General features: G+C 41.8%; 1 long non-coding RNA gene across 12 annotated transcripts; it reads left to right on the top strand.

The window, feature by feature from the left end:
• Positions 1-25830: 25830 nt before the first annotated feature.
• Positions 25831-140811, top strand: LOC131274932 (uncharacterized). Of its 12 annotated transcripts, none has more exons than XR_011646715.1 (6): positions 25831-26227; positions 28163-28260; positions 28738-28825; positions 107696-107786; positions 136306-136488; positions 140118-140811. It is a non-coding gene; the product is annotated as an uncharacterized lncRNA (long non-coding RNA). The 12 variants fall into 12 exon arrangements; XR_011646714.1 differs by lacking the exon at positions 140118-140811 and adding an exon at positions 137105-137342; XR_011646712.1 differs by lacking the exon at positions 140118-140811 and having other exon boundaries at positions 25834-26227; positions 136306-136673.
• The last annotated feature ends 3368 nt before the right edge of the window (positions 140812-144179 follow it).

The raw sequence follows: 144179 nt of genomic DNA, 5'->3' as shown, positions 1-144179 counted from the left end.
CTACTCTCCCTTTCCTCTGGCCTGGGGACCTGCAGACACCATGGTTCTCCATCATCTCTCTGGCTTCTTTTAGGGGGCTTGCAGGCTCCCAGCGTTCAGAAAAAGGACTTTCTGTTTTTGCCGTTTCTTTTCTTTTCCACTCTCTCCTCATCATGGTGGCTTTATAATTCATACTATATTCTTCTCCATATTCATATTTCCATTACATTATAGGTACTCCACTTTTAATTCCTATAACTCTACATACTTACATGAGTTTACTACTAAGGCTCCTAGGTTTTATATGGTTATTCTGCTAAATTTTACTTCAATATTACCATTATACATTTTCCTTTCTTACCCCTTTTACTTTCCCTGGCCCTAATCTGTGTCCTTTGAGAGAACTTAGGCAACAACAAGGAAATAGAAAAAGAACAACAAAATGTCAAAGAGAAACTTAAGAAAGACACAAAAATAGCAACTAATTAAAACCCAGACTAGGGTGAAAAGCTAATCAACTGAACAACCCCATCAAGATAAAATGATGACCAGACAGCAGCAAAAAATTACAAAACATAACCAATAATTAGGAAGACATGGCCCAGTCCAATGAGCAAACTGAAAACCAGGAAGAGGAGCAGAACATTGAACAACTAATCAAAGATGACCAAACAAATATCATGGACCAAATTAATGAAGTGAAGGAAGAGATTAAGGATATTAAGAAATCACTTGGAGAGCATACTGAAGAAACTCTAAACATACACAAAAGAGAACAGATATGATGGCGATGAATGACACAATCCAAGGAATCAAAAATACACTCTCAGCAGACAATAGATTTGAAGAGGCAGGGGAAAGAATTAGTGATGTGCAAGACAGTAAATCTGAAATCAAACAGATACCAGAATTGATAGATAAAAAGATAGAAAAAATCCAGCAGGGATTTAGGGATTTGAATGACAACACATAACACTCAAACATACGCATTATAGGCATCCCAGAAGAAGAAAAGGAAAAGGGTACATAAGGGGTGTTGGAGGAGACAATGGGTGAAAACCTCCCAAAGCTATTGAGGGAGATGGATGTACCTGTCCAGGAAGTGCAGCACACCCCAAACATTATAAATCCCAACAGGCCTACTTCAAGACATATACTTGTCAAATTATCCAATACTCAAGACAAAGAGAAAATACTGACATCTGCAAGAGAAAAGAGAACCATCACATACACAGTTAGCTCAATAAGATTAAGTGCTGATTTCTCATCTGAAAACATGGAGGCAAGAAGGCAGTGGTATGACATAGTCAAGGTGCAAACAGAAAAATTTTCCAGCCAAGAATACTCTATCCAGCAAAGCCGGCATTCAAAAATGATGGAGAGTTCAAAGTGTTCACAGATAAGCAGAAGCTAAGAGAGCATGCCAATAAGAAGCCTGCCCTTCAAGAAATATTAAAAGGATATCTACAGGTTAAAAGAAAAAAAATATTAGAGACAGGGTTGGAAGAGAGTGTAAGAACAACTAAAAAGACAAAAAGAGAAATAAAAACAACAAATGACATAAATCCAAAGAAAATATGGCTAATGTAAGTAATTCCTTGGGAGTAATAACATTAAATGTTACTGGATTAAACTCACCAGTCAATAGACACAGATTTGCAAAATGGATAAGGAAATATACCCATCCATATGCTGTCCAAAAGAATCCCTCCTTAGACCCAAGGATTCAAGGAAGTTGAAAGTGAATGGCTGGAAAACAATCTCACAAGCAAATAATAACAAAAAAGGGCAGGAGTAGCTATACTAATATTGGACAAAATAGACTTCAAAGGCAAAATGATTATGAGAGACAAAGATGGACACTGTATATTAGTAAAAGGGATAATCTTTCAAGAAGAAAGAACAATCATAAACATTTATGCACCTAACCAGGGTGCCTCAATATACATAGGACAAACACTGGAAAAACTAAGGGGAGGAATACAAGCCTGTACAATTATAATGGGGGACTTTTATACACCATTATCACCATTAGACAGAACATATTAACAGAGAATCAATCAAGAAAGAAAGACTTTGAATAATATATTAGAGGATCTGGACCTAATAGATATACACAGAACACTATACCCAAGTACATTCTTCTCAAGAACACATGGATCATTCTCCAACTCAGACAACTTGTTGGCCACAGAGAATGTCTCAATGAATTCAGACAACCTGAAATCATACAAAACAACTTCTCTGAACACAATGGAATGAACCTGGAAATCTGCAAGGACCAGAGAACCAGATCATGCACAAACATATGGAAGTTAAGCAACACACTCTTAGATATACAGTGAGCCAAGGAGGAAATCTCTAAAGAAATCAGTAACTACCTTACAAATAATGAAAATGACAACAACACATATCCAAATTTATGGGATGCAGTAAAAGATGTACCTAGTGGGAAATTCTAGCCATAAATTCATATATCAAAAAAGGAGAAAGAGTTAAATGAAAGACCTAAATTCACAGTTTGAGGAATTAGTGAAAAAAAAAAAAAACACACACACACAACAAACTAACTCCAAAGGAAGAAGAAAGAAAGAAATAACAAAGATCAGAGCAGAACTAAATGAACTAGATAATAAGAAAGCTGTAGAAAAAATAAAACAAAGAGCTGGTTCTTTGAGAAGATCAATAAATTTGACAAACCTTTAGCTAGACTAACAAAGGAAAAAAGAGAGAAGATGTAAACACAGAAAATAAGAAATGAGAAAGGGGATATCACCACTGACCTCACAGAAATAAAGAGTATCCTAAGAGAATACTTAGAAAAACTATATGCCAACAAGAAGGACAATTTGGAGGAAGTGGACAAATTCCTAGAAACATATAAGCAGCCTACATTGACCAAAGAAGAAATTGATGATCTCAACTAACCAATCACAAATAAAGAGATAGAATGAGTCTTTAAAACCTCCCAACTAAGAAGACCCCAGGGCCAGATGACTTCACAGGTGAATTCTACCAAACAGTCTGGAAAGAATTAACCCAAACTTGCTTAAACTCTTCCAAAAAATTGAAGTAGAAGAAACATTGCCTAACTGATTCTATGATGCCAACATTACCCTGATACCAAAGCCAAACAAAGACACCACAAGAAAGGAATGTTACAGTCTAATCTCTCTAATGACCCTAGATGCTAAATCTTCAACAAAATACTTGCTAATTGTATTCAACAACACATCAAATGACGTATATATGCACCATGACCAAGCGGGTTTCATCCCTGGTATGCAAGGAGGGTTCAACATAAGAAAATCAATCGACGTAATACACCACATAAAGAGATCGAAGGAAAAAAAATCACATGATCATATGTATAGATGCACAAAAAGCATTTGAGAAAATACAGCACCCTTTCCTCATAAAAACTCTTCAAAAGATAGGAATACAAGGAAACTTTCTGAATGTGAGAAAGGGCATATATGAAAAACCCACTGCTAGCCTCACATACAATGGTGAAATCCTAAAACTTTCCCTCTAAAATCAGGAACAAGACAAGGAGGCCCACTATCACCCCTTCTCTTTAACATTGTGTTAGAAGTACTTGCTCAAGCACTGAGGCAAGAAACAGATATAAAAGGCATCCAATTTGAAAAGGAAGAAGTCAAAATTTCATTATTTGCAGATGACATGATCCTATACATAGAAAGCCCTGAGAAATTTACAACAAAGCTTTTAGAACTTATAAATGTGTTCAGTAAAGTCGCAGGTTATAAGATCAATGCACAAAAATTGGGAGCATTTCTGTACACCAATAATGTCCGCAAACTGAGAAGGAATTGAAGGGGAAAAAAACATTTACGATAGTAAATAAAAAACCAAACACCTAGGAATAAATTTAACTAAAGATGTAAAAGACTTATACACAGAAAACTACACCAAACTGTTAAAGGAAATTAAAGAAGGCTTAAATAAATGGAAGAATACTCCCTATTCATGGATAGGAAGACTAAATATCATTAAGATGTCTATCCTACACAAACTGACCTACATATTTTAATGCTATCCCAATAAAATCACAGCATTTTTAAAATGAACTGGAAAGAGTAAGTATGAAATTACTTTGGAAGGGAAAGGTTCCCCAAATAGCCAAAGACATATTGAAAGGGAAAATGAAATCACAGGAATCACACTACCTGATGTTAAAACATACTGCATGCTTGATGAATGTGATTCTCCTGTTTGGAGTTGTAGGCACTCTTGGTTCCCTGTGGTGGTGGTTGAGCATCTTCACCTCCCTGTTAGCTGACCTGGGTAAGTCCAACAAACCAAAGAGTAGGAGTTTCAACACTGCTGAGGCTCAGAGCCCAGCTGGAACATGGCCAGTCCAGAGATTCAAGTTCTCCAGGACATGCATATAGGGTATATAGACATGTTCGGATGTTTGTTGGGTATTGACATAATGGGTAGTTTCACACAACAACTGAGGGAGTGCTGTGTTTCCATCCTGGGGAGCTCTGTTGCATTCCCCAATGGCACAGGAACAATCCTCCAAGTGGAAGGGCAAAGATCAGTGAAGGATGATCCAAAGATGGGCTTTCGATACTAGTAAGTATGCTTATGTGTCTGTGCACTTGAAATTTCAACTTGGCCTAGAGCTGCAGGGTGCCTAAGAGTTACCTCCTGAGAGCCTCCATGTTGCTCAAATGTGGCCACTCTCTAAGCCAAACTCAGCATACAAATGCATTACCTTCCCCCCCAGCATGGGACATGACTCCAGGAGATGAGCCTCCCTAGGGATTACTACCAAGCACCAGCTGATGATGCAACTAGAAAAAAGACCTTGAATAAAAGTGGGAATGGTAAAGACAGATGAATTTATATGGCTAAGAGTCAGGAGGTCATCAGAGGGCTCACCCTTATGCACATCTCACAGGATCTCAGAGAAAGCCAAAGTAGATACAACTCCAAATAGTGGTGCTCCTAAAGGCTTTGGAGACACCCACATCCTACAGTCATGGCTGATGGCTCTGGAGTTCAGTGCCTTGCCAGTGTGCCCTACTTTGGAATTTGTGCTCCTGCGTGTGAAGGAGTTGGACTCAGACATGACTTCTCTATACATGCCTCTTCTGTTACTTTTACTGAACCTGTGGTTGGCACTGGAGTTGGTATATGCCCAGGAAACTTGAATCTCTGGAATTTCCCTTTGCCACATGGGCCCTAAGCCTCAGCAGAGTTGCAAAACAGATTTTTGGCTATATCCAGGTCAGCTAACAAGGAAGTGAGGATGGTCAACCACCATACCAAGTGCAAGCAGGAAAATCCCATCCACCAGCCATGTGGGATTAAGTCCCCTCTCAATTTAGAGATGGAGTGGGCATTGCCATCCCTAGGTTCTCAGGATGGAACAATTAAATTTGGATTAGAGTGGACTTACTGGTATTCAACTATAGAATTATTGTGACTCTAGCAATGCAAGAAATTAAATCACTGATGTGGAGACAGTGACCATGGGAGTTGCTGAAGGCAGGGAGATGGAAAAGAGTGTGGTATGGGGGCAGTTTTGGGACTTGGGGTTGTTCTGAATGATAATGCAAGAACAGATGCAGGACATTACTTATTGCCTGAATGGACTGGGCGAGACGGTACACTACAATGTAAACTATAATCTACGCTGTGTAGCAGTGCTCTAAAATGTATTCATCAAATGTAATCAATGTACCACACTAATGAAAGAAGTTGCTGATGTGGGAGGAGTGGGGAATGTGGGGATTGGCATATATGGAAACCTCATATTTTTCTGGCAACATATTGTGTGATTTATGTATCTTTAAAAAAAGATAATTTTTTAAATTGATCCTCTTAAGAAAAGGAAAAAGCAGAAGCTGAAGATAATATATTTAAACTGGTACAGAAATTTGATTTTAATTAGCCATGTTCTGAATGTTAGATTGTAGAAGTTTTGCAGACATTTTCCTTCACTTTGCAATAGAGACCAGAAACGCTTGAAGATCTGGGCCTGCAGAGGCAGTGGGAAATTTACTCCTTGATCAGAAGTGCTTGCATCTGAGTAAAAGTCTTTCTTTGAGATGAGTCACAGAGGGGCAATGTTTTACTCAACATTTCCACTATAGGGAAACAGCATGTCTTTGTTTTTAAACTTTGTTTCCCATATTGTTTTCAATATTTTCTTTATAACTTAGAAATTGTGAGAAGCTGTATTTGATTTTTAAAAATAAGTGAAGATAAATCTGATTTAACATGTATGTAATGTCAGTTCTCTAAGAGGATAAGTGTCATCCTCTTATTTTTTTCAGTGTAACATTGTGTGTAATCTATGTATCTTTTTAAAAAAGAAAGATAATAGAAAATATACTTAAAAAATAATATGATAGAGATAAGCACATTTTATTTTCAGTATCTTTCCCCCACTGACCACTCACTGATGAGCAGTTGGGCTGTCAGTTGCTTGTGGGTTCCAGGCAGAATGTTGGGGAGTTCTCTGGGGTTAGTTGTGGATACAGGGCTACTGGGCAGAGTCCTGTGGTGGCATCAGTGCCACAGAGGGCCTGTAGGCTCTGTGGAGCTTGTCTTTTGGACGATCCTAGGGAAGCTTTGAGAGGTGGTGATGGAGCGCAATGGCACTACTCCATACCTCACATTCCACAGCCTCCTGGAAGACTCGGGGGCATTTCAATCCTTCTTCAGCCTTCTGGTGTGTCTCCTCCTGTTCAGACTTGAGCAGTCTGTTAGAAGCCGACTTTATATAAAACATGAAAAACAGCTTGCGGACACACTAGCTACACTGATGGTCAAGAAATGTCAACTTCTTGATAAGATGAGTGCTGCTAACAGGAGGTATGCAGAGACCAAGTCATCTTTAGAGGAAGCTAGGCTACAGAAAGTGACTTTAAAAATGCCCAGCCTCATTGACACCTACAGAAAGGCTAAGGGAACGACAGCGATGTTGATGGAGGAATTAACCTCAGTGGTCCAAGAACTACAGGAAGAGAGATCCAGATGTTCCAAACAAGAAGAAGAGATGAAGAAGTTGCTGAAAACACTGAAGGCACAAGAAGAGGTCCTGAGGACCACCAGAGCACCAGGTGCTTTTCCACACTCAGTGTGTTTGGGATCCCTTCCCCTCCCTGATGGTCCCTCCTCCAGCAGTGGGCCTGGGTCGGTCTTCAAACAGCACTGAGCTTCTGCTCCTCTCAGACCTGCAGAGCCACCAGGCAGGAATGACCCTCTCCAATTTTTCCATCAGAGAGTTTTTGAGGGCATCAATGGAACTTCCTCCATGGACTGGAGTTTCTCTTTTACCTCCTAGACATACAAGTGATTTCTTCCATAGTCAATTCCTCCTTCAGTCATGCAGAGTTTGGACTTGAGGGATACAGGAAATATGGGACTTTCTCTTGACAGAAACTCAACATGAGAGAAGCTACTCTACTGATGAGATTGTTAATATAAAAGAGACTGCTTAAGAGACTTCTGTATATGTTTACGTATGTTCATTTATTTCTTTATTAATCTGTTCATATATTTACATTATAATTTTTGTGTTGATCTTATGAGTAAAAAAAATTTATTTTTCTCATCTACATAATATCTACTATATACATAAGTTGAACATATATGTAGTTCAGTAATGACTCTTTTAACAATATAAACTTACAAGAGTATTTAACAAAAAACCTAAGTTATAAGTAAATGTAAATTTTACTTAAATTTTTAATAGATGTAAAATAAAAATAAAAGCATTTTCTTCCTTGGGAAGAAGATATACAATATACTTACAAAGAATGTTATATAATAGTATATTTGAAAAGAATAAATAATAAAATTTTAAAAGTGATATCTTCACTTGGAGAGGTTTTTATTCCCATGTGAGAGTGCTGCAGTATGAGTCTCTGAGCAGGAAGAAATCCCTCTTGGACAATATCAAAAAATCTCCACTCCCCATCCCAAACTATCTCTCACTCCTGCTTTCCATTTAAATGACATACCTCAAAGGAACGCTGAGGGAGCAGCATGGATCTCCTTTCCCAGAGAAACAGCTGGCATCCCTAAGGTGAAAACTCTAGTCATGTATAGTCATGCTGTGGGAGACAGTGAGCAAAAACTGGAGGCTTATAATGACTACTGAGGAAAGCAGCAAGTGACACTCAGCATTTGAGGCATCCACATGACATAAACGAACCAATAGTTTTCTCTATTTCTCCCCAAAATAGAGAAACCTGGGGTTGTTGTGGGGCTGGATCAGTGATGATAGGAAAATCCTTCTCACTGTGGAGCTGATAATTTAGGAAAGAATGGAAGATTCAACAGGAAACTGAAGAGAATACACGGCATGTCAGGAAATATTAAGGGTGATAGAGAAGCATAAGTAGGGAAGCTGGGGTGTGAATTTTTGGGAGAAAAGGGGGCTCATGAAGTGGACGACAGGCAAGCTCTGAGGAGCGGGTATCTGAGTAGTGAGGGAAACTGGCAGAAGCATTGAAGGATGAGGGGCATAATGAATAATTCTGCTATCAACATTGGTGTGTCTCTTTGTGTCACTGCTCCCAGGGCTTTTCAGCATATACTCAGTAGTTGTATTGCAGGCTCACATGGCAAATCTATATTCTACTTCTTTAGGAATTGCCAAACCATCTACCACAGGGTAGTGCCCACGTGGTGAGCTGAGTGCCCCCATGGTGAGCCAAGTGCCCACGTGGTGAGCTGAGTGCCCCTATGGTGAGCCGAGTGCCCATGTGGTGAGCTGAGTGCCCCCATGGTGAGCTAAGTGCCCATGTGAGTGCCCATGTGGTGAGCCAGTGCCCATGCAGTGACCATTGCCCACACAGTGAGCCGAGTGCCTGTGCGAGTGCCTGCATGGTGAGCCGAGGGCCTGCATGAGTGCCCATGTACTGAGCCAGTCCCCGTGTGGCGAGCTGAGTACCCATGTGGGAACCAGTGCCCACACAAGTGAGTCACGCAGCAAGGTGACAACACAATGAAAGAGAGGAAGGGGAGAGTCAACGTGAAGTGCAGCAAAGACCAGGAAGTGAGATGGCGCAATGGACAGGGAACCTCTCTCCACATCAGGGGTCCCCAGAATCGAATCCTAGTGAATCTTAGAGGAGAAAGATGAGAAGAGAAGACAAAAGGAGACACAGATACAGAAGATCACACAGCAAATGGACACAGACAGCAAAAACAGCAGAGGGGAGGGGGAGGAGAGAAGGAAAAAAAAAGAACCAGTTGACCATAGAGATGAGGTTTATTTCTGTACTCTCAGTTCTATTCCACTGATAGATATTTCTATCTTTATGCCAGTACCATGGTGTTTTGACCACTCTACCTTTCTAACATGTTTCAGGCTCAGCAGTGAAATGCCTCCCATGTTGCTCTTCTTTTTCAGAATGCTTTCGGCTATCCGGGTGCACTTTCCCTATGAAATGAATTTGAGTAATTGCCTTTTCTTTTTGTAACATAGGCTGGTGGAATTTTGATTGGTGTTTCACTGAATCTATAAATCGTTTTGGGTAGGATTGACATCTTCATGATATTTTCTTCCTATCCATGATCACAGAATGTCTCTCCATTTGTTTAGGTCCTCACTGATTTCTTTTAGCATTGTTTTGTAGTTTTGTATATAGGCCCTGTACTTTCTTGAAGTGTCCCTTTAGTAGGGGGAAAGCCAGGAGAACACAATTTAAAAAGATGAAAATTTTGACTTGCTCAAATCTTTAGTCAATACAGTGGCACCATGGTCCCTGTGGAACAAGATCAAGATAACTTGATCGTTGTTCTTTTCCCACATGAAGCAAGATGTCTTAGTGATGCCATAGGCCCTTCTTTTGGAGTCCAATAAGTAATCTAGGGCTATGCATCATCTAACACCCTGACCTCCAAACGGCAATGGGATTCAGGCAAGACATCCAGTCCCTGGGTATTCTGTTTAATCTATTGGGATAATTCTTAGACATGACCACCTGTTTTTCTTTTAATTTCAATGTAATATTTTGTATATCTATTACTCATTCTGTCCCAAAATCAGTGATGCTAGGGTCTTAGTATCAGAGGAACTATTCTGACAGCTCATTTGTGCACTGGAGAGCTGTGGCCAGTGTGGATTGTGGGGGCAAGTGCTTGAGGGTTCTGCATCTGAGTAAATACCTATTGTAATTTTCACCAAACCCAAGTATAGGAAATATTGTCCAGAGTAGGGGTTGGGTAAGACATTCATGGGGGAAGCCTTTTCATCCCCTTAGAAGCCAGCCTGCCTCTCCCTGCTGCCCATATTCTCTCTGTACCTATAAAATTCAGTTTGGATGGTTTAGTGTTAAGGGATGATGTAAACTTATAATTGTGAAATTGGAAAGATAAATGATTTTACTAACCATCTAGATTTGCTTGAGCTTCCATTTTATCCAGGGAGTTATAAAGAAGAAACAGAGATTAACTCAAGTGAGCAGACCTACCAATAATCCTTTCAGTGCTGACAAAACCCCCAGCCCCAGCATGAGGAGAAGAAATGTAACAGTTGAGCTGACACCAGCAAGGCCTGCTGATCTTCACCAGAGAGCCTCGACCTTACTTCAGTATCCTGCTGGGTGATTATCAAACTGGGCCCCAAGGACACCCTGTTCAAAGAGCCCCATAGCCTTGTAATGGACAGAAAGCATGGAAGGCATGCACAGCACATAGTAAGAGTAAATCGTGTCCCCTTATCTCTCCCCATTTCCCCACACCTTCCCTTTTTCTTGAGCAGCCACGTAAGCTGTTCCCACAACTCAAACTTTTGAGTAGAGAGTTTAATTCTTTTCTGCATTAATACAACTTTAGCTCAATAACTAGCTCTGCACTCACTGTATAAATCTTTCATTTTTAGCACAACATAATCAAGCAAGCTTATATATCATGTCTTATATTGGGCATCAAATAAATTTCTTAAGGGATAATCCCACAAACTGCGTAAAAGCCATGGCTTTTTTCATGAAGTTACTGCTGAATGAGATGGAACATTGCAATAACGGGTGTGAAAATGGAATGGTAAATGATTTTACTAACTATCTTGATTTGCTCGAGCTTTCATTTTATCCCAGGACATATAAAGAAGAAATGGAGGCTAACTGAGGTAAACTGACATACCAACAATCCTTTGCAGGGGTGATAAAGCCCCTTGGCACAGCCTGAGAGGAGAAACCATGACAAAGGATTCAAGCTGACACCTGCAAGGCCGACTTCCCCAGATGGCTACAATCCTACATCCACATCCTGCTTGCTGATGAACAAACTGGCCTCAAGGACACGCTGCCCAAACACCCCCGTGTCCACGTATCTCACAGAACACAGGTACTAACCACAAATAGTGTCCCCTTTATCTCTTACCGTTCCCCTACAACTCTCCTTTGTCTCAGGCAGCCATATAAACTGCTCCCCCTGCTCAAACCTTTGAGCAGAAACCTCTTTTTTGGTGCTGCCCCTGCATTAATGCAACTTTAGCTCAGTAAACTTCCCCTGCACTCCCTTTTTAAGTCTCTGTGTTTTATTTTACCATAACATGTGAAAAAGATACTCTTGGGAGGAACAACCAAGAGAGAAACATCTTTTCACAAAAATTGGTACATTGTAAGACATTTTTGGCTATTCTGGGCCCCCTCCCCTACACTTCCAAATAAATTTGATTATGGATTTTTTGATTTCTGCAAAAAATGCTGTTGGGATTTTTATTGGGATTGTGTTGAATCTGTAAATCAGTTTGGGTAGAATTGATAATTTAATGATAGTCTTCCAATCCATGAACATGGAATGCCCTGTCATTTATTTACCTCCTCTTCAGTTTCTTTTAGTAATGTTTTATAGTTTTCTGAGTACATGTCCTTTATGTACTTGGTTAAATTTTTTCCTAAATATTTGGATGTTTTAGTTGCTTTTATAAATGAACTTTTTTTTCCTGATTTTCTCCTCAGATTGCACATTGGTAGTGTATAGAAATGCTCTTGACTCTTGCATATTAATATTGTATCCCACCACTTTGCTGAACTCATCCAATAATTCTAGTAGTTTTGTTGCAGATTTTCATCCCTCTCTTTGTGCATACAAGGCAAACAAAAATATGTGAATATTTATTTATATACAATACAAACACCTATATACATACACCCATAATATAAATATATATGTAATGTCTCTACATAGTTGTTCAGTGCCAGTTCCACTGTAAAATGGGTTTTAAAGTGTAAATTTCAAGAACAGTCCTGAGCCTTCATACTTTGAGGAGGACCACAGAGTTGGTCACTGGGTCAACCTCACAAGTGGCTCAGCTCTGAGAGGAGCAGGGGCATTTTAATGTTAATTCATGTACATTCACTGTATCCTGTACATTACGGTGTAGGCAGCTGCTCCTGTTGTGGAAAACACAAGTATCTTTGGAATAACCTGCCCCCCTTCATCATTGTCCCATTCTAAGCACTTCTGACATTTGTGGGTCTAGAATCCTGGCTGCCATCCTGCTCTCCCTTTCCTCTGACCTAGGGACCTGCAGACACCATGGTTTTCCACCATCTCTCTGGCTTCTTTCTGGGGCCTGCAGGCTCCCAGGGATCAGAATACATTCTCCACACCTCTCAAATCCCCACCTCCTTCCTCAGCCTCATATCTCAAAGTCAGAGTGGAAAGATACAGAGTAAAAGAACACACATGCAGAAAATGCATTTGCAGTAGTACACAGAGTAAAGTGGAGACAAGAGAGAAAAGCAGACACAAAGAAATACAGGGGTAGGACGTCTGGGAATATGGTGGGCCAGAAAGACATGGGACTCTCTTCTCTCCCAGAAGGATAGCTAGAGGACTGGCTGAAATGGCCTGGAAAAAATCTTCTAGAGTTTAGGACACCAGGCAAAGGCTAGACACCACCCAGAGGAGAGAGGGACAAGGAAAAGAATCGGGAGGGCAAAACTGAGAGTTAAAACCAGCAGCTGCTCCTGCGGGCACCCTGCCCTCACTAAAGACACTTGAGAATTCTCACGCCTCAGGGCTGCTCCAGACAAAGGAGGCTCCAGGGGTCCACCTCCCCAGGAAAGGGGAGAGAGAGGGACACAGCCTAAGGCTGACTCAGCTTTTGACCCGCAAATTTGGACTGTTGGGCCCAAGAAACCTTCCAGACTGGGTGGGGCTGCACCATCCTTTGCCTTGGGAGCCAACTAGGGACTAAAGAGATCTGGGACTAAAGAGATGTGACACTCTCAATCTCCCTCTCTACTAAACGGGTCTGACTGTTGAGGACTCACCACCCCTTAAAGGGCAGAGAGAGGGACACAGCCTAAGATGAACAACCTTTGATCCACAAATCTGGTCTGCTCTGTCCCACAAGCCCTTGCAGGCCAGGTGTGGCTGTGCCATTGTTTGCCTTGAGAGCAAGCTCAGGACAAAAGAGATCCTGGACTAAAGGAGCCCACCCTCCCAATCTCCTCTACTAACTGGGAATGGTTGTTGAGGACACAGAGGGGAGTGGAAATATTTCCTACCCTGGAAAAGTAAGATGGCTTCCAGCAAAGGCTGGAGAGCTGTCTCTGAGAAAGTTTGAATTATAAGGCTCTTAGCCTTCAGGCAGGAACCTCTAAACACAGTGGGCCAAGTGAACAGCAAACACTCTTTGACCTGGCTTTGAACAGCCAGGACTGCAAAGATTGTCATCTCCTGGTAGATAAAGTCAGTGCATGTGAAAATCATTGCCAAAGTCAATATTCCCTCAAATAAAGAGCAGGGTTCTGAGGGCTCTGGAGACATCCAGACACTGTAGGCAGGGCAGACAGCTCAGGAGTTTGGTGTCCTGCCACTGGGCACTACTTTGGAATTTATGCTCCCCAGTGTGACAGTTGGAATCCATTGTGGTTTCCTACACACGGCTCTTCTGCCCCTTCTATTTGAACCTATAATTAGTACTAGAATTGATAGGTGTGTGTCCAAGTGTTACTGGATTTTATCTAGGTTCTTGGCTATGCTGCAGAAATAAATTTCAAGAGCACGCCAGATGAGTTAGGTCAGTAATTTATTCAGGTAGGGAGGGAAGAAAAATGGAGAAAATAACAGAGCTGTGGTCCCAGATAGAGCAGAAAGGCGTGAAAAGAGATAAAGGGGGCCGATTTACAAGCTACAATTACCCATTACAGATTATAATCCCCAGGTTTACTTGCATGGCCACATGGCAGAGGAAAAATGGCGAGATCAGCTTGCAGAGGGCAGGAACATGCCCAGAGGCAAGAGAGCAGGGTGAGAGCTCTCAGGCCTCCTGGTCTGCTTTACCAACTATTAACTAACCCACCCCCTTGCTACTGGCAGGGGAGGGGTTTCAGCTGTTTGCTGTTTGATTGATCACCCCACCCATCAAGCCCTTAGTGAGGACCTAATGATAAAGTCCCTAGGGAACATCGAGGGCTTTTCCTTGCATCCAGAAGAAGTCTTTGTTCTGGAGAGCAGAATCCTGGGGGTGGGGGCCTTCCAGCAGCCACGGTGGGCATTATTATGTCCATGTGGGCTCTCTGCAAGATTCCAGATCTGTCTATTAATTGCCTATCTTACTAGCCTGCTTCACAAGAGACTTAAAACTCTGGGCTCTCCATTTTCCAGTTGTGCCCTGAAACTCAACAGCATTACAACGCCTACACTCCAGTTCATTGGACTCAACCAGGACAACTAACAAGATGATGACTGACAACAACCATCTCAAGGAACAGAGAAAGTCTGCAACTGCAAGCAAGACAGCCCCATGGGATCTAAGCCCTCAACTAGAGGCAGAGTGGGCATTACCTTCCCAGAATCGTTGGGATTTGGAAATGAAAGATGGACTAGAGTAGACTTACTTTTATTCTACTGTAGTCTTATTTTCATCCTAATAATGGAAGAATTCTTGTCAATGACATGGAGGCAGTGATCACTGGAGGTTCTGACGGGAGGGAAAGGGAAAAACAGGTGTAATATGGGGGCATTATCAGGCCTGGGGAATTGTCCTGAATGACATTGCAATGACAGTTACAGGCCATGGTATGGCCATTTGGAACAACTTCCAAAACTCTGTGTGAGAGAGGGTGAACTACAATGTAAACTATAATCCATGCTTAACGGCAGTGCTCCAAGATGTGTTCATCAATTGTGGCAAATGTACCACACTAATGAAAAATGTTGATGTGGGAAAATATGGGAGGGCTAGGGAGTGGGGCATATGAGAATCCTCTGTATTTTTTATGTAAAATTTATGTAATCTAAGTTTCTTTTAAAAAAGTAAAAAAGTACAATTTTTAAAAAGTAAATAAATAAGAAAGGCTTTTTCTGACTTTTATATCCTTTCTCCCCATGTCCCTAGGAAGGGAGTCTGCAACCCATTACTGGGTCCAGCGACCAGTTTTGAGCAGTTAACATTAGGGACAATCCTAATGATCCAGGTTGAACTGAGAATCAGAGAGCAGCAGTAACACACAACCTCTCGCCACTAAATCTCCATGAAAGACAAAGAAATTAAGCATCTGTGTAAACTACCATCAAAACCAGAAGTTGTATTAGTCAGGATTCTCTATGAAAATAGAATAAATAAGAGGTATCTGTCAATAGTAAGAGATTTTATCAGTCTCTCACGCAACTGTGGGGATGCACAAGTCCAGGTTCCACAGGCAGGCTGCAACCAGGGGCTCCAACGAAAGTCCAATGAAGGTCCTTGATGAGTTCTGGGAGATGCTGTCTGCCCAAAGATGAGCTGGGAAATTCTCTCTCAATGTTGGAATCACTTCACCTTTTGAGGCATTCAACTGATTGGATAAAGCGTCACTCATTGCTGATGGCAGTCTCCCTGATTGATGTAATTGTAATCAGCTATCTATGATTTACCACTGTAGTAAAGTCAGTGGTAACTAAAGTCCATAAGTGCCCTTGTATTACAGTTAGCCCAGTGCTTGCTTGACCAAACAACTGGGCACAATTACCTGGCCCAGTTAACACATTAGTCTAACCAACACAAATGTCTAGACATCAGCAATAAATTATGAGCAATACTAAGAAAATGGAACTCTCATGAAAGAATGAACTTGTATGTCCAAGAAGCACACTGTGCCTCAATCAAAATAAACCTGCATAGACCTGCTCCAAGAAACATACTGCTCAGAATGTAAAACATTAAACATAAAAAGAAAATTCTGAGAGCAGCAAGGGAGAAGCAAACCTTCACAGACAAGGGATGCCCAATAAAACTTAACTGTGGATATCTCAGCAGAAACCATGGAGGTAAGAAGACAGTGGTATGATACAATTAGGATATTGAAAGAGAATACCTGCCAGCTGACAATGCTTTATCCAGCAAAATTGTCTCTAGCAGTTTGATACAGTTTTGAATTCGAAAAACAGATATTGGATTATGTTTGTAAACTGGTCTGCACCTGGGCATGATTACATTATGATTAGGGCTTTGATTGGGCCATAGCAGTAGGGTTTTGAATCCCTGCCCTTGGTAGGTGTAGACCTACAGATAAAAGGCATGGCAAAGGACAGAGTTGGAGCTTTTTGATGCTGGAAGTTTTTGACGTTGAAGTTCTGATGTTGGAGTTTGCTGCTGAAGTCTTAAGCTGGAGCCCAGGGAAGTAAGCACACAGAGGAAAGGGAAGCAAGCCTTGGGAAGAGAGGAACCCTGAGCCCGGAGAGAAGCAAGCCATGGGAAGAGAAGAACCCTATGCCTGGAGAGAAGCAAGACCCAGGAAGAGAGGAACCCAGAAAGCCTGAACCCTCACAGACATCACCAGTCATCTTGCACCAACACGTGAAAATAGACTCTGGTGAGGGAATTAACTTACGCTTTATGACCTGACATCTATAAGTTCCTACCCCAAATATATACCCCTTAGGAGAGCCAAAAGACTTCTGGTATTTTGCATCAGCACCCCTTTTGCTGATTAATACATTGTCCTTCAAATATTGAAGTGAGTATAAAATATTCACAAACAAACAGAAACTAAGAAAGTTGGTAAAAAAGAATCCACTTTGCAGCAAATATTAAAGGAAGCCCTAGAGATTGAAAGAAAAAGACAGGAGAGAGGGGCATGGAGGAGACTATAGAAGAAAGAATAGTAGAAAGGATATCCAAAAGATTAAAAAGTTAGATGAAAATATAATGTGACATATGAAAACCAAAGAATAAAATGGTGGAAATAATGCATTTACAGTAATATCATTGAATGTGAATGGATTAAATTCCCCAATCAAAATATACAGGCTGACTGAATAAATAAAAATATATGAGCCATCCATATTCTGCTTACAAGAGACTCACCTTAGACCCAGGGATACAAACTGGCTGAAAGTAAAAGGTTGGAAGAAGATAGGCCATGCAAACTGTAACCAAAAAAGAGCAGGTGCAGGTACACTAATGTCAGATAAAACAGACTTTAAATGCAAAAATGTTATGAGATACAGAAGTCCAGTATATATTACTAAAAGGGACAATCCATCAGGAAGATAGAGCAGTCACAAATATCTATGCACCAAACCAGCGTGACCAAAAATACATGAGAATCTGCAAAAGAGAAATAGAAATCTTTATAGTAATCTTTGGAGACTTCAACACACCACTCACATCATTAGATAGAAAAACTAGACAGAAGATGAGTAAGGAAAGAGACTTTGAACAATAAGATAAACATGTTAGACCTAACAGACATATACAGAATGTTGCATCCAAACTCTGTGGGTTTTGCATTCTTCTCAAGGGTCCATGGATCATTTTCCAGGATAGACCATATGTTAGGGCCAATGCAGCTCTCAGTAAGTGTGAAAAGATTGAATTTATACAAAGCAACTTCTCCTATCATAATGGAATGAAACTAGAAATCAATGATAGGCAGGAAAATGATAAATTCAGAAATGTGTGGAGGTTAAACACCACACCACCAAATAATCAGTGGGTCAAAGAAGAAATGGCAAGTGAAATCAGCAAATATTTTGAGACAAATGAAAACAAGAACACAGATACAAAACTTATGGAATGCAGCAAAGGGAATCTTGAGAGGGAAATTTATAGCACTGACATCTACAGTAAAAAAGAAGAAAGAACTAAACTCAAAGATTTAACTGAATGACCAGATGTGGCTCAAGCGGTTGAGCTCCAGGCTCCCACATGGGAAGTCTTGGCTTCAGTTCTCAGTGCCTCCTGAAAAAACAAAATGAAACAAAACAAAACAACAAGCAAAACCAATAAAAAACCAACTATAGGAAACTGATATGACTCAGTGATTGTGCATAAGCTTCCCGCATACAAGGTCATGGATTCACTCCCTGGCCCTCTGTACTTCAAAAAGAAAAAAAGATTTAACTGAAAAACTGGGAAGCAAGGAAAAGAACAGCAGACCTATCCCAAAGCAAGCAGAGGGAAAGAAATAATAAAGATTAGAGGAGAAACAAATGACATTGAGGACAAAAAAAAAAATGAATAAAATCAAAATCAAAATGCTGGGGGAGCAGATGTGGCTCAAGAAGTTGACTGCCTGCTTTGCACATGGGGGGTCCAAGTTTCGGTTCCCAGTACCTCCTAAAAACAAACAAAAAACAACAAGCAAACAAACAAAAAAACCAACTCAGGGGAGCTGATGTGGCTCAATGATTTAGCTCCAGCTTCCCACATATGAGGTACTGTATTCAATCCTCGGTCCCAGTACCTAAAAAAAAAAACAAAACACAAAACAACAACAACATAAAAAAAGAAACACCAAAAGGCGGTTCTTAGAGAAAATCAATATAATTGACAAAACCCCATTTAGAAAAAAAGACAGAAGATGCAAATAAACACAATGTGAAATGAAAGGGAAGGTTATGACTGACCCCACAGAAATATAAAGGATCATAAGAGGCTATTATGAGGAACTGTATGCCAACAAACTAGGCAACTTAGATGAAATGGACACATTCCAGGAAATGCACAACCTACACTGAAGCTACAAGAAATACAAGAAATTAAACCAATCACATTTACATATATATGTATGTATGTATTTAAATTTATCCCCCTTCCCTGATGTTTCTCTTTGTCTGCTCATTGTTTGCTCACCTTCTCCAGGAGGCACTGGGAACCAAATTAGGGATTTCCCACATGGGAGATGAATTCCCACCCACTTCCCATGGGCTGTGGTATCTGCTGATCTGTGGCATCTGCTGGTTTAGAAGTCTGCTCATTGCAGCAAGGTGCAACATCTAGTTCTTGTAGCTGCTGGTGTGGGGTCCAGTTCTCATTGCAGCAGGTGTGGGCATCTAGCTCTTGTTCAGTGGGTGTGGGCATCTGATTGTCTTTTTTAGGAGGCACCAGGACCCAAACCCAGGACATCCCATGTGGTAGGGGGATGCTCAACTGGTTCAGCCACATCTGCTTCCCACCAATCACATTTAAAGAGATTGAATCAGTCATCAATAATATCCCAACAAGGAAAACTCTAGGGCCAGATGGCTTCATAGGTGAATTCTACCAAGTATTTCAAAAAGAATCAACACCAACCCTGTTTAAAGTTTTCCAAAACACTGAAGAGGAGAGAAAATTACCCAACACATCCTATGACACCATCACCCTAATAGCAAAGCCACATAAACACACTATAAGAAATGAAAATTACAGAACAATCACTCTAATGATCATAGTTGCAAAAATTATCAAGAAAATAGCTGTAAATCAAATCCAACAGTATATCAAAAGACATACAGCACGACCAAGTGGGATTTATTCCTGGAATGAGAGACTGGTTCAACATAAGAAAATCAATCAACATAATACACCATGTTAACGAATGGAAGGAAAACCCCACAAGAACATCTCAATCAATGCAGATAGGGCATTTGACAAAATCTAGTATCATTTCTTGACAAAAAGACTTCAAAAGATAGGAATAGGAGGAAAATGCCTCAATATGGTAAAAGACATATATGACAACCCACAGCCATCATTGTACTCAATGGGAAAAGTTGGAAAGCTTTCCCTCTAAGATCAGGAACAGGACAAGGATGCCCACTGTTGCCATTGTTATTGAACATTGTATTAGAAGTTCTAGGTAAAGCAAAGAGACAAGAAAAAAATTAAAGGCATCTGTATTATTTTTGGAATTCATAACCATATCAAACCGCTACACTCCACACTCTGAATTCCAAAAACACATTACAATATTCAAATAAACCTTAAATCAATAACAATGCAAGTACTAAATCATATCACAATCAATTTTAAGAAATACAGTTTGTCTTGGGGCAAAGTCCTGTCTGCTATAGACCCCTGAAACTTACAAAAAATTTTATCTATTTCCAATACACAAATGGACAGACAATGGATAAACATTTTCCTTATAAGAAGGAGAAATTGGGGGTGAAACATGTCTCACGGGTCCTCTATAGTTCAGTAAACCTGCAGGGCATCCTCCATTCCATTTCAGCCTGAGAGTCATTCTTAAGATGATGGTCTCTACTCCTTGGTGCCTTATGGGAACGCACCCTTTCCACAGGCTTGCCCAAAGGCCATTTTCTTGATTCCACCCTCATCAAGCATCTGGGTGTCGACCAAGCTCCAGAGCTCTCCCTCCCAGAGGGTTGGGGTGATTGCCACCCCTTATCCAATCTTTGGGTTAGAGTCTTAACCCCCCTAGTACAGTGATGTGAAGACAACATTCCCCCTAACATTTGACATACAGGCTCAACCCTCTGAGAGCAATGAGTTGACCACCTCTTCTTCCCTCACCTTTGGGGGACAGGTACACCCCTCATAGATCTATGGGGTGCTGACCTTAACCATCCTAATTCTTGGGGAATGTGCTCCACCCTCTCTGTATCCTGGAGCAGCAAAACTCTCCCACAATATCAGGCAGAAACATCCACCCTCTTCAATGCTGGGGCAAACTCACCCTCTCTGTATACAGGGGTGGGATTCCTCTCTTGGCCCAAGGTGATGTCTTAATTCCAGATCTCAGCTTCCATGGTTTTCCTCTTAAGGTGTTTCTCCTTCATTCTCTCATTTCTATGTCCCTTTTAGTCCAAACTGACAGTGGTTTTGTTCATACAGTTCTCTCAAAAACCTTGTTGCTTTAGCATGCAAGAAGCAGGGGTCCAAGCCATCAGACAGTAAGACTTTTGAGATAACTGCATCTTCAATCCTGATTTACAAGTTCTAAGTTTAGTTAAGTCCTCCAATGGGGCACTTTCATCTGGGAGCTTGTTTTTCAGAGGATTGGAATTTCCAGAATCACTTTCTGTTTTCTTTGTGCCAAAAGTTTGGTCCTCAGCACATCTCTGTCATCTAGCATTTTGCTATAAGCGGCAAGCAGAAGCCAAGATGCATTCTCTGGGTTTGCTTTGAAAATTTCTTCAGCTAAATGCCCAGGCTCATCATTTTCAAATTCTTCCTTCCATGAAACACAAGGAGTTAATCTTGCTAAGTTCTCTGCAACTTTAAAACATGGATTGCCTTTCCTCCAGTTTCCAGTAATAGTTTTATCATTTACTTTGAAGGCATCATAAAAAGTTTCTTTAGCAGCCACATTCCTATCAACACTCTCTTCAAAGCACTGTAGGCCTTTTCTTCCAAGCCATCTCACAATTCCTCCAAGAAATGCCCCTTACTTATTTATAAAACTGTTCCAGCATTTCAGTAATTACAAAAGCACTTCCTTACTCCTTGGTACAAATTATACTTAGTCAGCCAAAGGGGTGCTGAAGCAAAATACCAGAAATTGGTTGGCTTTCATAAAGGACATTTATTTGGGGTAGGAGCTTACAGGTACCAAGCCATAAGGCATAAGTTGCTTCCCTCACCAAAGTCTATTTCCATGCGTTGGAGCAAGATGGCTGCTGATGTCTCCAAGGGTTCAGGCTCCCTGGGTTCCTCTGGGCCCAGTTCCCCTGTTTTCTCCACAAGGTCAGCTGTAGCTATCAGGTGAATGGCTCTGTCTCTCTCCCTGGGGTTTCTGCCATGTCTAAGGAGCCATCCCTAGTCCTTTGTGTTCCTCTCCTGGCTCAAGGTTCCTCTCTTCCTGGGGCTTACTTCTCTTTCCTGTGTGCTTACTTCTGTGTATTTGACTTCAGCATCAAACCCCAACATCAAAATTCCAACATCAGAAACCCCCAACTCTGTCCTTTGCCATGCCTTCTATCTCTCAGTCCCCACCCACCAAGGGGTGGGGACTAATGCTCTAACGATGTGGTCCAATCAAAGCCTTTATCATAACTTAATCATGCCCAGGTATAGATCAAATTACAAACATAATCTAATATCAATTTTTGGGATTCATAACCATATCAAACTGCTACAGCACCCAAATAGGAAAAGAGCAAGTAAAACTCTCACTCTCTGCAGATTCCACGATCCTATATTTAGAAAATTCTGAAAGGTCTAGGAAAAGCTACTTGAGCAAATAAATGAGTTCAGCAAAGTGGCAGGATACAAGATCGCTGTAAAAATTCTGTAAGGTTTTTGTACTCTAGCATTGAAAAATCTGAGAAGGAAATTAGGGAAAAAATTCCATTTATGAAAGTAACAAAATGACTCAAATATCTAGGAATCAATTTGCCCGAAGAAGTACAGAACCTATTTGGACAAAACTACAAAACAATGCTAAAAGAAATCAATGAAGACCTCAACAAATGGAAAGACATTCTGTGTTCATGGATTGGAGGACTAAATATCTGATGATGTCAACCCTACCCAAACAGATTTATAGATTCAGTGCAATGCCAATCAAAATTCCAACAGCCTACTTTTCTAAAATAGAAAAGGCAATTGCCAAACTCATTTGGAAAGGAAAGTGCACCTGGATAATAAAACCATGCTAAAAAAGAAGAGCAACATGGGAGGAATTTCACTGCCCGACCTTGAAACATATTACAAAGCTACAGTGGTCAAAACAGCACAGTACTGACTACAGACATAAAGATAGAGCAGTTGATCAGTAGAATAGAATTGAGTCCCGAAATAAACCTTCATCTCTATAGTCAACTGATTTTTTTTTTTTAAGATTTATTTTATTTCTCTCCCATTCCCCTCCCCTCCCCCTATGTCTGCTCTCTTGTGTCCATTCACTGTGTGTTCTTCTGTGTCCACTTGCATTCTCAGCATCACCGCCAATCTGTGTCTTTTTCTGTTGCCTCATCTTGCTGCGTCAGCTCTCCTTGTGTGCGGCAGCACTCCTGGGCGGGCTGCACCTTTTTTGCAAGGGGAGCCCCACACACAAGGAGTGCACCCCACATGGACAGCTGCTCCATGCAAAAAAAGTGTAGCCTACCCAGGAGTGGCATCACACACACAAAGAGCTGACACAGCAAGATGGTGCAACAAAAAGAGACACAGACTCCCAGTGCTGCTGACAAGATTACAAGCAGACACAGAAGCACACACAGCACATGGATATGAAGAGCAGACAACGGGATGGGGAAGGAGAGAGGAATAAATTTTTTTTAAAAACTGAAATAAATAAATAGGAAAGGCAAGACCATAAAATTTCTAGGAGAAAATATACAAAAACATCTTAAAGACATTGTGGTATGTGGTGGTTTCTTGGACCTTACACTGAAAACATATACAACAACAAGAACAAAAATAAAGAAATGAGACCTCCCATAACTAAACACTTTTGCATCAAATAGGACTTTGTCAAAAGGCTGAAATAGCAGCCAACTCAATGGGAGAAATTATTTTGAAATCACTATCTGAGAAGTGTTTAATATCCACGATATACGAAGAGAAGTTACAACTCAACAAAAAAAAGCCAAACGACCCAATTTAAAAACAGGCAAAAGATCTGAATAGACATTTGTGCAAAGAAGAAATAAAAATGGCAAAAAAAAAACATGTAAAAAATATTCAACATAACAAATGATTAGGGAATTGCAAATTAAAACTACAATGAGGGAAGTGGTTTTGGCCCAACGGATAGGGCGTCGACATACCACATGGGAGGTCTAAAGTTCAAACCTAGGGCCTCCTGACCCATGTGATGAGCTGGCACACTAGCAGCACTGATGCACACAAGGAGTGCCGTGCCACGCAGGAGTGTTCCCCATGTAGGGAAGCCCCATGCCCAAGGAGTGCACCCATAAGGAGAGCCGCCCAGTGCATAAAAAGTGCAGCCTGCCCAGGAATGGCACCGCACACACGGAGAGCTGATGCAGTAAGATGATGCAACAAAAAGAGACACAGTTTCTGGGTGCCACTGACAAGAATCCGCACAGACACAGAAGAACTCACAGTGAATGGACACAGAGAGCAGACAATTGGGGGGTGGGGGAGTGGTTGGGGAAGGGAAGAGAAAATAAAAAAAAAACTACAATGAGATATCATTTCACACTTATGAGAATTGCCACTATTAAAAAGACAGACAAATAAAAGTGTTGGAGAGGATGTGAACAGATGGAAACAGTTATTTACTGTTGGTGGGAACGCAGAACGTACAGCCACTGTGGAGGACTGTTTGGAAATTCCTAAAAGAATTTGCATAAAGATTTGCCACATGACCCTGCAATATCACCACTGAGTATATACCTAGAAGAACTGAAAGTAGCGATGCAAACAAACATCTGCCCACCTGTGTTCAAAGCAGTGCTATTCAGGACTGCAAAAAGATGGAAACGACCCAGGTGTACATCAACCAATGAATGGATCAACAAACTGTGGTGGATGCACATGATGGAATATCACGCAGCTGTAAGAAGAAGAAGTGTGAATATCAAGGACATTATGCTGAGTGAAGCAAGCCAGACACAAAAGGACAAATACTGTACAATTTCATTACTATGAACTACATATATTGTGGAACATATTTTAAGAATCCTCTTAAGTAGACTAATAGAAAGAAACTCAAAGATGCAATTAGATTAGTGGTTAATTGGGGCTAGGGAAGGCATACTAAGGTGTGTGGAGTTTTTCTCCTTGGAGTAATGAAATAAATCTAAAAATTTTTCTGATGATTGCACAATATTGTGATTCTACTAAAAGTCATTGATTATACACTTTAGATAGATCATATGGTACGTGAATATATCTCAATAAAACTGCTTAATAAAGTAATTGTTGAAGAACAGCCAGAAATTGCAGCTAGGTACAGGAAGAGAAAAAGAGACTGAGAAGTGAAGAATTTTCTTGTTTGCTTTTTTATTATTACTGAAATAATGAAAAAGCTCTAATAATGATTGGAGTGATGAATGCAGAAGAAAAAAATAATACAGAAGGATTTTTACTTCAACATATGGGTGACTTACCTGCTGAGACAGGTTTTATGTTGGATATTCCCCAGGAAACTTCTGAGTTCAGAAGGAAGGTAGTAAACCCCCGGCAGGCCCCGCTGGGCTTCTGTGCACCCACATCTCCCTGCACCCGGGGCTGGTGCAGTGTTCTGGGCCTGCCAAGCTTCCAGGTGGCAGTGAACTCCTGGACCAGCACACTGTGGCCATCTCCTGACTGGAGAGGGCAGGGGCTGGTGCCATGGAGGCAGGAGGACTCTGCTAAGCGGAGTGATGTGGGGAGTCACATGCAGGCTTTGTGCTGCACCAGGAGCTTTCTCCTTGGATCCCCCACGGGGCGGGGATAAAGTCTGGGTCCAGGACAGCAGTGGCCCCGGAGTCTGGGCTTGGGCTGGAGGCTCCCGGATCCTGCTCCTTCTGGGCCCTTCCCCCTGAAGCTTCAGGGTCACTGCGCTGAGGAGTCCACATCACCAGGCTCCGCAGACTGGCCCTGAACGCTCCCAACACCGTCTTAGAGATGAAGGCGCGGGGCGGGCAGGTGAGGGGCACGTTTCCACCACCCAGCTGGGCCGGCGCTTCCCGCGCTGTGGCCGCCCGCCTGCAGGGGGGCGCGCTGCCGCCTCTCCTGAGGAAACCCCGGAAACGCCCCCGCGTTCCTGCGGGAGGAACAGCCGCGGCGGGAGGTGGAAGGCCTCGTTCCCGCGCGGCCGCGGGGAGCTGCCAGGACGGGGTGCTCGGCGGTGGGCGTGAGGAGAGAGCCCCTCTTCCCGCGGGGGCGCGGGCTGCGTGGCGGTGCTTCCAGCGCTTTCTTCCCTAACGTGAGCGGAGGACTCGGGTTCCTGCGCCGCCCCCGTTAGTTCATCGTCTCCTCAGGGGACGCGCAGGAGGCGTGTTCGCCCAGAGCCCCCGCTCACTGAGGCCGCCAGCTCGAGCCGGGCGTGCTGTCGGGCGTGTGCGGGTTCAGGACGCTTGCTGGAGACAGTCCTGACGGAGCTTCAGAGAGGAAGGACGTCTGCAGCCTGAAAGGGTAGGAGAGTACTGCGGCTTCCAGTGGACAGGTCGGGGGCGGGCGTGGCCCAGCCCTGGGCTGAGGGAAGGGGCGCTCCTCGGCGCGGCGCCCTCGGCGGTCACAGAGGGGCGGCTGTTCCTGCACCGCTGACAGAGGCGAAAGAAACGTTGACAGACTTACAAGTACGGGCAGTGCAGCTCCCAGCATTACTTTTAGGTGTTAGTAACCCCAAATTCCAACATTCATGATAATTTTATATTTCTGACTTTAATTAAAGCAAACTTTTGAGTAAATTTTTTATTTAAGGTACCAAGGCCGGGGAGTGAATCCGGGACCTTGTGTGTGGGAAGCTGGCAGTACACCACTGAGCCACTCTGGTTCCCCAATGGTGGTTTTTTGTTTGTTTTGTTTTAAGGAGGCACCGGAACCGAACTGGGACCTCACATGTAGGAAGCAGGCGCTCAACCCCTGGGCCCATATGAGCTCCCTAAGTTCATTAATGTTACTTTTAATTTATCTTGTTTTCAAGGACAAAACTGCCATGTTGCACAATTTCTCATGAAAAAGTCAGAATTTTCTATTACTTCAAGTTTAGCTTGCTGGCATGTCCTTTTTTGCAGTGTGACTGTTACTGTTTAAAAAATACCTAGAGGTGATACCTGCACACCATGAGAATGTAGTAAATGTCCCGGGATTATACCCTTTAAATTGGTTAGTTGTTTGTTATGAAGATTTTACAAGATACTTCGCCTTCCAGTTGTAGTAAGTTGCACTAAGTAAAATTTATGCATCAACAGAAATCAGTTTTTGAAGTTCAAGACCCAGTTGTAATTTTCAATACCTACTATTGCATACTGCCGAAAAGTACCTAAATTGAAATATGTCCAGTACTTAAATTATCACTTTATTTAAGAGCTGCGTCAGAAACTGTTGTTTTGTAAGTCATATGTATTCAGCGAAAGTAAATTTCTCCTGTAGAAAATATAAAATCTAACTTTAATTTTGTATATTTCCATGATAAGGTGAAATCAGTATGCCTACAATCTCATTTTGTACATGCGTATCTTTTGTAGGCATGTAACTGTAACAATATGTGTTTTTTAAATTGCCAAACAGTGTATTCATGTGGTAGAACAAGATACAGACAACTAATAGGAATTTGAAAATCTCAATGTACTCCATTTAAGAAATTACTGTTGTTGCTTTGAAAAGGTACTTCACTTTTCTTCTCAAATTTACTTGAAATGCACACAGATAATTACTTCTTGAATAGACAGGTTTCACACCACAGTTTGCAATTAATGTTGAAAAAAATACTTGATAATTTAAATCACAATGAATGAGTGACTTTATTTTATTTATTCAGTCATTCAGTAATATAGGTGACATACAGACCTATGCAAGGAATGATTTTATAATTATTGCTGTGTAATTCTACCCTGTAGTAAAACTGAAGCCAGGAATCTGATATATGACTTGTTCAGTTGTGGTACATTCCCACATGATTTGACCAACACTAAAATATTAACACAATGTCAAGATGTTTTCCTTTTTCTTTCTTCCTTTTTTTTTTTTAAGAGCAACTCAGTGATTTGGGCGTTGGTTAGTATAATACCAAGAGCCTAAGGAGAAAAGTACAAAATGGCCCTTAACACCAATGCCAGTATATGGTTACAACTAAGGCTATTACTAATTCTTGTGCTCCTTAATCACTTTTGTTTAGAACATAAATCAAAGCCATTAACTTGAACTTGAGATATATACGCAATACATATACAACCTTATGAAAAATACTTTTCGTAAGAAACATCACACTTTTAAAATATTGGAAACTGAGTGTGCCGATTTGTATCTTGACTTAGAACAAGAAGAGAACATGCAATTAGGGAGGTTTTTACTGATAGTAAAGTTCTTCAAGTTAATGGCCTTCCTTTCTCTTTATACTTACCACAGGCTACCCAGTGTCCTGAGAGGATTCATTGTGAGAAAAGTGTCAGTCACAGTTTTAAGACCTTACTTTGAAAGGAATTAAGGAGAAAGCAAATTGGAAGGTAAGATTTCATCTTTGTTTTTGTATTGAAAAAGTTTCAATGAGTTTATTATAAATGTATCTAAGCCATTAATTTTTGCAGCCTTCAAGTAAAGTCTGTGGAAAGAGATTGGTAGAGATCATCTAATTTTAAATTTTGACGTCATACATTCGGGTCCGTGGCACAATCCCTAGCCAGTAACAGCACAGCATGCTTAGATATGTCATTAGTCCCTTAATAGAAGTTAGTTTCAAAAACTGGGAGATTTCTGCTTTAGTCATACATTCTTTAACATCTTGTTTATTAGTAAAAATGAGCAAACAAGCTTTTTTTAGGTCCTAATGCACTATGTCTTCTATATTGCTTCCTACACTTCCTCTTGTAGGGGAAGTATGCCCAGTTTCAAGTTTTATTCATAGAAAATTGATAAAGGATGGTAGTTTTCTCTGCATTTTCCAGTCCAGCAATGATAATTTTGTGCTCCTGGTCATTGAACAGCCTCCATATCCTGGTGTAGAGAATTCCCATTCTGGGGCAGCATACTCCCCTCCAGCCACCTGGGTCATCTGGCCTTCCCCAGTCCAAGGTAAGGGAGAGGAGAGTGACGCAGCAGAGCCTCTGCCTCTGCCGCTTCTCCCACACTTGGCAACCAGCTTGATTTCTTTTTTTTTTTTTTTAAAGATTTATTTTCTTTTATTTAATTTCCCCCCCTCCCCTGGTTGTTTGTTCTTGGTGTCTATTGGCTGCGTCTTGTTTCTTTGTTCGCTTCTGTTGTCGTCAGCGGCATGGGAAGTGTGGGCGGCGCCATTCCTGGGCAGGCTGCTCCTTCTTTTCATGCTGGGCGGCTTTCCTCACGGGCGCACTCCTTGCGCGTGGGGCTCCCCCATGCGGGGGACACCCTTGCATGGCACGGCACTCCTTGTGCGCATCAGCACTGCGCATGGCCAGCTCCACACGGGTCAAGGAGGTCCGGGATTTGAACCGTGGACCTCCCATATGGTAGACGGACGTCCTAACCACTGGGCCAAAGTCCGTTTCCCAGCTTGATTTCTGAGAACTGCAAGGAGACCTAAACCCAAGCCGACCAGCCTCGCAAGCCACCATCCTCTCCCAGTTCCTTACTGGTGGCTGCCGTGGCACCTACCAAGTGGGTGGGGTGTAATAATATTTGCAATCATGATGAGTGTTTTTCAAATTCCTTAATTTTCTCTTTACTTTCAGTTTGAAAGGGACCATCCTTTTTCAGTGGTCGTTGGCCCTGTATTTGGGGGATTGTTGCTGTTCCATTAGAGAATGTGGCGGAAATCCCCAGGATGGGAGTTCAGTATTCTTTCGTGTGCATCTCTACCCACTGTGGTAATCCCCCATGAACATTTGAACATATTAATACACCTTATATGTAAGCCCAGGTGAACTTCCTGTCATTTATCTCGCATCACTGAACAACCCACACCAGTGCTCCTCCCTTGCCATAGTTGTAACCCTTCTGTGATCCAAAACTTCTTAAAAAATGAAACCAAGTATATTGCCAATTAGATTAAGAGGAAAATGAGGTAGTAATGATAGGTTTAAACATAAATAAAATGTGTAATCATTTAGCAAAACTAAAACTAAATGTAAAAAAATTTGGGGTATTAAAATGAAAAATATTAAAAATAATTTATTTATAATGTTTTCCCTTTCATCACTGTAATAACCGTTGTCCTGTATGTACAGTGGTAATTTCTTACATTTCTTCCTCAGTGTCTTTTTTTCCATTATGTCTTCAAAGAAGGTTTAGGTCATGGTCCATATACCCAACATCCTCCCTTAAGAATGTTGCGAAATGGCCAGATGGAAAGAAAAAGGATAACATAAAAATAGGGGTTATTTTAAAACTACAATACATGATTACCTAAAGTATGTTTTAAAACATATGCCCCAAAAGTATTTTTTTCAGCGCAGTGAATTTTTAAGAGCAAATATTACAAAGAAGGTAAGATGCGTTTCTAGGAATTGGTCCATGTTGTCAAAGATATCTGTTCAGGCACAATTGCTTGTGGTGTACTTTTTTTTTTTTTTAAAGATTTATTTTTATTTATTTAATTCCCCTCCCCTCCCCCAGTTGTCTGTTTTCTGTGTCTTTTTTGCTGCGCCTTGTTTCTTTGTCTGCTTCTGTTGTCGTCAGCGGCATGGGAAGTGTGGGCGGCGCCATTCCTCGGCAGGCTGCTCCCTCCTTCGCGCTGGGCGGCTCTCCTTGTGGGTGCACTCCTTGCTTGCGCGTGGGGTTCCCCTACGTGGGGGACACCCCTGTGCGGCACGGCACTCCCTGCGCGCATCAGCACTGGGCATGGGCCAGTTCCACACGGGTCAAGGATGCCCAGGGCTTGAACCGCAGACCTCCCATGTGGTAGACTGACGCCCTAACCACTGGGCCAAAGTCCGTTTCCCATTGTGGTGGGCTCTTAAAACCCATTTTAGAAATGTCACTACTCTGATTACTCACTTTAGTGAATAGATTGTTCTTTTCTTTTATTCTCAACCCATCTACCTAAAGGATTTTCTTATTTGTTGATCTTTTCGCAGAACTAACTTTTAGTTGTGTTGATTCTATTGTTTTTCTATTGTTTCATTCATCTCCGCTCTAATCTTTATTTCCAGCTTTGGATTTAGTTTGCTCTTCTTTGTGTATTTCCTTAAGATATAAAATTATGTTCTTGATTTGAGATGGTTATTCTTTCTAAATAAAGTTGCTTTTTGCTATAAATTTCTCTGTTAATGTTTTCAGTGCATCTTTTAAGATTGATATGTTGTGTATTCATTTCTGTTTCTCTCAGGGTGTTGTCTAATTCCGCTCATGATTTCATTTGTGAACCATAGATTCATGTGTGCTATTGAGTTTCCACATACTTGCGAAACTTTCTAATTTACCTTCTATTTTTGATTTCTAGTTTCATTCTACTTTGGTAAAAGAAGATACATCATGTTTCAGTGTTTTTATATATGTTGTGGGGTAACGTATGGTCTATTCTAGAAATATTCCATGTGAACTTGAGAAGAATATATTCTATGGGATCTAGTTGGCTTATAGAGTTGTTCGAGTCCTCTCTATCCTTAATGATTGTCTGTCTAGTTTTTCTATCCATTTGTGAAAGTGGAAAATTAAATTCTCCAACTATTATGATAGATCTATTTCTCACTTAAAATACGTCATTTTTTCCTCTCTGTATTTAAGTGCTCTGTTGTTCCATGTATGTATGTTTTTAGTTATTGTATGTTCTTGATATTGACCCTTTTATGAATATATAAATACTTTGTCTTTTGTAGACATGGTTGCTTTAATTTTGTTTGCTATTATTCAAGTGAGCCTAACTTTCTTTTTGTTATTATCTGCATGCCTTATTTCAGTACTGTTGCCAACTTTCTCACTTTCAACCTCTCTGGGCCTTTGGTTCTAAAGTGACTCTGGGGACCAGGTGTACTTCAGTGGTTTTTTACTTTAGTTTTTATAAATTATGTATTTATTTCTAATATTTAAACCTGTCATTACTACCTCATTTTTCTGTTATTGAATTTGGCAATATATTAGGCTTAATGTTTTAAAAAGTTTTGGATCACAACAGGATTCAACTATGGCAGGGGAGGAGCATTGTTGTGGGGTGTCATTGATGGGGGATGCATGGAAGGGAGTTCACCTGGGCATGCGTATAAGGTATATAGATATGTTTGGATATTCAGTGGGTATTGACACAGTGGGTAGAGATTCACACAACTGAGGGAGTGTAGGGTTCCCTTCCTGGGGAGCTCTGTGACATTCCCCAATGGGAAAGCAACCAAGTGTGAGGGCAATGATCAGTGAAGAAGGATGGCCCAATGATGAGCCCTCAATACTGATGACTATGCTTAATGAGCCTATTGTGCTTGTAATTTCAACTTGGCCTGGTTTTGCAGGGTGCCTAAGAGCTACCTCCTGAGAGCCTCCATGTTGCTCAAGTGTGGCCACTCTCTAAGCCAAACTCAGCCAAACTCACGTCCCAGCGTGGGACATGACTCACGGCGATGAGCCTCCCTGGCACTGAGGGATTACTACCAAGCATGGCTTGTGAATCTACTAGAAAAAGACCTTGAATAAAAGGGGGAAATGATAAAGACAAATGAGTTCATAATCTTAAGAGACTTAAATGTGTTGGGAGGTCATCAGAGGGGTCAAGCTTACGCATGTCTCAGCAGGGTCTCAGAGATAGCCAAAGTAGATACAAACCCAGGTGGTGGTGCTTTGAGGACTACGGAACACCCAGGTCCTATGGTCCTGGCAGGTGGCTCCGGAGTTCAGTTCCTTGCCTATGGGCCCATCTTTGGAATTTGTGCTCCTGAGTGTTATGAAGTTGGATTCCGATGCGACTTCTCTACACGTGCCTCTTCTGTCCCTTATATTGAACCTCTGGTTGGTGCTGGGGTTGGTGTATGCCCAGGAGACTTGCATCTTTGGGCTGTCCATGTGCAAGCTGGGTCCTGAGCCTCAGAGGTGTTGCAACACCTCCTCTCCAATTGATTGGATTTACCCAGGTCAGCTGACAGGGAAGTGAGGATGGACAACCACCACACCAGGAAACCAAGGGAATCTACAGCTGTGGGTACAAGAGTCCTATCCAGCAGCCATATGGGATCGAAGCCCCTTCTCAATTGAGAGGCGGAATGGGCATCACCTTCCCAAGGTCCTCAGGATGGAGGAGTAAAATATGATTAGAGTAGACTTACTGTATTTTACTATAAAATTATTGAGACTCTGAAAATGAACTAAATTGTATCATTGATGTGGAGACAATGGCCACTGGAGTTGCTGACGCAGAGCGAGGTTAAAGGAGTTGTGATATGGGGGCATTTTCGGGATTTGGAGTCGTCTTGAATGATATTACTGGGACAAAGCAGGACATTATCCTGACATAACCCACTGAATGGACTGGGAGAGAGTGTAAACTACAATGTAAACTATAATCCATGCTGCGTAACAGTGCTCCAAAATGTATTCATCAAATGAAATGAACGTGCCACACTAATGAAAGAAGTTGTTGATGTGGAAGGAGTGGGGGTTGTGGGGAGTGGGGCATGTAGGAAGCTCCTGTATTTTTTAATGTAACATTTTGTGTGACCTACGTATCTTTTAAAAATAAAAGTCTGTTAAAAAGAAATAAAATGAGTCTTGGGGAGTGGGCGTGGCTTAGTGTTTGAGCACCTACTTCCCGTGTATGGAGTCCCAGGTTCAATCCCCAGTACCTCCTAAAAAAAAAGTCAAGTGGGTCTCTTACAGGCAATACATGGTTGTATCATTGTTTATATATGCCAAACTTTGCTTCATTGAAGTAATTACAGAGAAAGTATTAACTAAATACAGCAGAGACTGCCACAATATATCAAATTACTTACAGCAAAAGAATTAAAATTGACACTCGTATTTTACATATATTTTTGGTCCATGTTTTTAATTGAAACTTTGTAGTGGACCATTTTAATTCCCTTCTCATTTCTGTTTTTCTCTATTTTAAACATTATCAAAATAATTTCTAACTTATAGGACAATGCAGAAGTAAAGAATACCGACATACATTCCTGCTTCTCATACCTAGATCCACCGTTTTTAATATTTTGCCATATTTGCAGTTCCTTTCTTCTTCCTTCCTTCTCCCTCCCTCCCTCCTACGCATTTAAGGGTAGGTAGATACACCTTGCTCCTTGAACACAATATTCCATGTACATTTCCTCAGAACTAGAATCTTCACTAATGTACCTGCCTTATGTACTGCTAAATTTAAAATGTTTAATATTGCTATAAGGCAATATTGCTGTAAGTCTCTATTCCAATTTTTTAATATGTCCCAGTAATGTCTCTAAGTCTTTTTTCCTCCATTATTAGATCTCGTCTAGGATCATATATTGCACTGAATTGTCCATGACTTTAGTTGCTCTTTTCTTAAATTGTGGAAACATATACAATGTATACTTAACTATCTCAACCAATCCCACGCATACCATTCAGTGGGATTAATTACACTGACCCTGTGCTAAGGTCACCACCATCCATTACCAGAACTTTCCTATCACGCTAAACAGAAACCCTGTATCCATTCTGTGTTAACTCTTCTTGCCCCTCTGTACTGCATCAGGTAAGCTGTAATCAACTTTGTCTCTGAACTTTGCCCATTTCATTTGTTTCAAATGAGTGAGCTTATGCAGTATGTCTCTGTGTCTGACATTTTCACTCAGTGTGATGTCTTCTAGTTCATTCATGTTGTACCATGTTTCAGGACTACATTCTTTTTACAACTGAATAATATTCCATTGTATGTATGTATCACATTTTTTTATCCACTTACCTGTGAATGGATACTTGGGTTCCGTCCATCTTTTGGCTATTATGAAAATGCTGCTGTGAGCAGTGGTGTAAAACTATCTGTTCAAGTTCCTGCTCTTCCATTCTTTCGGGTATATGCCAGGTCATGTGACAATTCTGTTTCCTCCAAACTGTTTTCCACGGTGTATGTAGCATCATTTTTCATTCCCTTTAGCAATGTACAGGGCTCTCTGATTTTCTCCATCTTTGCTGTTATTTATTTTTAATATCCATTCTCATGAGTGTAAGCTACTAATATTTCTCTTTTTTTTTTTAACTTGTACTTGTGGTTCCATATATATTACTCATAATTTCCCATTTCAGCACTTTCAAGGGGACAATTCAGTGAGCTGAATTATGTTCATGATGTTGTGCTAACCACCAGTATCCAGTACCCCAAATTGTTCATTACCTCAAACAGAAACTCTGTACCCATTAAACAGTACCACCTCTCCTCCCCTCCAGCCTTGGACAACATAAAATCTACCTGCCTCTATGAAATGTCCTTCTTCTCATTATTTCATATAAACAAAGATTAGACAATATTTGTCATTTTGTGTCTGGGTTATTTTCCAAAACATTATGTCTTCAAGGTTCGTGGATGTTGTAGTATGCATTGTGACATTCTCCACTTTTATGACTGAATATTATTCCAATGTGTGCATACCACTTTTTGTTTATTGATTCACCTGCTAATGGACACTTGTGTTGCTTCTACCATTTGTCTACTTTGAACAATGCTGCTGTAAATATTGGTGCACCAATAACTATCTGAGTCTCTGCATTCAGTTCTTTTGAGTATACACCAAGAAGTGGGATTGCTGGGTCATCTGTAATTATGTTTAACTTTTTGTGGAACTGCCAAGCTGGTTTCCACAGTGTCTGCACCCTTTTACAATGTCTCTAGTAATATTAGGATTCCTATTTCTGTGTATCTTCACCAACTTTACTTTTTTTTTAGGTAACAAAATCAGTGGATGTTAATTGGTATCTCATTGTGGTTTTGATGTGCATTTCTCGGATAACCAGTGATGATGTGTATCTTTTCATGTGCTGTTGGCTATGTGTATATCTTCTTGAGAAATTCCACTTAAATCATGAGTGAAGCCTTACTGTCTTAGACTTTACTGCATTGGGAAGTGTTTTGTTTTTTTCTCTAAGCAAGTTTATTAAGATAAATTCACATACTATCCAGTCCAACTAAAGTATACATAAATGACTTTTTGTATAATCCCAGCATTGTACATTTATCTCTCTAGTCAATTTTAGAGCATTTCCATTACTCAAAAAAAAAAACAAACCCTACCCCTTAGCAGTCACCACTCAATTCCTCTGCCTTCCCCACCATATGTAACTATTAATCTAATTCCATCTCTATAAACCTATTTATATTCTTTTTAAAAAAGGTTTATTTTTTATTTATTTATCTCCCCTTCTCCCACCCCCACCCCAGTTGTCTGTTCTCTGTGTACATTTGCTGCGTGTTCTTCTTTTGTCTGCTTCTGTTGTTGTCAGGGGCATGAGAATCTGTGTCTCTTTTTGTTGCATCATTTTGCTGTGTCAGCTCTCTGTGTTTGCAGTGCCACTCCTGGGCAGGCTGAACTTTCTTTTGCACTGGGCGGCTCTTCTTACGGGGGGCACTCCTTGTGCATGGGACTCCCCTATGTGGGGGACACCCCTGTGTGGCAGGGCACCCCTTGCACGCATCAGCACTGCGCATGGGCCAGCTCCACACAGGTCAAGGAGGCCCGGGGTTTGAACCGTGGACTTCCCATGTGGTAGACGGACACCCTGTGCTTTGAGCCAAGTCTGCTTCCCTGTATTCACATTTTATATGAGTGGAGTCTAACGATATAAAGTACTTTGTGTCTGATTTCTTTTACTTAGCTTAATTTATTTTTAGCCATTGATGGGGAAAATATTAATGTATTACTATTCTCTACAGTTCAAGTTTGCTTTAGGTGTATTTCCACCCAATTACCACCCTATTTTTTAACATCTTTTGATATTAACATACATTTGTTTTGATTCAGGGAAGAATACTCTTATATTTATACTATTGATCACACACATTAACTACACACAGGATTCACTTTGCTTATACAGTCTCATACTTCATCTTCTAGCTTTCCTTCTAGTGGTATACACGAACCTAAACTTTCCCTTTCAATCACCGTCACACCGACCCACGTGTTAGGACTGTGACTTATAATCACTATAATGTGCTATCATCACCTCTCCATTTTCAAACATTAACAATCAGCCATATTATAAATCCTGCACATTTAAACGTCAGTTTATCTTCTGGTGACCTATATTCTAGCCATTAACTTCATGAGTTTGCCCATCATATTTAATTCCTATTAGTGAGATTATATAATATTTGTCCTTTTGCATCTGTCTTTGTTTCATTCAACATAATGTCTTCAATGATCATCATGTCACATGGATCGAGAATATCTTACAGCTGAATAATGTGGTAGGTGGACGCCCTAACCATTGGGCCAAGTCCACTTCCCCTACAATGATTTTCATATGCTCTTCTAATCCTTTTTATTTCTGTAAGTTCAGCAGTAATATTCCCCCTTTTCAATGCAAATGATTTTTTTTTTAAAGATTTATTTATTTATTTAACTCTCCCCCTCCCCTGGTTGTCTGTTCTTGGTGTCTATTTGCTGCATCTTGTTTCTTTGTCCGCTTCTGTTGTCCTCAGCAGCAAGGGAAGTGTGGGCGGCACCATTCCTCGGCAGGCTGCACTTTCTTTTCACGCTGGGCGGCTTTCCTCACGGGCGCACTCCTTGCGCGTGGGGCTCCCCCGCGCGGGGGACACCCTTGCGTGGCACGGCACTCCTTGCGCGCATCAGCACTGCGCATGGCCAGCTCCACACGGGTCAAGGAGGCCCGGGGTTTGAACCGCAGACCTCCCATATGGTAGACGGACGCCCTAACCACTGGGCCAAAGTCCGTTTCCCGCAAATGATTTTTATTATTTGCATCCTCTCCTTTTTTGTCAGCTTATCTAATATTTGTCATAAGTTTGGACATTTTGTGTTTTCATTTTCATTCATCTCTAGATATTTCCAGATTTCCTCATGACTTCTTTGACCCATTGGGTCTTGAAGAGTGTATTGCTTAACTCCCCCATATTTGTGAATTTTCTGGTTCTCTAGTTACTGAAGTTTAATGGCATTTCACTGTGGTTAGATACAATATTTTATATGATTTTGATCTTTCAAAATTTATTGAGACTTGTTTTGTGATATAGCATATAACCTAATCTGGGATATAATCCTTGTGCACTTGAGAAGAATTTGTACTCTATTGCTTTCAAACAGATGTGTTACATATTTCTTGCACATACATCCTCTCTCTTTCTGTTATAAACATCTATATAGGACTGCTAGGGCTAGTTGGTACATACATTCATTCCAGTCCTCCATTTCCTTTTTCACCTTCAGTTTGAAAATGCTAGCCAATATTGAAAGTGGTATATTGAAATCTGCTACTATTAATACAGCCCTACCTATTTCTCACATCAAATCTGTGAATGTTTGCTTCATATATTTTGTGCCTCAAGATTATGTACATCTATTTTTATAATTGACTCTTTTTTCAGTATATAGGGTCTTCCATTGTTCCTTCTAAAAGTATTTGACTTTGTTCGTTTTGTTTGATGATAATTTAACCATTCTCACTCTGTTTTGCTTAATATATTCATGGAATAGTTTCCATTTTTTCACATTTAACCTCCTCATGTCTGAATTTAAGATGTGTCTCTTGTAAGCAGAATATAGTTTTCATGCTTTTTTATATATTGTTCTGATTTCTGCCTTTTGACTGGGATATTTAAGCCATTTACTAAATTTTTTTAATTTTTTATTTTTTTCTGTTTTTTAAAATGTTATACTCAAAAAGTATAAGAGATCCCCATATATCCCCATCCCCCTCATCCTACTCCTCCCACATCAACAACCTCTTTCATCATCGTGGGACATTCATTGCATTTGATGAATACATTTTGAAGCACTGCTGCACCACATGGTAATGGTTTACATTGTAGTTTACACTCTCCCCCAGTCCACCCAGTGGGCCATGGCTGGACATACCATGTCCAGCATCTGTCCCTACAGTATCACCCAGGACAACTCCAAGACCTGAAAATGCCCCCACATCATATCTCTTCTGCCCTCTCCCTGTCCTCAGCAGCTACTGTGGCCACTTTCTCCACATCAGTGCTACAATTTCTTCCATTACTAAACACAATAGTTCCATAGTAGAATATCAGTAAGTCCACTCTAATCCATACTCTATTCCTCCATCCTGTGGACCCTGGGATGGTTATGTCCACTCCACCTCTATATCGAGAGGAGAGCTTAGATTCCACATGGAAGATGGATGCAGTTCTCCAGCTTGCAGTTGTAGGCACTCTTGGCTCCGTGGTGTGGTGGTTGACCTTCTTCACCTCCCTGTTAGCTGGTCTGGTTAACTCCAATAAACCAGAGTGTAGGAGTTCCAAGTCTGCTGAGGCTCAGGGCCTGGCTGTCACATGGACAGTCCAGAGATTCAGGTCTCCTTAGCATACATCAACCCCAGCACCAACCACAGGTTCAGTAACAGTGGCAGAAGAGGCATGTGTAGAAACATCACATCTAAGTCCAACTCTATCACACTCAGAAACACAAACTCCAAAGTAGGGCGAACTGACATGACACTGAATTCTGGAGCCATCTACCATGACCATAGAACCTGTAGGTCTCTGTAGCCCTCAAGAGAACCAGTACCTGGGGTTGTATCTACTTTGTCTGTCTCTGGGACCCTGCTGAGGCATGCCTTAGTGCAACCCTTCTGATGACCTCCTGACTATTTTTTGGAGACTCATAGCCATATAAACTCATTTGTCCTTTCCATTTCACCCTTTTATTCAAGTTCAAAAAGCAGATTTTAACACCTGATATTACTTGTAGGCTGAGATATTCTGCTGGTCTGACTTGATCCTTTTATTCAAGGTCTTTTTCTAGTTACATCATCAGTTGGTGCTTGGTAGTAAGCCCTCTGTGCCAGGGAGGCTCATACCTGGGAGTCATGTCCCATGCTGGTGGGAAGTTAATGCATTTACGTGCTGAGTTTATAAGCCATTTACTTTAAATAAAACTGCTGGCAATGCAGGATTTCTGCCATTTTGCCATTTGGTTTTTCGGTCATACTTTTTTTGTACTTCAATTTATTTTTCTTTTAATTTATTTTTTTTATTTTTAAAAATTCTTTAGATACATACATATTATATGAAAAAATAAGCGATTTCCATATGCCCTCCTCCCATCCCCTCCCACTTCCCCACATTAACAACATACTTCATTAGCGTGGTACATTTGTTTCAATTGATGAACATATATTGGAGCATTGCTACTAACCATGGACTACAGTTTACACTTTGTTCCACACAATTTTGTAAGTTTTGACAAAATACACAATGGTCTATATCCATCATTGCAGTGTTAGGCAAGACAAATCCAATATCCCAACAATGTCCCCATATTACACCTAATCTTCCCTCTCCCATCCTTGAGAACCTCTGGTGGCCACTGCCTTTACATTACTGATAGGATTTCTTCCATTGCTAGAAGAAGAACAAGTCTATACTATGATGATAGTTATTCTACTTTAGTCCATTGTTGATTCCCCAGGCTTGAGGATTTTGAGATGGTGATGCCCATTCTGCTTATAAGTTAGTGGGGTCTTAGATCCTATGGGGCAGATGGATAAAACTACCTTGCTTGCAGCTGTAGACATTCTCTGTTCCTTGGGATGGACATTGTCCATCATCATCTCCATGTTAGTTGTCCTGGGTGAGTCCAATGAACTGGAGAGTAGGCATTGCAATTCTGAGATTCAGGGCTTACCTGGCACATGGATGAACCAAAGATTCAAGTCTCTTGACATACACCTGTGAAGTATAATACTAACTAAAAGAAGGGGCAAAAGAGCCATGTGTAGGGAAACCACAAATGAGTCCAATTCCATGACACTGGGAGCTTAAATTCCAAAGTAATAGCCACTGACAGGGTTCTGAATTCCTGAGCTGTCTTATAGTTTAAGGATGTCTCTAGAGCCCCAGAAGTCCCACTATTTGAAGCATTTGTTTACTGTGGCAGCCAGTGAAATCCTGCTGTGACTCTGGAATGAACTCCGAACTCACTTTGAAGTCTCTTAACCCAGAAAACTCATTTGCATGTACTGTTTCCCCTTTTTGGTCATGCTCTTTTTCCATCTGCGTTGCTAGTTGGTGCTTAGTAATAATCCCTCAGTGTGAGGGAACCCATCCTTGGATGTCAAGTCCCACACTGGGGGCAAGTATTGCATTTTGGGGTTAGAGAGAGGCCACATGAGAGTAACAAAGAGACTTTCAGGAGGTAATTCTTTTTTTTTTTTTTTTTTAAGATTTATTTATTTATTTGATGTCCCCCGCTCCCCTGGTTGTCTGTTCTTGGTGTCTCTTTGCTGCGTCTTGTTTCTTTGTCTGCTTCTGTTGTCGTCAGCGGCACGGGAAGTGTGGGCAGCGCCATTCCTGGGCAGGCTGCTCTTTCTTTTCACACTGGGCGGCTTTCCTCACCGGCGCACTCCTTGCGCGTGGGGCTCCCCTACGCGGGGGACACCCTTGCGTGGCAAGGCACTCCTTGCGCGCATCAGCACTGTGCATGGCCAGCACAGCATTCTTAGGCAATCTCTAATATTAGGCTAAGTTTCAATTTCAAAAGAAAAGGTTCATAAGTAGAGGCATCAATATCAAGGACCTGGCATGATGGTCTGTCTTCATTCACCAGGCGCTGCCCTTGTACTTGGAGGATTCTTGCTGATATATTAGAGAATGTAGCAGAACTCTACAGGATGGGAATTCAATATTCTCTCAGTTATTGTGTGTATCTCCACCCACCGAGACAATGCCACATGAACACTTGAGCATACATGCCTTAGAGGCATGCCACAGTTGAACCCCTTCCCACACATACCCGTCACTGACACCCCACACCAGTGAGCCTCCCCACCACTGTTGAGACCCTTCTGTGAACCAAAACCTACCTCTCCAAAAATGAAGCCAAGAAAACAACCATGTGAAATTAATAAGAAAATGAAATAATAATTAGAAGTTTAAAAATAACCAATAAAATACCAAAAAAATTTAAATAATAAAAAAATTTTAGAGATTTTTCTTTCGTCAGTGTAAGATATGTTGTCTTGTGTGTAAAGTGATATTTTCTTCTTTATATTCCCGCAGTGTTTAATTTTTTTCAATTTTCTTCAAAGAAGCTTTAGGATATCTGAAAAGTCACGTAGAGAATGCAGGTGATTCCCATATACCCATCACCCTTCCCTTTTTCTCCTCTCCCCTGTTAATAACCTTTTATATGCAGATGGTACATTTGTTGCAATTGATGTACAAACACTGAAGCATTGCTATTAATTATTGTCAATTGTTTACATTATGGTTTGCATTTTGGATTGTACACTTTTATAGATTTTGATGAAAGGGAGTAGAGGGTTGTAAACCGATGCCCACACAGGCAAAATCTGTGATAAGTTGGAAGGGTGTGGCTGTGCAGTGGGTGATGGTGACAGTGGTCCAGTGATGTGATTGGGTTCAGTGGTGCTGGTCTGAGGAGTAGTGAGTGGGGGGGTTTGGTTGGACTGTCTGTGGAAATGGGATGGACAGGGGAAGGAGCATGTGGACTCTGGGGATTTGCAGGTCTGTGGTTAAAACTGCATTGTTGGCAATGTTCTTTTGGCAGATATGGCAGGGAAGGGTTACTGGTGTCAGGTGTTGGGTATGGGGGTGCATGGGACAGGAGACACCTGGGGCAGGCTTCTATGGAATATGTAAGTGTTCGTTTTGTCACAGTGTGTAATAGCCGTGTGTGGAGACCCACACAATAATTAAGAAAATGGAAACTGCCATCCTGGGGCATCCGGCTGTGTTCTCAGTTAGAGGGACAAGAATTCCTTGAGAACATAGGCAGTGCCTAATAAAACAGACAGTATGTTAAGCCCTCAATATTATTGCAAGAACTATGAATGTTATTCTTCAAAAATTGAAACTTAGTGGTTACCATAGGTGCTGAGGGGAGTGGGAGGAAAGAATAGAATGGATGGAATGTAGGGCATTTTTAGGGCATTGGAATTGCTCAGCATGATCTTCAATAATGGATACAGGCCGCTTCACATTTTGTCATTGCATTCTTTACTGCCTCCGTTTGTATTTAGTTGCTCTTTGGTTGTAAACCGGTTTGAATCACTTCTCATTTCCTCTTTTGCATAGTTTTTTGATATTTTCTTTGTGATTACCATGGGGGTTAATTTAACACCTGAATCTGTAACAATATCTTTAGATTTGATACCTACCTAACTTGAATATCATCCACCAACTGTGTTCAGGTACTCCTCCATCCTCCCCTCTTCATGAAGTTGTTGTCACAGATTACATCCAGATTTGTTTTGAGTTCCAAACCACACATTTATCATTATTAAGTCATTGGCATAGTATATTCTGTATGTCGAGTTACATACCAAAAAGTACAATAAAATAGTACTGGCATTTATAATTTCCCAGGTAATTACTTTTACTGGAGATCTTCATTTTTTAATGCTGCTTTGACCATTTTTTCCCATCTGATAAACACCCTTTAGTTTTTCTTGTGGGTCAGGTCAAGGGGTTGAACCAGGCTAGTAAGATAGAAAATCAGTAGCTGGATCTGGAACCTGGTAAGAAGTCCATGTGGACATCAGCAACCCCAATATGCTGCTGGAAGACTCTTCCCAAGATTCTGCCACTCAGAAGAAGACTTCCTCCAGAAGCCAGGAGAAGCCCCGGATATTCCCCAAGGACTTTATCATTTGGCCCTCTTGGGAGATGGATGGAGGAAATAAGGCAATCAAAACAGTCAACAGCTGGAACTCCTTCCTTGCCATTAACAAAGGGGTGGGATAATTAACAGGTCAAAATGCAGGCAGGCATGGGGCCTAAGCATGCTCTAGTGTGCTCTCTTGCCTCTGGACCTGGAATGCAGCTGCCTACCTCCCTGCTTGAATCACAGTGCAAGTAAAAGCTGGGCATTTATAACCTATAATGGGAAATTGCAGCCCATAAGTCAGCCCTCTTTATCACTTTTCAGCCCCTTCCTCTCTACCTGGGACACTGCTGTTATTTTCTCCCATTTCTCTTCCCTCCCTGCCTGAATAAATTACTGGCCTAATTCACCCAGCCTCCTCTTGAAATGTATGTCTGCAGCATAGCCAAGAACCTAAATAAAATCTGGTAATAGGGTGAGGAACACTCAGCTTTTGTTTATCTGAGAATGCCTTAATCTCCCCCTCAGTTTTGAAATAGAGCTTCTCTGGATATAAAATTTTTTGGTTCTAATGATTTTCTTTCAGTACTCTATAAATATTTCTTCCCACTGCCTTCTTGCCTCCAACATTTCTTATCAGAAACTGGCACTTAATGTTATTGGGGCTCCCTTGTACATGACATGGTACTTCTCTCTTCCAAATTTCAGTGTTCTCTTGTTATCTTTGGTGTGTGACTCATTCTTTTAAGCAAAATTAGACCTTGTTCCTCTCAATTTCATGAGCCCATTGGCTTCTTCACTAGAATTCTGGAATCTTGACTCAGCCCAGTGGTGTTTTCTCCAAAGTTATTTAAGCAATGTCCTTAGAAAGCTGTGCCCCACAGTACCTGGCACAGCTTTCCTTTCCGTGGGTTTCCGAGACAGTCCCTTTTGTTTAATGTGATGCACTGTGGCCTGTAGCTGATTGCATGTGTTTTCTGTGAAGCTTCAGAATTGAAATTGTCCATTAATAACAAAACACTGAAAACTGCCCAGTTAACTTATTATTGATTTATGAAAGTGAAAGTTCTGCTGAAAGTTCATTACAACAATAATGCAATTGAGAAGATTTGGTTGCTTCTGTGAAATTGTGACCAATAACACTATACTGTTGTCTATGTTAGAGAAAAAATGGCGCTCACTGGGATATGGAGACTGAGGATTGCAGGCAGGCAGTTTATTGGGAAGCTCTCCCAGTGGAGGGGTCTGAAGATGAGGCTTAAGCTCACTCGTGGAAGGATGGAAGGTGCAGATGTGAATTTATACATACATCAATAGGCAGGAAAGCATTAGTTCGAGGAGAGAGTGTTAGACTCTGAGTATAGCCTCTGGTTAATAAGGGGCTGTAAAAGTGAGTTATTCTTGTGCAGGGCTTGGGGGTAGTGGGCTAAGAGGCAGGGTATTCTTGGAATGCAGGGCCTAGAAGGGATGGGTCCTTATTGGCTGCATTTCCATTGTGCTGTCCTCTGCAGTAAGCAGCTTTCTCAATGCATAGGAGTGGAGTCACAGCCTTATGACCGGTTAATCAGTTCAAACCTTGTAGCTCTAACATTCCTCTTAGATTACATGTATATGATGAAGGACCTAAGTAATGGGAATACTGGGCAGAAAGAAAGGGCGATTGCAGGCAAAGATATATTGGGAAGCTTTCACAACAGAGGGGGTCTGAAGAATAAACTTCAGCCCAGCTCTGGCAGAGGCAGTCATGAGTGGAGGAAAGGGGATATCGACTCATTCTGGCTCCTTTCTGCTGTTAGGGGGGTAAGGGGTTCTCCTCTCATGTAGCTGGTGGGTTTTGCATTGTGGGGTGGTTATTGACTGTTCTTGTAATAGGAAGGTTTCATTTACATATTCTTGGGTGGTTTGAACAACTTGGTGGATGAATCAGGCGAGAAGCTGTAGAAGATAAGAGCCACACATGAGAAGGAAAATAATTATTAGTGGGGTTATTCGGGGTATTAGTATAGCATTAAAGATGAAGAAAAATATGAGAGCCATGTAAAAGCAAAAATGTTTTGAGAGTTTCCATCTAGGGAGATTGTGAAAAAGGCATCTTTGAGGTCTATTACTGTGTAATGTTTGTATTTGGGGAGGGATATGTGATAGGCTATAGGGGTTGGGGACTCAGGGGACTATAGGCTGAGTTGCTTGGTTGACAGCTGTCATGTCTTGGACTAGACAATAACTGCCATTAGGTTTTTAAACAACTAGGATAGGTGTATTAGTGGAGAGTTGGTGGGCGTAACAGCACTGTGGCACAGTTTGTCAATGGTGGGTTTAAGTCCACATTTGGCACTGCAGGAGAGAGGATATTGGGGAATGTTGATGAAAGGAGGGCTGTCTTTTAGGGTGATTGTTACAGGGGAGAGGTGTGAGGCTATTGAGGGAGAATCAGTGTTCCAGACTGGGGGGTTTACTTTTGTTGTAAGATAAAAAGGGATGTCAGTAGGAGGGGAAGTAGGAGTCAAGGCTGGGGCTGGGGACAAAAGGAGAAGGAAGCTAGCTTGGGGGGAAGGTAGTGAAAAGGAGCTAGAGGAGTGCAGTTTGGATAGAATGTCTCCTCCTAAGAGTGGGGCGGGGCATGATAACTAGGAATTGGTGTGGGAATATGAGATTTTCTGTAGTGCAAGGGAGGGGGTGTGTAATCAAGTGAGAGGAAAGAATACCCCCAACTCCCACAGTAGAAGTTGAGGAAGATGTTAAATATCCTGAATGTTCTGAAACGACCAAGTACGTGGCCCCTGTGTCAGATAAAAAGGAACTCAGCTTCCCTCCAACCTTGATGATAACCCTCGGTTCCCACTTACTGATGGAGATGAGGGACCTCTCCAAACCCAGACCTGTCAGTCTTCTGCTGTTATTCTGAGTAGGTCAGGAAGGGAAGATGATCCAGGCCAGTAAGGCGTGTTGAAGGGGCTTTCCCAGAAACTGGGTTTTTGGGACAATCCGACTTCCAGTGGTCTCTAAGTCAGCACACTGGACAAGCCCCGGCAAGGTCCTAGATTGGGGTGTGCATGAGCCCAGTGTCCTTCCCTCCAATACCTAACGCAGGGTCCAGGTGGTGGCCACAGGGAAGAAGAGGGATGGGGTTTTTGGAAATCGACTCTGAGGGCAGCAGCAAGGAGGGATCTCGTTTATGTTTTTCTAATTTGGCTTCCTCCTCTCTGTTGTTCAAGACCTTGAAGGCTGCTTTAATTAGGTCTTTCTGAGGGGTTTGAGGGGCCTCCTGTAATTTCTGCTGGTTTTTTTTTTTTTCTGATATCTGGGTATGTCTTAGTGATAAAGTGGTTATGTGAGTGTAGTCGTCTGGATTCAGAATCCAGGTCAACAGCAATACCACTGCTGGGTATATACCCAGCAGAACTGAAAACAAGGACACAAACCGATATATGTACACCAATGTTCATAGCAGCATTGTTCACTATCGCCAAAAGTTGGAATCAATCCAAATGCCCATCAACAGACGAGTGGATCAATAAAATGTGATATATACACACAATGGAATACTACTCGGCTGTTAGAACAAATACACTACACACACGTGATAACATGGATGAATCTTGAGAACCTTATGTTGAGTGAAGCAACCCAGGCATTGAAGGACAAATACTACATGACCTCAATGATATGAAATAAGCAACCTGCCTCAGAGAGCTAGAGACTGGAAAAGAGGCTTACAGGAAATCGGGGGGTGGAGGAAGGATGTGAGCCGACGTCTGCAGGGGTGGAATCTATGATGAGCTGGCGGTAAGTATTATGAGCACAAAGAAGGGATGAAATGGGGGCAAGGAGTTGCCTTCGGGTGGGGCTTTGCGGGTTTGAGGGGGGCTGGGGTTGGGCGGAGGGGTAATATTGTCCAAAAATTGGGGGGAGGGAGGGGCAACATATGAACATAGGAGAGTGTCAGGGGTTCGTTGAGAGTAAAATGTTGAGAAAATCGTATCAAAATATAATTAGGATGGTTACCTGTTTAGGATGCTCAGGGGGGGATGGTCTGATGCGGGACAGACTCCGGGGGAATAGCTGAAGGCTCATTTTACCATGGTGGGTTGTACCATTGGGTAGAGACCCAAGAAGTGAGAGTTGGGGTGTACCCACATCCTGGGGAGGACTAATGCCATCAAATAGAGAGAACTGTATCTCTCGTGAGAAAGGGTGGCTTCCAGGGCATTAGGGCAGTTGAGAAAGTCAGTCCCTGAACACTGCTGCAAATATCTCTGGACGTGGCTTCTCGGGAAATGGAGATTGGCTGGCGCTGTGGGCCCCAAGGGGAGGGGAAAATGGATGTGGAATGGATGGAACCAAGATAAATGTGGGGGCAAGAGAGGAGTTTCGTGAGAGTACACGAGGATGAATATAAAACATGTAATATTACACCAAAAACATATAGGGGACAAAAGACTAATAATGTAAACCATAATGCAAAACATAGGATAACTAAAAAATTTAGAAAACTGTACATCCTAAAGTATGGACCACATTGTAAGCACGGATGTCACCTTGTTTGAAAGCTATTGTTTCGGAATCTATTTCGGAAAGCTATTGTATATCAGTTTCAGGAAATATATGAATAAGTTAAAAGATTATCGCTGTGGAAGGGAAAAGGTTTTATGGTGGATCTGTGGGAGTACTGTATATTGTATATATGAATTACTGTGATCTAAGACTCTTGTGAAGAGAAGCTCAATAATTAGAAAAAAAAAGAAAAGAAAAAGATAGGACATAGAAATTTATCCAAATCAATATGTACTGTAGATCTAACCTTTAAACTCATCGCTATATTCCATTTTACTAGTAAGGGAAACTGACATTATGTTGGGATTCACTTTACAGAAAGTTTTGGATCACAGAGTGGTTCGACAATGGCGGCAGAGGAATACTGATATGGGATGTTATTGACAGGCTATATATGGTTACAGGGAGTTATACAGGGCATATGTCCAGAGTACATGGTAATGTTTAGATATACTCATAGTGGAAACAATTAAAAACAACAGCTGGGGGGGGTACTGGGTTCCTGGCCAGGGGGTCTCTGTCATGGTCCCTGGGGGAGCAGCGGCAGTCCACCAGGTGCAACGGTAAGAACCAGGAAGGAATGAGGGCCCAACAGTGGGCACCTGATACTAATGGCTATGCTTGTGAGCCTATACACCTGCAATAAGAACAAGGCCTAGAGTACCATTGTGCCTGGGAGTTTCCTCCTGACAGCCTTCATGTTACTCAAATGTGGCCACTCTCAAAGCCAAACTCAGCATGTAGATGCAGTGCATTCCCCCCAGCGTGAGACATGATACCCGGGGATGAGCCTCCCTGGCACCGAGGGATCACTACCACATACCAGCTGAAGATGCAACTAGAAAATGACCTTGAATTAAAGGTTCAATGCGGAGCAGCAGAATATCCATGTCTACATATAATAACATGACTTCAAAATGCTGTTTGACCTAAGGGGGAAATGGAAAGGAGAAATGAGTTTTTAAGGCTTCGAGTCTCTAAAAAAGAGTCTGGAGGTTGTCAGAAGGAATGCCCTTATGCACAACTGAGCAGAGTCTAAGAGACAGATAAAGTAGATACAACCCCAGGTATTGGTTCTTTTGAGGGATAAAGAGACCCACGGGCTCTATGGTCATGGCAGATGGGGTTCACTGCCATGTCAAATGGCCCTTTGGAGCTGGTGTCTCTGCATGATGGAACTGGACTCAGGGGATCTCTTTTCACAAGACTTGCATGCTACTTTACTGGAATTGTAGTTGGTGCTGGGGTTTAAGATATATTTAGGGGATTTGAATCTCTGGACTGACAATATGATACCCAGGCCCAGAGCCTCAACAGACTTCAGCTCCTACACTTTGATTTATTGGACTTACCCCACTCAGCTAATATGGAGTTGAAGAAGGTCAGCCACCACACCATGGAGCCTAGAGTGTCTACAACTAAAAGCAGGAGGAATGCATCCAGTATCCATGTGGAATCTAAGCCCCCACTTGACATAGATGTGCAATGGACACAATCAATCCAATGTCCACATTGAAAATGTGGCATTGGTATGGGAAGGGTGGCCATGGTGGCTGCTGGGTGCAGGGAATGGGAGGAAGAGATGAGATGGGGAGGCGTTTTCGGGACGTGGAATTGCTCTGGGTGGTGCTTCAGGGACAATTACGGGACATTGTAGATTCCCCCAGGGCCAATGGATGGAACGTGGGAGAGTGTGGGCTATGATGTGGACCATTGACTATGGGGTGCAGTGATGCTCAGAGATGTACTTACCAGGTGCAATGGATGTGTCATAATGATGGGAGAGACTGTTGCTGTGGGGGGAGTGGGGGTGGGGGTGGTGGGGTTGAATGGGACCTCATATTTTCTGAATGTAATATTTTTTAAAAAATTTAAATTAATGAAAAAAAAAAGAGAAAAGAAAAAGAATCCAGGTCAGAATTAGTATATTTGAGGAGTGATTCATTTAATCTATTCATAGAGGCAGCGGGTTTTCATCTGATTTGGGGGAATTTTCTTTGATTTTGTCATAATTTACTGCTTTGAGGGCTGCCTTTTTCATGCCTTCTATTATGCAGGTTAGGAAGTGAGCCACACTATCTAAATCTCTGGAGGCTGCCTGATATTCCCACGGAGGGAGGCTGTGGGAACTGCGTCAGCGCCAGGGGTGTATCAAGGGGGCCCTGTGTGTGCAGGGAATCGGCAAAGGCAGTGGCTGCAGCCCAAATGCAGCTTTTTTCCACGGGGCTGGTAGAAGAAGTTGTTATGACATAATATATGTAGAGCGAGAAGGGAATGTGTATTTTAACTTGTTTTTCTGAGAGGAGTGTTGGTATTTGTGTGGAATTAAGAGGTGGAGGGGGTTAACCTTTGTGCTTACAGAGGTGGAGGTGGATAGTAGGGAGCAGGGAGGATGTAGTCCTCATGAACTAGTATGAGGAGGGGAGAATGGAGGGGCAGAAGAGGGCGCAGCAGAGTGCTGAGGGACGGAAGGTGGTGGTGAGGACGAGGATGGAGGCAAAGTTGGAGGTGCACAAGGAGGGGTGCAGGAGGACCTTGGCTTGTCGGATCTATGTTGAGATTTTCAGGAGATTTGGGAGGTGGGTGAAAGGGAGATGGAAGTTTCTGATGGAGCAATAGGATTTGGTAAGAGGAACACGATGGACAGAGAGAAAGACGGTTTCAGAGAAATAGGGAGACCTGAACGTAAGGACCTCTAAGCACTGGGCATTGCGCTGGATGAAGTTTTCCAGATCTCTGAGGATCTGTGTGTCAAAGGTACCGTGTTCCAGCCGTTGACTTTCATGTTCTAATTTGTCCTGAGGCCAGATTGTAGTGGAGTAATAGGAGCTGAAGGAGTTTTCCCATTTTTGGAAGCTGGGATGAGGTCAGGGACTCTCCAGGGTTGACTGAGCACCTCAGGTGTCCCCAGGGTAGTCAGAGAACCTTAGCAGCAGGAAGCCCACACCCAGGACCAGATATCTCTGACTCCTGAGGGGTTTCTGGGGATGCAGGTCGGGCATCTGCCATGGTCCCCAGAAACGAAGAGGATCACTGACCTAGGCCAGTATCTGTGGAGTTGTCTAAACAATAGGAGAAAGAGCAGGATCCTCCAAAGGAGAATTCCCTTAACTCACCCAGCTGGTGATGGGAGTCCAGTGTTGGATGAAGCTACAGCAGCAGCAAGGGTAGTTCTCACCAATCAGCTGGTCTCAACACAATCCCAAGTGTCTCTGGGGCTTGCTCTGTCTCTGAGGTTCGCTCTGAGGAGTTCTAGGAGAGGGTGAAAAGGAGGATAGCACTCAGAGTTGCATGATCAGAATAAGGAGTAACCCCGGGTGAGCTGCCGCTGCCCACTGCTTCCCAGGTTGCAAGGTGTGGTGGCAGGGGTCTCCTCTTCCCGGATCCTGGGTTTCCGGCAACATAAGTTAGATGTTGGGGTGAGACAGTTGGGATGCAGAGACCAGCGATTGCAGGCAAGGATTTGTTGGGAAACTCTCCCAATGGAGGGGGTCTGAAGAATAAACTTCAGCCCGCCCCTGGCAGAGGCGGTCATGAATTTATCCAGTACATCTATAGGCGGGAGAATGCTTAGACAGCGGGAGTGGGTTTGGGCTTAGGTAAGACCTGAGGGCCTATAGGTTGGCTAGGGGTGGTGGCCGAGGGGCAGTGAATTCTAGGGGTGTGGGAGGGGTTGGTGGGGTCACGTGGCTTCTTTGCATTCTTGTGAGGAAATGAACTGTATCAGGACACATCAGCTCAAGATGGGGGTCTGTTCTATTTCTTGAGACATGGCTCCTTCTGAGGAAACTTTCCACTTCCACGGTAGGGCAGGTTAATAATAAACTTGGAACTTCTGCAAGTCGTAGCTGTTATGGTGGCTAGGGATGGGGCCTAGTGCTGTCATAGGAGACTTTAGATTACTAACTGTGGTTTCAAAAACGTTTTTGAGTGATTTTTTTATTCATGGATTTGAGATTCCCAGCCAGCAGAGCTGCATACACCAGGACAGTGATCAAAATGACCACATTTTCCCAGTTTAGAGAGTTTGAAGCATAGGCAACAACAATGTATTATTACTTGCCCTTTTGGGCTTGGGGCAGCTGGCACTTTAACTTGTAATTTAGACTTAGTCCTTTGCTGTAAGGATCCGGGTACAAAGTTACAAGAGTCCCGTTGCAGTGTCTGCAGCACTGACAGCATACCTTGCCCCTTCTGAGAGAGGGAGGGGCTGATGTAATCCACTTGCCATCGTGCTCCTGGTGTCTCTGCTCAGCCCGTGTGTCTCATCCAGTGAGGTAATGGTCAGTCATTGGGTGAGCACGATGGACACTTGAGGATGATGTTCCTGAGCTGCTGGTGAGTGACAGGCAGTTGGAACTGCTGGCCTAGGCACCACCAGGTCTGGTATCCACGGTCTTTGCTTTTTTGGTGGAGTTTTTTTGGTGGATGGCTCTGGATCTTCTCGAGGGCATCTGCCTCAACAGTCCCAAGAGAGATGTTAGAGGAGGGTACTTCCTGCTGCTGACCTCTCATCTCTTCAATGCAAGTAGAAAGCAGAGTCCATTCATCAGCATTTCTCCTCATCCCACCGAATAGGGTAAGAATAGTTACCCTTTGCAATTAGGGTTTTTATTCCTTTTAATTCCTGGACATCAGTCTTGCTGACAATAACATTTTCATCAATCCAATAATTGCAGAAGCTTTAATCAGCCATCACCTTATTTTTCCTCAGCAGAATTTGATTAATTTCTTAACACTCAGAAACTGGCAAGAAGTTCTTCTCTTAAGGGCTATCTAGGTGAAGCATCCCCGTGTCTATCCAGCCTATCCCTGTGCCACTTGGATCTCTATGTGTTCAGGGAGCACTTCCTCAGGATTCCAGTTGGCTTTGCTTTCTGTAGGAATCTTGCAAGAGGAAGCTTATTGACACTCTAAAGCCACCTCTACTGCAGGGGGACTTGGAGCCACAACTGATTCTCATTATCTCCTACTTTGTCCATTCTATATTTCCCTCACCTCCAGAGGCTGGCCTTTAGCCTCAATTTTTCCCATGCCCTTAAGCAACAGCAACGAACCTGTGCAATGGCCTGTTCATCCATTGTTAACTGCTGTTCTACTCCTCCCCAATTCCCCACCCCCGCTAACTGATCCAAGGAAATGGGGATATTATGGGCCTCTGGTGTCATTTCAAGGACCTAAAGAACCTTACCCTGACTTTATTGCTCAGTTACAAGAGGCTATCAAGAAACAGGTCAATAATTTAGAAGCTGCTGATACTATTTTGCAGCTAATGGCTTACAAAAATGCCAATCGGGATTGTCAAAAAGCTATTGGGATTATGAAAGGTAAAGTGAGTTTGGCTGGATATATTAAATTGTGCCAGAATGTAGGCATGGAGGGCGACCGCACTACAATGATGGCTCAGGCTATGGCAGGGATGAAAATCAATAAGAGGTTCTCTGGAAAATGTTTTAATTGTGGAAAAATTGGTCACATGATAAAAGATTGTTGGAAAAGATCTGAGGGAAAAACAATACTGCTTGGACAGAATATTTCTGCTCTGAAACAACCTGAGCTGTGTCTACGCTGTGGTAAAGGAAATCCTTGGTCTCGCCTATGCACCCTCTTGTAGGGAAACTTCCCACCGGCCCACTCCCAGCCCCGCCCACAAAGGGGGCTGTCCTGGTTCAGCAGAGCAATCCCGGCACTCCCCGATTCTCCTCAGTGTCCTGGATTTATACCCCACCACAACAGGATGTGCAGCCATACATACTCCTATGGCAGAACCTGTTATTCTGCTTCCAAGAGACACCCCCATCCATGTAAAAATGGGAATAAAGGAACCTTTTCCATTTTGCATTGTTGGACTTCTCGAGAGCAGCAGTCTTATATCACAGAGAGTTAGAGTGCATACAGGAGTAATTAACTGTGACTATCAAGGAGAGATTGTTTTGTTTTCATGCTAATTCTGATGGGGCCTGTTTAGCCAAATTAATAAAATTAGTACAAAATTTTTATCAAGGTGTTAAAAGGAATTTTCAGTTTTGAATCAATAGTTTCCTCCTGAACTTCGAGTCTTAGGGTAGTCTTAAAGAGTAGTAATCCAAAAAATATGTTAACTGTTAAATAAGAGCGTAAGTGCATTTATGCTGCTCAGGTTATCCTAACTGGTTGCTGATTACTAATAAGTGTTTCCAAGAACAAGCTTGCATGTTACAGGCAACATGATTCCAGAAGAAATCCTAAAAGCAGTAAAATCTAAGATGTGAAATGATGGAGAGCTTTAAAAAAAAAGCTATACCAGAAAAGTAAGAATTATGAGTCAAATTGTAAACTTTGTTTCTGTTGGTGTGTTGTAATTGTGTGTCTGTTTGTTCAATGTCAATGTATATTTTAATACCTCCGGATGGTATAAATAAATGCTTCTGAAAGAGCTCTTTTCAAATGGCTGAAAAATTAAATAAGTGCTTATAATATTACCCAAGTTTGGAATGTTAATGAGATCTCTATAGTTGTATACAACTATTAGAATAGAATATGTATATAGTTGATTAATAGAATTACTGTGTCTCTTCATAAAAAAAATAGTTCTTGCTTAAATTGAGATGAATAATTTATTTTTCTTCATAGGATAAAATGAAAGATGTAAAAATTAAGCAAATATTGAAAAAGGTAAAAAGTTCGTGGGAATGCTAACTGAAATTTAATAAGGTGTATTTTGCCCTAAAATAAAATGGTTAGTTTTATAAAATCAGAAAATGGAGATATGCAGAACAGGACTAGTATGCATATAGGAAGTTGTAAAAGTATTGTGGTAGCACTCAGTGAAATAATGTGTTTTGTAAAAGTAAAACAAGCTTGAATGAATATAAAAAGTGCAAAAACTATGTGAAAGGTCAACAATGGACTTTTGCATTCTTTAAGGCTTTCTTCCCTGGCCTAATGGCAATGAATCCTGCTGGGTAGAAGAAACCTGTGGCAGTGACCCTACTGGGAAACATCAGAGACAGTGGTATTTTAAAAGCCTGGAAGAGGCAAACAACTGAGACAAGCTCTAAGGTCGCTACTCTATCAAATTCTTAAATGTTGTTTGGTTGGGTAAGACAAAACTATACTCTGCTGTAATTGATAAAGTACGATGTTATCCCATGTTAAAAGAATTTGTAATATTGTTGGAATACTAGAAATCTTTTATCCCTCACTGAGATGTGTTAATTGGGAAAGGTCCTTCACGGGAGTAGGAGGACCTCCAGCAGGCTGCTTTTTAAAAAAGAAAAAAAAAAAAAAGAAGGTAGCTTGTGAATTGGATGTGGCCAGTACCAGTATTAATTTTGGGTGGGGTATGAGGCAAAGGCAAGATTCTAATTGACCTTGGGTTTCAGTCACAAATGTGGGAAGGGGCTTATAAGTACAATATAAAAAAGGAATTGTGTGCAGCATAGGAAGCCCGGCTGAAAGTGAAAGGCTTAACCCAATAGTGTCTGGTTACTCTGAAGGCTGCCATCCCTGTCCAGGGGTGGATGGCAAATACTAAAATACTAAAAACAATGGACTGTTGTGAATCACTCTCCATGGGGGAGAGATCTGTGGAAGAATATCTGGGACACCTGCCAGCAGTGACAGGCAACTGTCATGTCCCTGCCCACTCCTCTAACATCCCTCTCAGGACTGTTGAGGCAGATGCCTCATGAAGATCCAGAGCCATGGAACTGGGACCTGAGAGGAAGCAGAGTGGCTCCACTGAAAAAGTGAACGTCGTGAGTACTAGACCTTGGGGTGTCTAGTGCGGCAGCTCCTGCTACCTGCTATTCACCAACAGCTTGTGGCCTTAATGCTCACGTCAATGACTGACATCAGCACCCTCCTGCTCCTGGAAGGGGCAAAATATGCTTTCACTGCTACAGACCCTGCATCGGGACTCTTAGGACAAGCCAGCTATTGTTTTCTGCCTGAAAAATGAGTGCTCACAGTAGACTATTTATATTCAGCACTGAGTTGTGGCCCCAGGTCCAGTGAAGATGCTAAGAGCAGGACCAAGGAAGACATTGAAATTATGTGATAAACTTCCAGCTGCCCCACAGCCCAAAATGGGGAAGTAAGAATTTGTCATTGCCTATGCCTCAAACTCTGCAAACTGGGGAAACTGAGGTCATTTTTGATCAAGTACTGGCCTATATAGCCTTGCTGGTAGGAAATCTTAAGCCTATGAGAAATGAAAGTTTAGCCATTAAATGTCTGCTAGTTGGAAGTCTTATTGTTTGTTCTTGTATAATCTATGGTAGTTAGGGATTATGTATAAAATGCTTGAATACTAATCAGAACCTAAATAATGAAACATAGTATACTTAAGTGATTTGATGAACTGTATAAATGTGTCTTGATGTAAATCTCTTAAGTTTGAACAATCCTGGGACTGAATATACTGGGGAAAAAGGGAAAAAAAGTATTGTTCAAACCTGAAAGTGAAAATATCATGCAGGAAGCTTTGCTGATCAGTGAAACATCATTTGTGTAGACTTCGAAAATACAAAAAGGGGGAAATGTGGGAAACTGGCTTACCTGTTTGTTGTAAATGTTACACCTGTTACCTGTAGCAGTTGTTAGATGTTGCAGTTGTTCCCTGTTGTTGTAAATGATGTTGCAGTTCAGATAGCAAACAGCTGCTTGGTGGTTTCCCAATAAATGCGATGGAAAAACTAGGGTTGAGGCTCTCAGTTCCAGAAGCTGAGAGTCCCCTGGTCCCAGGTTTGTCTCCCCTCTTGTGTTTCTGCATTGTCTTCCCTTTCAGCCAACCTATTGTGAGCTGAATGCAGCAATACTATTTATACTATTAGAACTATAAAAATTTCTAAAAATATTGCTTTTTTTAATGGATTTGAGGTAAACAGGAAGTGACATCTTTACCTAATTCAGTAGGAAAGGTAAAGGGCAAAAGAGAAGAAAAATAACCTTTCTCTTCCTTGCTGCTAACCAGGGCATCTGAAGGACAGAGTTTGAATGTACCTTATTTTATAGCAGACACCTCAAGGGGAGAAACATCTGGACACAGTTGATTGTGAGATGAATTTGTATGTTATAGAGTCAGCAGTCACTTCAAGATTATTTTGGAAATTTTTTGTTAAATATTTGAGTCAAAGAAAATGAAGCTAATGATAAAACAATACAAAGAAGAAAATTATATAAACAAGAAATTTGTACACTGCTTAACTTAGCAATAAATAATATTGCATGATGATGCAAAAATGAATTATTTTAATTAAAATTGTTATAATTATTTTAGAAGTATTGGGGTTGACAGATATGTTCTGAGGGTGCCAGAAAGAAGTAAATCTATTTCTCATTCTATTAATTGGGAAATATAAAAATGAATGCATTTAATATAAACTTGGACATGTATACAAGAAGAGTTAAAATATTTTGACACTTATATCTGCAAAGTGTGACTGAGAAACAGAATAGACTCCTGTTTGTCATTCCAAGGAAAGCTGTATTCATTATTTTAAATGAAGAGTACTTTATTTTCAGCCTATACCAAAAGCAAGGAAAAACTGTGGGAAACCAGGGGACTTAGCACTAAGATCAGGGTGACTGAATTATTACAGTATAGGTGAACAAGTTCCTGAGATAAACTTTCTTGACAGATCTTTGTTTGGATGAGAATTGAATGAGGCAGTATTCCTCCCAAGTTTTAAGCATGGTGAAATGGGACATTGGATTGAATTCTGAACCAGTGCTGCTCCTATTTCAGTGTATCCCCTGGGATATGAGTCCTCTGGGATCTTGTTAAAATGCAAATCCTGAATTGGTAGTTTGGGCTGGGGACTTTGAATCTGCTGTTCTGCCACTCTCTCAGACATGCTCATGCTGCAGATTCAGTAACTGTACTCAGTGAGCCCTGACTCCCTGCCCAGAGTCTCAGCTCCTTAGAGAAGTGGTTCTCAACCTTGGTGCCTGTTGAAATCACCTGAGGATTTCTCATGCCAAAGAAAGGAACAATTAAATTTGTATGTTCAGCCCAGATATGAGAATTATTTGAAGCTCCCATTTGTTTTTGTTTTGTTTTGTTTTTTTAATTGATTTTGTAAAAATATTACATTAAAAAAATATATATGAGGACCCCTTCAACCCCACCACCCCCACCCCACAACTCCCCCCCCCCCCCCCAGTAACACTCATTCCCATCATCATGACACATCCATTGCATTTGGTAAGTACGTCTCTGGGCACCTCTGCACCTCATGGTCAATGGTCCACATCATGGCCCATACTCTCCCCCATTCCATCCAGTGGGCCCTGTGAGGATTTACAATGTCCAGTGATTGCCCCTGAAGCACCATCCAGGGCAGCTCCAAGTCCCTAAGACGCCTCCACATCTTGTCTCTTCCTGCCATTCCCCATACCCATTAGCCACCATGTCTACTTTCCCACTCCAATGCCACCTTTTCTCTGTGGACATTGGATTGGTTGTGTCCATTGTATCTCTATGTCAAGAGGAGGCTCAGATTCCTCATGGATACTGGATGCAATCCTCTCGCTTTCAGTTGTAGGCACTCTAGGCTCCATGGTGTGGTGGTTGTCCTTCTTCAACTCCATCTTAGCTGAGTGAGGTGAGTCCAATAAATCAGATTGTAGGTGCTGGAGTCTGTTGAGGCTCAGGGCCTGGCTATCACATTGTCAGTCCAGAGATTCAGATCCCCTAAATATATCTTAAACCCCGACACCAACTACAACTCCAGCACAGTAGCATGAAAGTCTTAAGAAGAGAGATCCCATCTGAGTCCAGATTCATCACGCATAAACACCAGCTCCAAAGAAGGGCCATTTGACATGGCAGTTAACCCCATCTGCCATGACCATAGCACCCATGGGCCTCTTTAGCCCTCAAAGGAACCAATACCTGGGGGTTGTATCTACTTTATCTGTCTCTTAGACTCTGCTCAGTTGTGCATAAGGGCAATCCTTCTGACAGCCTCCAGACTCTTTTTTAGAGACTCGTAGCCATATAAACTCATTTCTCCTTTCCATTTCCCCCTTAGATTAGGTCAAACAGCATTTTAAAGTCATGTTATTTTATGTAGACAGGGATATTCTGCTGATCCGCATTGAACCTTTCATTCAAGGTCATTCTCCAGTTGCAACATCAGTTGGTAGTTGATAGTGATCCCTCGGTGCCAGGGAGGTTCATCCCCGGGTGTCATGTCCCACGCTGGGGGGAAGGCATTGCATTTACATGCTGAGTTTGGCTTCGAGACTGGCCACATTTGAGTAACATGAAGGCTGTCAGGAGGAAATTCCCAGGCACAATGCTGCCCTAGGCCTTGTTCTTATTTCAGGCATATCAGCTCACAAGCATAGTCATTATGAAGCTCCCATTTGAATTCTGTATACAGAGACATGAGATCCACTTCCATAGCATATATGACATGATATGGTTAGTATATGGAAAACTCTTGTATTAATATCTATAAATAATCCCCAGCACAAAAAGTACATGTAGTTTTCATAAAAGAAAATGATTGTCATATAGATTAGCCTACACTTATATTTCTCAGGATGTTTTCATAGAGCAAATCTTTGTATGGCTGTATTTCTAAGTTTTCCATCTCTAAAAATGAAATAGTGCTAGATTATTTATTCAAGCATCTGTATTAGCAAAAGTGGTGCTGATGCAAAGTACTAGAAATCAGTTGGCTTTTTAAAACATTTTGGGGTAAAAGCATACAGATAAAAGGCCCTAAAGAGCCCACCTGAAGGTACCATAAGAGGTACTTTCACACCAAAGATGATCGCCAATCTTTGGGAGGGTTCAGCCTTCCTCTATCTCAGTTACAGGCTAGCATACGGCTTGTTTCTCTCCAGGCTTCTCCGCTCCTCTGGTTTCTTCAAAATGTTAGCTGTAAACTATCAGGCAAATGACTCATCTCTCCTCCTGGGGCCACAGATCAAAGCTGAGAAAGTTCTCTCCTGGTATCTACTATATGAGGCACACTCTCTCCCTGTGTGTCTTCTTGAGTGACTGTCCACTTATAGGAACCCAGCAAGGGGGCTAGGGACTCAGGTTGAATCAAAGCCCTAATCTTCACAGGTAGTTTAATTTAATCAAAACATGCCAGTTGAATCTAATGTAAACAAAGGTGATCACACCCAGAGGAGAAGTACAGTTTTAAATCATAATCCTCTTTTGGAATTCATAAATAATATGAAACTGCTACACTCTATCCTCTGAATTTCAGAAGACACATTACAATATTGAAAAGTACAGCTTCAAGCAGTAACAGTGCTAAGTACAAAATCATATCACAATCAATTATAGAAATAGTTTGTCTTGGGAGCAAAGTCCCCTCTGGCTGTATAACTGTGACACAAAACAATTTGTCAGCTTCCAGTATACAAAGGGACAGACATAGGATAAACATTTGAATTACCACTAGAAGAATTTGGGAGGGAAACATGCATCACAGGTCCCCAACATATCAGAAACCCTGCGGGGCATACTCCATTAGATTTCAAAGCAAAATTACGGTTTCTTCTATCCTTGGTGTCTCATGGGGCCACGCTTTCCCACAGGCATGCCCAACAGTCATTTTTCTTCCTCCATGTTCATCAAGCATATGGATGGTGACTGAACTCCAGACCGCACCCTCCAAGAATGTTGAGGTGATGGCCACACTTTCCCCAATCGCTAGGGTATAGTCTCCACCCCCTTAGTACAGTGAGGTAGTGGAAACATTCTCCCTCATCTCTAGTGTACATGCTCCTCCCTTGCCATAGTTGACCTCCTCTGTGATCCAAAACTTCTTCAGAAATGAAGCCTAATATATTACGAAATTGTGTTAATAGGAAAATGAAATAGTAATGATAGGTTTAAAGATTAGAAGTAAAATACATAATAATTGAGAAAAATTAAAATAAATAAAAAATAAATTGAGGTATTAAAATATGAAAAATATCATAAAATTTTTTTGAGATTGTGCCTTTCATTACTGTAATAGATGTTGTCCTATATGTATAGAGGCAAGGCAATCTCATCCATTTCTTCCTCAGTGTCTTACATCTTTTTTTATTTTTTTCTTATTTTTATATAATATTTTCAGAAAAGTATTTTTATAGATTTATTTATTTTATTTATTTCCAATCTCTCCCTCCCTTCAGAGTCCACAGTGACACCCAAGTTGCACTGCTTAAAGAACAAGATTCATAGATACTTGCAACAATGCTGAGGGCCTGACACACTAGTCTCTTCTACCACATTGGGAATCACCCATACTCACGAGAGACTCCCTTCCCTCTGTTTGAGAACATCAGGCCTCTGCAAGATGGCGGTACAATGCCTTCCCACTCATTGTATGTGTCTCCATCCACTGATATAACACACTATGACAAATGACCTCTCAAAGACTCCCCAGAAGCCTGCCCCAGGAGCACCCTGTACCAGATGCCCCCCATCAAATATCTTAAACCAGTTACACTTCCTAATTAAATTTTCTGAAGAGTTTTCTCAACATTATAGTTTCAGCCATGTACCTGACAATCTTTCATGTTCACCTGCTCCTCCCAAACTTCTTCCCAATTCCATGGACCAGCTGACCCATCCTCCCAACCCTTGCCTCCCTTAAGCTTGTGAATTACAAATCAGTACTATCCCTATACCCCATCTTATTCCTTCACTGCACAAGTACCTACACTTTATCATAGATTTTGCCCAATTGGGCATTGGCTCACACCTTCCTCTCCCCCCTATTTCTTGTAAGCCTATCATCCAGTCTCTAGCTCTCTGAGACAGCTTAATTTGCTCAGTGCATATCAGAGAGGTCATGTAGTATTTGTCCTTGAATCCTAACTTGTTTCACTCAACATAAGGTCCTCAAGATTCAACTATATTATCTCATGTGTGAGTATTGTATTCCTTCTTATAGCTGAGTAGTATTCCATTGTCTGTATATACCATATTTTGTTTATTCACTCTTCTGTTGATGGGCATTTGGGTTGATGCCAAGTTTTGGCAGTAGTGAATAATGCTGCAATGAACATCGTTGTGCCTATATTGGTAGGTATCCTTGTTTTCAGTTCTTCTGGGTATATACCCAGCAGTGGATTCCTGGGTCATAATATAGCTTGTTTTTGGAGGAACCATCAAACCATCCTCCACAATGGTTGGATCCTTCTACATTCCCACCACCAGTGGATGAGGGTTCCCATTCCTCCACACCCTTTCCAACACTGGTAGTCCTCTGTTTTTTAACAGCCACCAGTCCAATGGGTGTAAGATGGTATCTCATTATAGTTTTAATTTGCATTTTCCTAACAGATAATAATGTTGAGCATCTTTTCATGTGCTTTTTAGCCATTTGTATTTCTTCTTTGGAGAAGCATCTGTTCAAATCTCTTGCCCATTTTTTCAATGGTTTGTTTCTTTTTATTTTTGAGATATAGGATTTCTTTATATATGCTGGAAATTAGGCTCCTATCAGATATATGGTTACCAAGTATTTTCTCCCATTGGGTAGCCTGTCTTTTCACTTTCTTGATAAACTCCTTTGAGGTATAAAGATTTTAATAATCAGGGGGTCTCATTTATCTATTTTTTCTTTCATTGCTCATGCTTTGGGTATGAAATTCCTGAAGTAATTTCCTACTACAAGGTCCTGTAGATGCTTCCCTACATTGTCTTCCCATGTCTTTATGGTCTTGGCTTTTATATTAAAATCTTTGATCCATCTTGAGTTATTTTTATATAACGTGTGAAATGGGAATCCTCTTTCATTCTTTTGCATAGGCATATCCAGTTCTCCAAGCACCATTTGTTGAAGAGGCCATTCTCTCACCTCTCTCCCATCCAAAGAAATTTCATAGTTACTTTTACCAGTTCATTTTAAAATGCTGTGTTTATTTTCTGGCCCAGGGCACTTCTTGGTTGGGAGGTTTTTAATGACTGATTCTATCTCTTTACTTGTGATTGGTGAGTTGAGAGCATCAATTTCTTCTTTCATCAGTGTAGGCTGCTTATTGTGTTTCTAGAAATTTGTTCATTTCCTCTGAATTGTCCTTCTTATTGGCATATAGTTTTTCAAAGTATCCTTTATGATAGTCTTTAATTCTCTGTGGTCAATAGTGATATCCCCTTTCTCATTTCTTATTTTGTGTATTTGTATCTTCTTTTTTTTTCTTTGTTAGTCTAGCTAAGGGTTTATCAATTTTATTGATTGTCTCAACTACCTCTTCGTTTTCTTTTTTCCTAGTATTGTCTTATTATTTCATTTAGGTCTGCTCTGATATTTGTTATTTCTTTCTTTCTTCTTCCTTTGGGGTGAGTTCGTTTTTTTACTAATTCCTCAAAGTTTGCAGTCAGGTCTTTAATTTTAGTTCTTCTTTTTTGATATATGAATTTATGGCTATGAATTTATGCCTCAGTTCAGCTCTTGCTGCATCCCATAAGTTTTGATACGTTGTGTTGTCATTTTTATTAGTTTTCAGGTAGTTACTGATTTCTTTTGAGATATCCTCCTTGACCCACTGTTTGTCTAATAGTGTGTTGCTTAACTTCCATGTCTTTGTGCCTAAGCTTGTTCTCTGGCCCTTGCATATTTCCAGCTTCACTCCATTGTGGTCAGAGAAATTATTTTGTTTGATTTCAATCTTTCTGAAATCATTGAGACTTCTTTGTGGCCTAGAAAGTGGTCTATCTTGAAGAATGTTCCATATGAAGTTGAGAAGAATGTATATCCTGCTGTATTTGGGTGTAGTGTTCTGTCTATGTCTGTTAGGTCCAGATGCTCTAATATATTATTCAAAGTCTTTGTTTCTTCATTGGTTCTCTGTTGAGATGTTCTGTCTAAGGGTGATAATGGTGTATGAAAGTCCCCCACTATGATTGTACAGGCATCTATTCCTCCCCTTAGTTTTTGCAGTGTTTGCCTCTTGTATCTTGAGGTGCCCTGGTTAGGGACATAAATGTTTATGATTGTTTTTTATTCTTGAAACATCACCCATTTACTAATGTGTAGTGTCCATCTTTGTCTCTCACAATCATTTTTCACTTGAAATCTATTTTGTCCAATATTAGTATAGCTACTCCTGCCCTTTTTTGGTTATTTTTTGTTTGTAAGATTATTTTCCAGCCATTCTCTTTCAACTTCCTTGAATCTCTGGGTGTAAGGAGGGTTTCTTGTAGACAGCATATATATGGGCCATATTTCCTTCTCCATTCTGCCAATCTGTGTTTCTTGACTGGTGAGTTTAATCCATTAATATTCAGTGTTATTACTCTCAAGGAATTACTTACATTAGCCATATTTTCTTTGGATTTATATGTGTTATACGTTTTTTTTAATTTCTTTTTGTCTTTTTAGTTGTTTTTATACTCTCCTCCAACTCTGTCTATTCTGTATTTTTCTTTCAACCTGAAGAACTCCCTTTTGTATTTCTTTTTTTTAGATTTATTTATTTATTTCTCCCTCCTTCCCCACCCCTCTTTCTCTCAGTGTCCATTCACTGTGTGTTCTTCTATGTCTGTTTGTATTCTCATTAGGTGCTTTGGGAATTGATCCTGGGACCTTCCAGAGTGGAATAGTGGCAATCTTTGTTGTATCACCTCAGGTCCCTGATTGCTTCATCTCTTATTATGTCTCCTCTGTTTTGTTGTATCATCTTGCTGCACCAGCTCTGTGTGTGGACTAGCACTCCTGTACTGTGCCACATTCCTGTGTGGGGCAGCACTCCTGTGCAGGATAGTACTCTGTGCAGGCCAGCACTCCGTGCAGTCCAGGACTCCATGTGGGCCTGCACACAACATGGGTCTGTACTCTGCATGGGCCACCTTGACACACGGGCCAACTTGCCTTCACCAGGAGGCTCTGGGCATGCAACTCCAGACCTCCTATATAGTAGATGGAAGCCCAATTGCTTGAGCCATGTCTGCTTCCCCTTTAGTATTTCTTGAAGGGCAGGTTACTTATTTGCATACTCTCTTAGTTTCTGTTTATGAATATTTTGTAATCTCCATCATATTTGAATGCCAGCTTTTTTGGATAGAGTATTCTTGGGTGGAAATTTCTTTCTGTTTGTCCCTTGACTATGTCATAGCACTGCCTTTTTGCCTCCATGGTTTCAGATGAGAAATCGGCACTTTATCTTATTGAGTTTCCCTTGTATGTGATAGTTCTCTTTTCTCTTGCTGCCTTCAGTATTTTCTCTTTGTCTTGAGCATTGGATAATTTGACAAGTATATGTCTTGAAATAGGCCTGTTGGGGTTTATAATGTTTGGGGTGCACAGTACTTCCTGGACATATACATACAACTCCCTCAGTAGTTTTGGGAAGTTTTCAGCCATTTTTACTACAACACCCCTTCTGTCCCCTTCCCTTCTCTTCTTCTGGGATGCCTATAATGCATATGTTTGTACATTTTGCATTGTCACTCTAAACACAAAACTCTGCTGCAATTTTTCTTTCTATCTCTCAATTTTACTAGCCATTTGACTTTAAATTTACCATCTCCCACATCAGTAATTCTTTCCTCTACCTATTCCAATCTTCTGTTATTTGCTGAGAGTGTATTTTTTATTTCTTGGATTGGGCCATTCATCACCATTATATCTGTTATCTTTTGTGTGTGTTTACAATTTCTTCAGTATGCACTCCAAGTGTTTTCTTAATATCTTTAATCTCTTCCTTCACTTCAATGAACTGGTTCATAATATTACTGTGGGCAGTTTTGAGTAGTTGTTTGATGTTCTGCTTCTCTTCCTGGCTTTAATTTGTTTATTGGACTGGACAATGTCTTCATAATTATTGGTATAGTCTGTAATTTTTTGTTGTTGTCTGGTCATTAGTTTATCTTGATGGGTTTGTTCAGTTGCTTAGCTTCTGTCTGTAGCCTCTGGTATTATTTAGTTGCTGTTTTGTGTGTGTGTGTGTGTGTGTTAAGTTTCCTCTTTAACACTTTGTTCTTCTTCTTCTATTTCCTTGATATTGTCTAAGTTCCCTTGAATGAAACAGCTCTGGGCCAGGGAAAGTAAAAGATACAAGAAAAGAAAAAGTATAATAGTAATATTAATAGTAAACATTAGCAGAAGAACCATATAGGACCTAGGAGAATGATTATTAAACTTGTGTAAGCAATGTAGAGGTATAGGAATAAAAAACTGGAGCACCTATAATGAAATGGGAATCTTAATATGGAGAAGAATACACTATGAATTAAAAGGCCAGTGTGATGAGGAGACTGGGAAAGAGAAAAGAATGGAAAAAACAGGAAGTGTTCATAAAAGATAAAAAAAGCAGAAGTGTTAGAAATAAAAAGCCAGAAAAATTGGGGGCTAAACAAGGTGAGGTGGAATGTAAGAGCAACAACAGAAGGTGGAAGATAGAAAGATGTAGGAAAGAAAAGAGATAGTGTTGGTAGTCAAAATCAGTACACACAGAAAAGAGGAAATCGAGGAAGAGGAAACACAGCAAACAAGAAACAAGCTAGCAGCACCCAATTAAAAAGAGGGGGGTGGAATGAAGAGGAAGGAAGGACAAGAAAAGAAAAACAATAGACAAACCCACAAGCAAGGAGTCAACCAAACACTAAGAAAAAACAGACTTCTCTCTTAAGCCCATGTGGAGCTTGTCAGGCTGCCAATGTTAATAAATTACCTTGTAGCCTTCTCATGGCAGATTTTGCAGTGGGTTTTAGTGAGTAACCTAAGTTAAATTATATAACAAAAATAATCTCTTTTTCAAAGAAAATTAAGAGACCCAAGGGAAGCCTATACAAAGATAACGCCTATGTTTTCCCTGTCCTAAAGTATCAGGTAGATGTTTAAAATCCCAGTGGGTCGCCTCTCTAAGAGGAGCCAAGAATCAAACTAGAGACCTTGAATACCCAAGGCTGAAACTACTGCACTGAGCTAAACTTTCTTGTTGGGTTCATTAGCTCTTCAGAAAGAGTCCCTTTCCCTGGGGCAGGATTGACTTGTTGCAATTGGATAAACTGCTGACTAGGAATCTGTCCTTCCCCTCTCCCTCCCCCCCCCCCAGTTTTTTTTCTAACTGCTTTTTCTCCCAGGGCAGCAGGAAGCTATAGCCTGTGAGAGTTCCCTTTTGAAATTCAAATGCGACCCTGACCCTGGGGAATTAACTCACCACAGAAAAAAATGACACTCTTTTTGAGAGAGAGCACCCACACCTGGCCAGGAACCCTAAATATGTCTTGGAAGCCTATTAAGCACTTCCTCCTGTTCCCCTGCCTTAGATGAGTTGCACAGGACTAGTTAATTGCCTGAGTCCACCTTCACCCAGACCAATTTTCCCTATCCCAGGGAGGTTAGGGAAATCAGGCTCCCTCATTAGATTCGCCTCACCCCTCTTCCTGGTTTCTCCTCAAGCCAGCTGGTATGCCCCTCAAAGCTCAAAGAAGAGGGTCCAGACAATTGAACCTGCACTTGGGGGACCCCTCTCCACCCTTCACCAGAACCCTCCCTCTTTCAGAGTTTGTGTCCTCCAGCTGGGTGACTGGCAAGGGTGAGGGAACGCCTTGGCTTCCTGCCCTGAGGGAGGGGCTTAGTGGTCCCATAGCTCCAGCCTCCAGCATAAGCAACTCATGGTTTTACCTTGAACAATCACTCTTTTTGTCGAACTCTCTCCAGATTGTTGCCCTGAAGCCTCTGCACTGTGGGTTCTCAAATAGCTCACTTAGGCAGGTTTTGTCCCCACTCAGCCATTTATTTTGTAGGAGAGATGTGGGTGCACTTAGTCTGACGCCATCTTGCCTTCCTCCTCCATTTTACTCTTTTTTTAAACACTTTTTAAATTAAAGTTAAGAGACCACATAGAACATTACATTTAAAAAAAACATGAGATGTTCCCATGTAACCCACTCCCCATTTTTGTAAATTCTATTTTTTGAAGATACATACATCAGAGAAAAGGTTATATTATAAAAAACATAAGAGGTTCCCGCATACCCCCCACCCCCACCCCATTCCTCCCACACCAACAATCCCCCATCATTGTGGCACACTCATCGCACTCAGCGAACACATTTTGGAGCACTGCTGCACCACATGGATAATAAAGTTTATCCTGTCATTCACACTCTCCCCCAGTACATTTAGTGGGTTATGGAAGGGTATAAAATGTCCCAGCATCTGACCCTGCAATATCATTTAGGACAACTCCAAGTCCCAAAAATGCCCCTTCATCACTTCTCTTCTTCCCTCTCCCTGTCCTCAGCAACTACTGTGGCCACTTTCTCCATGTCAATGATACAATTTCTTATGTTACTAGTCACAGTAGTTTTATACTAGAATATCAGCAAGTCCACTCTAATCCATATTTTATTCCTCCATTCTGTGGACCATGGTATGGTGATGTCCACTCCACCTCTAGATCAAGAGGGGCTTAGTTTGCACATGGATGATAGATGCAATTCTCCTGCTTCCAGTTGTAGGCACTCTTGGTTCTTCTTTTTTTTTTTTTCCAAATTCTATTTATTCTTTTTTTAAAAAAATATTATACATTCAAAAAATATGAGGTCCCCATTCACCCCCACTGCCCCCACCCCACCACTCTCCCCACAGTAACACTCTCCCCCATCATCATGACACATCCATTGCATCTGGTGAGTACATGTCTGGGCATCGCTGCACCCCATGGCCTGTGGGCCACACCATAGCCCACACTCTCCCATGTTCCATCCAGACTCTTGGTTCTTATGAGCAGTCTTCTCTCTTCCTCTCTTTGATTAAAATTAGTGTAAAATGTAAATACAGTTAAATATATTGATCTTAACTGAGTGACGTCAAATATCTCAAACCTTTTATCACCTTCCTCTACAGCATCTAATTACCCTATCAAGATACGAATCATTTCCAATAATCTGGAAAAATAATCCCTATTCGCTTAAATCAATAACCACCTACCAACATATTCACCCTCATTCTCATTTCTTTCCTCATACATTTCATTTGCCACATCTTGAAATTCATAAAAATGGAATAAATTGGAATTAACATTTTGGTGCCTGCATCCTTTGCTCACAATATTGTTTTGAGATTCATTCTTGTTGTTTGGTGTATCGGCAGTTCCCTCATTTTTTATCAATTACTCCCTTGAAATTGAATGACCGTATTACAAAATTTTTATTCACGTTCCTCTTGGTGGATGATTGGGTCCTTCAAGTTTGGGCTATGAGCTAAAGATATTATGAGTATCCATTATATAAGAACATGTTTTCCTTTCCTCTGAGTGACAGAAAGGACAGCTCAATCCCAAAAGATCCTTCACATCCCACTAATTGCTTCATCAGCTGCTTTTGGCACAATTGGTTCCTCCATACTTTTTGAAGCATTCCCATCCCTTATTCCTGATTCATCACATACTCCTTTTTTTTTTTTTTTTAAATCATCTGGACTCTCTTGGCTTTGCATGTCTGTTACTTAGAAGATATACATTATTTTCATATTCTTTTAGTAGTTATATATGAAAAGACAACATTTTTCATTGCCTTATCAAATCTAACATAATCTACTTTGCATTTCCAGGATGATACATCATTTTACTTAGGGAACTTGTAAGATTTACTGAAAAACCATGGATGATTTTTCCAATTTAATCACCCATATACACACTGCTTCCCTACTATCAGCACTGTGTTGTGTGTGGGAACTTTGATGATTTGTTCAATAAAGTCTTTTGCCCATTTTTAATTGGGTCATTTGTTGCTTTAGTGTTGAGTTATAGAATCTATTTATAAATCATGGATAGTAAACCCTATCAGATTTGTGACATCCAAATACTTTCTCCCTTTAAGCCAGCTCCTTTTCACCATTTCAGACCTTACCCTTACCTCATACCTTAAACAAAAATTAACTGAAAATGATCAAAGACCTAAAGTAAAGTGCCAGGACCATTAAGCTCACAGAAGACAAGGTCAGGAAGTATCTTTAGACCTTGGGCAGAGCAAAGGTTTCTTATTTACAATGGAAGCACTTGCAATGGAAGGAAAATAAATAAATGGAAACTACTCACATTCAAATCATTTGTGCTTGTAAAGATTGGTCAAGAAAGCAGCCTACACAATGGAAGAAAATACTTGTAAACCATATACCTAATAAGGGCTTACTCTCCAAAATATGTAAAGCAAAACCACAATTTAAGAAGGAAAAGACAAACAAAATGGCAAAATGGGCAAAAGACTTTAGACATTCATCCAAAGAGCAAGCACAAATGGTTTAAAAGCACATGAAAAGATGCTTTCCACAACCAGCTATTAGGGAAATGCAAATCAAAACCAGAATGTGATATCATAACACACCTACTAGAATGTGCAGAAAACTGCAATTGCAGGAAAGGATGTGGAGAAGAAGGAACAGTCATTCACTGCTGGTGGCAATGGAAAATGGGGTAGCCACTGTGGAAGACAGTTTAGCATTTCCTAGGAAGCTAAGCATGGAATTGGTATATGATCCGGCAACCACGCTACTAGGTTCATACCCAGGGGAACTGAAAGATGGTACGTGAATAGACCGTTGCTCACCGATGCTCGTAAGTGTCCATCCACCAGTGAATGGATGAGTGAAATGTGATATATACATACAAAGGAGATCAACTTGGATGTAAGAAAGAAGACTTTATTCATGTCACGTTATGGACTTTTTGAAATAATCCATGCACAGAAAGACAAATATATTATGATTTCACTAATATCCACTAATTATAAAGCTACCTCATAGGGTTATAATCTCTAATATAGCTTACCCAGAGATGGAAGCAGTGTAAAAATGGGGAGCTGACTTTTATTTAGTGAAGAATTGTTCATTATGTTGATTACAAATGTTTGGAAATGGGTAGAGGTGATGTAGCATATTATTGTGAGTATAATTTAATTGACAGCAGTCAATTATGTGAGTAAATGTGTTTAAAGGGGAAGTTTGGGGTCATGTATGGTAATAGAAGGAAAGCTACAGGATAAAACGTGTGTATAGCACAATGAACCATCTAGTGGATGGTGACTATTGTTAATAGTAGAAATACAAGAAATGCACATTATTACAAGTACTAACAATAGGGTGGAATATGAGGAAAAGGTAAGTGTGCAAACTAAGGGTACGACTCTCAGCACTGTTCCTCCTGGCACTCTGGCTCCATGGTGAACATGGGCTTCCTTATCCCACTGTGCTATTACTTCTGAGGAGACACTGAGGATTGAACGTTTCATTCAAAAGTGGAGAACCTGGAATAACATTTACAACCTTGAAACCTCTTCATGAGGGATGAATGACTTAATACTAATAAAAGTCTAGCTTTGAATTTCTTCTCAGGATTCCCTTAATCCTCTCAGGCTAAGTTCCAGACAGGCCCTATGAATCCATTCTGATTGGATGGGCTGAGAAATTCTAGCTTACGTATTTTGAGCCCCTGGCTTGGAGACTGGGGTGGAATAAGAAGGTATTCAGGGAAGCGGACTTGTCCCAATGGATAGGGTGTCCACTACCACATGGGAGATCCGCGGTTCAAACCCCGGGCCTCTTTGACCCGTGTGGAGCTGGCCCATGCGCAGTGCTGGTGTGCACAAGGAGTGCCCTGCCATACAGGGGTGTCTCCCGCGGAGGGGAGCCCCACGCGCAAGGAGTGCGCCCCGTAAGGAGAGCCGCCCAGCATGAAAGAAAGTGCAGCCTGCCCAGGAATGGTGCTACACACATGGAGGGCCGACACAACAAGATGATGATGCAACAAAAAGAAATGCAGATTCCCGGGGCCACTGATAAGATTAGAATGGTCACAGAAGAACACTCAGTGAATGGAAACAGAGAGCAGGCAACTGGGGGACGGTGGGAAGGGGAGAGAAATAAGTAAAAAAATCATAATAAAATTTAAAAAAAAAAGAAGGTATTCAATGTGAAATAGGGTAAAAATTCTCAGAATGACTTTCAGAAGCTTGAGGATTTGGTAGGTTACCTCAGTAGTGAGTAGCACATGGTCCTGAAGTCAGATCTCCAGAAATAAAAGCCCAATCCCAGGCAGAGAGAGTATCCCAGGTAATACCGTGGTTGGCATGAAATTTTATTAACTGAAGGGCAAGCACAGCCCTTCCTTCCTATACCATGAATATGTGCAATGGATCAGGCCTGTTCCTGAGCTCTCTTCAGGGCTTCGTGACTAGCATCATTACATATGACTAGAATTATTATCTTAGTGATGTCAGCTGTTTCCCAGGGAAAGGAGCTCCTTGCTGCTCCCTCAGCTTTCCATGGGGGTGTGTCATTGATGGAAAGCAGGAGTGCCAGATGGGTATGGGATAGGGAGTGTAGATTTTCTGATCTTGTCCAAGAGGGATTTCTTCCTGCTTATACAACACATACTGCAGCACTCTTGCATGGGAATAAAAACTGCTCCATGTAAAGATATAACTTTTAAATTTTTATTCTTTATTCTTTTCAAATAGACCATTGAATTTTGTAAAATTATTTGTAAGTATACTCTTTACCTTCTTCCCAAGAAAGATGAAAATCTCATTTTTATTTTACATCTATTAAAATTTTAAAATTTACATCTATTAAGTTTTACTTATAACTCAGGTTTCTTGGCAATATATTCTTGCAAGTTATAATGCTTTTGTCTTAAACTCATGACAACTGCATATATGTTCAACTTACAATTACATATGTAAAACATAGATTAGAATAAAAGAAAGTTTATACTCATAAGATCAACACAAAAATTGTAACATAAATATAAGAACAGATTAATAAATAATAACCATATACACAAGTCTCTTAAGTATATGAACAATTTTGTCAGTAGTAGTATTTTCTTTCATGTTGAGTTTCTGTACAGAGAAAGTTCCATATTTCTGGTGTGTTCCTCAAGTTGAAACTGTGTGATTGAAGGAGGAATTGACTATGGGGGAAATCACTTGTGTGTCCAGGAGGTGAAGGTAGAAGATCTCCAGCCTATGGAGCAAGATCCGTTGATCCACTGCCCTCAAAAACCCTCTGATGGAAGAATTGGAAAGGGTCATTCCTGCCTGGTGGCTCTGCAGGCCTGAGGGGAGCAGAAGCTCAGTGCTGCTTTCGGATGGACCCAGGCCCACTGCTGGAGGAGGGACCATCAGGGAGGGGAAGGGATCCCAAACACACTGAGTGTGGAAAAGCACCTGGTGCTCTGGTGATCCTCAGGACCTCTTCTTGTGCCTTCAGTGTTTTCATCATCTTCTTCATTTCTTCTTGTCTGGAACATCTGGATCTCTCTTCCTGTAGTTCTAGGACAACTGAAGTTAATTCCTCCATCAACACTGCTGTCGTTCCCTTAGCCTTTCTGTAGGTATCAATAAGGCTGGGCATTTTTAAAGTCACTTTCTCTAGCCTAGCTTCCTCTAAGGATGACTTAGTCTCTGCATACCTCCTGTTAGCAACACTCATCTTATCAAGAAGTTGACATTTCTTGACCATCAGTGTAGCTAGTGTGTCTGCAAGCTACTTTTCATGTTTTATATAGAGCCGGCTCCTAACAGACTGCTCAAGTCTGTACAGGAGGAGACACACAAGAAGGCTGAAGAAGGATTGAAATGCCACCGAGTCCTCCAGGAGGCTGTGGAATGTGAGGTGTGGAGTAGTGCCATTGCGCTCCATCACCACCTCTCAAAGCTTCCCTAGGATCGTCCAAAAGACAAGCCCCACAGAGCACCGCAGGCCCTCCGTGGCACTGATGGCACCACAGGACTGTGCCCGGTAACCATGTATCCACAGCAAACCCCAGAGAACTCCCCAGCATTCTGCCTGGAACCCACAAGCAACTGACAGCCCAGCTGCTCATCAGTGAGTGGTCAATGGGGGAAAGATACTGAAAATGAAATGTACCTATCTCCATTGTACTCTTATGAGCAGTCTTCTCTCTCTCTCTTTCTTATTGCTTGTTTAAAAGTGATGTAAAATTTAAATACAGTTAAATGTTTTGTTCTTAACCAAATGATGTCAAAATTTTCAATCCCTTCATCTCCTTCACCTACAGTATCCACTTGCCCTATCAAGATAGGAATCATTTCCAAGAATCTGGAAAATAATCCCTACACACATCAATCAATAACCAACTCCCAACATTTTCACTCTCATTCTTATTTTCTATCTACATACATTCGTTTAGCTACATCTTAAAATTCATAAAAATGAAATAAATTGGAATTTACATTTTGGGGCCTGCATCATCTGCTCAAAATAACTGTTTTGAGATTCTTTCTTGTTTGGTGGATCAATAGTTCCCTATTTGTTTGTTTTTTTTATCATTGAATCCATTGAAATTGAATGACTGTTACAAAATTCTTGTTCCTCTTGGTGTGGATATTTGGACCCTTCAAGTTTAGCATATTATGAGCTAAAGGTATTACAGGTATCTTTCATATAAGGACACATTTTCATTTCTTCTGGGTGATAGAAAAGGAAAGCTCACTCCCAAAAGATCCTTCACATCCCACTAATTGTGGCATCAGCTGCATTTGGCACAGATGGTTCCTCTGAACTTTTTCTAGTGCTCCCCTCGCTTATTTCTGTTTCAGCACATTCTCCTTTTTCTTTTTATCATCTGGACTCTCTAGTCTTTCCATGTCTGTCTCCTCTGCTGGTTTGTGTTTTCTTCCAAAAACTCCTCAGCTTTAGTTTTGTTTTCCCCAGGGCTCCATACTTGGACCTCTTTCCTTCTCCAGAAATCAGTTCACTTGTTGGTCATGTGATGTTAGCTTTAAGTTCCATCTGTCCTGGCATGAGTACTAACCCTTTTTATCTAACCCAATTTTCCACACAGTCCAGATTTACACAGAGTTGTATCCAGGACATCCCACTTCTGTGTGTAATGTGCCAATGCCAAACTTTAGACTCCTCCCCCAAACTCCTCCTTCTTGGTCTCTCCCTTTTCCATAGTCAGCATTTCCCTCCTGATATGTGTTCAGGCCAAAGCTTTGTGGCCTTTTTTAACTTCTCCCTTTCCTTGTTACTTCCATCCTTCACTTCCCGTATTCATCCAGCCCCTTCTACTTTGCCTCCTCTTTCTCTCTTCTTAGAGCCTGCTTCATTGCTGACAGGATGACCATGGTTGCCTCCTACATATCCTTCTCCTGCCTTACCCCTTCAGTTCCTTACGTTCATGAAAAAGAAGTGTATTTTTCTCTTTGCCATGTTTTATATAGATGGCTTAAGGACAAGTGTGCATTAAGTAAAATATTCATGATAATGAAGTAGTCTCTCCTCCTTGTTGATAATTTTTCTTCATTCCATCCCTTGCTGAGAGAGTCATCCCAGAATCTCCTATTGGGATGTTGGTTTGGTTCTCACATGTTGTCATTCTGTCAGTTTACAAAAGCTTGTAAATAGGTGCACTTCAATTTTAATTTGCTATTTTTTTCTTGGAATTTATACCTTGTAATGATATGATAATACCCTACAATTCTGGTACTTTTTCCTTAATGATTGTGTATTTGCTTTTGCCATACTGATACAATATTTACTTGTATTTGTGTTTATCTGTGATTATATAAAATCCATATTTTACTGCCAAACATGCTGTTTATCTTTGATTTTTTTCAGAACCTGGGATTGAACATGGGAAGCAGGTGCTCAACAACTTGCATTCCATCTGCTCCCCCTTAGATGGGTTTTGTTTTCTTATATATAGAATTATTTTTTTCATTTATTTCTCTCCCTTTCCTGTCCCCCCCCCAAACCAAGCTGAAGATAATAGTAAAGATCAGAGCAGAAATAAATGAAATCAAGAACAAAATAAACATAGGGAATGGAAAGCAGCTGTGGCTCAATCAGCTGGGCTCCCATCTACCATATGGGATCCTCTGGGTTCGTATCCTGGGACCTCCTTTGAAGGCAGGCTCCTCCAGGTACACTGTGGTGAGCTGCCGGCTCGGGCACTGCAGAGTGCTGCCCAGCCTGCAAGCACCACAGAGTGCCACTGCCCCCAAGTGCTACAGAGACCTGACTCAGCAATTTGACACAACAAAAAAGGGAGATAAGCCAAAAAAAACAAAAACAAAAACAAAACACAGAACAGCATGCAGTGAATGGGCAGAGATACCAGAATACAAGCAAGGCACAAAGGGGAGGGGGAGAGGAAATAAATGAAAAATAAATACAGACACAGTGAATGGACACAGAGAACAGAGAGCAAGCAACCTGCAATGGGGGAAGGGGGGAATGAATGAATGAAAATAAACAAATATAAATAAATAAATAAAAAATGCAATAGGGAGAATCAACAAAATGAAAATGAAAAGTTGGTTCTTTGAGAAGTTCAACAAATTTGACAAATCCTTAGGAAGAGTACTAATCAAAAAAGATGCAAATATATGAAATCAGAAATGAGAGGGACACATTACCACTGACCCTGCAGAAATGAGAAATCAAAAAAGGATGCTGTGAACTACTGTGTGCAAAAAACGAGACAATGTAGATGAGATGGAACAAATTCCTAGAAGACACACGAACTTATAGTAGGGGTTCTGAACAAGGGTTTGACACCCCCCCAAGGGTCCATGGGAAGATTACAGGGGGTCGATAAGCTTGAAGGAATTTTGAATAATCCTAAATTTTAATTTAAAGACATGCCAATGTTAAGTGTCAAAAACTCTGCTGCTGTATTCTGAGAAAGCATTCATGGTTTTCACCTGACTGGCAAAGGTGTCCGTGGAACAAAAAAGGATAAGAACCCCTGACCTCCACTGACTCTAGAGGAAATAGGGATCTCGACAAACCAATCACAAGTAAAAAGATTGAAACAGTCATCATAAACCTCCTAAAGGGAAGCAGATTTGGCTCAACTGATAGAGTGTCCGCCTACCACATGGGAGACCGAGGGTTCAAACCCAGGGCCTCCTAACCCATGTGGTGAGCTGACCCACATGCAATGTTGATGTGCACAAGGAGTGCCAAGCCACACAGGGGTGCCCCCACATAGGGGAGCTCCATGCACAAAGAGAGCCACCTGTACAGAAAAGTACAGCCTGCCCAGAAGTGCTGTCACACACACACAGAGCTGATGCAACAAGGTGTCACAACAAAAAGAGACTCAGATTCCCGGTGCCACTGACAAGTATACAAGCGGACACAGAAGAATACACAGCAAATGGACACCGAGAGCAGACAACGATGGGGGAGGGGTGGGAAATAAATAAAAAATCTTTTAAAAAAACCCCAAAACCTCCCAAAGATGAAAAGTTCAGGATCAGATGGCTTCACAGGTGAATTCTTCCATTCATTCAAAGATGACCTCATACCAAACTTGCTCAAACTTTTCCAAAAAAAATTAAACAGGAAAGAATGCTACCAAACTGATTCTATGAAGCCAACTTCACCCGAATATCAAAACCAGATAAAGATATGACAAAGAAGAAATTTACAGTCCAATCTCTCTAATGAATATAAAGGCAAAAAAATCTTCAACAAAATACTTGCAAACCAAATAAAAAAATCACATTAAGAGAATTATCGTCACAAGCAAGTTGGTTTTATCCCAGGTATGCAAGGGTGGTTCAACACAAGAAAATCAATTAGTGTAATAAACCACATTGATAAATTGAAGAGGAAAAATCACACGATCTTCATGATTGATGCAGAAAAGGCATTTGTCAAAATACAGCACCTTTTCTTGATAAAAACACCCAAAAGATAAGAATAGAAGGAAACTTTTCCAATATGGTAAAATGCATATAAGAAAACCCTACAGCTAGCACGGTACTCAATGGTGAAAGAAAGAATGTTGTGGGAAACTGGCTTACCTATTTGTTGCTTCCTGTTATTGTAGATGATGTTGCATTTCCTTCCTGTTACTGTAGATGATGTTGCACTTCTGATAGCAAACAGCTGCTCATTAGTTTCCAAATAAATACAATGTGTAAACTAGGGTTGAGGCTCTCAGTTTCAGAAGCTATAAGTCCCCTGGCCCTATCTTTATCTCCTCTTCTGAGTCTCTCTCTCTGTCCTTTATTTCTTTAAGTTATATACTGACTTTCCTTCGTGTAGACCTATTGTGAGCTGATCGCAGCAGTAGAAAGCTTTCTTGCTGAGATCAGGAACAAGACAAGGAAGCCCACTGTCACTACTGTTATTCAATACTGTACTAGAAATTCAGGCTAGAACAATTAAGGCTAGATAAAGAAATAAAAGGCACCCAAGTAAGAAAGGAAGAAGTAAAACTTCCACTCTTCACTGAGGATATGATTGTATACCTAGAAGCTCCTGAAAAATACATAACAAAGCTACTAGACCTAATAGACAAGTTCAGCAAAGTGGCAGGATACAAGATTAATATGCAAAAATGAATAGTGCTTCTATACATTACTGGTGTGCAATCTGAGAAGGAAATCAGAAAAAAATCCATTATAATAGTAAGTAAAATAAAATATTTAGGAATAAAATTAAGCAAAGATATAAAGGGCCCATATTCAGAAAACTCCAACACATTGCAAAAAGAAACCAAAGAAGACTTAAATAAATGGACAGACTTTGTTCCTGGATTGGAAGGCTAAATATCATGAAGATGTCAATTCTACCCAAACAGATTTACATATTCAATGCAATCCCAATAAAAGTCCTGCCTCATGTAGGGAAGTCCCATGTGCAAGGAGTGCACCCCCTAAGGAAAGCCGCCCCCCATGAAAAAAAAGCATAGCCTGCCCAGGAGTGACACTGCACAGAGAGCTGATGCAGCAAGATGACACAACAAAAAGAGACACAGATTCCCTGTGCCGCTCACAAGAATGCAAGTGGACACAGAAGAACACACAGCAAATGACACAGAGAGCAGGAAGGGGCGAGAAATAAATTAATAAATAGATCTTTTTAAAAATAGAAAAAGATATTACCAAGCTAGTGGTGAAAACAGCATGATACTGGCATAAAGACAGATTAACCAAAGGAAACAAAGTAAGAATTCAGAAATAGATCCTCACATCTATCGTCAAGTATTTTTGACAAGCCTGTTAAGCCTTCCCAGCTGAGCCAGAACAGTCTACTCCCTTGGTGCAAGGAGAACTTGATATCCATAGCGAAAAGAAAGAGGACACCTATTTCAAACCTTACACAAAAATTAATTCAAAATGGGTCAAGACCTAAATATAAAAGAGACAATGATAAAAGTGCTAATAGAAAATACAGGAAAACATCTTTGACATCTTGTGACCAGTGGTAGTTTCTTAAACTTTACACCCAAAGCAGGAGCAACAAAAAATAAAATAGATAAATGGGACTGCCTCAAAATTAAACACTTTTGCACCTCAAAGGATCTTGTCAAAAGGGTGAAAAGGCAGCCAATTCAATGGAAGAAAATATTTGTCAGTCGCATATCCAGTAAGACTTTAATATCCAAGATATACAAAGAAATTATACAACACAAGAGTAAAAAGACAAAATTCCCGATTGAAAAATGGGCAAAAAAATTGAAAAGAAAATTGTCCAAAGAAGAAATACAAATGGTGAAGAAACACATGAAGAAAAGTATTTTTCATTAGCAATTAGGGAAATGCAAATCAGAACTACATGAGATATCATTTCACACCTATTACACTGTCCACTCTTAAAGTTGGAAAACAAAATGTTGGGGAGGATATGGAGAGATGGAAACACTTATTCACTGTTAGTGGGAGTACAGAATGGTACAGCCATTGTGGAGGAATGACTGGCACCTCCTAAGGAAGTTGAATATCGACCTAGCATGTTACCTGGCAATATCATTACTATGTGTGTGCTTGGAATAACTGAGAGCAGAGACACCAACAGACATCTGGACATTGAAATTCACAGTGGCGTTATTCATGATTGTCAAAAGTTACAAGCAAACTGGGTGTCCATCAACTGATGAATGGATAAACAAACTGTGGTGTATACACATAATGGATTATGCAGCTGTAAGAAGAAATGAAGCTGTGAAGCATATGACAACATGGATGAACCTAGAGGACATTATGTTGAATGAAGTAAGCCACATACAAAAAGACAAATATTGTATGATTGTGCTATTATGAAGTAAATATAAAATGTAAACTCATGAAGTTAATAATTAGAATATAAGTCACCAGAAAAGAAAATGAGGGTAGAGAATGGAAAGCTGAGGGTTAATGTGTGCATCAGTGGTAAAAAGGTTATTTGTAAATCTTTGGAAATGAATAGAAGTTCATCATGGTGTTGGTAACTAGCTGAGCTCTATATGAGTATGACAGTGTTTGAAAGGGCCAGTCTAAGGTCATGTGTATTACTAGAAGGAAAGCTAAAAACTGTAACATGGGACTTCATAAGACAGTGAAACCTCATGTAAAGCATGAATGTGGGTGATATTGCATATATAAGGCTGTTTTTGCAAAATAATAATACTAGATATACTAGAAAGAATGAAAAAGAATAGCAGCTTTGTACAGAAGGAGAAGTATAGAGAAATTTAGAGGGGATGAGTTTTTTAGGGTGTTTTGTTTATTATTATTATTATTGGAATAATGAAAGTGCTCTAAAATGACTGAAGTAATGAATGCACCAATATGTGATTAAATGGAATACCATCAATCAGTTTGGAACAATTTATGCTTTATTAATATGTGTCAATAAAATTTATTTGTTTAAAACAGTGCTAAAATAAAAGAAAAAAGAAGGAATTTTAGTCTTCAAAAGACAATATGGAGAAAGTGCAAGTCAAGCCAACTAGTGGGAAAATACTTTTGCAGTCCATATATCCAAGAAAGGACTCAGCCTTAATATAGAAATAACCTTTACAAATTAATAAAAAAGGCAAAAAGCCCAGTAGAAAGGTGGAAAAAACACTTGAAAAGGCTCTTCATTAAAGTGTATTAACGAGTGGAAATTAATGTATGAAACGAAGAATCTTCTATAGTCACAAGGCTTGTTCTTTGTCTTTGCTTTTTGGAGGCACCAGGAACCAAACCTGGGATCTCCCTTGTGGGAAGCAGGTGCTCAATCACTTGAGCCACATCCACTCCCCCCTCCCTTTTTAAAAAATTATATATTTCTTCTAGAGCATTCTAGCTTTTTGTCCATAGAGATCCAGTGCATCTGGGTCCCTACTTAATCTCCAGGATCCAGAAATTTCCTGGTACAAAGAATTCAGTCAAAAAGTATTTTTTGAATTAATAAAGGTTACAAAATGTTTGCAAAATTTTATGAGTTTTTAAAATTTTAAATGTACGATAAATTCAATCAAAGTGAACAGGGCATGTCCCACAGAATGAAGCCTGGCCAGCTTTAGCAGCTCTGTAATCAGGGTGTGCCTTGAAATGTAATTCTGATTAGGTTTATGAACTGTTCCTCCTTGTATAAAGGGAAGACAAATAGAGGAGATTTTTAACCAGAAAAGAACAAGATGAAGAGTACAGGACTTTAGTAGAAAAGTCAAGTGGTGCTTTCCTGTGGAACCTACCTTGGAATCTAGTTGGCTTCACTCCTATGGTTTCAGTTCTGGTTATTTTTCCATCTAATTATTATGAGCCAGCTCAACTCCATTCCCATTTTGTAAGTCCTGTCAATTTCCAGACTTTTTAAAAATCAAAACAATATTTCAAAATCTTTAAATTTATTACTGTCTACCTCTGTTATACATTACTTTATCTCTCATGCATTTCTGCCAACCTTCTGCATAGAACAGCATTTACAGTTTCTATCTGTTGCTGCACAAAACTGAGTCCTTGTGTGGTGTGAACGAGAGTCAGTTAAGTGGCACTGGGATTTCTGAGAACAGAAAAAGGTTCTTTAACAAAGACAGGAGGACAGTCCCCAAATCTGTTGGAAACTGAGGCATAGTGGCCACACAAGGAGAGACATGCTGTCTCCATGCTAGTGCTGCCTCCGTGGCTATGCTTGCAACCTAAGGAATGTGGTAATTAAGAGTTCCCAGAGGGAAACGGACTTTGGCCCAGTGGTTAGGGCGTCCGTCTACCACATGGGAGGCCCGCGGTTCAAGCCCCGGGCCTCCTTGACCCGTGTGGAGCTGGCCCATGCGCAGTGCTGATGCGCGCAAGGAGTGCCGTGCCACACAGGGGTGTCCCCCGCGTGGGGGAGCCCCACGCGCAAGGAGTGCACCCATAAGGAGAGCCGCCCAGCGCGAAGGAGGGAGCAGCCTGCTGAGGAATGGCGCCGCCCACACTTCCCATGCCGCTGACGACAACAGAAGCGGACAAAGAAATAGACAAAGAAACAAGACGCAGCAAAAAGACACAGAAAACAGACAACCGGAGGAGGGGAGGGGAATTAAATAAAAATAAATCTTTAAAAAAAAAAAAAAAAAAAAAAAAGAGTTCCCAGCAAATGGGATGAAGCTGTTCAAGGCTGAAAGAAAAGATGAGCACATACCTTTTGTAGTGAATAGAACACTTAGACTTTGTACCTTGAGATAAGATTTTTTAAAACTCCTTAGACTATGGGTAATGTTGCTTGATGTCACATATGCTATGTGTTACTGCTTATTGGCACATAGGCTACATATTCCTGCTTCTTGTCACGTACACTGGGGTATATAGAGAGCCCCTTGTAAACAATAAAGTTGTCTGAGAAGTTATTACTTGCAGACCCTCTGATCCCAGCTCTCTCGTTCTTTTTCTCTCGCTCTCTTTCTCTGTTTCCTTCTCCCTTTTCTCTTTCTTTCATTCCTGATACCCTTTGGGTCCAAATCTCCAACACAAATCTATCTCTCTGAACTGGAGAAAACTTCAGTGTTTTATAACATTAAAACAAAGACAGCTAGATTTAGATAATGAGGTTAGAGATAGTTTAATCTCTAGTAGGTACAGACTGATTGCATACTTAGCTTATTTGAAGTTTAAGGTTCAGGCTATTGCATATATTAGGCACAGGCCAACTTTGATCAGAACTCGCTTGGTCAGTTCTGGGCTGAATTGTATTTCTTCATTAATAAATAATGAAGTCTGAGTCAGGAGTATCAGACTCCAGGGTTACAGACAAAAATAAGGGCATACATGCTGGGCCAGTCACAAGTTATCCTGTTACTTGCTAATTAAAGGGAAAAGATTGTGCAGTTATAAAACATAGAATCATCATCAAAGAAGCAAGTCATAAGGGGTAAAGTTCAGTGAGTTACAACAGTTCCAAATAATTTCTTCTGGCTACATTACAATATATCAGAAAGTTAAAAAGCATTTAAATAATGACTCAGCAACTATAATATTTGTTAGCTTGTGATTACAATTCCCTCATTTTCTTTGTCCATTTCTCAATCTTGAGGGATATCTGGGCAATGAATGCTTGAACTTCTTTATGCTGAAAAGGGGCATCGACACTATGGGCTAGAGGAATGAAACTGCTTTGCATACAGATGGGTGTCTTCCTGAGTTGCAGGTTCTCATTCTTGAAGGGACTAGAACCCCTGGGTTTCAGGACTCAGCTGGAACAAGAATAATCCAAGGCTTTAAGTCTCTGAGAAGTAATAAGTAAATTGAAAAATAGAGGTTTAAATTAAAAAGTAGGATTATGATCAGGGGATTTATATGTGAATATAACCAGGTCTGAGGGGGTGTTGATTTCATATGATTTTGTAGCTTGATTATGGTGTTTGGGTGTCCCAAGGGCCCTTAGGAGCACTTCTGTTGAGGCTTTGCATACTGTGGCAGTTTGTGATATTTATATCTGACAGAGACCTCCAGAATGACCTCTTGACACTAATTGAAATCTCTTAGCTATAGAAACTTTTTCTTTTATTTCTTTTCTCCCTTTTGATCAAGATCATTCTCTGAAAGCATTTCTGATCCCTAGGTGCCAGGGAAGCTTATTCCTGGGAGTCATGTCCCACATAGGAGAGAAGGTAGTGAATTAATTTGCAGAGTTTGACTTAGGGCTAAGCCATATTGAGTAACAAGGAGATTTCATGGTTGTGTCTGTTAGGCATCAATTAAAATTAAGCCTAGTTTTTTTGTTTTTTTTTCAAGGCAGTACTAGAGATTGAACCCAGGATTTGTACCTGGATAGCAGGGGCTCAACCACTGAATTACACCTGCTCCCTAGACTTAGTTTTGTCTTTCCAAAAATAAGGTTTATAATTGCAAGCTTTAAGACTGAGGTTTTGGCTCATTAGCATATTCTCTTTTATGAGGCAATGTTCATCCCTATTAGATATTCTTCCCATAGGATTCCCTGTTATAAGTTTAAATGAGGATAATCTTCTTGCTCACAGGAGTGGATGTTAGATTTGGTTCTTGTAAAGGTGTTTTTTTTTTAAACTTACAGTTTCAGTAAGATTGAGAGAATAGCAGGAATTCCTCAGATGGGGACGTTTACAGTTCTATGCTACCCCTTTCTAGTCCCATAAGGGATTTCACAAATACTTTTTCATTTTATGCCTAAAACACTTTGAAATGCATCATGGTATTACAGAAACCTGTACAGAATACTAAGATCTCATCTGTTATTTTAGATTCTATGTCAAATAAGGTTGAGTTAGGTTGTCTAAATAAACTGACTTGATGGGTTAAATCAGATATTGTGCAATAGAAAGTTTAGATTTTTGATAAAATAGCTCTTCCCTCCTTGGTCTCATATAGAAATCAGAGTTCCAATATATAGATAATAACTCCTTTTACAATGAATTTTTACTCACTTTAATCTTTAACCATATCAGCCCCATTCACCTATTGATTGGACTTAGATCCTTTCTGTAGCTTCTTTAAGAGTTGTATGGAGTTGACTTTTGAGAATTAATGCTGCTTTTTCAGCACCTTCAGAGCTAGATAATTTTAACACTGAGTCTCAGGTGTCACACAGACACCTAAAGTTTTAGGGAACTTTGAATTATGCATAAAGAACAAAAGCATCTCAGAATATGAAAATAACAAAATCCAGAAATAAATATGATTGCTGTAAGAGAATACAATCTAGGGTTTAATTTATTTATTTTTAAAATATAATAAACTTCATTTGAAAAGAGGCTTTAGATTACAGAAAAGTTACATCAGAAGTATAAGGGATTCCTATATATCCTGCCCTCTTCCCTTCCCCATCTTTCCCTATATAAAATATCTTACAATTTGGTGATAGTTTCGTTAAAATTAATGAGTAAATATTGAAGCATTGTATATTAGTCAGGGTTCTCTAGGGAAACAAAACTGACAGGAGATATCTGTAAAATAATACGAAATTTTATAATATTGTCTCACATGACTGTGGAAATGCACAAGTCCTAATTCCATAAGGCAGGCTGCAAACCAGGGCCTCCAGTGGAAGTCCTTGATGAACTCCCAGGAGACAATGACTGTCTGAAGTAGAGATGGTATTTCTGTCTCTAAATCCTGAAATCACTTCCCCTTTCAAGGTCTTCAACTGATTGGACAACACATCACTCACTGCTGATGGCAGTTTACTCATTGATGGTAGATATAACCAGCCATCTGTGCAATCAACTCACTGATGATTAAAGTCCATGAAATGTTCTTCTCTTACAATTAGCCCAGTGCTTGTTTGACCAAACAGCTCGGCACCATTACCTGGCTGACTTCATACTTTAGCCTATCACAGACGGCTACTTACCAAAGTCTTTAGTTTACATTGTGGTTTTAAGTTAATTCCAATGTCCCCAAAATGCTCTATGTTCCACCTATTACTCCCTCTCCCTCCCTTCAGAACCTCTGGTAACCATTATCTTTATATCAATGTTACATGTTCCTCCATTGCTACAATATTAATAGTTTACTTTTTTATGGTTGCATTCCTTCCTAATGTTTGTTCGTTCCTTAACATTGAGGACTTTGTTATGATGCCGGCTCTGCTGCAGATTGAGAGGAGGCTTAGATCTTATGAGGCAGATGGAAGGAACTGTTTTGCTTTCAGTTCTAGATAGTCACTTTTTCTGGGATGGGGGTTGTTCATCATTATCATTTTGTGGGTTGTCCTGAGTGAATCTGATGGACTGGAGAGCAGGTGTTGGCTGCAATTCTGCTGAGTTTCAGGTCTCAACTGGAATATGAACAGACCAAACATTTAAGTCTCTGAAACATATATTTATTGGGTATAGTGCTAATTACAGGTTCAAGTAAAAGGGATAGAAGAACCTTGTGTAGGACATTTATAAATGAGTCTAACTCTGTTACATTGGGGAAATAGGTTCTCATATTCCAAGATAAGGCCCAACAACATGATAGTGATTTCAAGAGATTCTGTCCTTGCCTATGCTGTCCAGAGGGCTCCAGAGCCCTCAGCAGCACCCCTATTTGAGGCTTTGTTTACAGTGGCCGTTAGTGCAGTCTGCCTGAGACATGCATGAGTGTAACTACTAAATGACACCCCCCAACTCAATATAAAAGCTCTTAGGCAAAAAAAAACCCTTGTGTATTTGATGTTTCTCCCTTTTTGTCAAGGTCTTTTTCCAAATGCATCACTGGTTGTGCTTGGTATTAATCCCTTGGTGCCATGGATGCTCATCCATGGAAGTCATGTCCCATTCTAGGGTGGAGAAGGTAGTGTGTTTATTTGCTCAGTTTGGTTTAGAGAGAAGGCACATTTAAGTAAGAAAGAGGTTTTCAAGAGGTAACTCTTAAGCAATAATTACAAAGAAACAGGAACAGAACATTCCTACAATTGTATTTTTAACCAGAGACCTCCAACCCACCCCTCCAGTCATGCTCACTCTCTCAAATTCCTGTGCCACCATCACCCCCATCCACTGCCAAACCCCCACCTTTCACCTTATCATAGGTTCTTCCCAGATTGAGGATTGGCTCACCACTCTCTACTCCCTTTATATCTCCTGATAATCTGTTTTTCAGACTCTCTGTGAGTCTGTTCAATATGTTTGGTTATATCAGTGAGGTCATGGAATATTTGTCCTTTAGTGACTAGTTAACTTAACATAATGTCTTCAACATTCATTCTTCTTGTGTGTGTCAATACTTCTTTCCTTCTTACAGCTGATTAATATTCCATTGTATGTATATACCACATTTTTCTCATCCATCCATCTTTTATTTACACTTGGGTTGCTTCCAAATTTTGGCAAAAGTGAATAATGCTGCTATAAACATTACTGTACATATATCTGTTCATGTCCCTGCTTTCAGTTCTTCTGGGTATATACCTAGTAGTTTGATTGCTGGATCATATACCAAATCTATAGTTAGCTTCTTAAGAAACTGCCAAACTGTCCTCCACAATGCCTGCACTACTCTACATTCCTACAGCAGTGGATGGGTGTTCCCATTCCTCCATATCCTCTCCATCATTGTAGTTTTCTGTATTTTAGGTTTGTTTGTTTTTTTATAGCAGCCAGTCTAATAGGTTTAAGATCATATCTCGTTGTAGTTTTGATTTGCAATTCGCTCATAGCTAGTGATGCTGAGCATCTTTTCATGTGCTTTTTAGCCAGTTGAATTTCCTCTCTGGTAAACTGTCTATTCAAGTCTCTTGCCCATTTTTTAAATGGGTTGTCTTTTTATTTTCAAGATGTAGGATTTCTTTCTATATGCTCGATATTAGATCATTAACAGTTAAGTGGTTCCCAAATATTTTTTCCATTGAGTAGGCTGCCTTTTCACTTTCTTCACAAACTCCTCTGAAGGACAGAAGTTTTTAATTTTGAGGAGTTCCTATTTTTCTTTCATTGCTTGGTTTTGGGTGTGAAGTTTGTGAAACCATTTCCTAGTAAAGATCTTGTAGATGCTTCTCTACATTATCTTCTAGGAGCTTTGTCCTCTTGGCTCTTATATTTAGGTCTTTCATCCATCTTGAGTTAATTTTTGTATAGGGCATGACATAGTGATCCTCTCTCATTCTCTTGGATATGAATATCCATTTCTCCCAGCATCACTCTGTACCAGTAGGGTGAGCTGGGTGGCCTTGCTGAATATCAGTTGGGCATATGTTTGTGGGTCTGTATCAGAACTCTTGGTTCAGTTCCCGTGGTCAGGATGTCTGTCCTTGTGCCAATGCCATGCAGTTTTGACCACTGTAGATTTATAGTATGCTTTAAAGTCATGTAGTGTGATCCCTCCAATTTTGCTTCATTCTTTTTCTATATGTTTTTGGCTTTTGGGGGCCACTTGACTTTCCAAACAAATTTCATCATTGGCTTTTCCAGTTCAATAAAAAATACTGTTGTAATTTTTATTGGGATTGTGTTAAATCTGTAAATCAGTTTGGGTGGGATAGACATTGTAATGATATTTATTCTTACAATCCTTGAACATAGAATAGTCTTCCATTTATTTAGGTCTTCTTTGATTTCCTTTTTTAAATAACGTGTACAAGTCATTTACATCCTTAAATTTATTGCTACATATTTGATTATTTTAGTTATTATTGTAAGTGAAATATTTTCATTCACAGACTGCTCAGTGTTAGTGTAGAGAAATTCTGGTTTTTGCATGTTGGTCTTATATCCTTCCACTTTGCTGAACTCATCTATCAATTCTATAAGCTTTGTTGTGTATTTTGGGGCACTTTCTACATATAAGATTGTATCATCTGCAAATAGTGAAAGTTTTACTGCTTCCTTTTCAATTTGGATTCTATTTATTTCTTTTTCTTCTGGCTCTAAATCTCTTATGAGAATTTTCTAAATGAAGCTATTTTTAGAAATAAAAACATTTGACAATTAATTTGTATTGAGGACATCAACTACAGACCATAATAGAAGTTTCGTTCTGTTTCACCTTTACACTTCGTGTTGATGATGAACCTTTGACATGTACCTGACTGCTTGTGCTGTCAGAGAAACATCAGAGTAAAACAATGTAACTGACAAGGAAATTTGTTTTCTTTTTCTGTGACATATAATATCTTAAAAATAACTAAAACCATGACTAACAATACCATACTCTTGTCTTATATCAAGATCATTATCATGACATAGCATGAACAGTGAGAACATTGTTAAGTCTCAAGGAATTTTATACAAACTTTATTTAATAATATTTTACCTTAACAAATTTAACCAACCAAGGGTTAAAAATCTATTTTAAAATTTGTCATACTTCCTAAAGACCTCCCATGTAATTCATAACCTATTAAATGAACTTTATTTTTAGCACCTCACTTTTTGAAAGGTGAAAGAAAATATTAGTTGCAACGGTTTGAAATAAAAAGATATTCCATAGGGTTTGACATTGAAAAAGCAAAATGTCAAAAGTTGTGAGATTTAAACATTATGTTAAAGAGGAAAATGGGTTACTGTGAAGAAATGTGTTTTTTTTTTGCTCAGCTAAAGTTAAGAAAAGACTTAGTTCTTTAAAATGTGAGAATATTTTTCTTAACCATGAGCATGAAAAAGTTAACATAAAGTAGTTATTTTGATAAGACACAGACTTTCTGCCTTTTACACTGATTATTCAGAAAAAAACTCTTTATAGTGTCTTCCTAAAACAGACCAACAGTGGAACTGATGTAGCTCCAGTGGTTGAGCACCTGCTTCCCAGGCATGGGTTCCCAGGTTCGATCCCCGGTAGCTTCCAAAAACACAACCATAACAAACAAGCAAACAAATGAAAAAAAACCAACTCAGGGGAGCTGGTGTGGATCAGTGGTTGAGCACCAGCTTCCCACATAGGACATCTGGGTGTCAGTTCTGAACCTGAGTACTCAAACAAACAAAAACAGACCAATAAACCAAGAAATAATGTCACCTTAATAGAGAGAAAACCAAGTTTCAGTTTTTCATCAGTATATTATTTGAAAGTAAGGTTTTTAAAATTTTTATACATAGACCCATTAAATCTTTCCCATCTTTGACCATAATTTCCTATGCCATGAACCTTCTGTCACTTTCTGTATCTATTGAGGTTTTGTCCTACATTTTCTTCTTTCTCATTCCATAACAATCAGGCATTTTACTTCAGGAAAACTACTTTCTTTTTCCTTAATAAAAATACATATTTAAGCTACCAAATTGATTTTGGAAACTGTCTTCAACTAAACAAATTACAATGAAAAATTACCATCAAAATAGAACTTGACAGAATAATGTTAAATGCTTAAAACACCTTAGTTAAAGCACTTTGAAACAGTAACATACAATCATTTAGCAAAGATGAATAGGTATTACACTGTTTCCCCCAAAATGTATCATATATGATTTAATTTTATATGAATTTTGAAATCTATGAGGATATTTTGCCTCTACAGTTTTGTTAAATGCTTGGAATTAGTTATAAATACAATTTAATTCATGGGAAGCTTGGAGAGAAATTTTCTCTTAAATGAATTACTTCTATTTACTTAAAATGCAGTGTAATGAAGACACTTGCTTTCTTAGAGGTGAAGAGTGTGGGTGGGTGCTGTTATTTTTGGGATTGTCCAGGTTGTTTACAGTAACACAAGTATTAATGCCCTGAAATCTAGTGCCCTAGGGTATGTTGGGGTTTATTTAGCTGCTGTTTTAGCTTGAGAGGATTTTTTTCTCCATTCTTTTTCTTTTAAAATAATTTTGTCTATCTAGATATACTGACATTCACCAGCAGTTCTGTAAATCAATTGGCAAAAATCTGAGTAATCAGGCTTATAAATCTAAATAAGATTGAAATATTTGCAAGACCCACTGGGTCTTCAACAAGATTTAGGAAATATTCTTACAGAAGGGGATTTAGGCTATGTCAGGACATAGAGAGAGAAGACAGGAGAATTTCAAAGAGCATCAAAAGCTTGACTTCCCCAATTTCTAGGATTCTAGGAGTTTTTATTCATTTTGGAGCTATAAAAATGTTCTAAAATTGATTGTGGGGATGAAATCACAGCTCTGTGATTATACTCAGAACCATTGATTATACACTTTGGATGGATTGGATGGTGTGTGAATAAAACCAATTTGAAGGAAAAAAAAGGAAGAAATTATAGCCATGCAAGATACCTGCAGGAAGGATTCATCTACCATCCTGTCAAAGGTAAGCCTCAGCTGTATGAACCTGGTCATTCAATATCAAATCTAGGATAGGTTAAGTTAGGAGGTCAACACAATCACCTGGGTATAATTAAAGTTGAGGTTAAGCACTCCCCCAGCAAAGGCTTTGGCAAATTTTCAATTTAGTGAAAAATTAATCTGACCTCAAAACCATACCCTGAGGTCTTATAAAAGGATAACTTCAGGGAGTAGATGTGGCCCCAGAGGTTCGGTGCCTGCTTCCCACATGGGAGGTCCCAGGTTCAGACCCTGCTGCCTCCTAAAATAAAACAAAACAAAACAAAAAATCAAATAAAAAGACCAACTCAGGGGAGCTGATGTGGCTTAGTGGTTAAGTGCTGGCTTCCCATGTAAGGGGAATCCTCCACCCCAGTACCTGAAAAAAAGGATAATTTCATAAAGATGGATCATAGTCATAATCTTTTAAACATAATGAAGTTTTCAAAATCATTTCAGTAGTTAAATATAAGATGTTACAAAAGACAAAATCTTTGCATGCAGAGAGTACCATTGTATGCATGTACATAAAAGAATCTCTCTGGAGTCCCAATGAATGATTAGTCTAGAATTCTATACAGAGAATTGAATTAATGAATATATTCAAGAAAATATTTTATCATGTCTCTTCTCCTTCCCAACAACAGATTTTTCTCATTGGAGAGAATCCATTTTAATCAATGATTTGGTGAAGGTTTCCATCACAACTTCAAATTTACTCAATATGTGCCAACACACATGGTAAAGAAGCCCTATGTCAGCCCAGTTGTTCTTTTTTTCAAAGTCCCAGACAGTGAACTTAATTTTTTTTTAAAAATTTAATTGTATTTTTTGGATGACATGGATCACAAAGTATGTTACATTAAAAAATAAAAGAGGTTACTATATACCTCACCCCCACTTCACCCCACTCCTCCATCAACCTCTTTCATCATTGTGGCACCTTCACTGCATTTTGTGTATACATTTTGGAGCACTGCCACACAGCATGGATTATAGTTTACAATGTAGTTTACACTCTCCCCCAGTCCATTCAGTGGGTTATGGTAGGATATATAATCTCCAGCACCTGTCCCTGCAATATTATTTGGGACAACTCCAAGTTAAAAAACCCTCAGTGACCAGTGATCCTGTAATGAACATAAAAGCAAAGTCACATGACAGTTCAATTTTATGACTATTGTCTTTGTGAGGAAGCCTTCAGAAGAACTTGTGTGCTTAGATAAAATTAGAGAATTCACACTGGAGAGAAATTATATGACATCTGTGTGGGAAAGCATTCAGCCAACCTTCCAATCTCCTCAGGAACCTGAGAGAATTCACACTTGAGAGAAACCCTATGAATATCATTTATATGGGGAACTTTCTCTCATCTGTCTATGTTAGATAACATGAAAACTCACATTGGAAAGAAACAATATGAATGCCAGATATGAGAAAACACTCCGTAATTGTTCTAACCTTAGATGACAATAGAGAGAAACCATACGAATGTCATGTGTGTGTGAAAGCATTCCATCAATAAATTGCCCTTAGATGACAAGATAAAATTCACACTAAAAATGTTACAAATATGCAAGGTTCTCCAGCCTCAACTCTAACCTTCAAACAAATGAAAGAATCCTCAGATGAGTGTAATCCAGTGTCAGTGTAATCAATGTGATACAGAATTCCCAACTATGTGTTGCCCATTCTATGAGAAGAAGCCAGTACCCCATTTATGCCAATGCTCATGTCATAGGTATTGGGGCTCCACCTTCATCCTCTATCACCAGATAAGTAGACCTTCCAGATAGATGTAAGAGGGGAGCAAAGCCAAAGGGGTGGGCAAGGAATCCTGATTCTTCCTAGGCCATCCCTGGTGCAGAAGCCAGGTCCGAGGAGACATACAGGGCCACCTTGTGTAGCAATGTGCTTCCAGCTCCTCACACTCAGCAGCAAACCCTGGGATATAAGCTTTGAGCTGGGAGTCATCCACCATTTGTGTTCTTAGAGGGTGAGCTTTGTCTTGACTCCTGCCCTGAGACTGAGGTCATCTTACGGTTGCAGGGGCACACAAGTTGAGTATGAGGGTAGGAGAGAAAGGGGCTGGACCTGATACTCTTCTGAGGGGAAATGGCTTTCCTCTGACCTTCGGTAGGCACCTATCCCCCAGACATGGCTCATGGGGAAAGAGCGACATTGGGTGGGATGGCTGGCAGGGTACAGCACGTTTGTCTGACATGAAGCTGTGTTTACAGAGCAGGCATGAAAAGCACTGCGCCCACTCAGACTGTGTGTACAGGAGCACTGGATATACTGATGGGCATGAATGCCTTCTCCCAACCACCCCTACAGCGTGGCTAATGAAGAGCCAGGAACTGCTCCTGTGACCAGCACCTGACTGGAGGGAAACATGTTTTATCTCAGAAAATATTAGAGAATGTGGTAAGGAGAGAGTGGACACTGTCAGAACTTTAATCCATCCCAGATTCCCATCAAATTGTGGTGATTAATGGCTGGTATCAGAACATACAAGGATGCAGGTCCAGATTTAAACCATCTAGGATTCTAGCAAGATTGGTGGGTGGCTGGGAGGTGGGATGCTCTGACCCTGGGAATAGACTGAGAAGGAGGGGGATTCCTCCAGGAGCAGATCCAGATGCCTGGATGTGCAGTACCCACAAAGCACTTTTTCTCCTCTTCACCTATACAAGCCTTCATACTGGCATTGTGTGGACACTGGGCCACACCAGTGAATTAAGCATTGGGGTAACCTCCCCAAATCCATTGCTTTACCAAAGGGATGTGTGTTGGGCTTGGGCAGAAAGCAAGAGCTTGAAAGTTGGCTAATGCAGTGTGAAGCAGCAAAGAACAATGTCAACCATAATCCATGCAGTGCAGCAGCGCTCCAGAATGTATTCACCAAATGCAATGAATGTGTCACACTGATGAAAGAGGCTGCTGATGATGACAGAGGTTGTTGATGTGGGAGGAGTGGGGTATATGGGAACTGCTTATATTTTTGAATGTAACATTTTTTTGTGATCTATGTATCTTTAAAACAAAAGACAGTTAAAATTTTAAATAAATAGAAGAAACAGCAGGGACTGGAGGAAGGAGCTTTGTGCTCTGGTTATCATATGGGGTTGTGGACCCAGGCTCAGCACCTGGAGAAGGAACAGGGGCAGCCAGGCTGTGCCGGACTGGAAAGTGGGGAATGGGCTGGAGGAGGAGGAGGAGGAAGGAGAGTTCTAGTTGCACAATGGTCTTGGACCTGGAATCCTCCCTCAGAGATCTGGGACCTCTCTTTTCATTTATTGTGTTTCTCACTCTCTAACTCATCTTCTTATTTTCCCTGTCCCCTTCCAGCTCTACACTCAGCCTTTCACGTGCATCTTTTCTTTTTAAGCAGGCAATACTTCTGGAAGGAAGCATAAGTAGACAAGGATCCTTTCAGAGTGAGGACTGCAGACAGTGGCCATGACCTGGAGTTGGGAATAGGGGTCAAGATCACATGAGCATTTGGCTCATCAGTATCACCCTCTCCAGCTTACCTTGAGCAAAACCAAAGTATCAAAGCAAAGTTCTCAAAGGATATATCCTCTAATCTCACAGAAACAACAAACACACCAGGGAGACAATTGTACAGCCCCTGATTAACAACTAAAAAATTATGCTGAAGGAAAAACAGAAAACAAAGCTCTGAGTCCAGCAGAAGATAATTTAATATTTGACAGAGATGCATTGAGTCATGAAATCATTTAATTTGCAATTTTTTCAACAGTGTAACTACTGACAGTCTATACCAGATAAAGTTCTAATTTTGAAATTCACTAATAGTCTTTTTAATTTCTTTTTTACCTTCTGCAGCAAAAGGCTCTCTGCACACATGCACACACATATCTAATCAGGTCACTCCATCACTTTCATACTTCAGTATTTTCCAATAATCAGACTGGGACCATTGGGCTCACCATGGTCTTCAGGCTTGTAGCCAACCAGCCTGCCCTCCTCTCCAGCCCAGGCTATCACGCTCAGCTGCCAGCCAGGTGCTCTCAATTCCTCACGCACAGCAGGTTCTCAGGTGTTTCAGGATTTCACACGTGTTCCCTCAGAATGAAAAAAACAACAACCTCCAAAACTATTATTACTTCCACCAAAAATTTTAGAACTTTCCCCTGTGAAAGCTTTATGGTCAAAATTTCTTAAATTTCCAAGAAGACTTTATCACCACAAATTAAGTATATATGGCTAGGTATCTAAAGTATATCACTCATTTTTCTTTAAATTATCTCTTCCAAACTGAACAGCATGTGTCACATGGGCAGATGATCTGTTTTGCCAGTGTAATTCCCCTCCCTGGCCCAAGTCTGAATCCTAGTACTCATGCAACCAACATTCACTTATGACAAAAAGAGTACCACACTTGCCTTTAGATTGTTGCAGTGTAACTAGGTGTAAAACTATAGAAACATATAAAGAAGCCTAAAATTGAATATTTGATTATGCAAAATGTTTGCTTCAAAAATAACAGAGTATACATTCTTTTTTTTAAAGATCTATTTATTTTTTTATTTCACTCCCCCCACCCCACCCCAGTTGTCTGTTCTCTGTGTCCATTGGCAGCATCTTCTTTGTCCACTTCTGTTGTTGTCAGGAAGCACCAGGAATCTGTGTTTCTTTTCTTGTTGCGTCATCTTGTTGTGTCAGCTCTCCGTGTATGTGGCATCATTCCTGGGCAGGCTGCACTTTCTTTCCTTCTGGGCAGCTCTCCTTATGGGGTGCACTCCTTGTGCATGGGGCTCCCCTATGTGGGGATACCCCGCATGGCAGGGCACTCCTTGCACTCACCAGCACTGCACATGGGCCAGCTCCACACGGGTCAAGGAGGCCCGGGGTTTGAACCGCGGACCTCCCATGTGGTAGATGGATGCCCTAACCACTGGGCCAAGTCCACCGCCAGAGTATATACTCTTAATTTCAGAAGTAAGTATTAAGCAAGTCAAAATATTCCTTTTGGAAATAATTACTTTACCGAAAATCAAAATATTTTGCCTGAGTTTTCTTCACAAATAATTTTTTTTCTTTCTCTCAGGAGATATCCAAAGAAATTCAAATGTTTGATTTTATATAAAAATAGTTGAAACATACCCTATGTATAGTCAAATCAATAAAGGAGATAAACAATTCCTGGCACCTTTAATATTTTAGGCTTGATTTAAAAAATCTTTTCTTGAAAGTTAGGGTCTCACACTGTATTTGTCAGGGCTCTCTAGGGAACAGAATCAACAAGAGATATCTGTCAATAGTAAGAGATTTTATCAGAGTCCCTCACGTGACTGTGGGGTTGCACAAGTGCAGGTTCTGCAGGCAGGCTACAACCAGGGGCTCCAATGAAAGTCCACTGAAGGTTCTTTTCATTTTTTTATTCTAAATTTTTTTTTAAAAAATTTATTAAAGTTAATAGAGCACATAGAATGTTACATTTTAAAAAATGAGATTCTCATATAACCTACCCCCATTTCCCAACGCCCCCAGCCCCCCACCTCCATCATTTCTGTAAATTGTATTTTTTTGAAGATATATACATCACAAAAAAGGTTACATGATAAAAAGCATAAGAGGTTCCCCTATACTCCCCATCCCCCCCACCACTCCTCCCACACTAACAACCTCCCCCATCATTTTGGCACACTCATAATACTCAGCAAACACATTTTGGGGCACTGCTGCACCACGTGGATAATAGTTTACCCTGTAGTTCACACTCTCCCACAGTACATTCAGTGGTTATGGCAGGATATATAATGCCCAGCATCTGACCCTGCAATATCATTTAGGACAACTCCAAAGTCCCAAAAATATGTCCCCTCATCACATCTCTTCTTCCCTCTAGGGAGTGGGAAGTTGCCCTCAGCAACTACTGTGGTCACTTTGACCCCATCAATGATACAATTTCTTCTAATAGTAGTCACAAAAGTTTTATAGTAGAATATCAGTAAGTCCACTCTAATCCATATTTTACTCCTCCATTCTGTGGACCCTGGGATAGTGATGCCCCCTCCACCTCTATACTGAGACGGGGCTTAGATTCCACATGGATGATGGATGCAATTCTCCTGCTTGCAGGTGTAGGCGCTCTCAGTTCCCTGGTGTGGTGACTGACCATCTTCACCTTCCTGTTAGCTGACTTGCATAACTCCAATGAACCAGAAAGTAGGAATTGCAACTCTGCTGAGGCCCAGGGCCCTGCTGGCACTTGGACAGTCCAGAGATTCAAGTCTCTTGAGCATACACCAACCCTAGCACCAACCAAAGGTTCAGTAAAAGAGTAAAAGACAGAAGAAAGGTCACATCTGAGTCCAACTCCATCACACTGAGGAACACAAACTCCAAAGTAGGGCCCACTGACATGGTACTGAGCTCCAGAGCTATCTGCCATGATCATATCCCTGTGGGCCTCTGCAGCCCTCAGGAGAACCTGTACCTGGAGTTGTATCCACTTTGGCTGTTTCTGGGGTCCCTGAGGAGTACATAATCATAACCCCTCTGATGACCCCCTGACTATATTTTGAAGACTCTTAGCCATATAAACTCATTTGTCTTTGCCATTTCCCCATTTTATTCAAGGTCAAAAAGCAGTTTTTAACACATGATGCTACATATGGGCTGAGATATTCTGCTGGTCTGAGTTGACCCTTTCATTCAAGGTCTCTTTCTATGTATAGCACCAGCTGGTGCTTGGTAGTAATACCTCAGCACCAGGGAGGTTCATCCCCAGGAGTGATATCACACACTGGGCACAATTTAATGCATTTACACGCTGAGTTTGGCTTAGAGAGTGGCCACATTTGAGTAACATGGAGGCTCTCAGGAGGTAACTCCTAGGCACCCTGCAGATCTAGGCCTAGTTCATATTTCAGGCACACAGACTCATAAGCATAGTCATCAGTATCAAGGGCTCATTGTTGGAAAATCCTTCTTTGTTGGTCTTTGCCATTGCACTTGGGGGATTGTTGCTGTTCCATTGGGGAATGTGATAGAGCTCCCCTGGCTAGGAACTCAGCACTCCCTCAGTTGTCATTTATAACTGCTATCCAGACATTTTTATGTTCCCTGTATACATGCCCTGGAGAACTCCTTCTCAACCATGTGCCCCCCATTAATAACACCCCACACCAGTGTTCCCCTTCTGCCATAGTTGAACCTCTCTTCCACTGAAGGTTCTTGATGAGTTCTGGGAGTCGTTAGCTGTCCATAGATGAGTTGGGAAATTCTCACTCAATGCTGGCATCACTTCCCCTTTTAAGGTATTCAAGTGATTGGATAAAGGGTCACTCATTGCTGATGGCAATCTGCCTGATTGATGTAATTGTAAACAGCTATCTATGATTTACTAGAGTAGTAAAGTCAATGGTGACTAAAGTCCATAAATGCCCTTACATTACAGTTAACCCACTGCTTGCTTGACCAAACAACTGGTCACAATTACTTTGCTAAGTTGACACAATAGTCTAACCATCACATATACTATATTACATGGTTCATGAATCAGGATCATTTGATTCAGAAAACAGAAGGGTGCTCTGGAGAGGAAGTGGAAAAGGGAAAATCATATAAGGAGAAGGTGGAAGCAAATGAAGCAATGTTGTTTTTGGCTGATGTTGCTTCAGTTTTACATAGGTGGTTCTTTACAATGTGGGGAGCAGATATACCTTGAATAGTATGGTTTGCTTGTCTGTTCTGCTAAGCTATCTCTACAGGACCAAAGGAATTTTTATCACCAAGTATTGATTATCTGCAGCTCTTTAGGATGTGTTCCATTTTCTCAGAAAGTCCCTGGAGAACAATTGTTTTTGACTTCTGGAAAACTGCGGCTGGGGAGGCTTGCACCCCGACGCTGATGGGGGGGTTTGTAGGGGTCAGCTGGCCGCAAAGGCGTCTGAGGCTGCGGCAGACAGCCTCAGAGGGGCTCTCAGGCATGGAGGACGCGCGGCGAGGGGAGAAAGAATGCCGCGGAGACCAGGTCTGGTACGCAAGTCCGGTTTATTAAGGAAGTGCAGTGGGTTATATAGAGAATGAGGAGGGCGGGGTAGAGCAGGAGGAGTGAGGGCTACGGGGCGGCTGGGGATTGGCAGAAACTTGTGGGCGGACTTGTGGTTTTGTGCTGTTAGCTGTTGCTAGGGAAGTGGGCAGATTTCAGGTTATGATGCAACATTTGCCCCTTTTTCTCTTTTTTATTAGGGGGGGTATAGGTGAGAGGTTTGCTTGGGTGTGTACTTATGGATGTGTGCTGGCTATGTTGGCCGCTAACAGGGGGCGAGTGGCAGGTCCAAAGAGTGGCAGGCAAGCAGAACAGACCAGCTGTGCTACACGTGAGTGGTGGGCTGCGCACTTCCCCCACTAGGTGCGGCTATGCTTGCCATTCAGACTCGGGCCTGCCCCGCCCCCTGCTCCCTATTGATTGTTAAGCAGTTCTAGGGTGGCCGCAGCTGGGGAGGGGAGTGAAGTTGGCTGTTAAGGTGGGGAAAGTGCGGGCTGGGGGAGCAATGGGATGCATTGTGGGGTTTTTAGGTGTTGGGTTGTTCTTGATTTCTTCTTGGGGCGGGCTGAGCAGGGCTCTTTGGGGGGGCTGTCTTCAGTGGCGAGCTGATGGTACTGGATGCGCACGAAGGACGTGAGGATTGCGTTGGTTTGGTCCTTGGCGAGCTGGATGATCTTCTTGACAGCCCAGGGCCCTATGGTAAGAGCTAGGAGAATTATTATTAGCGGGCCTAGGAGAAGGAGGAGGTATGGGAGGAGGGTATGGAAGACTCCGGAAAAATAGTTAGCGGCTTCACGCTCTTTTTGGTGCCGCTCTAGTCCTTCTCGGACCTTTCTTAGGCTGTCCTCGGCAAGGCCAGTAGAATTGGCGTATATACAGCACTCTTCTCCAAGGGTGGCACAAAGGCCTCCCTCCTTGAGGAGGAGAAGGTCAAGGCCCCGGCGGTTTTGGAGAACTACCTCAGAAAGGGAATTGAGAGAGTTTTTAAGATGGGAGGTAGCGACTTGGAGGTGGGAGATATCACTGTCGACAGCTTGCCTGAGGGGGAAAGGGAAGAGGATTGTGTGGTAAGAGCAGCGATTCCCGTGCCTGCCCCGGTGAGACCTAGAAGGGTAGCAACTGTGAGGATGGTGAAGGGTTCTCTCTTCTGGAGGTGAGCAGGGAGTTTGTGACTCTGAAGGGCGGAGAAGAACTCTTCGTCACTGTGGAAAAGGACTCGAGGGGCTAGGAGAATGAGTAGACAGGTTTCATTGGTGGCGTTGAGGGTAGCGACATTGAGGCAGGGGGTTAGTCCGGTGGAGGTGCAAAGCCATTGGGAGGTGTTAAGGGGGATTAAGAATTTGGCGGAAATGTTGGGAGAGGAGTAGTTGGAGCAGGCATTTAGGAGGGGATGGGGACCTTGGCGAGAATGAACACAGCGCCCTGTGGAGGAAACAGATTGAAAGGTTAAGGGGATAGAAGAGGCGTTCCAATTGCATTCAGCAGGATTATGTTCAGAGGATTCAGTGAAGGCGAGGTTAGTGGCAACGGGCTCATATAGAGGAAGAGAGGGAGAGAGACAAAGCCAGCAGTTTGCAGTTAGGTTGGGGTGGGAGATATTCAGAGAGATGTAGGAGGCTCTAATTAGGTTAATGAGAGGGCTAGAATACTGAGTAGGGGGTAAGCAAGACTTGGGGTTGTGGGAGGTAAGGGGGGCAGTAGCGAGGGGGGTGCTGGGCGAGGGAGAGGGTGAGGCGGAGTGGGGGGGAGAGGGAGGCTGTGCCTGTGGAGGATTGAGAACCTGATTTGGGCCCACTGGGATGGAACGTGTGGGAATCGGCTCTTTTTTTATAATGATAAAGGCACCGTAGTCGTAGCCGGTTGCATACAGGAGGACTCCCCACGTGCGGCCAGACAGCCAGACTGGATCTAGGGGATTTTTGACTCGTAGGGTGACGGAGCGCCAGTTTGCGCCGCTGTGGATGAGCTTAATATAGGGGTCTTTGTTAGGGGCACCGGACCATCCATAGGCGATGGTCTCGCACCCCCAGGAAGGGCAGTAATAGTGTGCAGGGTCATGGCATCCTCTGGCGGTGGATGGACAGATGTAGAAACCTGAGAAATGGTTATCATTGGGGCCACGGCACTTTTTGGGGAGGCCCGCACCGTACGTGGCTGCAGGGGTACGCCTGCTGCGGCGCGATGGGGGTGAAGTATAGCAATGAAGGGAGCAGCTATCGAAGGCACTGCTATAACTGGACGTGTAAGCTAGGTTGGTGAGATTACAGATGTGCACGGTGAAGGAAGGAGCGCTTGCAGTGACATTTACAGCGAGGAGCTTTTCCTGCTGCCAAAGGGTGAGCGTCCAGTTGAAGGGTTGGTGTGAGGGGTTGGAGAAGATAGGCAGGAGAAGAGGAAGGAGGAGGAGAAGGACTGGGTACAGATGAGCTTCAGTCCTCTGCTCCATTGGCGTAGTCGTCTCGGGGGGCGAACGAAGAGGGGGTGCTCGGTGGTGGACCGTTGCTTGATGGCGCAGGCGCAGCGTTCTCTGGAGGTGCTGGCACCGGCGTGCGTCGGACGGCGGTGAAGGGTGCCAGATCGTCGGGTGAAGGGGTGTCGTCCGTTGCAGGCACTGTGGCAGGACGGATCAGACGAGCTGGGATCCACAGGGGCTGCGGCTCAGAATCTGGAAAGACACAAGCAAAACCTCGCCCTTGGGCAAGGAGGGGGGCTGGTCGTTGCCAGCGGTTAGTTTGGGGGTCTTTCCAATGGACAAGAGGGGCTTGGGTGGGATGCCACATGGGGCCCCAATGCTTGTGGGTGGGAGAAAGGCCTTTCTTGTCAAATGTGAGCAAGTTCAAGTGAATTAAGCAGGCGATAACAACGTCTCCTGGTGGCTTTAGAGGAGCTTCATTTTGCTCTTTGTGAATAAGGAGCTTGAGCTGTTGGTTAATGCGCTCGACGATGCCTTGTCCTTGTGGGTTGTAGGGAACCCCGAAATGATGTGTGATCTTGTACATTTGTAGGAAGGCAGCAAAGGCGGAGCTCCGATAAGCGGGGCCATTGTCTGTTTTGAGGTCCCATGGAACGCCCATAAAAAGGATGGCTTGGTGTAGTGCACGGATGGCGTGTTTGGCTGTTTCTCCTGGAAGGGGCAGGGCGTAGCACATGTGCGAGAAGGTGTCGATGGCAACATGCAGGAACTTGAGTCTTCCAAAAGAGTTGACATGAGTAACGTCCATTTGCCATCGGGAGTTTGGGCGAAGACCTCGTGGGTTGACGCCCTGTGGCTGTAATGGGCCGAGGAGTAAGAGAGGCGCGCAGGTGTGGCAAGAGCACATGAGGTGCTTACAGGTTTCCATGGGCAGATTGGGAAAGAGCTTATGAATTGAGCGCGCTGAGAAGTGGAACTGCGCATGCAGTAGCTTGGCCTGGTTGACAACGTCCCCAAGATAAAGCGGCCAGGGCACGCTGTGGTTGGCAAGTGCGGTGTGCCGTGGTTGGCATGTGCAAGGCATGCTGTGGCAGGCGAGCGCAGCGTGCTGTGCTGGTGACGCCTGAGCTGGTGATGGCTGGACAGCGCGGTCGGCGGCTTGATTTCCAGCGGTTAGCGGGCCAGGGAGGCCGCTGTGACTTCTGATGTGAGTGATGAACCAAGGGTGGTCTCTGGCTTCTAATTGGTGCTGGAGGAACTGAAGCGCCCTATCGATGGCTGTATCCGTAGGGAAGAAGGTGGCAAGAGGCAAGGCATGGCACACCTGCAGGGTGTATAAACTGTCTGTGAAGATATTGAGCGGCTGGTTGGGGCAGGTGTGCAGAGCAACAGCGACTGCGAGCAGTTCTCCGACTTGGACGGAGAACGCGTTCGAAAACACAAGGGTTCGTGGCGTTGGGGAACCAGGTGAATAGATGACCGCAGCATAGGAGGTCTTTGAGGCATCTGTAAAGGCCGTTACTGCGTGTGGAAGAGGTTTCCTGGCCGGCAATGGATGGAACGGAGTGGAGAATGCGAGTCGCGAGAGGCCTTGGAGAAGTCGGTGATGAGGATAGTGGTTGTCGAAAGAGCCTCTGAAAGTTTCAGCGAGCACTTGCATGTCCATGTCGTGGATGAGCAGGTTGGTAGTAGCCTTGGCGTCAAAGGGCCAGACGATTGTGGAAGAAGGAACTCCGTAGGTATGTACACATAGCCCTACAAGGTCGGAGGCGAGGGCGATCCATGCCCTTGTGAAGGGACAGATTTTTGGGAGCTTACTCTTGGAAGTGTGTAGCCAGAGCAGTGGCCCATCTTGCCAGAGGAGTCCAGTGGGCGTTACTGGCGTGGGAAGAACCAATGCGAGGATTGGCAGTCCTGGGGCGTAGCACTCGAGGCGGCAGGCCTGAAGGGCCTCGTTGACATCCTGCACAGCCGCTCGGGCTGCTGGAGTGATGACGATGGGGCGGGTGACTGCGTCGGCTGGAAGATCCTTAGTCTGGAGGAGCTCGAAAAGAGGCTGAAGTTGAGCCGTGGTGATGGGGAGCGCTGACCGAAGCCAATTGATTTGGCCGCAGAGCTGCTGTAGCTCCATTAGAGACATCTTGGGTGACACCTGTAGCTTTGGTGCTACTGGCTTAACATGGTGGTGAAAGTGAAACCCCAAAAATTGAAAGGGGGATTGAAGGTGAATCTTGTCAGGCTGAACAGTAAGTCCGATCTGTGAGAGATTGTGGAGAAGCTCCGAGACGAGAGTTTCCAGCTCATGAGGATCCTTAGCGGCAATGAGCAGATCGTCCATGTAGTGGATGATGTGGGCGCGCCTGTGGGCCTTCTTGCGGAGTGGATCGACTGCGCGATCGACAAAGAGTTGGCAGATGGCCGGGCTGTTGCGCATTCCTTGAGGGAGGACTCTCCATTGGTAACGCTGGGCTGCACCTCGATGGTTTGTTTGAGGCACCATGAAGGCGAACCGTGGGCAGTCTCGTGGATGGAGAGGAATGGAGAAGAAGCAGTCCTTGATGTCGATGATGGCCGCGTGCATGTGCTGAGGGACAGCGGTGGGGTGCGGGCACCCTGGCTGCGGCGATCCCATTGGCTTGATGTGCTTGTTGACCTCACATAGGTCATGGAGAAGGCGATATTTGCCACTGCTTTTCTTGGTAATAACAAAGACAGGTGAATTGTAGGGACTAGTGGAAGGTTCAATGTGTCCTGCCCGTAACTGCTCTTCGACGAGAGTGGAGAGGGCTTGCAGTTTGTAAGATGGCAAGGGCCACTGCTCAACCCAGATGGGCTCCTCTGTGTCCCATTCCAGAGGGATAGGGTCAGGCGTTGTGATGGGAGCAGTGGCCCCCGCTAGGGGGGGGGGCAGGCTGAGCGAGAGGGCCTCAGTAGTGAGGATGGCTCCCGTTTGGCTGAGGATATCTCTTCCCCAGAGAATACCACCAACAGTGGAGAGGATGAGGGGGCAGAAGCGACCGTGCCGGCCCTCTCGGTCCTCCCATTTGATAGGAGTGGCGCATCTCCAGGACTCAGCAGAGCCTGTGGCCCGAATTACCTGAGGCCCCTGCTCAAGAGCCCAGTGGTTGAAGGCGGCGATTTCAAACGGGATGCAGGAGACCTCTGCACCGGAGTCGAGCAGTCCCTCTAACCATTGCCCTTCGATTTTGAGCTCCATGACAGGCTTGGAGGAGCTTCTGATGGGAACCGTCCACATCAAGGCTTGGGGGCTCTCTGGTGGGTGGCCTCTTTGGGGCGGGGCTGAGGCTTGCCCCGCTGGGAGTTTAAAGGTTGGCGAGGGCTTTGAGCGGAGCGGCAGTCGCGGGCCCAATGATATCCTTTTCTGCATCGAGGGCATGGGGTGGAAGGCCCTCTCGGGCGGGATGGAGGGCGGCTGCCGGATGCTGGGAGGGGTGGTCTCTCGGTCTGCAATTGTGGGCAGTCTCGGGCGAAGTGGCCCGTCTCACCGCATCTGAAGCATCCGGAAGAAACGGCTAGGGCCATGGCGATGGCTTTGGCGAGGCTAGTGGCCTGCGGGTCAAGGTTGCGGCAAGCCAAGACCCAGTCATGGACGCCCTTATCCCGCATGGTGAGGATAATCTGCCGGCAAGCATCGAGGCATCCTTCAACGATGAGATCTTTGGCGAGAGCGACCTGGGCCTCCTCTCCGCGGACCTTACGCTGGCAGGCCTCGATGACGTGGGCGACAAAGGTAGCAAAATCTTCGTCTTTGCCCTGGGTCATCTGGGCGAGCTTTTGAGGTCTCGTGGCGGAGACATTGCGGAAGGATTGCAGGGCTAGTTCTCTAAGCCGGAGCCAAAAACCGGGGGGCGCATTGCGGTACTGCACAGGATCGGTGAAAGTACCAATGCCTGTGTACGCCTCTGGGGGGTCCTGGATACCTGCACTGGCATTCTCGGCGATGCGCCTCTCAGCCTCTGCCTGGAAGTGGCATCTCCATTCCACGAACTGTCCTGGGGCCAGAATGGCCCGGGCAAGTGAAATCCAATCATAGGGGAGAACAAGTTGTGCCCCAAGTTCCTCGAGCAGCTGTTGGGCGTACGGACTCCCGATGCCATCCTCCTTAACTGCGCGTCTAAGGTTTTTAATTTCATCAGTGGTGAAAGGGAGCCATTGCTGGGGGCGCGCTTGAGAGGGCGCCGGGTTCAAAGGGAAGAGGTGAGGGGTGGCCCCTGTCATGGGTGGGCCGGAGTGGCCCAGCCATGTGTCTGAGCTGGTCCAAGGCCTGGACGCTGGTGCCGGCGGAGCGGCCAATGGAGGAGGAGGTGGCGGCCATGTTGTCTGAGAGGGGGGACAAGATGGATGCAGAGGAGTTTCCGGTTGCAAACAAGATGGTGGGGGCTCTCCTTCCGGTTGCAAACAAGATGGCTGCGGAGCAGTTTCCGGCGGACAAAATGTCCGCGGCAAGGCTTCCGGTGATTTATAAGATGGCGGAGGCTCTCCTTCCACCCTGCGCCAAGATGGCGGAGGCTCTCCTTCCGCCCTGCGCCAAGATGGCGGAGGCTCCCCTTCCGTTTTGCGCCAAGATGGCGGAGGCTCTCCTTCCGGTTTGCGCCAAGATGGCGGACGCTCTCCTTCCGGTCTGCGCCAAGATGGCGGAGTGACCGGAAGAGGCGGGTAAAGAGAGGCGGGATTTCCGCCTGAGGGCCCATACTTCCTCCCTTCAGGCGAAGAAGAAGGAGGAAGTGTGCCATCTTGGTGACCAGGCGGGAACTTCCCCCTTTCAAGCGAAGAAGAAGGAGGAAGTTCGCCATCTTGGCGACCAGGCAGGGGCCTCCCCCCCTCAGGCGGAGAGGAAAGAGGAAGTTCGCCATCCTGATAATGGTCGTCCCGAAGAGGATGGAGCTCAAGGTCGGCATTGAGCTGACTAGATAAGGACTCAGTATCTAAGTCGGAAGTGTCCCCCTTATCAGGGTCGCAGTCGAGCGGCCGCGCAGCAGCCCCGGCGGAAACCTGGTAAGCGCCTTTCGGGGCAGGCGCGCCAAGGAGGCAGGCGCGGATGGCCACAAGCATGGGCAGGAGGCCAGGGGGAAACGACCTGCCCTCATGCTCCATAGAGGAGGTGACACGGTCAATGAGACGCGAGTAAGTGTCTGGGCTCCAAAGGTGGCAGGTGGCCAGCCACGGATTGAAAGGCAGGAGGAGATCCCAGTACTTTTGCAGGTGGCGGAGGGAAACTCTAACGCCATTAGTGTCTAGGAGGCCAGCAAGCGCTCTGACTTGTGGCGCTTGGCGGGAAGATAGACGCCCGCCCATTTTTCTGCCGGGGGCCGATAACGGGGGTCCTTACCTTGAGAGCGCGGCGAAGGGGTGGGAGCGAGGTCCCACGGGGGTGAGGCAGTGGTCACGTCGGACCGGACTTGAACTGCCACCACGTTGGGGCGCCAGTTGCGGCTGGGGCGGCTTGCACCCCGACGCTGACGGGGGGGTTTGGAGGGGTCAGCTGGCCGCAAAGGCGTCTGAGGCTGCGGCAGACAGCCTCAGAGGGGCTCTCAGGTGTGGAGGATGCGCGGCGAGGGGAGAAAGAATGCCGCGGAGACCAGGTCTGGTACGCAAGTCCGGTTTATTAAGGAAGTGCAGTGGGTTATATAGAGAATGAGGAGGGCGGGGTAGAGCAGGAGGAGTGAGGGCTACGGGGCGGCTGGGGATTGGCAGAAACTTGTGGGCGGACTTGTGGTTTTGTGCTGTTAGCTGTTGCTAGGGAAGTGGGCAGATTTCAGGTTATGATGCAACAGAAAACCCTTCTGGGAAAGGCGGTCCATTCCCAGCAATGCCCAATGAAGGCAGCCATTTTATTTTACTGAACCGGCTTATAGGATTGTACATCCTTTAGGACATCAGGTAAGTCTGAATTGAAGAGACATATATTGTGTGGTATTTTCCTTGTTTAGTAAACTGTCATATAAAAGCATGAAAAATATATTTGCATTGACCAATATATTGGTATTGGCCACATAACTATTATACTTATAAAGAGCAATACTGACACTCCAGCATGAGAGACTTGGTTGTTTTACTCGTCTCCCTGGAAATAAAAAGCAGCACTGCTTTTCTTTCTGAAAGCACTGCATATCACTGCCCCAAACCCTGAATCCACAAGACTGAGACCTCGGGATAGAGACGTGAATATTGCTTTGGTCATATATGAATTACAGAATGAAAGGACATAACCTATTTTCATTAACTGTATCTACCCTCTTTTATATAATTAGAGGGAAATATGTGTTTTTTGGTGTAATTTGATTACATTTTTCTTCTGTGACACTGACACAGGATATGGCCTGCCTCACATGCTTAATGAGGTTATTAGCAGCATAAATAGTAACCATCCCATCTGATTTTTCTAGAGCAAGAAAGCAGCTTTGAGCCCTGGAATGTACTGACAGCATCTTCAATAAGGACCCAGTGTCCCTCGATTCTCTTTATATTTTGGCTCTGGTGAGTACCTGAAAGAAGTTTCCTCAGGAGTGATGGACCTCCTTTACTGTGTAAATAATGATCTGAATGTAGATATTTGGAGTCAGGCTATCAGGGAGCCAGTGAGGTTATTGTAGAAAAGAAATTAGTCTGGAATTTAAGTCATATGTAATGGTTGGATGGGAATCTGCCTTATATTAGGATTCTGAGGTCCATTTTGCTGCAGTGAGTCCCAAGAGGGAGAGAGAAAACATTGGGAAAAACACAAATAAATATAGATGAGAAATGTCATCACCAGATGTATGGACATGGGAAGACTAACATAGTGCCAGGGGGAAGAGAGGAATTCTGAAGGTTTAACATTTAAACTGACACTGAAGGAAATGAGAGAGTGGTGGATGGGGTTGGGAGGTGGTGAGTGAGGATAATAGTGCTCAGTGCAGAGAGAATAACAATGCTCAATTGTGTTTGTGTGGTGCTGAAGCTATTGCTTGACTAAGTCCTGACAGAAGCAACCTTTCCTACTGATTTCCTACAGAAGTTTCTTTTTTCTTGGTTTAAAAACACCATCCCCCAGTGGCAGACTTGGCCCAATGGTTAGGGCGTCCACCTACCACATGGGAGGTCCGCGGTTCAAACCTCGGGCCTCCTTGACCAGTGTGGAGCTGGCCCATGCACAGTGCTGATGCATGCAAGGAGTGCTGTGCCACACGGGTGTCCCCTGCGTAGAGGAGCCCCACGCGCGAGGAGTGTGCCGCATAAGGAGAGCCGCCCAATGCGACAGAAAGTGCAGCCTGCCCAGGAATGGTGCCGCACACATGGAGAACTGACACAACTAGATGATGCAACAAAAAGAAACACAGATTCCCGAGCTGCTAACAACAGAAACGGACAAAGAAGACAACGCAGCAAATAGACACAGAGAACAGACAAATGGGGGTGGGGAATAAATAAATAAATATATAAATCTTAAAAAAAAAAACACCATCCCCTTTATGCATATTGGTAGGAAACTTTTCTCATCTTATATATAGTAAGGAGATGATTAGATGATCTAATCCAAGATCCAGAATATAGCTTGATTTGGTCTTGTACTTTATAACTGGAATAAACTGGTTCTGTCAGCAGCAACATGTGCACTTAAGAGAAGCCTGACCTAAAAGTTAACTTTCCTTCATTAAAATAGTAAAAAACACATACAGCTACCATTGCACCTCCATTTTCTTACATGCAACATATGACCAAGTATGTTCTTCTTTTATTTAATTTCAAATCACATCATAACATATATTTTGAGAATATAAATGTATTCCCAATGCAAACACAAAACACTGAGAAAATTAAACTTAGAAATAGGGGAAAAAACATTATCAGAATGAAAGGCTTTCACACTCTCTTCTTAATTTAATACAATGAACAACTTTAACAGATTTTCCAATTCAGTATGTTTTAAATAGCATATGCTCAGCTAAGACCTCCTCCTACCTCACTCAATCTCACTTAATCAGCCTCAATATACTAAACCAGCCCCACAAAATCACATAATGCTCAGCCCAGCTTTCAGCTTGGGGAGACTGATTTGAGGAAATTAATGTCCTCAGGTCTGCAATGGGCTGGCCTTTGCTAATAAACTATTTTCTCGACATCCTCGTGTCACTGAATTGGAATTATGCACACGGGTCAAAAGGACTCTGTCAAGCAGTTTCAGTGTAGACAGGGAATTTCAAACATTAATTCCTGGATGCCAAGAAAATCGGTCATTTTCATTGTTTTTGTTTTTTTTTTTAATTATTTATTTTTAAAAATTACATTCAAAAAATATGAGGTCCCATTTAACCCCACCGTCCCCAACCCCACTCCCCCCACGGCAACACTTGCTCCCATCATCGTGACACATCCATTGCACCTGGTAAGAACATCTCTGAGCATCACTGCACCCCATAGTCAATGATCCACGTCATAGCCCACACTCTCCCATGTTCCATCCAGTGGGCCCTGGGGGGATCTGCAATGTCCCGTAATTGTCCGTGAAACACCACCCAGGACAACTCGACGTCCCAAAACCGGCTCCACATCTCATCTCTTCCTCCCATTCCCCAAACCCAGCAGCCACCATGGCTACCCTTCCCACACTCATTCCACATTTTCTCTGTGGACATTGGATTAGTTGTGTCCATTGCACATCTATGTCAAGTGGGGGCTTAGATTCCATATGGATACTGGATGCACTCCTCCTGCTTTCAGTTGTAGACACTCTAGGCTCCATGGTGTGGTGGTTGACCTTCTTCAACTCCATGTTAGCTGAGTGGGGAAAGTCCAATAAATCAAAGTGTAGGAGCTGAAGTCTGTTGAGGCTCTGGGCCTGGGTGTCATATTATCAGTCCAGAGATTCAAATCCCCTAAATATATCTTAAACCCCAGCACCTATTACAATTCCAATAAAGTAGCATGGAAGTCTTGTGAAAAGAGATCCCCTCTGAGTCCAATTCCATCACGCAGAAACACAGGCTCCAAAGAAGGGCCTTCTGCCATGGCAGTGAACCCCATCTGCTATGACCATAGAACCCGTGGGTCTCTTTATCCCTCAAAAGAACCAATACCTGGGGTTGTATCTACTTTATCTGTCTCTCAGACTCTGCTCAGTTGTGCATAAGGGCATTCCTTCTGACAACCTCCAGACTCATTTTTAGAGACTCACAGCCTTATAATCTCATTTCTCCTTTCCATTTCCCCCTTACATTAGGTCAAGCAGCATTTTGAAGTCATGTTATTATATGTAGACAGGGATATTCTGCTGATCCGTATTGAACCTTTAATTCAAGGTCATTTTCTAGTTGCATCTTCAGCTGGTATGTGGTAGTGGTCCCTCGGTGCCAGGGAGGCTCATCCCCGGGCGTCATGGCCCTCGCTGGGGGGAATGCACTGCATCTACATGATGAATTTGGCTTTGAGAGTGGCCACATTTGAGTAACATGAAGGCTGTCAGGAGGAAACTCCAAAGCACAGTGCTACTCTAGGCCTTGTTCTTATTGCAGGTGTACAGGCTCAAAATCATAGCCATTAGTATCAGGAGCCCACTGTTGGGCCCTCCTTCCTTCCTGGTTCTTCCCATTGCACCTGTGGGACTGCCACTGCTCCTCCAGGGTCCATGACAGTGACCCCCCGGCCAGGGGCCCAGTACCCTCTCAGCTGTTGTTTTTAATTGTTTCCACTATGAGTATATCTAGGCATTACTATATACCCTGGGTATATGCCCTGTATAACTCCCTGTCAACCGTATATATCCTCTCAATAACATCCTATATCAGTATTCCTCCACTGCCATTGTTGAGTCACTCTGTGATCCAAAACTTCCTGTAAAGTGAATCCCAACAAATTGTCAGCTTCACAAGAGTTTTAGATCACCGAAATTCATATATACAATATACAGTACTTCCCCAGATCCACCATAAAACCTTTTCCCTTCCGCAGCGATAATCTTTTAACTTATTCATATCATATTTCCTGAAACTGATGTAGAGATTTCGAGACAATAGCTTTCAAACAAGGTGACAGCTGTACTTACTATGTGGTCCATACATTAGGTTGTACAGTTTTCTAAGTTTTTTAGTTATCCTATGTTTTGCCTAATGGTTTACATTATTAGTCTGTCATCCCCTATATTTTTTTGGTGTAATATTACATGTTTTATATTCATCCTCATGTACTCTCACAAAACTCCTCTCTTGCCCCCATATTTACCTTGGTTCCATCCATTCCACATCCATTTTCCCCTCCCCTTGGGGTCCACAACACCAGCCAATCTCCATTTCCCAAGAAGCCATGTCCAGAGATACTTGCAGCAGTATTCAGGGCCTGACTTTCTCAACTGCCCTGTTGCCCTGGGAGCCATCCTTTCTCATGAGAGATACAGTTCTCTCTATTTGATGGCATTAGTCTTCTCCAGGATGTGGGTTCCCCCCAACTCTCACTTCTTGGATCTCTTCCCAATGGTACTACCCACCTTGGCATAATGAGCCTTCAGCTATACCCCTGGAGTCCGTCCCGCATCAGACCTTACCCCCTGAGCATCTTAAACAGGTAAACCTCCTACTTATACTTTGATATGAGTTTCTCAACATTTTCTTCTCAACAAACACCTGACACTCTCCCATGTTCCTATGTTGCCCCTCCCTCCCCCCATTTTTTGGATAATATTACCCCTCTGCCCATCCCCAGCCCCCCTCAAACCCACAAAGCCCCATCCAAAGGCAACCCCTTGCCCCCATTTTGTCCCTTCTTTGTGCTCATACTTACCGCCAACTCATCACAGATTCCCCCCCTGCAGACGTTAACTCACATCCTTCCTCCACCCCCCGATTTCTTGTAAGCCTCTTTTCCACACTCTAGCTCTCTGAGGCAGTTTGCTTATTTCATATCATTGAGGTCATGTAGTATTTATCCTTCGATGCCTGGGTTGCTTCACTCAACATAAGATTCTCAAGGTTCATCCATGTTATCACGTGTGATTGTAGTGTATTTGTTCTTACAGCTGAGTAGTATTCCATTGTGTGTATATACCACATTTTATTGATCCACTCGTCTGTTGATGGATATTTGGATTGATTCCAATTTTTGGCGATAGTGAACAATGCTGCTATGAACACTGGTGTACATATATCGGTTTGTGTCCTTATTTTCAGTTCTGATGGGTATATACCCAGGAGTGGTATTGCTGGGTCATATGGCAAATCTATGGTTAGTTTTTTGAGAAACTGCCAAACTGTCCTCCAGAATGGTTGGATCCTTCTGCATTCCCACCAGCAGTGGATGAGTGTTCCCCTTTCTTCACATCCTCTCCAGCATTTGTATTCTTCTGTTTTATTCATAGCTGCCAATCTTATGGGAGTAAGATGGTATCTCATTGTAGTTTTTATTTGCATTTCCCTGATAGCTAGAGATTTGGAGCATTTTTTCATGTGCTTTTTAGCCATTTGTATTTCTTCTTTGGAGAAGTGTCTGTTTAAATCTTTTTCCCATTTTTTAAATGGGTTGTTTATCTTTTTGTTTTCAAGATATATGAGTTCTTTATATATGCAAGTTATAAGTCTCTTATCAGATATATGGTTGCCAAATATTTTCTCCCATTGTGTGGGTTCCCTTTCTACTTTCTTGACAAACTCCTTTGAGGTGCAGAAGGCTTTAATTTTGAGGAAGTCCCATTTATCTATTTGTTCTTTTGCTGCTCGTGCTTTTGGTGTGATATTCATGAAGCCATTTCCTATTACAAGGTCCTGTAGATGTTTCCCTACACTGCTTTCCAAGATCTTTATGGTCTTGGCTCTTCTATTTAGGTCTTTGATCCATCTTGAGTTGATCTTTGTATAAGGTGTGAGATGGTAATCCTCTTTCATTCTTCTACATATGGCTATCCAGTTCTCCAGGCACCATTTGTTGAATAGGCCATTCTCTCCCAGTTGAGAGGGTTTGGTGGCTTTATCAAATATTATATGGCTATATTCTTGAGATTCCATATCTGAACTTTCAATTCGATTCCATTGGTCGGTGTGTCTCTCCTTATGCCAATACAATGCTGTTTTCACTACTGTAGTTTTGTAGTATGTTTTGAAGTCAGGAAGTGTGATTCCTCCTATTTCGTTTTTCTTTTTCAATATGTCTTTGGCTATTCGGGGCCTCTTTCCTTTCCAAATAAATTTCATACTTAGTTTTACTAGTTCCTTAAAGAAGGCTGTTTTGATTTTTATTGGGATTGCATTGAATGTGTAGATCAGTTTTGTTAGGATAGACATCTTAATAATATTCAGTCTTCCTATCCATGAACAAGGAATATTCTTCCATTTATTTAGGTCTTCTTTGATTTCCTTGAACAGTCTTGTATAGTTCTCGGTGTATAAGTTTTTTACCTCTTTAGTTAAATTTATTCCTAAGTATTTGATTTTTTTATTTACTATTGTGAATGGTATTTGTTTCTTGATTTCCTCCTGATCTTCCTCATTATTGGTGTACAGAAATGCTACTGATTTTTGTGCATTGATCTTATAACCTGCGACTTTGCTGAACTCATTTATGAGTTCTAGCAGCTTTGTTGTAGATCTCTCAGGGTTTTCTATGTATAGGATCATGTCATCTGCAAATAATGAAATTTTGACTTCTTCCCTTCCAGTTTGAATGCCTTTTATATCTGGTTCTTGCCTCAGTGCTCGAGCAAGTACTTCCAAGACAATGTTAAATAGGAGTGGAGACAATGGGCATCCTTGTCTTGTTCCTGAGTTTAGAGGGAAGGATTTCAGGATTTCGCCATTGTAAACAATGTTGGCTGTAGGTTTTTCATATATATTCTTTATCATGTTCAAAAAGTTTCCTTGTATTCCGATCTTTTGGAGTGTTTTTATCAAGAAGGGGTGCTGTATTTTGTCAAATGCCTTTTCTGCATCTATAGATATAATGATGTAACTTTTTTCCTTCAATCTGTTTATATGGTGTATCACATTGATTGATTTTCTTATGTTGAACCATCCTTGCATACCTGGAATAAATCCCACTTGGTCATGGTGTATAATTCATTTAATGTGTTGTTGAATATGATTAGCAAGTATTTTATTAAGTATTTTTGCGTCTAGGTTCATTAGAGAAATTGGTCTGTAATTTTCCTTTCTTGTGGTGTCTTTGTTTGGCTTTGGTACTAGGATAATGTTGGCATCATAAAAGGAGTTCGGCAATGTTCCTTCTGTTTCGATTTTTTGGAATAGTTTCAATAGGATTGGTGTTAGTTCTTTCCAGAATGTTTTGTAGAATTCACCTGTGAAGCCGTCTGGCCCTGGGCTCTTCTTAGTTGGGAGATTTTGAATGACTGATTCTATCTCTGTGCTTGTGATTGGTTTGTTAAGATCATCAATTTCTTCTTTCGTCAGTATGGGCTGCTTATGTGTTTCTAGGAATTTGTCCATTTCCTCTGAATTGTCATTTTTGTTGGAATATAGTTTTTCAAAGTATCCTCTTATGATAGTCTTTATTTCTGTGGGGTCAGTGGTGATATCACCTTTCTCATTTCTTTATTTTGTGTATTTGCATCTTTTCTCCTTTTTTCTTTGTTACTCTCGCTAAAGGTTTGTCAATTTTGTTGATCTTCTCAAAGAACCAGCTCTTGGTCTTGTTTATTTTTTCAAGTGCTTTCTTATTTTCTATTTCATTTAGTTCTGCTCTTATCTTTGTTATTTCCTTCCTTCTTCTTCCTGTTGGGTTACTTTGTTGTTGTTTTTCTAATTCTGTCAAAAGTGCAGTTAGTTCTCCAATTTTTGCTCTTTCTTCTTTTTTGATATGTGAATTTATGGCTATAAATTTCCCTCTCAGTACCGCTTTTGCTGCATCCCATAAATTTTGGTATGTTGTGTTATCATTATCATTTGTTTCAAGGTAGTCATTGATTTCTTTTGAGATTTCCTCTTTGACCCACTGTTTTTCTAAGAGTGTGCTGTTTAATTTCCAAATTGTGGTGTGAAGTCTGGGCCTCCATCCCTTGCAAATTTCCAGCTTCACTCCACTGTGGTCAGTGATATTGTTTTGTATGATTTCGATCTTTCTGAATTCATTAAGCCTTTCTTTGTGGCCTAGCATATGGTCTATCTTGGAGAATGTTCCATGTGCGCTTGAGTAAAATGTATATCCTGCTGTGTTTGGGTGTAATGATCTATATATGTCTATTAGATCCAGCTCTTCTAATATACTGTTCAAATGTTTTGTTTCTTTAGTGATTCTCTTTTGAGATGTTCTGTCCAGAGTTGATAGTGGTGTATTAAAATCCCCCACTATAATTGTAGATGCATCTATTTTTTCACTTAGTTTATCCAGCGTTTGTCTCACATATTTAGAGGCGCCCTTGTTAGGAGCATAAATATTTATGACTGTTCAATCTTCTTGACAGATTGTCCCTTTCACTAAAATATAGTATCCTTCTTTGTCTCTCACAATTGTTTCACATTTAAAGTCTATTTTGTCTGATATTAATATAGCTACTCCTGCCTTTTTTTGGTTGTTGTTTGCTTGTATGATTGTTTTCCAGCCATTCACTTTCAATCTCCATGAGTCTCTGGGTCTAAGATGTGTCTCTTGTAGGCAGGATATAGATGGGTCATATTTCCTTATCCAGTGTCCCAGTCTGAATCTTTTGATAGGTTAGTTTAATCCATTGACATTCAGTGTTATTATGTTCAGAGAATTATTTATGGTAGCCATATTTTGGTTGGATTTGTGTTTGTTATATTTTGTTTGTATTATTTTATTTTCCCCTTCTATTTTTGTCTTTCTTGTTACTCTTACACTCTCCTCCATCTCTGACTGTCCTGTTTTTTCCTTTCTTCCTGCCAAACTCCCTTAAGAATTTCTTGAAGGGGAGGTTTCTTGTTGATATACTCTTTCAGTTTCTGTTTATCTGTGAATATTTTGAACTCTCCATCATTTTTGAATGCTAGTTTAGCTGGATAGAGTATTCTTGGTTGGAAATTTTTTTCCTTTAGTACCTTGACTATATCATACCATTGCCTTCTTGCCTCCATCGTTTCAGAAGAGAAATCAGCACTTAATCTTATGGAGCTTCCCTTGTATGTGATGGTTTTCTTTTCTCTTGCTGCTTTTAGAATTTTTTCTTTGTCTTGAGCATTGGATAATTTGACAAGTATATGTCTTGGGGTGGGCCTGTTGGGGTTTATGACCAGTGGAGTGCGCTGTGCTTCTTGGATATGTACATCTGTCTCTTTCAGTAGATTTGGGAAGTTTTCACTCATTATTTCCTGCAACACTCCTTCTGACCACTTTACCTTCTCTTTTCCTTCTGGAATGCCTATAATACGTATGTTTGAGCGTTTTGCATTATCATTCAGGTCCCTAAGTCCTATCTGGATTTTTTCTACCTTTTTATTGACCACTTCTACTATCTGTTTGATTTCCAATGCACTGTCTTCCACATCACTAATTCTCTGCTCTGCCTCTTCTAGTCTGCTGATATTTGCTGCAAGTGTATTTTTGATTTCTTGAATTGTGTTAATTTCCATCATATCTGTTATTTTTTTGCGCATGTCTGCAATTTCCCCTCCAAGTGTTGTCTTCATGTTGTTAACCTCTTTCATTACTTCATCAAATTTGTCGGTGATAAATGTTCTGAGATCTTTCATTGCTTGTGCGAAGTCCTGCTCCCCTTCCTGATTTTTAGTTTCTTGATTGGATTCAGCCATGTTTTCCTGATTACTTGTTTGGTTTGTAGATTTTTGTTGCTGTCTTGTCAACATTTTTTCTTGACGGGTTTAATCAGTTCCTTAGCTTCTTTGTCTAGTCTTGGAGATTAATTAGCTGTTGTTTTTGCGTAACTGTTATATCTTCTCTTTGTCACTTTGTTCTTCTTATTCCAATTTCTTATTGCTGGTTAAGCTCACTTTAAAGGAAAGTATTAGTGCTGGGGAAAGGCAATTGTGTAAGGAAGGAAAAAGTGTGAAGTAGTATTGGTGATATATGTTAACAAAGCAACAATACGAGTTCTGGGAGGATGGAGGTTAGATCATGTAAATTGTGTACAGTTATAGTAGTAGGAAAGTACCTATAATGAGGTAGACAACTGAACATGGGAGGAATATGGTACGTACTAAGAAGCTATTGTTTTCATGAGAGAGGGAAAGAGAAAAGAAAGGTAATAGTTTCAGGGATGAATACCAGCTGGAAAACTAAACAAAGGTATTAGAAATTAAGAGTTAGACACTTTGTGGATCAAAGAAAGGGAGGTGGAATATAGGAGAGATAGCAGATGGTGGAGGATATCAAGCTGTAGGGGAAAGGGGATAGTGTATATAGGCTAAATCTATTCACAGAGAAATGAGGCAGTGGAGGATGAGGAAACCCAGCAAATGTGAGGTGTTTCCTGCAGGACCTATTGTATTGTTAAGATAAAATAGAAAAAGAAGAATACTGGGGAGAAGAAAGAGAGGATTTTAAAAAAACAACAAAACAAAACAAAAAAAAACACAAAGAACAGAAACCCCGCCGCCGGGCTCGGCTGGGCTCGGCTGGGCTCAGCTACCCTGCCCGCCACGGCTCGGCTGGGCTCGGCCGGGCACGGCTTCCCCGCCCGCCGCAGCTCGGGTGGGCTCGGCCGGGCTCGGCTCCCCCACCCGCCGCCCGCCCGCCGCCCGCCCACCGGGGCTCGGCGCAGTGCTAGCTGCCTCGTCTCCACCTACCCAAGGAGGGAATCCTCCACACTAGCTGGGATCTCCGTGTATATTTCACAGACGGATCCTCTCTGTTACCTTCCCTCCAAATCGATGTCCAGACACCTCCAGACCAGGAAAAATCCCAAAACAGCCCGGTCCCAAAGAGTCTCCGATGCCGCCCGGCCAATTCCCCCCAGGAGCTAGTAACCGGGAAGTTCACTCAGCCGCCATCTTGCCCCCCCCTCCTCAATTTTCATTGTTATATTTTAATTTAGGTGCCTGTAACTGTTGGGGAAAAAGAAATAAAAATAAAATAATCTCTCAACCCAGAAAACCTGTCCACAAAAGTAGAAGAGAAAGAAAAACAATTTTATTATTGAATAAAGCATTACATAAATTGAATAAAGCATTTATTGAATAAAGCATTAAACCAGAACAGGATGCATCACAAGCAATCCACAGGAGTTTGCAAAGACAGAAAGAAACCTCATGGTTTGTGTGTAGCTAAGCAGATACATATTTACATACACATTCTCAAGCTATTTCTTTATCTTCAGGTGAGAGGTAGGTTCACAATTTGGAGACAGGAACAGTCCCCACCACTACTTCCAGGATTTATACTCTACCATAAAAATGGGAGATATTTTGATTGCATTTTATTCAAATGGCTTCCTTCCTTGAGGAGACCCTGTGTTGTGGGGAAATTTGCTTTATATACATTTCTAAAGGACAAAGAAGGAGGCATTGCTTACAAGTGTTGGTTTTCTAAAGTAAATACTAAGATGGGAGTCTGAAGGTAGTTTCTTCCCTTATGTTCAAAGGAGGAGAGTTTCTTATGTTTAAGTTTGTATTTTTATAACATACAGTCACACAGAGATAAAATTTCAGAAATAAACTCCAGATGATAGTTGTAGAGATGGAAGTGATGGAAATGTCATCAATAGAAAAAAATGGGCCAGAGAGCAGTGAAGTGTATCAAAAGAGGAGATAGGAAGTGTTGTTTTAGTCTGCTAATGGGTGCCAATGCAAAAATACCAGAAATGGTTTGGCATTTGTAATGGGAATTTATTAAGGTAAAATCTTACATTTCCAGTGCTGTGAAAATGTCCAGATCAAGTAATCATCAGAGATGCCATCTCTCAAAAAGTTGGCTGCTAGCAGATCCAGGACTCCTGCCACGTGTCAGGGCTAAAGGCCACTGGACTCTGCTTTCTCCTCCAGGCTCAGGTTCTCCCCAGCTCAGCTGGGGCAACCAGGCATATGGGTCATCTCTGCTGGAATACAGCTCTTCACTCTGGGCTGCTCTACTGAGTCCAGCCTCAGCCTCTCTCTCAGACTCTTGTGATTTCTCTGTCTTTCTCGGCTTAGGAGATCCTGGAGTCCTCTGTCACATGACAGTAAATGGAAGATGTTTTTCTCTGTGTGCCTCTGCATGTTTCTCCCATTTATAAAATACTCCACCAAGAGGGCCTAGATGCACCATGTTTAAGCCTCACTGAAGGACTCCAGTCAAAGACCCCCCAGTGGAAAGTGGATTTGGCTCCACAGATAGAGCATCCACCTACCACATGGGAGGTCCAGGGTTCAAACCCAGGGCCTCCTGACCCATGTGGTGAGCTGGCCCATGCGCAGTACTGATGCGCACAAGGAGTGCCGTGCCACACAGGAGTGTTCCCTGCATAGTGGGAGCCCCACTCCCACAAGGAATGTGTCCTGCATGGAGAGCTGCCCCATGCGAAAAAAGTGCAACCTGCCCAGGAGTGGCGCCACACACACAGAAAGTCAATGCAGCAAGATTATGGAACAAAAAAAGAGACACAGATTCCCAGTGCGCTGATGAGAATACAAGCAAACACAGAAGAACACACGGCAAATGGACACAGAAAGCAGACAACTGTGGGAGGAGGGAAGGGGAAATAAATAAATAAATCTTAACACAACAACAACAAAGACACCCCTCCCCCCCGGTGAATCCAGTCCAATCACAGGGTCCTGCACCCACAGGAATGGATTAGTTCCAAGAACATAATCTTTTATGGGATTCACAAAAAAGCTTCAAACTGTCACAAGCTTAGAACAGATTACTGAGATGTTTCAAAAATATATTTAAGAAGTACCTTTAGGAGAATTTGGGGAAAAGTGATCAGAATTACTTGAATACTAAGCTGTCAGAGAATTCTTGGAAAAAGTTCCTCAAAGGAAGTCAAGGTCCAATTCTTCTTAGTTCCATATAAAAGCAAACACACTCATTGAATATATTTATGGGAGCTCATTAATGTTAAAAGATTTATTTATGGGTAAAAGTGGTGAATTTTGTATACGAAAGACAGGAGGAAATGAGGAATGGGAACTGGACTTCAGTTTGTGAAGGAGGAACAGCAGGGCAGGAAATAGAATGAAGAGAGGATCAGAGGAGGTTTGATGGCTTAGTTTTCCTTCTTCATATTTTGCTGCCTAGTAGATTAACAAACTCAGTGGAACCCAAGTAAGAGAGCTGGCACCTGAGTTCTTGACAATGCAGCCACAGGTCAGTAGGGAAAGGCACTTTCTTCTGAAATGACAACTCTATTGTCTCTGGGAGGGAAGGTTTCTCATACTGTTCTGGATCGTTGTGCCAATGGTCCTTCTCTGCTGTGAAAAAGTAAAACCACAGGATCCACGGGGACGTCTCTGTCCATTTATACAACTGTACATCCCTTGGTTCCCTGTTGTATTATGATCAAGGTTGTACTTATTTTGTAATTCCTGAGTTTGGAGCCAGTGAAGTGTAAAGCATTCTACCAACCAAGAATCCAGTATAAAACTAGGATTTTGGGAGGCAGGGATGGAAAAAATGAAACTGGGATTCCCAATCCTAGTCACAGCCAGTCTGCCCCTTTAGGATGGGAAAAGCCAGGAAAATCAAATTTAAACAGCTGAAAACTTTGATTTGCGCTCTCTGTTTAGTCAGTAGAATGGCACCATGGTCCCTGCTGATCCAGACCAAGATGAACTTGATCAGTGCTGTCTCCCCACATGAAGCAGGATGGGTTAGTGAAGCCACAGACCCTTCTTCAGAGTCCATAATAATCTAGGGCTATGCATCCTCTAACACCCTGGCCTCTAAACAGCAAGGGGATTCAGGCACGACATCCAGTCCCTGGGTATTCTGTTTAATTTATTGGGATAATTCTTAGACATGGCCACCTGTTTTTCTTTTAATTTCTATGTAATATTCCATACATCTATTACTCATCCCCAGATCAGTGATGTTAGGGTCTTAGTGTCAGAGGGACTATTAGGACAGCTCATTTGTGGCACTGGAGAGTTTTGACTAGTGTGGATTTGGGGGGCAAGTGCTTGAGGGTAAAGCATCTTAGTATATATCTACTCTATTGCAATTTTCACCAAACCCAAGTATAGGAAATACTCTCTAGGGTAGAACCTGAGTAAGAGTTTTCTGGGGCAACCCGTTTTATTCCCTTACAATCCAGCCTGGCTCCCTCTTGCTGCCAATAATGTCCAGGTACCTATGAAATTCAGTTTGAATGGTTTAATGAAATTCCAGGTAGTGTTAAAGCAATGCTATAAATTTATAATTGTGAAATTGGCACGATTAATGATTTTACTAACCATCTTGATTTATTGAGCTTCCATTTTATCCAGGGAGTTATAAAGAAGAAATGGAGGTTAACTGAAGTGAGCTGGCATACCCACAATCCTTTGCAGTACTGATAAAATCCCCAGCCCTCGCCTGAGGAGAAGTCAAGCTGACACCAGCAAGGCCTGCTGATCCTCACCAGAGGGCCACAATCTTACTTCAGTGTCCTGCTTGCTGATTATCACATGGCCCCAAGGACACCCTGTTCAAAGAGCCCCACAGCCTTGTAATGTACAGGAAGCATGGAAAGCATGGACAGCACATACAAGACTAAATCGTGTCCCCTTATCTCTCCCCATTCCCCCCATACCTTCCCTTTTTCTCAAGCAGACATATAAGCTGCACTCACAACTCAAACTTTTGAGCAGAAACCTCGTGGTGCTGCTCCTGCATTAATACAATAACTAGCTCTGCATTCCCTTTATGAACTTGTTTTTTTTTCAGCACAACATAATCAAGCAAGTTTACATATCATGTCTTATATCTGGCACCTTGGTCAAATAAATTTCTTATGGGGTAATTCCACAAAATGCCTAAAGCCATGGTCTTTTTCCAGGAAGTTACTAATGAGTGAGGTGGAACATTGCAATAATGGGAAAAGGATATTCTTGGGAGGAACAACCAGGAGAAAAAGATCAATAAAAACTGGTCCATTTTAAGACATTTTTGGCTATTCTGGACCCCTTACCCTTCCAAATAAATTCATTTATTGGCTTTTTTATTTCCTCAAAAAGGGTGTTGGGATTCTTATTGGGATTGTTTTGAATCCGTAAATCAGTTTGGGTAAAATTGACACCCTAATGATATTTAGTCTTCCAAGCCATGAATACCGAATGTCCTGCCATTTATTTAATTCTTCTTTGGGTTCTTTTAGTAATGTTTTGTAGTTTTCTGAGTACTTGGCTAAGTTTATTCCTAAATATTTGATTGTTTTAGTTGCTATAATAAATGAAATTTTTTTTTCTGGTTTTCTCCTCAGATAGCACATAAGTCGTGTGTAGAAATGCTTTTGATCTTCACATATTAATCTTGTGTACCACCACTTTGATAACTTGTCTATTAATTATAGTAGCTTTTTTTCTCTCCCCTTCCCCCCTCCCCCCATTGCCTGCTCTCTCTGTCAATTACCTGTGTGTTCTGTGTCTGCTTGCATTCTTGCCAGTGGCACTGGGAATCTGTGTCTCTTTTTGTCGCATTATCTTGCTGCGTCAGCTCTCCGTGTGTGTGGTGCCATTCCTGGGCAGGCTGCACTTTTTTCACGTGGGGTGGCTCTCCTCACACGGTGCACTCCTTCTGCATAGGGCTACCCTACATGGGGGACAGCCCTGCGTGGTACGGCACTCCTTACATGCATCAGCACTGCACGTGGGCCAGTTCCTCAGGTCAGGAGGCCCTGGGTTTAAACCCTGGACCTCCCATGTGGTCAGCAGATGCACTATCAGCTGAGTCAAATCTACTTCCCAATTGTAGTAGCTTTTTTGTGGATTTTTATCCCTTTCTTTGTGCATACAAGGCACACATATATATGTATATACTTTTATTTATTTATATACAATACAAACACCTATATACACTCATATATACACACACATAATATAGATATATATGTACTTTCTCCACATAGTTGTTTAGTGTCATTTCTACCTAATACTTTGTAGAATGGGTTTTAAAGTGTAATTATCAAGAACAGTCCTGAGCCTTCATACTTTGAGGAGGACCACAGAGGTGGTCACTGGGTCAAACTCACAAGTGGCTCAGCTCTGAGAGGAGCAGTGGCATTTTAATACTCATTCATGTACATTCCCTGTACCCTGTATATTATGGTGTAGGCAGCTGCTCCTGTTGTGGAATACAGAAGTATTTTTGGAATAACCTGCCCTTCTTTATTTCTGTCCCATTCTTTAAAAACCCCAGACATTTGTGGGTCTAGAATCCTAGCTGGCATCCTGCTCTCCCTTTCCTCTGGCCTGGGGACCTGCAGACACCATGGTTCTCCACCATCTCTCTGGCTTCTTTTAGGGGGCTTGCAGGCTCCCAGAGTTCAGAAAAAGGACTTTCTGTTTTTACCCTTTCTTTTCTTTTCCACTCTCTCCTCATCATGGTGGCTTTATAATTCATACTATATTCTTCTCCATATTCATATTCCCATTACATTATAGGTACTCCACTTTTAATTCCTATAACTCTACATGCTTACATGAGTTTACTACTAAGTCTCCTAGGTTTTACATTGTTATTCTGCTAAATTTTACTATCAATATTACCATTATACATTTTCCTTTCTTACCTCTTTTACTTTTTCTGGCCCTAATCTGTGTCCTTTGAGAGAACTTAGACAACAACAAGGAAATAGAAAAAGAACAACAAAATGTCAAAGAGAAACTTAACAAAGACACAAAAATAGCAACTAATTAAAACCCAAGACTAGGGTGAAAAGCTAATCAACTGAACAACCCCATCAAGATAAAATGATGACCAGACAGCAGCAAAAAATTACAAAACATAACCAATAATTAGGAAGACATAGCCCAGTCCAATGAGCAAACTAAAAACCAGGAAGAGGAACAGAACATTGAACAACTAATCAAAGCTGACCAAACAAATATCATGGACCAAATTAATGAAGTGAAGGAAGAGATTAAGGATATTAAGAAATCACTTGGAGAGCATACTGAAGAAACTCTAAACAAACACAAAAGAGAACAGATATGACGGCGATGAATGGCACAATCCAAGGAATCAAAAATACACTCTCAGCAGATAATAGATTTGAAGAGGCAGGGGAAAGAATTACTGATGTGGAAGACAGTAAATCTGAAATCAAACAGATACCAGAATTGATATATAAAAAGATAGAAAAAATCCAGCAGGGATTTAGGGATTTGAATGACAACACATAACACTCAAACATATGCATTATAGGCATCCCAGAAGAAGAAAAGGAAAAGGGTACATAAGGGGTGTTGGAGGAGACAATCGGTGAAAACCTCCCAAAGCTATTGAGGGAGATGGATGTACCTGTCCAGGAAGTGCAGCACACCCCAAACATTATAAATCCCAACAGGCCTACTTCAAGACATATACTTGTCAAATTATCCAATATTCAAGACAAAGAGAAAATACTGACATCCGAAAGAGAAAAGAGTACCATCACATACAAGGTTAGCTCAATAAGATTAAGTGCTGATTTCTCATCTGACAACATGGAGGCAAGAAGGCAGTGGTATGACATATTCAAGGTACAAACAGAAAAAAATTTCCAGCCAAGAATACTCTATCCAGCAAAGCCAGCATTCAAAAATGATGGAGAGTTCAAAGTGTTCACAGATAAGCAGAAGCTAAGAGAGCATGCCAATAAGAACACTGCCCTTCAAGAAATATTAAAAGGATATCTACAGGTTAAAAGGAAAAAAAATATTAGAGACAGGGTTGGGAGAGAATGTAAGAACAACTAAAAAGACAAAAAGAGAAATAAAAACAACATATGACATAAATCAAAGAAAATATGGCTAATGTAAGTAATTCCTTGAGAGTAATAACATTAAATGTTACTGGATTAAACTCACCAGTCAATAGACACAGATTTGCAAAATGGATAAGGAAATATACCCATCCATATGCTGTCCAAAAGAATCCCTCCTTAGACCCAGGGATTCAAGGAGGTTGAAAGTGAATGGCTGGAAAACAATCTCACAAGCAAACAATAACAAAAAAGGGCAGGAGTAGCTATACTAATATTGGACAAAATAGACTTCAAATGCAAAATGATTATGAGAGACAAAGATGGACACTGTATATTAGTAAAAGGGATAATCTTTCAAGAAGAAAGAACAATCATAAACATTTAGGCACCTAACCAGGGTGCCTCAAAATACATAAGACAAACACTGGAAAAACTAAGGGGAGGAATACATGCCTGTACAATTATAATGGCGGACTTTTATACACCATTATCACCATTAGACAGAACATATTAACAGAGAATCAATCAAGAAACAAAGACTTTGAATAATATATTAGAGGATCTGGACCTAATAGATATATACAGAACACTATACCCAAGTACATTCTTCTCAAGAACACATGGATCATTCTCCAACTCAGACAACTTGTTGGCCACAGAAAATGTCTCAATGAATTCAGACAACCTGAAATCATACAAAACAACTTCTCTGACCACAATGGAAGGAACCTGGAAATCTGCAAGGACCAGAGAACCAGATCATGCACAAAGATATGGAAGTTAAGCAACACACTCTTAGTTATACAGTGAGCCAAGGAGGAAATCTCTAAAGAAATCAGTAACTACCTTACAAATAATGAAAATAACAATATAACATATCAAAATTTATGGGAGGCAGTAAAAGATGTACCTAGTGGGAAATTCTAGCCATAAATTCATACATCAAAAAAGGAGAAAGAGTTAAATGAAAGATCTAAATTCACAGTTAGAGGAATTAGTGGAAAAAAAAAAAAAAAACCACAACAAACCAACCCCAAAGGAAGAAGAAAGAAAGAAATAACAAAGATCAGAGCAGAACTAAATGAACTAGATAATAAGAAAGCTTAGAAAAAATAAAACAAAGAGCTGGTTCTTTGAGAAGATCAATAAATTTGACAAACCTTTAGCTAGACTAACAAAGGAAAAAAGAGAGAAGCTGTAAACACAGAAAATAAGAAATGAGAAAGGGGATATCACCACTGACCTCACAGAAATAAAGAGTATCCTAAGAGAATACTTAGAAAAACTATATACCAACAAGAAGGACAATTTGGAGGAAGTGGACAAATTCCTAGAAACATATAAGCAGCCAACATTGACCAAAGAAGAAATTGATGATCTCAAATAACCAATCACAAATAAAGAGATAGAATCAGTCATTAAAAACCTCCCAACTAAGAAGACCCCAGGGCCAGATGACTTCACAGGTGAATTCTACCAAACAGTCTGGAAAGAATTAACCCAAACTTGCTTAAACTCTTCCAAAAAATTGAAGTAGAAGGAACATTGCCTAACTGATTCTATGATGCCAACATTACCCTGATACCAAAGCCAAACAAAGACATCACAAGAAAAGAATGTTACAGTCTAATCTCTCTAATGACCCTAGATGCTAAATCCTCAACAAAATACTTGCTAATTGTATTCAACAACACATCAAATGACATATAGATACACCATGGCCAAGTGGGTTTCATCCCAGGTATGCAAGAATGGTTCAATATAAGAAAATCAATCAGGAAAACGGACTTTGGCCCAGTGGTTAGGGCGTCCGTCTACCACATGGGAGGTCCGCGGTTCAAACCCTGGGCCTCCTTGACCCGTGTGGAGCTGGCCCATGCGCAGTGCTGATGAGCGCAATGAGTGCCGTGCCACGCAAGGGTGTCCCCCGCGTGGGGGAGCCCCACGCACAAGGAGTGCACCCGTGAGGAAAGCCACCCAGCGTGAAAAGAAAGAGCAGCCTGCCCAGGAATGGCACCGCCCACACTTCCCATGCCGCTGACAACAGAAGCAGACAAAGAAACAAGACGCAGCAAATAGACACCAAGAACAGACAACCAGGGGAGGGGGGGAATTAAATAAATAAATAAATATTTAAAAAAAAAAAAAAGAAAATCAATCAATGTAACACCATATAAACAGATCGAAAGAAAAAAAAATCACATGATCATATCTATAAATGCAGAAAAAGCATTTGAGAAAATACAGCACCCTTTCCTCATAAAAACTCTTCAAAAGATAGGAATACAAGGAAACTTGCTGAACGTGAGAAAGGGCATATATGAAAAACCCACTGCTAGCATCACATACAATGGTGAAATCCTAAAACTTTCCCTCTAAGATCAGGAACAAGACAAGGATGCCCACTCTCACCCCTTCTGTTTAACATTGTGTTTGAAGTACTTGCTCGAGCACTGAGGCAAGAAACAGACATAAAAGGCATCCAATTTGGAAAGGAAGAAGTCAAAATTTCATTATTTGCAGATGACATGGTCCTATACATAGAAAGCCCTGAGAAATTTACAACAAAGCTTTTAGAACTTATAAATGTGTTCAGTAAAGTCGCAGGTTATAAGATCAATGCACAAAAATTGGGAGCATTTCTGTACACCAATAATGTCCACAAGCTGAGGAGGAATTCAAGGGGAAAAAACATTTACAATAGTAAATAAAAAACCAAACACCTAGGAATAAATTTAACTAAAGATGTAAAAGACTTATACACAGAAAACTACACCAAACTGTTTTTTTTTTTTTTAAAGATTTATTTATTTATTTATTTATTTAATTTCCCCCCCTCCCCTGGTTGTCTGTTCTTGGTGTCTATTTGTTTCGTCTTGTTTCTTTGTCCGCTTCTGTTGTCGTCAGCGGCACAGGAAGTGTGGGCGGCGCCATTCCTGGGCAGGCTGCACTTTCTTTTCACGCAGGGCGGCTTTCCTCAGGGGCGCACTCCTTGCGCGTGGGGGCTCCCCCACGCGGGGGACACCCTTGTGTGGCACGGCACTCCTTGCGCGCATCAGCACTGCGCATGGCCAGCTGCACACGGGTCGAGGAGGCCCGGGGTTTGAACTGCGGACCTCCCATATGGTAGATGGACGCCCTAACCACTGGGCCAAAGTCCGTTTTCCTACACCAAACTGTTAAAGGAAATTAAAGAAGGCTTAAATAAATGGAAGGATACTCCCTATTCATGGATAGGAAGACTAAATATCATTAAGATGTCTATCCTACACAAACTGACCTACATATTTTAATGCTATCCCAATAAAATCACAGCATTTTTTAAATGAACTGGAAAGAGTAAGTATGAAATTTCTTTGGAAGGGAAAGGTTCCCCAAATAGCCAAAGACATATTGAAAGGGAAAATGAAATCATAGGAATCACACTACCTGATGTTAAAACATACCGCATGCTTGATGAATGTGATTCTCCTGTTTGGAGTTGTAGGCACTCTTGGTTCCCTGGTGAGGTGGTTGAGCATCTTCACCTCCCTGTTAGCTGACCTGGGTAAGTCCAACAAACCAAAGAGTAGGAGTTTCAACACTGCTGAGGCTCAGAGCCCAGCTGGAACATGGCCAGTCCAGAGATTCAAGTTCTCCAGGACATGCATATAGGGTATATAGACATGTTCGGATGTTTGTTGGGTATTGACGTAATGGGTAGTTTCACACAACAACTGAGGGAGTGCTGAGTTTCCATCCTGGGGAGCTCTGTTGCATTCCCCAATGGCACAGGAACAATCCTCCAAGAGGAAGGGCAAAGAACAGTGAAGAAGGATGATCCAAAGATGGGCTTTCGATACTAAGTATGCTTATGTGTCTGTGCACTTGAAATTTCAACTTGGCCTAGAGCTGCAGGGTGCCTAAGAGTTACCTCCTGAGAGCCTCCGTGTTGCTCAAATGTGGCCACTCTCTAAGCCAAACTCAGCATACAAATGCATTACCTTCCCCCCCAGCATGGGACATGACTCCAGGAGATGAGCCTCCCTAGGGATTACCAAGCACCAGCTGATGATGCAACTAGAAAAAAGACCTTGAATAAAAGGGGGAATGGTAAAGACAGATGAATTTATATGGCTAAGAGTCAGGAGGTCATCAGAGGGCTCACCCTTATGCACATCTCACAGGATCTCAGAGAAAGCTGAAGTAGATACAACTCCAAATAGTGGTGCTCCTAAAGGCTTTGGAGACACCCACATCCTACAGTCATGGCTGATGGCTCTGGAGTTCAGTGCCTTGCCAGTGTGCCCTACTTTGGAATTTGTGCTCCTGCGTGTGATGGAATTGGACTCAGACGTGACTTCTCTATACATGCCTCTTCTGTTACTTTTACTGAACCTGTGGTTGGCACTGGAGTTGGTATATGCCCAGGAGACTTGAATCTCTGGAATTTCCCTTTGCCACCTGGGCCCTAAGCCTCAGCAGAGTTGCAAAACAGTTTGTTGGATATACCCAGGTCAGCTAACAAGGAGGTGAGGCCACCGGCCATGTGGGATTAAGTCCCCTCTCAATTTAGAGATGGAGTGGGCATTGCCATCTCTAGGTTCTCAGGATGGAAGAATTAAATTTGGATTAGAGTGGATTTACTGGTATTCAACTATAGAATTATTGTGACTCTAGCAATGCAAGAAATTAAATCACTGATGTGGAGACAGTGACCATGGAAGTTGCTGAAGGCAGGGAGATGGAAATAGAGTGTGGTATGGGGGCAGTTTTGGGACTTGGAGTTGTTCTGAATGATAATGCAGGAACAGATGCAGGACATTACTTATTGCCTGAATGGACTGGGCGAGACGGTACACGACAATGTAAACTAAATCTATGCTGTGTGACAGTGCTCTAAAATGTATTCATCAAATGCAATCAATGTACCACACTAATGAAAGAAGTTGCTGGTATGGGAGGAGTGGGGAATGTGGGGATTGGGATATATGGAAACCTCATATTTTTCTGGCAACATATTGTGTGATTTATGTATCTTTAAAAAAAGATAATTTTTTAAATTGAATCCTCTTAAAAAAAGGAAAAAGCAGAAGCTGAAGATAATATATTTAAACTGGTACAGAAATTTGATTTTAATTAGCCATGTTCTGAATTTTAGATTGTAGATGTTTTGCAGACATTTTCCTTCACTTTACAATTGAGACCAGAAACACTTGAAGATCTGGGCCTGCAGAGGCAGTGGGAAATTTACTCCTTGATCAGAAGTGCTTGCCTCTGAGTAAAAGTCTTTCTTTGAGATGAGTCACAGAGGGGCAATGTTTTACTCAACATTTCCACTATAGGGAAACAGCATGTCTTTGTTTTTAAACTTTGTTTCCCATATTGTTTTCAATATTTTCTTTATAACTTAGAAATTGTGAGAAGCTGTATTTGATTTTTAAAAATAAGTGAAGATAAATCTGATTTAACATGTATGTAATGTCAGTTCTCTAAGAGGATAAGTGTCATCCTCTTATTTTTTTCAGTGTAACATTGTGTGTGATCTATGTATCTTTTTAAAAAAGAAAGATAATAGAAAACATACTTAAAAAATAATATGATAGAGATAAGCACATTTTATTTTCAGTATCTTTCCCCACTGACCACTCACTGATGAGCAGCTAGGCTGTCAGTTGCTTGTGGGTTCCAGGAAGAATGTTGGGGAGTTCTCTGGGGTTTGTTGTGGATACAGGGTTACTGGCCAGAGTCCTGTGGTGGCTTCAGTGCCACGGAGGGCCTGTACTGCTCTGTGGAGCTGGTCTTTTGGACGATCCTAGGGAAGCTTTGAGAGGTGGTGATGGAGCGCAATGGCACTACTCCATACCTCACACTCCACAGCCTCCTGGAGGACTCGGGGGCATTTCAATCCTTCTTCAGCCTTCTGGTGTGTCTCCTCCTGTTCAGACTTGAGCAGTCTGTTAGAAGCCGACTTTATATAAAACATGAAAAACAGCTTGTGGACACACTAGCTACACTGATGGTCAAGAAATGTCAACTTCTTGATAAGATGAGTGCTGCTAACAGGAGGTATGAAGAGACTAAGTCATCTTTAGAGGAAGCTAGGCTACAGAAAGTGACTTTAAAAATGCCCAGCCTCATTGACACCTACAGAAAGGCTAAGGGAACAAGAGCAGTGTTGATGGAGGAATTAACTTCAGTGGTCCAAGAACTACAGGAAGAGAGATCCAGATGTTCCAAACAAGAAGAAGAGATGAAGAAGTTGCTGAAAACACTGAAGGCACAAGAAGAGGTCCTGAGGACCACCAGAGCACCAGGTGCTTTTCCACACTCAGTGTGTTTGGGATCCCTTCCCCTCCCTGATGGTCCCTCCTCCAGCAGTGGGCCTGGGTCGGTCTTCAAGCAGCACTGAGCTTCTGCTCCCCTCATGCCTGCAGAGCCACCAGGCAGGAATGACCCTCTCCAATTCTTCCATCAGAGAGTTTTTGAGGGCAGTGGAGCAACGGAACTTCCTCCATGGACTGGAGTTTCTCTATTTACCTCCTAGACACACAAGTGATTTCTTCCATAGTCAATTCCTCCTTCAGTCACACAGAGTTTGGACTTGAGGGGTACAGGAAATATGGGACTTTCTCTTGACAGAAACTTAACATGAGAGAAGCTACTCTACTGATGAGATTGTTAATATAAAAGAGACTGCTTAAGAGACTTCTGTATATGTTTACGTATGTTCATTTATTTCTTTATTAATCTGTTCATATATTTACATTATAATTTTTGTGTTGATCTTATGAGTATAAACTTTATTTTTCTCATCTATATAATATCTACTATATACATAAGTTGAACATATATGTAGTTCAGTAATGACTCTTTTAACAATATAAACTTACAAGAGTATTTAACAAAAAACTAAGTTATAAGTAAATGTAAATTTTACTTAAATTTTTAATAGATGTAAAATAAAAATAAAAGCATTTTCTCCCTTGGGAAGAAGATATACAATATACTTACAAAGAGTGTTATATAATAGTATATTTGAAAAGAATAAATAATAAAAATGTAAAAGTGATATCTTCACTTGGAGAGGTTTTTATTCCCATGTGAGAGTGCTGCAGTATGAGTCTCTGAGCAGGAAGAAATCCCTCTTGGACAATATCAAAAAATCTCCACTCCCCATCCCAAACTATCTCTCACTCCGGCTTTCCAAGTTAAATGACACACCTCAAAGGAACGCTGAGGGAGCAGCATGGATCTCCTTTCCCAGAAACAGCTGGCATCCCTAAGGTGATAATTCTAGTCATGTATACTCATGCTGTGGGAGACAGTGAGCAAAAACTGGAGGCTTATAATGACTACTGAGGAAAGCAGTAAGTGACACTCAGCATTTGAGGCATCCACATGACATAAATGAACCAATAGTTTTCTCTATTTCTCCCCAAAATAGAGAAACCTGGGGTTGTTGTGGGGCTGGATCAGTGATGATAGGAAAATCCTTCTCACTGTGGAGCTGATAATTTAGGAAAGAATGGAAGATTCAACAGGAAACTGAAGAGAATACACGGCATGTCAGGAAATCTTAAGGGTGATGGAGAAGCATAAGTAGGGAAGCTGGGGGGTGAAGTTTTGGGAGAAAAGGGGGCTCATGAAGTGGACGACAGGCAAGCTCTGAAAAGCGGGTATCTGAGTAGTGAGGGAAACTGGCAGAAGCATTGAAGGATGAGGGGCATAATGAATAATTCTGCTATGAACATTGGTGTGTCTCTCTGTGTCACTGCTCCCAGGGCTTTTCGGCATATACTCAGTAGTTGTATTGCAGGCTCACATGGCAAATCTATATTCTACTTCTTTAGGAATTGCCAAACCGTCTACCACAGGGGCTGGGCCACTCTGCATTCCCACCAACAGTGAATAAGTGTCCCTACATCTCACATCCTCTCCAACTCATGTAGTTCTCTGTCTTTTTAGTACTGGCCAATCCAATAGGTGTGAACTGATATCTCATTATAGCTTTGATTGGCAGTTTCCTAATCATGTTGAACTTTTTTCTTTTTCTTTGTTTTGCCATTTGTATTTCTTTGGGCAAATGTCTATTGAGATCTTTTGCCCATCTTTTAATCATTTGTCTTTTTATTGTTGAGTTGTGACATCACTTTAAATATCATGGCTATTGAACCTGTATTAGACATGTAATTTCCAAATATTTCCTCCCACTGAGTCAGCTGCCTTTTCACCCTTTTGACAAAGTCTGGTAAGGTGCAAAAGTGTTTAATTTTGAGGAGGCCTCATTTATCTGTTTTTCTTCTGTGGCTTGTGTTTTGGGTGTAAGGTCCAAGAAACCACAACCTACCACAAGATCTTTAAGATGTTTCCCTGCATTTTCTTCTAGTAGTTTTATGGTCCTGGCTTATCTACTTGGGTCTTTGACCAGTTTTGAGTTGATTCTTGTATACTGAGTGAGATAGGGGCCCTTTTTCACTTTTTTGGTTATATATATCCAGTTCTCTCAGCACCATTTGTTGGAAAAACTGTTTTATCCCATGAACATGGACTTGGTAGGTTTGTCAAGAATCATTTGACCATGGGAAGAACATGTGGCTCAAGTGATAAGGCCTCTGTCTACCATATGGGAGGACCTGGGTTTGATGCCTGGGCCTTCTGGTGAAAAAAGAACGCAGGTGTTCATGGCAAGCCAGTGGCCACGTGGTGAGCTGAGTGCCCACACGGTGAGCCAAGTGCCCTCCTAGTGAGCTGAGTGCCTCACAGTGAGTGTCCATGTGGGTACCTGAACAGTGAGCCGAGTGCCCACATTGTGAGCTGAGTGCCCACACAAGTGCCTGCATGGTAAGCCAAGTGCCCACGTGGTGAGCTGAGTGCCCCCATGGTGAGCCAAGTGCCCATGTGAGTGCCCATGTGGTGAGCCAGTGCCCATGCAATGACCATTGCCCACACGGTGAGCCGAGTGCCTGTGCGAGTGCCTGCATGGTGAGCCGAGGGCCTGCATGAGTGCCTGTGTACTGAGCCAGTCCCCGTGTGGCGAGCTGAGCACCCATGTGGTGAATCAGTGCCCACACAAGTGAATCACGTGGCAAGGTGACAACACAACGAAAGAGAGGAAGGGGAGAGTCAACGTGAAGTGCACCAAAGACCAGGAAGTGAGATGGCGCAATGGACAGGGAACCTCTCTCCACATCAGGGGTCCCCAGAATCGAATCCTAGTGAATCTTAGAGGAGAAAGATGAGAAGAGAAGACAAAAGGAGACACAGATACAGAAGATCACACAGCAAATGGACACAGACAGCAAAAACAGCAGGGGGGGAGAGGGAGGAGAAAAGGAAAAAAAAAAAGAACCAGTTGACCATAGAGATGAGGTTTATTTCTTTACTCTCAATTCTATTCCACTGATAGATATTTCTATCTTTATGCCAGTACCATGGTGTTTTGACCACTCTACCTTTCTAATATGTTTCAGGCTCAGCAGTGAAATGCCTCCCATGTTGCTCTTCTTTTTCAGGATGCTTTCGGCTATCCGGGTGCACTTTCCCTATGAAATGAATTTGAGTAATTGCCTTTTCTTTCTGTAACATAGGCTGGTGGAATTTTGATTGGTGTTTCACTGAATCTATAAATCGTTTTGGGTAGGACTGAAATCTTCATGATATTTTCTTCCTATCCATGATCACAGAATGTCTCTCCATTTGTTTAGGTCTTCACTGATGTCTTTTAGCATTGTTTTGTAGTTTCCTGTATATTGGCCCTGTACTTTCTTGAAGTGTCCCTTTAGAAGGGCAAAAGCCAGGAGAACATAATTTAAAAAGATGAAAATTTTGACTTGCTCAAATCTTTAGTCAATACAGTGGCACCATGGTCCCTGTGGAACAAGATCAAGATAACTTGATCATTGTTCTCTTCCCACATGAAGCAAGATGTCTTAGTGATGCCATAGGCCCTTCTTTTGGAGTCCAATAAGTAATCTAGGGCTATGCATCATCTAATACCCTGACCTCCAAACGGCAATGGGATTCAGGCAAGACATCCAGTCCCTGGGTATTCTGTTTAATCTATTGGGATAATTCTTAGACATGACCATCTGTTTTTCTTTTAATTTCAATGTAATATTTTGTACATCTATTACTCATTCTGTCCCAAAATCAGTGATGCTAGGGTCTTAGTATCAGAGGGACTATTCTAACAGCTCATTTGTGCACTGGAGAGCTGTGGCCAGTGTGGATTGTGGGGGCAAGTGCTTGAGGGTTCTGCATCTGAGTAAATACCTATTGTAATTTTCACCAAACCCAAGTATAGGAAATATTGTCCAGAGTAGGGGTTGGGTAAGACATTCATGGGGGAAGCCTTTTCATCCCCATATAAGCCAGCCTGCCTCTCTCTACTGCCCGTATTCTCTCTGTACCTATAAAATTCAGTTTGGATGGTTTAGTGTTAAAGGGATGACAAAAACTTATAATTGTGAAATTGGAAAGATAAATGATTTTACTAACCATCTAGATTTGCTTGAGCTTCCATTTTATCCAGGGAGTTATAAAGAAGAAACAGAGATTAACTCAAGTGGGCAGGCCTACCAATAATCCTTTCAGTGCTGACAAAACCCCCAGCCCCAGCATGAGGAGAAGAAATGTAACAGTCGAGCTGACACTAGCAAGGCCTGCTGATCTTCACCAGAGAGCCTCGACCTTACTTCAGTACCCTGCTGGGTGATTATCAAACTGGGCCCCAAGGACACCCTGTTCAAAGAGCCCCACAGCCTTGTAATGGACGGAAAGCATGGAAGGCATGGACGGCACATAGTAAGAGTAAATCGTGTCCCCTTATCTCTCCCCATTCCCCCACACCTCTTTTTCTTGAGCAGCCACGTAAGCTGCTCCCACAACTCAAACTTTTGAGTAGAGAGTTTAATTCTTTTCTGCATTAATACAACTTTAGCTCAGTAACTAGCTCTGCACTCACTGTATAAATCTTTCATTTTTAGCACAACATAATCAAGCAAGCTTATATATCATGTCTTATATTGGGCATCAAATAAATTTCTTAAGGGATAATCCCACAAACTGCCTAAAAGCCATGGTCTTTTTTCATGAAGTTACTGCTGAATGAGATGGAACATTGCAATAACGGGTGTGAAAATGGAAGGGTAAATGATTTTACTAACTATCTTGATTTGCTGGAGCTTTCATTTTATCCCAGGACATATAAAGAAGAAATGGAGGCTAACTGAGGTAAACTGACATACCAACAATCCTTTGCAGGGGTGATAAAGCCCCTTGGCACAGCCTGAGAGGAGAAACCATGACAAAGGATTCAAGCTGACACCTGCAAGGCCGACTTCACCAGATGGCTACAATCCTATATCCTGCTTGCTGATGAACAAACTGGCCTCAAGGACACCCTGCCCAAACAGCCCCCATGTCCACGTATCTAACAGAACACAGGTACTAACCACAAATAGTGTCCCCTTTATCTCTTACCATTCCCCTACAACTCTCCTTTGTCTCAGGCAGCCATATAAACTGCTCCCCCTGCTCAAACCTTTGAGCAGAAACCTCTTTTTTGGTGCTGCCCCTGCATTAATGCAACTTTAGCTCAGTAAACTTCCCCTGCACTCCCTTTTTAAGTCTCTGTGTTTTATTTTACCATAACATGGGAAAAAGATACTCTTGGGAGGAACAACCAAGAGAGAAACATCTTTTCACAAAAATTGGTACACTGTAAGACATTTGTGGCTATTCTGGGCCCCCTCCCCTACACTTCCAAATAAATTTGATTATGGATTTTTTGATTTCTGCAAAAAATGCTGTTGGGATTTTTATTGGGATTGTGTTGAATCTGTAAATCAGTTTGGGTAGAATTGATAATTTAATGATAGTCTTCCAATCCATGAACATGGAATGCCCTGTCATTTATTTACCTCCTCTTCAGTTTCTTTTAGTAATGTTTTGTAGTTTTCTGAGTACATGTCCTTTATGTACTTGGTTAAATTTATTCCTAAATATTTGGATGTTTTAGTTTCTTTTATAAATGAAAATTTTTTCCTGATTTTCTCCTCAGATTGCACATTGGTAGTGTATAGAAATGCTCTTGAGATGAGAGGTGGAGGCGTCTTCGGGACATGGAGCTGCCCTGGATGGTGCTTCAGAGGTAATCACCGGACATTGTAAATCCTCACAGGGCCTACATGATGGAATAGAGGAGAGTATGGGCCATGATGTGAACCAATGTATATGAGGTGCAGAGGTGCCCAAAGATGTACTTACCAAATCCAATGGATGTGTCAGGATGATGGGAACGAGTGTTGTTGGGGGGGGGGGAGAGGGGGGGTGGGGGGGTGGGGTTGAATGGGACCTCACATATATATTTTTAATGTAATATTATTACAAAGTCAATAAAAAATTAAAAAATTAAAAAAAAAAAAAAAAAAAAAAGAAATGCTCTTGACTCTTGCATATTAATATTGTATCCCATCACTTTGCTGAACTCATCCAATAATTCTAGTAGTTTTGTTGTGGATTTTCATCCCTCTCTTTGTACATACAAGGCACACAAAAATATGTGAATATTTATTTATATACAATACAAACACCTATATACATACACCCATAATATAAATATATATGTAATTTCCCTACATAGTTTTTCAGTGCCAGTTCCACTGTAAAATGGGCTTTAAAGTGTAATTTTCAAGAACAGTCCTGAGCCTTCATAATTTGAGGAGGACCACAGAGTTGGTCACTGGGTCAACCTCACAAGTGGCTCAGCTCTGAGAGGAGCAGGGGCATTTTAATGCTCATTCATGTACATTCACTGTATCCTGTACATTATGGTGTAGGCAGCTGCTCCTGTTGTGGAAAACACAAGTATTTTTGGAATAACCTGCCCCCCTTCATCATTGTCCCATTCTAAGCACTCCTGACATTTGTGGGTCTAGAATCCTGGCTGGCATCCTGCTCTCCCTTTCCTCTGAACTAGGGACCTGCAGACACCATGGTTTTCCACAATCTCTCTAGCTTCTTTCTGGGGCCTGCAGGCTCCCAGGGATCAGAATACATTCTCCACACCTCTCAAATCCCCACCTCCTTCCTCAGCCTCATATCTCAAAGTCAGAGTGGAAAGATACAGAGTAAAAGAATACACATGCAGAAAATGCATTTGCAGTAGTACACAGAGTAAAGTGGAGACAAGAGAGAAAAGCAGACACAAAGAAATATAGCGGTAGGACGTCTGGGAATATGGTGGACCAGAAAGACATGGGACTCTCTTCTCTCCCAGAAGGATAGCTAGAGGACTGGCTGAAATGGCCTGGAAAAAATCTTCTAGAGTTTAGGACACCAGGCAAAGGCTAGACACCACCCAGAGAAGAGAGGGACAAGGAAAAGAATCGGGAGGGCAAAACTGAGAGTTAAAACCAGCAGCTGCTCCTGCGGGCACCCTGCCCTCACTAAAGACACTTGAGAATTCTCATGCCTCAGGGCTGCTCCAGACAAAGGAGGCTCCAGGGGTCCACCTCCCCAGGAAAGGGGAGAGAGAGGGACACAGCCTAAGGCTGACTCAGCTTTTGACCCGCAAATTTGGACTGTTGGGCCCAAAAAACCTTCCACACTGGGTGGGGCTGCACCATCCTTTGCCTTGGGAGCCAACTAGGGACTAAAGAGATCTGGGACTAAAGAGATGTGACCCTTTCAATATCCCTCTCTACTAAACGGGTCTGAGTGTGGAGGACGCACCACCCCTTAAAGGGCAGAGAGAGGGACATAGCCTAAGATGAACAACCTTTGACCCACAAATCTGGTCTGCTCTGTCCCACAAGCCCTTGCAGGCCAGGTGTGGCTGTGCCATTGTTTGCCTGGAGAGCAAGCTCAGGACAAAAGAGATCCTGGACTAAAGGAGCCCACCCTCCCAATATCCTCTACTAACTGGGAATGGTTGTTGAGGACACAGAGGGGAGTGGAAATATTTCCTACCCTGGAAAAGTAAGGGGGCTTCCAGCAAAGGCTGGAGAGCTGTCTCTGAGAAAGTTTGAATTACAAGGCTCTTAGCCATCAGGCAGGAACCTCTAAACACAGTGGTCCAAGTGAACAGCAAACACTCTTTGACCTGGCTTTGAACTGCCAGGACTGCAAAGATTGCCATCTCCTGGTAGATAAAGTAAGTGTATGTGAAAATCATTGCCAAAGTCAATATTCCCTCAAATAAAGAGCAGGGCTCCTGAGGGCTCTGGAGACATCCAGACACTGTAGGCAGGGCAGACAGCTCAGGAGTTTGGTGTCCTGCCACTGGGCACTACTTTGGAATTTATGCTCCCCAGTGTGACAGTTGGAATCCATTGTGGTTTCCTACACATGGCTCTTCTGCCCCTTCTATTTGAACCTATAATTAGTACTAGAATTGATAGGTGTGTGTCCAGGTGTTACTGGATTTTATCTAGGTTCTTGGCTATGCTGCAGAAATAAATTTCAAGAGCATGCCAGATGAGTTAGGTCAGTAATTTATTCAGGTAGGGAGGGAAGAAAAATGGAGAAAATAACAGAGCTGTGGTCCCAGGTAGAGCAGAAAGGTGTGAAAAGGGATAAAGGGGGTTGATTTACAAGCTACAATTACCCATTACAGATTATAATCCCCAGGTTTACTTGCATGGCCACATGGCAGAGGAAAAATGGCGAGATCAGCTTGCAGAGGGCAGGAACGTGCCCAGAGGCAAGAGAGCAGGGCTCTAGCTCTCACGCCTCCTGGTCTGCTTTACCAACTATTAACTAACCCACCCCCTTGCTAATGGCAGGGGAGGGGTTTCAGCTGTTTACTGTTTGATTGATCACCCCACCCATCAACCCCTTAGTGAGGACCCAATGATAAAGTCCCTAGGGAACATCGAGGGCTTTTCCTTGCATCCAGAAGAAGTCTTTGTTCTGGAGAGCAGAATCCTGGGGGTGGGGGCCTTCCAGCAGCCACGGTGGGGGTTATTATGTCCATGTGGACTCTCTGCAAGATTCCAGATCTGTCTATTAATTGCCTATCTTACTAGCCTGCTTCACAAGAGACTTAAAACTCTGGGCTCTCCATTTTCCAGTTGTGCCCTGAATCTCAACAGCATTACAACGCCTACACTCCAGTTCATTGGTCTCAACCAGGACAACTAACAAGATGACGACTGACAGCAACCATCTCAAGGAACAGAGAAAGTCTGCAACTGCAAGCAAGATAGCCCCATGGGATCTAAGCCCTCTCTCAACTAGAGGCAGAGTGGGCATTACCTTCCCAGAATCGTCGGGATTTGGAAATGAAAGATGAACTAGAGTAGACTTACTTTTATTCTACTGTAGTCTTATTTTCATCCTAATAATGGAAGAATTCTTGTCATTGACATGGAGGCAGTGATCACTAGAGGTTCTGAGGGGAGGGAAAGGGAAAAATAGGTGTAATATGGGGGCATTATCAGACCTGGGGAATTGTCCTGAATGACATTGCAATGACAGTTACAGGCCATGGTATGGCCATTTGGAACAACTTCCAAAACTGTGGGAGAGAGGGTGAAGTACAATGTAAACTATAATCCATGCTTAACGGCAATGCTCCAAGATGTGTTCATTCAATTGTGGCAAATGTACCATACTAATGAAAAATGTTGATGTGGGAAAATATGGGAGGGCTAGGGAGTGGGGCATATGAGAATCCCCTGTATTTTTTATGTAAAATTTATGTAATCTAAGTTTCTTTTAAAAAAGTAAAAAAGTACAATTTTTAAAAAGTAAATAAATAAGAACGGCTTTTTCTGACTTTTATATCCTTTCTCCCCAAGTCCCTAGGAAGGGAGTCTGCAACCCATTACTGGGTCCAGCGACCAGTTTTGAGCAGTTAACATTAGGGACAATCCTAATGATCCAGGTTGAACTGAGAATCAGAGAGCAGCAGTAACACACAACCTCTCGCCACTAAATCTCTATGAAAGACAAAGAAATTAAGCATCTGTGTAAACTACCATCAAAACCAGAAGTTGTATTAGTCAGGATTCTCTATGAAAATAGAATAAATAAGAGGTATCTGTCAATAGTAAGAGATTTTATCAGTCTCTCACACAACTGTGGGGATGCACAAGTCCAGGTTCCACAGGCAGGCTGCAACCAGGGGCCCCAACGAAAGTCCAATGAAGGTCCTTGATGAGTTCTGGGAGATGCTGTCTGCCCAAATATGAGCTGGGAAATTCTCTCTCAATGTTGGAATCACTTCACCTTTTGAGGCAATCAACTGATTGGATAAAGCATCACTCATTGCTGATGGCAGTCTCCCTGATTGATGTAATTGTAATCAGCTATCTATGATTTACCACCGTAGTAAAGTCAGTGGTAACTAAAGTCCATAAATGCCCTTGTACTACAGTTAGCCCAGTGCTTGCTTGACCAAACAACTGGGCACAATTACCTGGCCCAGTTAACACATTAGTCTAACCATCACAAATGTCTAGACATCAGCAATAAATTATGAGCAATACTAAGAAAACGGAACTCTCATGAAAGAATGAACTTGTATGTCCAAGAAGCACACTGTGCCTCAATCAAAATAAACCTGCATAGACCTGCTCCAAGAAACATACTACTCAGAATGTAAAACATTAAACATAAAAAGAAAATTCTGAGAGCAGCAAGGGAGAAGCAAACCTTCACAGACAAGGGATGCCCAATAAAACTTAACTGTGGATATCTCAGCAGAAACCATGGAGGTGAGAAGACAGTGGTATGATACAATTAGGATATTGAAAGAGAATACCTGCCAGCTGACAATGCTTTATCCAGCAAAATTGTCTCTAGCAGTTTGATACAGTTTTGAATTCGAAAAACAGATATTGGATTATGTTTGTAAACTGGTCTGCACCTGGGCATGATTACATTATGATTAGGGCTTTGATTGGGCCATAGCAGTAGGGTTTTGAGTCCCTGCCCTTGGTAGGTGTAGACCTACAGATAAAAGGCATGGCAAAGGACAGAGTTGGAGCTTTTTGATGCTGGAAGTTTTTGACGTTGAAGTTCTGATGTTGGAGTTTGCTGCTGAAGTCTTAAGCTGGAGCCCAGGGAAGTAAGCACACAGAGGAAAGGGAAGCAAGCCTTGGGAAGAGAGGAACCCTGAGCCCGGAGAGAAGCAAGCCATGGGAAGAGAAGAACCCTATGCCTGGAGAGAAGCAAGACCCAGGAAGAGAGGAACCCAGAAAGCCTGAACCCTCACAGACATCACCAGTCATCTTGCACCAACACGTGAAAATAGACTCTGGTGAGGGAATTAACTTACGCTTTATGACCTGACATCTGTAAGTTCCTACCCCAAATATATACCCCTTAGGAGAGCCAAAAGACTTCTGGTATTTTGCATCAGCACCCCTTTTGCTGATTAATACATTGTCCTTCAAATATTGAAGTGAGTATAAAATATTCACAAACAAACAGAAACTAAGAAAGTTGGTAAAAAAGAATCCACTTTGCAGCAAATATTAAAGGAAGCCCTAGAGATTGAAAGAAAAAGACAGGAGAGAGGGGCATGGAGGAGACTATAGAAGAAAGAATAGTAGAAAGGATATCCAAAAGATTAAAAAGTTAGATGAAAATATAATGTGACATATGAAAACCAAAGAATAAAATGGTGGAAATAATGCATTTACAGTAATATCATTGAATGTGAATGGATTAAATTCCCCAATCAAAATATACAGGCTGACTGAATAAATAAAAATATATGAGCCATCCATATTCTGCTTACAAGAGACTCACCTTAGACCCAGGGATACAAACTGGCTGAAAGTAAAAGGTTGGAAGAAGATAGGCCATGCAAACTGTAACCAAAAAAGAGCAGGTGCAGGTACACTAATGTCAGATAAAACAGACTTTAAATGCAAAAATGTTATGAGATACAGAAGTCCAGTATATATTACTAAAAGGGACAATCCATCAGGAAGATAGAGCAGTCACAAATATCTATGCACCAAACCAGCGTGACCAAAAATACATGAGAATCTGGAAAAGAGAAATAGAAATCTTTATAGTAATCTTTGGAGACTTCAACACACCACACACATCATTAGATAGAAAAACTAGACAGAAGATGAGTAAGGAAACAGAGACCTTGAACAATAAGATAAACACGTTAGACTAACAGACATATACAGAATGTTGCATCCAAACTCTGTGGGTTTTGCATTCTTCTCAAGGGTTCATGGATCATTTTCCAGGATAGACCACATGTTAGGGCCAATGCAGCTCTCAGTAAGTGTAAAAAGATTGAATTTATACAAAGCAACTTCTCCTATCATAATGGAATGAAACTAGAAATCAATGATAGGCAGGAAATTGATAAATTCAGAAATGTGTGGAGGTTAAACACCACACCGCCAAATAATCAGTGGGTCAAAGAAGAAATGACAAGTGAAATCAGCAAATATTTTGAGACAAATGAAAACAAGAACACAGATACAAAACTTATGGAATGCAGCAAAGGGAATCTTGAGAGGGAAATTTATAGCACTGGCATCTATAGTAAAAAAGAAGAAAGAACTAAACTCAAAGATTTAACTGAATGACCAGATGTGGCTCAAGCGGTTGAGCTCCAGGCTCCCATATGGGAAGTCTTGGATTCAGTTCTCAGTGCCTCCTGAAATAACAAAACGAAACAAAACAAAACAACAAGCAAAACCAATAAAAAACCAACTATAGGAAACTGATATGGCTCAGTGATTGTGCATCAGCTTCCCACATACAAGGTCATGGATTCACTCCCTGGCCCTCTGTACTTCAAAAAGAAAAAAAGATTTAACTGAAAAACTGGGAAGCAAGGAAAAGAACAGCAAACCCATCCCAAAGCAAGCAGAGGGAAAGAAATAATAAAGATTAGAGGAGAAATAAATGAAATTGAGGACAAAAAAAAATGAATAAAATCAAAATCAAAACGCTGGGGGAGCAGATGTGGCTCAAGAAGTTGACTGCCTGCTTTGCACATGGGGGGTCCAAGTTTCGGTTCCCAGTACCTCCTAAAAACAAACAAAACACAACAAGCAAACAAACAAAAAAACCAACTCAGGGGAGCTGATGTGGCTCAATGGTTTAGCTCCAGCTTCCCACATATGAGGTACTGTGTTCAATCCTCGGTCCCA

The sequence above is a fragment of the Dasypus novemcinctus genome, chromosome 21, assembly GCF_030445035.2.
Source record: "Dasypus novemcinctus isolate mDasNov1 chromosome 21, mDasNov1.1.hap2, whole genome shotgun sequence".
Classification (NCBI taxonomy): domain Eukaryota; kingdom Metazoa; phylum Chordata; class Mammalia; order Cingulata; family Dasypodidae; genus Dasypus; species Dasypus novemcinctus.
Note: the sequence above shows the minus strand (reverse complement) of the source record. Positions and strands in the feature narration are given on the sequence as shown.